This window comes from Aulonocara sp. 'chitande type north' Nkhata Bay, linkage group LG12, assembly GCF_057382095.1.
Source record: "Aulonocara sp. 'chitande type north' Nkhata Bay isolate Kocher_YH1m ecotype deep benthic linkage group LG12, A_spYH_male_GT1.1, whole genome shotgun sequence".
Classification (NCBI taxonomy): Eukaryota; Metazoa; Chordata; class Actinopteri; order Cichliformes; family Cichlidae; genus Aulonocara; species Aulonocara sp. 'chitande type north' Nkhata Bay.
In genome coordinates this window covers 24,179,627-24,299,415 of record NC_141355.1, presented here as the reverse complement: position 1 = coordinate 24,299,415, position 119,789 = coordinate 24,179,627, and the positions used below count along the sequence as shown (strand labels likewise).

The following is a 119,789-nucleotide window of genomic DNA, read 5'->3' as shown; positions in this document are numbered from 1 at the left end:
CTGTTATGGGGGGAGCTGGATGACATCATGAGAATGCGCACATACATCAGCCTCAAACAGAGTTCATCGTTTATTAATAAACAGATTTATATATTTAAATGCCATCTCTGATTTTTATTTCTAGAGCTGATTCATTTATGACTCACCCACTAACATTTTGCAAATGGATGTGTTTTTCTTTTCTTTTTTGTGAGGCAGAACTCATCCAAAAGAAAGTACTTTAAAGGAATGTCCCATCTAATTTCAATAATTAAAGTCTGACTCTAGATAAGCTGCTTATTTTATTCAAAGAAGCTCGTTTTTGGCAAAGGGTTATCAAGATATGACATGGATTAAACCCTATACTAACTGCCAGAGGGGTATGGCTGCCAAATGAAACGTCCAAAGAGACACCTTTAACATATTTGAATGTCAATTTATGCGCGTACAGTTTAAATACATTGAAAGTGGTGATTTAAACCATGAAACATGCTGATTCACAAGAAGCCAAATGTATTGTGTGCTGTGGTAGGCGCACAGTGCTGTATGGAAAACCCATTCTGAGGATGACAGACGGTTCGCCTGGTGTTATTAATATATCACAGACCTGTAACACAGGTTGCATCCTGTAAAGGAGCAGAGAGGAATCTGAATATTCTGTTTTTGTCAGACACAATTTTTTTTAATTGGTACACCCACGTTGCTCTGTACAGAGTGCATACACCCCAGTTTGTGAGGCAGACACCCACCAGATTGGTCTGCACACAAACAGGGCTCCATAATTACGCTCCTCTATTCAGCAGCACTGCCTGTGCGTCAGCACAAACGTCATATTAGAGCTGCACATGGGGGACGGAACATTGGAGAGGAGAGGAGAGGAGAGGAGAGGAGAGGAGAGGAGAGGAGAGGAGAGGAGAGGAGAGGAGAGGAGAGGAGAGGAGAGGAGAGGAGAGGAGAGGAGAGGGAGCCTCGCAGATGTGGCGTGCTGGGGCTTCTGCTGCTTGCAGGCAGATGTTCTGTCATCCTCTGTCTCTCACTTATAAGGTGAACGACTGTGGAGGAGTAGCTCTGTTCTCCAGTTGTAGAGAGCAGGGAGAGACCAACTCTTATGTTAGCAATTCATCCAGCTGAAGGAGATCTGGCCTATAGCAACAGGGTGACTGGCATACAGCCGTATAACTTGCACTCTAAGATGACATGTTATTGATTCAGGTCTGGTTTGGCTGAGAGCCTCTGATCATTATGAAATATGGCCTAATGATTTAATATGGTGACGCCAGGTGAAGTACATGCCAGCTAAAGACCTGATGATCAGTGATTGCTCACTCTTTCTCTGTACATATTACATCCAGCCTGCATCTTTAAGCATCTCTCAGCTCAGTTAGAAATAAAGCTCCAGGATATTTAAACACAGTCGGCTACTCTAACATGTCGAATGAGGATTAAATAGGAAGCGACTGCGAAAAACAGCTTTGTTTTTCATTGATTAGCTGTGTACCGTTCCAGAAGTATTACAGCCAGATGATAATCATAAAAACGATGGCAACAGTGTTGATGAGAATGATTACGACAATTAGAGCCTCTAAATTGATAGCCCCTTGTATCTCATTTAGTCAACGATCTGAAGCCAGGTAGCGGATAAATTAAGTAAGCTGTTCAGAGCACAGGTCTTTCCACGCCTCTGTCTTTCTCTTTATGTCAGATAAGGACGCTCACATCTTGCTACAAGGAAACTTAACTAAACCAAATGAGGATAAATTATTAACCAGACAACACGCGTGGAGAGCGAGCACAGGCTTTGGTGATGTGCCCCTTGAGCAAGAAACAGTTGTGCTCTTCCCCTGACCCTTCCCCCGGACCTTCCTGAGAGCAGGGTACGAGAACCGGTTCTCTAAGAGGGCATCGGTGATGTTTATTCACGGCGTGCATTGATGCTCCTTCATCCTCTTCATCCCGGCGAAGGTGAGGTGCGGTGCTCACCTTCTGACTGTCATTTTGTACACCTACATCACCACCACCACTAACAACAACCGAAAATTACCCTCCACACACGACAACTCTGTCGGGAGGAGGTTCCGGTGCTTGTCAGCTGAGAGAGAGAGAGGGGGAGAGCGAGAGCGATCCTCCTTGGCACACATTGCCAGTGTGGCAGTGAGATTTTGACTAACTGGCTGACTGACTGGGGGATTCTGGAGGAATCACACGGGGAAGGGACTACACGCTCTCCGGTTTTCTCTTTTTCCCACCCCTTTCTCTCCTTCTAGTCTGTCATCGCCGGAGAGGTCGATGGTTTTGTAGCCTGCATCCATCTCAGCGGCGGATTTTGTTTTATTTCTCCTCTCCTCTATTGGCCGAACCGGGGCTGATCCCAGCCAACCTGGGCCGGGCCGTGGAGCTATTCAGCGAGCCTTATAGCTGAAGTTGGCGGCACCCGAGATGAGCGCCTTGAGACCCGGGAGCGGGGCTCTCTCCTCGCCGGGGAGACGGTTTGGGTCGTGGCGGTGCTGCTGCTGGTGGTGGTGGGTGTTGGTAGTCGGGGTGGCGGTAGGTTCGGGTGATCCGTGGATGTCCGCCGAGGCATGCCCCTCTTCTTGTTCCTGCAGCAGCACCAGGATTTCTTGCGTGGACCCGGAGCGGGGTATCAATGCCTTCCCCGTCCTGCAAACCGAGGCAGAGATGGAGAACATCACCGACATGTGAGTTTCCCTCATAAGCACCGGTTCACGGAGAGATGTGAAGCTAATGCATCAGGGGCAAATCAGCATATTTTTCCCGACTTTATCCTTTTCCAGCGGCCCACATTTCCCAGAACTTCCCAAATAAAGAAACGGCATCCTTCACCCCTATTCAGCCAATTGTATGGGGAGCTGACAGATACACAGTCAGCAAAGAAAGCGGCCCAAATGTTGTTTATTTCTGATGTGATGAATGAATTTTAAAGCGAATTCGTAAATCCATATCACTTCAGGTAGGATTTTAAGTAACCGACAGCCTACACTTCTTTCCTCGTTGGCAAGGGTTTGCCTCAGAAAGGCATCAAGTGCAACCCACATTGCATAACAGACTCTTTGGCATCAAGGGGCACATCAGTCTTTCGGCACCAGCGAGGAAACAAGCTCGTTTAGAAATGAAATGCAACTGAAGCTGATGGGCTTTATTCTAACAAATAGACAGCTCAGTCTGCGCGCGTACGTGCTCGTGTTTGTGTGGAGACGCCAGACACTACAGTCCAAATATTAGCACAGACACTTCCCAAGATGGCTTATATGAGTGTAGGCTATCTAAATGAACCACACAGGCGGAGAGAATCGATGCTGAAGAAAGAAAAAAAAAGAAAAGTGACGTTTTTCTTGTCAGACTCAACATTTTGCTGGCAGTCTCTTTAAGGTTGGTCGGGCGCAAGATGCCATAAATCTCAGTGTGTGTTTAGATGTACTGTATCATCTCCTCTCCGGGCTGTATTTGAGCTTTTTCCACTCACATTTAATGAAACGTCACTTGGCCTGAAAATGAGCTGAGGCACCTCTGCAGCCGAGACAAATTAAACGGGAGATTAAGGTTTTTAATTGCGCCAGCATATTTCTTGGCAAAGATAAACGGCCTTGTTGGTAATGACTTATGTCGGAGATAAACAGTTTTTATCGGCGGCCTTGGAGAAGCCTTGGAAGCTCTTTGAATGAGCCAGTGTGGTGAAAAGCACTGACTGAGTGCTTGGCTAATGTAAACAGACAAATTACTGATGACCGTGGAACTGCTAATTCCGAACGACCTTGCCAAAAAAAAAAAAAAAAAAAACCTACTGTAGGTCATCGTGCGCCCTGTCGTATGTGCCGTTTTTGGTTGGACTTAGTTTATGACAGTTGATCTGAATCCTCAACAACTGGTCAGAAATCGATGTGCTGTATGGGTGTAACAGCTCACACAGTCTGCGGTGATGTCTCTTTTGTGCCCTAATGTGTAGCCTGCGGTATGTATATGCTCAGAATTCCAAACAAATCATACTTAGTCACCATCTGTTAAGAAAATATCCTTTAGAGGGGATTCAGGGAGGTGGCTGTGCTAATGACTGGATAATACAGACAATCATAAATGGCAATGTGTTTTGTTACGCACAGAAAATGCCCTCCTGCTTAAATACTGAAAACATAACCACGCGTACAGAAATTTCCCAGAGTTTGTATATTCACGCTTGTACCCCTACACCGACAGACAAAGGAGGCTAAAGCACATATGTGGGTATAATAATGGTTATTTAAAAGCTCAGTTAAATTCCTGCCAGCTCACTAAAACAGACATTCAGCGACGGCTTCGTCAAACATGTGCACACTTGTGTTATTTGACAGCAGCGTTATTATTCATCAAGACTGTCTGCTGTTCCCCTTTAGACTCTTTTGCAGGTGTTTATTTTATTTTATTTTGTTTTATTTTTATTTTTTAAGAGCAGACACCGAGTGACTAATTGGTGATTTATTTCCGATCGCAAACGAGTTCGTTCCACTAAAATCATTTTGTCACATTGTCCATGCATCACTGCCGTCAGGCTTTAGTAGTACAGTGTGCTCCTTATTGAGAGATACATTTCATTATCACCAGATTTTTTTCCCTACGTTTTTTTTCTAGTGGATTGTGATGGGAAATGAGGGGAAGGAAAGGATAGGTGTTGTGCACAAAAGGTTTTCTGCAGCACCCCAGACATGCAGATTGCATGGTGTACTATTTTAAGGAATTATATTCTTATTTAACCACCTGTATCTATGTTACTTACCCCCCTCCCCCCTTTTTTTCCCAAAGGGGCAGAAAACAGGCAGCAAAACACTAAGTAATCGGAAGTAAACACAACATCCACTTTATATGCAAGCCAAACCAATTGCATTGCAATTTAGAGCAATCACACTGACCAGTGCTACTATGGTAGCAACCCCCTAAATTCACCAGGACCCCCCTGCTAAACAGGCCATGTGCTGTCCCTTCAGTCCTAACTCATTTATTTTTTCACTTGCATCAACTAAAATGTAATTATTATGGCATACATTGAGAAACATGAACTAAAAGTTACACCTGATGAATTTGCAATATTTCCCAAAAGAATTGCTCCTTCATTTCTACAGCCTTCAACAAATCAATCAATAGAGATGGTTTTTCTCACTCACTGCTTGTCTACCCCCTTGGAAAAAAACACATTATTTACTGACCTTGTGATTTAGCAAGGGAGTATGTGCAATAAGTGCAGGACAAAGGGCGGTGCTGTGACTGTTACAGTGTGTTCCCTTGATGGGAAAGACTGTCCAGAGCTTTTGTTTAGCTCTAAATGTTCTCAGAAATCCGACCCCGAAGCTGTGATATTCAAAGATCGCATATACTGCTTTCCAGCACACATTCGCACAGCTAAATTCATTCACCCAAGGGAGTTGCCCACAATCATCTCCTGCTGGCTCTAGAATCAAGTGCCATGCACAAGTGCTGCTGAGGAAAAGAGGCGAGAACTGTTCCTTTTTCACTGCCCCCCCCATCTCCTACGTACCACCTGCACGCTTTCCAGAGTCCTTTTTTTTCATTATTATTTTATTTTGGTCCCTCTGACTTTTTGAAATGCTTCTGTTTATGCTTCCACCTGTTAACAAATGAGCCGTCTCACCAACGCTTGGTTCTCTTGACAGTTACATCGCAAACCAGAGCAGCTTCTCCTCCATCAGCGACAAAGACCTGCACTACTACAAGAATCTCAGGAACCTGTGAGTCTTTAATGGCTTATATTACCCGTGTACCCTTTGAGGTCTGTCTGCATTATTTTAAAGTGTTCTTGTCCAATGTTGGACCCAAACAATAGGCAGCATTTCTATGTACATTCTCTCCTCTTTTTTACTAGTCTTATTCATTTATTTCAGCCTTGTTGTGTTTATCACTGCATCACACAGTGTTTTGTCCAGTTCTGCACTTCTTTATCTTAATTTGCTTCTTTAAAAGAAAAAAAAAAACTATAACCACTAGCAACCACTTTCTTCTACCCTGAAGATAAAATCTGTTAGGAAAACGCTACCTAATTTCTCAACCAGTATCCCATTTGCCAAGCAAATTAGCACAAAGCACATATCCACAGTGAGTGTGCTGTATGGTTTTCATTGTGGCTGGACTCATGGGAAAACAGCTATAAATGCAGGAAGTCTTAAATGCTGTGTTTAAGCTTCTATCTGAAACAAATGTCCCGTGTGTCTAAGACACGCTGCACAAACACTTACACTCTGTGCTGTGTTAATGTAATAGTGTGTGATCTGACTAGTCATACAACAATATTTTGTTATGATTCACACTTTTAATGACTAAACACTCAGCCCAAGTGATGCCACACCATCAGCTGCAGGAGCCTCACCTTAACTGATAAAGGGCAAAGACTTTATGCATCCCGTTATAGCATCGTTGTGTAATGCCTGTTGTGTATTAATATTAATTTTTTATGTACATAAAAGCATTTCTATTGGGGTACCATTTACACTATGCCCAGCGGATCCAGTGTATTAGCTTCGATTAGCTCTGATGGATGAAGTTTTTATTGGAGTTGTTTATATAAACGTCATTTTAACAGAAAGGGAGACTGATATAAGATTTTAATATGAAAAACAACCTTTGTTTGTCTCTGTCAGTTTGCATCACAGACATCCCTATATTGGACAGCCAATAACAGAAAGCATGTCCTCTTTTAAATCTCTAAATGTTCATCATTTGATTAGTTCTTTGGACCTAAATTGTTCTACTTTCTAAAAAAAGTGTTGTGTTAATATATATATATATATATCCTGGTTGTGGTTTGTAGGTCATATAAGACAATAAGGAGAGCAGAATATGGGTTACCAGGTTCTTATTGCTGGCACATATCCTCGTCTTGCCTGGCTTGTGATGTGAGACAAATGTTCATGAAGATACTGATGATGTTCTTGCTTTTGTTTTGTGGCAGAACGGTGACCAACAGCAGGCTAACATATGTATCAAAGCTGGCCTTTCAGAACAACTTTAAACTGCAGTACTTGTGAGTAAAAAGTCATGCTGTTTATTCCTTCCCTTCGATTGAAAATGTGTACCTTTGCAACGCAATGTGAACAAGTCACACTGTGAAGAGAAAATTAATAAGTAAGAAGAAAAGCCAGTGAAGGCAGTGAGATTGATGAAAAACGAAGTCCGCTACAGGTTAACAAGATTTATAATTGATAGTCAAACCGTGATGCAGAGTCAATATAATTAAAGTTTAGTTTGATACTTATTATATTTAATTAATGCGACACTTAAGGTTAATTGTGACAGTCTGTGACAATGTGTGGGGAAAACTTTAAATGAGAAATATAATACAGGCTTATTAGTGTAGATAGAAGCAGACATGTGCTATTAGTCCTAACAACAATCCACTACTTTGCTTTGGTGCTACAAACACTGTCTTCTTCCCTAATGTTTGATTTAATTTCTAGGAATCTGAAAGATAACAACCTGTCATCCCTGTCCTGGAGGATATTCAAACACCTCAACATCTCTTATCTGTGAGTTCAGAGGAACCTTTGCTATCAGTCTTTCTATCCCTGTGTGTGTCTGTTGGTTTACCTCCTAGTTACTATGAGAGTCTTTAGATAAACACAAATACACACAGTAGCATCTGTAATAGCATCTTAGGTTTTTAATCTCATCAGTTCATAGTTCTATTTAGTCCGTAATTTTCCTCAAGCAAGAAAATGTTTTTTTTTAGAAGTTCTTGATTAAAGAGGAGCTGACTTTTTAGTTGCATTCAGAGTCCAGTCAGATCCTAATTTGAAACAGAGAGTCAGAAATAGTGACATAGTTGTTACGGGATAGTAATTCAACTACAAACTTAGGTTTATATTGGAACGCAACCGGTTGGTTGTATAGTAAGACAAAACCCTACAATAACTGAGTTGCCCGTTGCAATGAAACATGTCGCAGAGCAGTCAGTCTGTCTGTGTTTATAAATTACATGGAAGTTATCTTTAACCCTTTGGCAATCTGTCTGAGAGTGATTGCAGTGAGTCTGAGTCAGACTGTGATTGTTTGGAGACAAGTTGGCCCCCACCAGACAACCTGTCCAATCCCTTTGCAATCAAAAGTGTTCACCCAGGAGGTTGAGGTTGTATTTTATTCTTAGATTTATTTTCCCCGTTTCTATTTTCCCCCCGATTTAAAAGCTAAATAACAGCACAGAGAGCATGCAGAGATGTTAGTAGCAAAACCTTGTAATGTGACAAAAAAAGAAAAAAAAAACAAATCCCAGAAACACTTAACACTAGTGGTGTCGAACAGTTACAATTCCTCTCTTTCTTAAATCTTCCAAAATGTCTGTTACTCTTTCGTGCTTTGCTATGCTCTGCTTCTCACAGATCTTCAATGTGTGTGTGTGTGTGTGTGCTTCTAGGATCCTGTCTGGAAACCCTCTCCACTGCTCCTGTGAGAACATGTGGATCAAACTGTGGTTAGGAGAGGAAGCAGACATTCAGGAGCTACGCTGCATTGAGGACGGAGGAGCACGCAAACTGCTGTCCAGACTGACATTACCTAACTGTGGTAAGGGCGTGCGCACACACACACACACACACACACACACACACACACACACACACACACACACACACACACACACACACACACACACATAGGGTAAGGACCTGGAAAAAACATTCACAAGCTGTAGCAGAGTGTAAAGCGTTGAAGCACCTGGAGGAAAAAAAATCAATCCTAATAGTTTCCTGTGCAAATATTTTTCCAAGGGCTTGCTTATATTTTGTCGTGTTCTTATGTATTTTTCATATGTCTGACACATCTGTTTTTATGTGCACAGTTTGTATAAATGTGTATGTACACGTGTGCGGTATGAAACTTGATATTTGAAGACAAATGTGCTAAGTGTTTTGGCAATTCTCAGGAGGTGTGGGGGTTGAATGAATAGAGACACTGAAGCTTGCTGTTAACACCTAAGAGGATAACTGTACAAAGAGTACAATTCATGCACTGACTACAGCCTCTGCAGTAATCAGTAATATATACCTACTGGTATGTGAGTAGGACGGATGTGCTGCACGGACAGCATTGCACTTACATGGAGTGTCGCTTAGCCTGTATATTGTAATTTCCCAAGACACTGTGAAGTGCAGAAAGCTACAATGTCTTATGCATGAGCAAGCAAACAAATGACCAAATAAAAGCACGCACGCACACTTAGAGCCTCACTTTCACAGGGCTTGAACATGTTGTTTGCTCTCTGTTGTGTGTCACCAAAACGCCATCAGCGCTGCACAGACTGATTTATCTTTGTCCAGTTGGGATTTTTTTCTCATGCGATGCACAGATTAGCTGCTAGATGGAGTAAAGTGAAATGACCGACACACAGGTTATGCATGTGTGTGCCGTTTGTGAGTGTGTGAGGGTTGTGTTGTCCTATAATACTAGGCGGGGTAGGCTTAGCCTTTCTGGACAGGTGTCCAGCCATCCGATCAAAAGTTACGAGTGTTCATCTTCCTGTTTTCTCTAAATTTCATACATTTATGATGTGCCATAGCGCTCTATTTCACTCCTCTGGTTAACCCAGCATGTTTAATGTGATGATAGGTTTTAAAAAATGGCTGCAAGTTCTGTTAAACCTGTCAGAGATTTCCTCTAATCAGAAGTTCATGTATTAAAATTTTAATTTGGGGAGGCTCTGACTCAGGAGGTAGAGGTCCAAGTCCTTCAGCCTGCAAGTCCAAGTATTCTTGAGCAATAAACCAACCCCCAAATTGGTCCTGATGTATCCACCGTAGGGTGAGTGCATCCATGATAGAAAACCCTTGGCTTGTAGCAAAAAGCTCTTCAAGTACCAGTCCATCTAACAATTAAATGTGCGTTAGATGGGTTCAGTATTCTTGTGTAGTTCTATAAAAGTACATGCTTGTATATTGTATCAATTAATGATCCCACAAGCATCAGTTCCTTTTGATAGATACATACCACTGCATGCTGGGAACATTGCACAAGAGCTGCAGTTTTGCACGACCCAGTTGTCTAACCATAATTTGGCCCTTATTAAACTCGCTCAAATCCAGGCGCCACAATGAAGAGGTAATCAGTGTTATTTGCTTCACCTGTCAGTGGTCAAAACGTTATGCCTGATCGGTGTATCCTTGTAGTAAAAAGGTCTATAAGTACCAGTCCATTTACCAATTAGATGCGTGTTATTTCCAGTATTCTTGTGTACTTCTGTGCATGCTTGTATGGTGTATCACTGAAAGCTCTGTCATTACATTGAATGTGCTAGATTAACCAAAGGAGAGAGAGAGAGAGAGAGAGAGAGCATCATGATGTATTGTACGGTACACGCTTGTATGCTTGTAGTAAAAAGGTCCATTTACCAATTAGATGTGTGCAATGTTTAACATTCTTGTGTACTTCTGGGGAAGCATTGTATTGAACGAGCAGGTGAACAACATGAAAACAAGGCTTTTATATTTATTATTATATTTATATGTACATGTGTAACCTGGGGGAGGAGATGTCTAATGAAGCTATTACATTATGTCTCAGTGAGCCGTCCCTATTGATTATTTTCCCTTTTGCTTTTACTACCGAAACTACGAGGGTATCGATTGTAGAAGTATTCGTCCTAAGTATTTTCACACACACGTACCCACAAAACAATCTGGCCTGCTTTTATTCTGGAGGTTTGCAGGGAGCCTGACGATGTGTGCGTGTGTGTATTAGCTGTGCTGCTATTTTAGAGAATAAACGCACAGATCTTGATCGTTGCCTGTAGAAACCATCATATGTCTGCTACGTATGTCAGTCGTACGTAGAGCTTACTTAGAGATTTTGTTTTGTGTTCCTTCCCTGTTCTTTTCCTCGCCACATGCAGAAAACAAAGAAACGTTAGTTTAGTCAGGATTTAGTTTATTGCGCGTATCGTTATCAGAGATCATACAAAACCTGCCAAATTTGTGCATCGCTTTGCCTAAGTTGCTCATCTATTCCTTCTTGCTGCTCACCTGCAACAGCAGCATGCTAGGACTATATGATGCTTTGTGTAATTCAGCACATAGATGACATCATTGACTCTGAAAGTTGCTGACTGTATGTACTGCAGTAAAATGAAGTGTTATAAAGACCATCTGCACTGTGTCCCATAGCACCGGTGACCTGCTGTCACGCAGCAGATTTCATTTCCTTTTCCACTGAATCATCATGTTTTGTTCTCTAGGAATAAAAAGACAAAACCCAACTTTTCTAGATTTATGGAAAGCTGCAATATTATAAGCAAACCCCACAAAGATGATCACATTTTAAAAGCAAGAAAAGACGCTTTCCACAGATTTAATCAAGAAACGTTTCTTTGACCTGCCAAGAAACACAGTTAATATTATAATAAAGAATTATGTCTTTACAGTCCTCCACATACAATTACTTACCACATAAGTGTAATGTCAGTTTAAGTACACTTCCAGGACAGGCTTCTACAAACCACAAGGCTTTTATGCTTATGGGAGTGTTTATGAAGCATGAATGTATAAATGTCAGCAGTTATTTGACACTTTATTCTTCCCTTCTTTATATCATCTGTATGAATTTTTCATGAATCATTCTATTTTGGACACTCTTCTGTTCATAAGATGTGTCAAATTACAGGTTGACCTGTCTCAGAGTCTGACCTGCTCTCATTCTCTGGATTTGTTGATTTTTTTTCCAATCGTGTGCACTGTATCTGTCTCAATCTGGCATTTAGAGCTTGAGTTTGACCAGAGTAAGCAAATAAAACTTGTTTTCGCCTTTCGGATGGGGAGTGCACCCCAGTTTATTTTAGTAATGTGGCATTATAAAGGAATTTTCATGTCAGACTTAAATTTATAAGAAAAAAATCATCAGTCAAATCCGCTTTATGAGCCTAATCATGTTTTGGGGTTTTGTTTTAGCATCTTTGTTGTTCACAGAGGAATCAATCTGGTGAAAAATAGCTCTGGGCAATCCGGACACTCAGGGCACAAACAATAAGTTAGCTTGCAGGAAGCTAACAATGTCATTGATAATTCCTATTGATCTGTCCCCTCTACCTTCCCTCCATTAGCAGAGGATATTTTTGGCATTAGCACAGTTACAGCAGGGCCTCTGGAGAGGTGGGCGGGGGACCCCCTGGCAGAGTGACATATGAGTAGGAGGACATGGTGGGGCAGGGGTGCCAAATAATGCCCCAGGGCTAACAGTGATACACCAAAAAAGACCTTTCAGTCTGGCCAAACTGCTAGCCCCGCGCTTCATGCTCATAGTTCTTCCTCTTTATTTGGCATTTTCCATCTGCCTGTCTGCTTTATGTAAAACCTTTCTGTCTGTGGGCCTGAACATTTCTGAGCGACATTATGAAGAAGGCACAAAGAGGAAATGCCCATCGATGCCCTCGGGCCGACACTGATCTCACAGGCGAGCCTCATACGATTCTCCGTCTGTGGACTGTTTATGGTTGGAGCTCCGCCCCGAAAGGATTACAAACACAGAGCCTGTTCAATGTGCAAAATAAAAACATCAGCTGTGTCACTCAGCAAAAATGTTGGCAACGGCAGGTGTTTAACAGTCCCGCTGTTTCTTAATAACGGGGTAATTAAAACAAAATAAAAGAGCCATATTTAACTCTTTATAAAGTCTTTCATTTTGTGTCCTTCTCTCAGTTCCTTCTCCCTTTAATGCCACGCTTGTTAATGGTAAGAAGGGCAAGTTTAAGCTTTTTCCACCATCGCTCTTATAACACCTTTAGCTTCTGCTAAATGAATCAAATTCCATTAAAGTGAATAACTGAAACCAGCTGTCCTGAGCAAAGGGTGCTTTTTCCCGGCGCTGTAGAAATTATAGCAGATGTATTACCAGATTCCCGCTGGGCACATCACAGCACAGGTGCACTCTGCCTTCATCTGTGTCTCTCTCAGTTAGTCATTCCAGTCAAACACGCAAAATGACAGTCAGTTGTTGCCCTTAATCATCTATTTTTTTTGATTGCTGTTCAAAGAATTTTTGCCTCTGTCCCCGTCATTTCCTTTCTGACTTAATTGGCTTTACCATCCAATCTGTGCATAGGCTTTTGAATAGTTGTATAGTAGATAAAACTAAAATTCAGCAGCACAGGCAAACACAAAACAGACCAGATGGCTTCTGTAAGAGTTTGTGGACAGGAAATGCTAATTACATATGTGAACTTTCCTACATGTTAAATAGTGAGGAATAAAGCAAGACACAAAAGATTTAGTAAGTATATTATGTCAGTAAAGCAGTTGGGAGGCACAACACAAAAACACATGACAGATGAGGCAGATTGTTGTATTTGTAGCTTGTAACCTTGTTTTATGAGGTAGCTGAAGTTAAAGTAACAGGCCTGAGAAGTTCAGCTTAATTCAGTTAAATTGTATTTATCTTTATAATGTAAGATAAAGACTCTACAATAAAACAGAGAAAACCACAACAATCAACAACCGCTTGTGAGCAAACTTGGCACTTGGCAACAGTGGCAAGGAAAAACTTCCTTTTAACAGGAAGAAATCTTCAGCAGAACCAAGCTAGGGGCAACCATCTGCCACGGCCACTTAGGTTAAGGGGAAAAAAAGAAAACAGAGGGAAACAAGAACCACTCAGTGCATTGTGGGAAGCCCTCTGCTGTCTAGGCCTGTTGTATCGTATCTTAGAGAAGGCTCAGGGTCACCTGATTCAGCCCTAAATAAATACTCGAATTTTAAGCCTAATTTTAAAAGTAGAGATGGTGTCTGTCTCCCAAATCCAAACTGGAATCTGGTTCCACAGAAGACGGGCCTGAAAGCTGAAGGCTCTGCCTCCCATCCTACTTTAAACAGGAACCACAAGTAAATCTGCAGTCTGAGAGCAAAGAGCTCTAATGGGGTGATGTGGTACTATGAGGCCTTTAAGATAAGATGCAGCCTGATTATTCAAGACCTTGTATGTGAGGAGACGAATTTTAAGTTTGATTCTGGATTTAACAGGGAGGCAATGAAGAGATACAAATATAGGAGAAACGTGCTCTCTTTCTAGTCCCTGTCAGGACTCTTGCTGCAGCATTTTGGATCAACTGAGTTCTTTTCAGGGAGTTTTCAGGACATCCTGATAATAATGAATTACAGTAGTCCAGCCAAGAAGTAATAATGCATGAATTACATTTTCAGCATTACTCTGAGACAGGATATTTCTAATTTTAGAGATATTGAGCATATGCAAGAAAGCAGTCCTACATATATGTCCTGGTCTAAAACGACTGCAAGAGTCCTCACAGAGTTACTGGAGGCCAAGGTAATGCCATCCAGAGTAAGCATCTGGTTAGACATCATGTTTCTAACATTTTTAAGGGTCAAGCACTATAACTGCAGCTTTATCTTAATTAAGAAGCAGGAACATAGAGGTCATCCAGGCCTTAATGTCTTAAGACATCTCCTGCTTTCCTTCTAAGGACATACTGCTGTCATTTTGAAGTTTTCATAACTGAAGGATTCAAGAGAGATTAAGAAGGACAGTTTGTGGGAAAGAGGACAGGCGGTCAAAACAATTCAATAAACGATCTTTATTAAAAATGGAAGAAAGTAAGTTCTAAGATTTTGAAATGAGCCAGAAGGATGTCTTTTTGCATAGCTTAACCCTTTTAATGTGGAAAGGAATTACAGCCATTTACATTTCAGTGATTGTGTCTCGTTCCCAAACAGAAGACTGTGTAGAGAGAATCTTTCTCAAAGCTAAGATGACTTTTCAACGCTATTTAACCCAAACCGCAGCTTAGCCTTAATTTAATTGCCATAAAAATATTTCCCTAAGAATAGTGACTGCTTTGCATTTTAATGCACAGCATTTATGGTGTGAAAAAATGCATATAAAAGCTTTAAACCTTTCAGAAAGACAGTAGGACCCCTAAAAGTCTGAACCTAATCAAACAGTGCTCAAAACGGGAACAACAACTTTAAACACTGAAAACTGAGACATATAGAACATAAATCTGATTCTCCTGGTTTAAAGTTGTGTTTTCATTCTCAGTTAGATATTTTATTCTTTACACTACTGCAATTTTCTTCCTTCCTGGCAGAGAGAGCTTTTACCATAACAGAGGAAGCAGACTATGTTTGCAGGTGGTACGTGTCTAAGTAGCATCCACGTGAAATACAGGACCTGTGGTTTCCCAGCAGAACATCGCCAAGAGCATAGCACTGCCTCTGTTGGCTTGAGTTCTTTCGATAGCGTATCCTGCTGTCATCTCTCCTCCAGGAAGATGATGTGCACACAACCCGATGTCCATGTGAAAATAAAAGAAAATGTGATTTGTCGACTCAGATGCTCGGATGCTCGATGTAGATGTATTCAGTAGTGGATATATGGGTCAGCATGTCTACTCTCAGCGTTCTGCAGCAAGCTGTGATGCACTGTGTTCTGACACCTTTATATCAAAGGCAGCATTAAGGTTTTTAGCCACACACAGGCTAAGCATAATGACGTTGTGACCATGTCTTTGCTGCCAGTTCACCAGTCGTCCTTCCTTGGACCCATTTGGCCAAGAACACTGAGGACAATAATTTAAATGTGGCCTAATTAAAATAAAAAAAAAGTGTAGAGAGATTCAAAACTTTCGAATGATCTGATGCTGGAGTTAAGTGTCAGCCTGATTGACTGTAATCTCAGACAAGAGATCAGCAATCATTAACACATCATCCTCCTCCCTTTGTCTCTGCATCATTTGTGAATCCTTCACAGTGCATGAACAGCAGAACATTGACAGGTAAACTTATGGACAGACTTTGTGTTGCGTGCCTCAGTGCTTTCCTCACCTCTCTCTGCTATACATTTTGTCAGAAAACTCTCTTTCTGCCTCTGCATTGCCTCAAAAAACACATCATTATGATGGAGCAGAAGGAAGGTTACATAATAAATGCTAACATTTCTCTGAACATCAATACAAATGTGCCTATTGTGGCCTGTAGCAAAAGCTAGCAACAATGACACTGAGTAATGCTGTCGCTGATGCCGTACTTGTAATTCATCACCCATTCATTGAACATAATCCTGGAAAATGAATGCAATATGGATTCTAGGTGTCAAGGAGTGTCAAGAGCTAGTATATGCATAGGTGCATCCAGGGGTCATTTGTGAAGTTTTCCCCACTTCTCTACCTGAGAGGTTGTCGTTTACAGAAAAGAAAGCTCTTTTGTGACACTAAAATATAGTCTTTAAGCAACGTTTACCAGAGCAATATCACAGTTTCTACTTAAATTGATCATTCTTGCTTATTCCAGTGCAACCTAGTAGTCAAATGACGATGCACAGTATCAGATGCAATGAACTTTGCCTCTTAACTTTTACGAGATTCAGTCTGAATTAGTGGTAAAGCGATGCATTTTCTTTTTATCTGACCCGTCTGACGTGGGCTTTGTGACCCTTGGCTTAAAAGTCAGATGTGCGATCAAGTTATTCAATTCAGAGTCATGGAAAGGTTGGAGACAGACCCAGCTGTCACAGGGTAAGAGCCAGGTTACACCCTGGACAGATGTAATCTGTTGCAGGGTTAACACAGAGAGACAGACAGCCATTCACACTCACACCTACAGTCAGTCTAGATTGATCTAATTAACCTAATCCCATGCATATCTCCATACAGAGCTCCAAGATTAGAAAAACTTTTTTTGTTGTGGAATCTTTAGACATAATTAATATTCAGTAATTTCCAAAAGACCAATCTTGATGGTACAACCAAGTTATTTCCAGGGTTTTATGTGTCAATATAAGATTAATATAAAACAAGGACAGAAGGACATAGACGCTACCACTTGGATGCATGTCAGAGACGGAATAACTCTGACAGCCTGAGTGGATGAGTGAATAATGAGCTGCTTTCCAAATAAAACACCTCTATACAAGTGTGAAGGCTACAGCAGTGTGGAAAAGACAAAAGAAAAAAAAATATTCAGCTGACCTTTTAGTACAAATCTAAACCCTGTTGTTACAGTGAGCATGTGAACTTCAAGTACAGACAAGTGAGAAATTAAAAGCAGCATCTGAATGTGGAACACGGAAAACCATTGCAGTTCCAGATGCTTCTGTTGAGAGGTCAAGGGGTTTCATGAGTCCAAGATGATGTGAATCAAATCCCATGGACACCAGCATCAGTTTTGAGCCCAGCTAAGGATCCATGGGATATCATGTTTCAGCACTGCACTGTATTTATTTGAAAAATATCATCAAATCACAAATTGAGGCAATATAAGTACAGTAATCTATTTATATTTCTACTCATAATAGAAGAATACTTGAAAATTCTGCAATGCATGACAGGAAATAACCTTAAAAATAAGAAGAAAACAAGCAGTTCGACCACTCAGATTTTTGTGCTCTTTAACCTTTATTCTTCCTTCGCTCTTATTGCATGTCGTCTTTATTTGTTTAAACGTATGTTTTGGAAAACATTAGCTTAAACGGTGACTCTAAATTGGCCATGGTTTGAGTGATTTGAGTGTGAGTGTGAATGGTTTTCTGTCTTTGTGTCACAGACTGTCACAATGTAAATGTCTACATCTCTCACAAGAAAACAGACCTACATCAATAACCACCGCAAAGTTCAGCCATGCCTTCACAAAAGATATGGCTCAACACTACTAACAGAAACATAGCTGGGATTTTTTAGTCAAAAGGCTGAATGAAAAACCATTTAGCTAGTGTCTAACTCTCTTGCATGAATATAAATGTCGTGCATCCCTTGCAGACACCCGACTGCCAGAATTTCCTCACAAGTGGCTGCAGGTGAACTATAGCGCGGGCTCAGCGCTGATACACGACACAGTTCCGTATAATTGCTGGTGTTGTCACAATTGCAGGGCGATCTACCGTCCATAATTACAATAAAACCCTTTTCAATCCCACTTGTTGATTCTGAAAACATCTAAGCAGCTAAAGATTCAGGATCACACACTGGCATGGATGATTTAACTACCATAATTGAACATGAGGTCATAACGATCCTGCTGCACTTACATCAAAATCACGGTGGTTTGCAGAGGTTTTATGCTAATTTGTTGGCTTCAGTGGGAGATGTGTGTGTGAGTGTGTGTGTGTGTGTGTAATGTGCAGCCTGCAGATGGCTGTAGTGGCAGTAGAAAGCTGATTTACTGAGAGCCTGTTAAGATATGGCGTTCTGATATAGTAGCTGGGCTGCCACCAGTGAAATGACTGGTTTTTACGGCGTCTCACAGTGATTGAGTGGGTTGCCGTAGTGATAAGTGGGTTGCCCTGGTGATAAGCATTCTGCCGACGGACAGAAGAGGTTGGAAACGGGTGGGGAGAGGATGGGGTTTGATAAGAAATCTGTCCAGTTTTTATCTGCAGTAGCTGTCGACACTCTTCTCTTCAATGATGTTATTGGACAGGGGACAAAAGTGGCAAGACTCTGATTGAGTCTGATTGGTCATGCTCAGGTCACATCCTGGTCACCTATGTAGACACACACACACACAAACATATATGCACACACACACAGTCACCAGTGTCTTTGCTTTGACAGGGGCTTTAGACTGTGTCCAATCAATTTAGTAGTTGGGCTGCTGAAGACATGCACTAGTAATCAGTGTAACCATCACTGTGTTTGAACTCTGTCTCTTTGTCTGACTGTTTGATTGGGGTGAGTGTGCTTAAATGAAAGTGAGAGAAAGAGAGCAGGAGATTGAATTCGAGCTCTTTCTTTGTGTGTCCCTGTGGTTGCGTGTGTGTGTTTGCCTGCTCTTGTCTTGTTGTCGAGGTTCTTACGTGATTTGTATTTCAACTGAGAAGAAAAAAAACAGCGGCCTTAAACAGGCCTTAAATCCTAAGTTTGCTTCCTTTCCTACCACTTCCTGTCCTGTCCTCTCGCCATCTCTAAACTTTACGTTCTCCTCACTCTTCTCTCCTCCTTTCTGCCCCCTTGCTGTATGCAGAGGTTCCCACGGCAACGTTAACCCCATCCAATTTGACCAAAATGGAGGGAGAGAATATGGAGCTGTTGTGTACGACCTCTGGTGTCCCATCTCCTGAGCTGTTCTGGGATATGATACGTGTCGCCTACTATGAGGTTAGGAGACACACACACACAGACACACAGTGTACCAGCACTGCTGTCCTACTGTTACAGAAATTACGATATTGTGCTCTATGAGCTTTACATTTCAGCATTTCAGTATTCAGACCATTTGTTGCTATGATACTGTTATTTTAATGTTCCTACTCTGATTTCCAATAAATGGCTTATTACCATTAATTATAACTGCATTTTGGTTGCTTGTGTGTGTTGAAGACTTCATCTCTTGCAATCCCCCAAAGTCAGGGAACAGGTTCCGTGAAAATGTAAAGACAGACTCCAGCCAGGCATTTTTGCCCACATGGCTGCCCATTACTAGCTACCTCACAAGTCTACAACAATCAAAGTCTTACATGTAAAAGATTGTAGTAGCTTGCCGTTAGAATTTCTTCCCCCAAAGACAAAAGCATGTACTCTGATTGATCCCCTGCTGAATTTGTAAGCTTGCTCACTTACAAAGAAATGAACAGTCTCTAATCTTTCTGTTAGTTTCATTTTAATGGAGAGAGACAGAATATCAAAACAAAACAAATTACTAAAAAAGTTTGACATGATTTGCATGTCCATGAGGGAAATAAGTATTTGATTTCCTCACAACACCAGAAGAAGGGTTTGGCTACCACAGACCGGCTATGTCATCATAAAAACAATTAGCAATTTAGAGTATATTACTGTCAACACATACTTTTCCCTCTTGTTTAAAGTGCTATGAATGACATAACCCAGCGTTTCTAGTGTTTTATGCACATATCATGAACATTTAACAGCTTGAGCGTTATCGAGGTCCACTCTGATTTAAAAGTCAATTTTTACTTAATGTGGCTCTTGGACCTCTTAACATCACGATCTGACTTTGAAGACATTGTCTTCTACTAAGCAATCAGTTTTTGTTTGTGCGGCTGCTCTTTTCTCATGCAGATAGCGACATCGGGCCAGACTTCCAAGCTGCAACTGTTTAACCTGTCTTCCACGGATCACAACAGCAAGATCAGCTGCACAGCTGAAAACATTGTAGGAGACAAAGAGTCCTCTGTGGTGCTGAATATACTATGTAAGTTTATCCTCTGGCAAACTGCCCCAATTTAGTGAAGATTAATTTGTCAAAGCATCCCTCGATGCAGCGTAGTCTTTAAATCAGAGAATTAAAAGCTTGAGAAGACAACGGTACTTCTCATCTTTTAATCTGTGTTCTTGCACGCTTCGCTAGTTTTTACCTTTGCCTTATCTTAGTTCTGTCTTCTGTTTGAATTTCACACTGTTGCTCTTAAACTCTCTTTTCTCTCCGCTGCATCAGTTCCTCCCAAAATCACAAAGCTGAGTGACGCAATTCCAGATCATCATTGGTGTATTCCCTTCAGCGTGACAGGTACAAGAGATGTCCACATGATTGTATTTAGTCATATTCTGATGTTTGATTTTTGTGATTTCACAAGGTCCCAACATAAAAAGACTTTCCCTAAGTCACACCAGTACCTGCGTAAATAGGGTAATGACATCTTTTTAAATAATGAAAACTAGTTAACGTTACTGGTTCTTTTGTATTGTTTTCACTACCTCTCTTTAGGAAACCCTAAGCCAACTTTCAAGTGGTCACAGAATGGTAAGCCAGTGAAGGAGGGGCAGTACATCTTCACCAGGATCCACGACTACGCTGAGAGAGAGTACCATGGCTGCTTGCAGTTGGACAGCCCTACACACATCAACAATGGGCGTTACAAACTAGAGGTTGCAAACCCCTATGGCACAGACGAAAAAGAAGTTGATGCTCATTTCATGCACATGCCTTCCGATGGTAAGATACAACATTATTGGATGTTTTATTTTCTGTTTCTACACCACTATCATCATGATGTCTGATCTGGTTATTAAAAAATTATCAGCAAGTTCATTTTTACTATTTTTTTCAAGAACATATGATATACCACTTCTTTTTTAACTAAATTATTAATTGAGGAAAAATATTCTTCATAATTAATAATCACAAGAACTAGACTATGCAATTTCTGGAGAAACAGTAGAGTGATTAATGCTACTGCTGGACTTGCTATGTTGTTAAGAAGTTGAAGCTAAGTAGACTGCCCCAAAATACTTTTGATAGTTTAAACTCTGGCACCTGAAACCATTCTGATAAATTCATGTCTAGCTAAGTTTTATTTGAAATATATTATTTATTTATAAACATCCTGTTAATTTTGTAATTTTACTTTGAAAATCTCACATTATTAAAGCATCTTGACAATGTCCAATACACAACTGGAGGCTCTGATTTTGATGAACTCTGATGAATTCTTTTGAAAATCAGACAGCTTTGGTCAACCGAATAGCTTTCTGTATTTAATTAATGGCTTTTATGTTGAACGATATACATGTTTTAAAGCTTACTGGTCTTCCATTAACAAGCTGGAGGATTTTATTTTGAAAATCTTACAGCAACACAGTCGCTGTTGTTAGCTGCTGGTGGGGTTTTTGGACTATTTTGTGTTTTTCATGTGTGCATATGAAAAAGAAGCAGACAGGAGAAGCTTTGACACTGAGTAACACCGTAACATATGTAAAGCCATGACTCCGTATCTGTATGGCTATGGAGACAAACAGTCAGGAACACTGACAGACAAATAAATAAATTGTATGTAAATTTATTGAGCGGCCCCAAAAGTTATATATATATTTTTTTCTTTTTGTTTTACTTGTGTAGACCCGGAAAAAGACGTATTTTCAGCTTTTCTCAAAAAGTCCTAGATCAAAATATAATGGATCTGTTTTCGCCAGAAAGATGACACTGTTCTCATTAAGATGCCTCCAGGTCAAAGAGTGCAGATCAACTGGCATTGAGAAAAACACTGTTTGAAAAAGGACAAATGTTCCTACTTTGTAGTCATGCAATGATGTCTGTAAACTGAAAACCATGAGCCTAGCAACAGGTTAGAGTTAAAAATTTCAGAAGAATATTTTTCCTTTCCCTGTCTGACAGTTAATTAATGTACAGGGTGGGCCATTTCTATGGATACACCGTAATAAAATGGGAATGGTTGGTGATACTTAAGTCCTGTTTGTGGCACATTAGTATATGTGAGGGAGCAAACTCCTCAAGATGGGTGGTGACCATGGTGGCCATTTAGAAGTCGGCCATCTTGGATACAACTTTTGTTTTTTCCATAGGAAGAGGGCCATGTGACACATCAAACTTATTGGTAATGTCACAAGAAAAACAATGGTGTGCTTGGTTTCAACGTAACTTTATTCTTTCATGAGTTATTTACAAGTTTCTCTTTGTTCACAGCCATTGAAAAGTCGAAGAGGTTAACACGTGAGGAGCGGATCGAAATTGTGTTGATATCTGGTGAACGCAGTAACCGGGTCATTGCAGCAGATTTCAATGCAAGACACCCTACGAGACCACCCATCTCCCATGCTACAGTTAGCAAACTGCTTGCTAAGTTTCGTGAAACTGGTTCAGTGTTTTATTTGCCAAAATGTGGATGCAAGAAAACTGTCACTAATGAAGAAACATCAGTGGCTGTCCTAGCTTCATTCAGCAAGAGCCCACAGCGTAGCACTCGCCGCATGTCACTGGATATTAGCTACTCACAAATGGCACCCTTACAAACTCCAGCTACTGCAGCATCTCAACGAGGATGACCCAGATCGGCGCACAGAATTTGCAGAATGGGCAAAACAAAAATTGGAACAGGACCCTAGGTTCACGCAGAAGATTTTGTTCAGTGATGAGGCAAACTTTTATGTGAATGGTGAAGTTAACAAACAAAATGTTAAGAGATATATTCTAAAACACTTCTTCAGCAGAGAATCAGAGAGGAGAAACACAGAGATTTTCTTGCTAGCAAGGGCAGCCTCCAGAACTGACACACCAAGAGTGAGCCTCAGAGACTAAGCACTGAGGACTGCCCTGGTCTTTTATTTATACACTTCAGTGAGCGTTTGTTCCATACATTGATATGTGGAGGTGTACGTGTGTGTGTGTGTGCGTGTGTGTGTGTGTGTGTCAGAGTGTGACCCCATAAAGGACTTCCCTAAACCTGCTGGACTGGAAGTCCAGCAGTTCATCTAAACAAAAGGCACTTAGACTAAAACATGTATAGCTACGTTAATCCTACCGTAAAACAATAAGACAAGGTACGACCTCTCCCATACTCCTAGGATGTGGGGGTGAACGCCAGAACACCCTGGGATGTTACAGACCTCCTAGGATGAGACATTCTTTCAATATGCCATCAACTATATACTTCTAAACACAAATGATTTCATACAGTATTCTACCATATGCAAACTTATATCATTAAAAGATTATACTGACTACTAAGTACAATTTTCCATTGACACAAAACCACCGCTATTGGTCTGACACTAACCCACATTGGATGGATCCCTCCAAGACTGTTGGAACAACAAAAGTGATGGTTTGGTGTTGTATATGGGGTACAACGATAGTGGGTCCATTCTTCAGCAATGGAAACCTCAAGGCCACTGGATATTTGAAATTGCTACATGATGATGTATTTCCCTCTTTATGCACTGAAGCTGGCACGTTCCCTGAGTTTTTCCAGCAAGATGGTGCACCACCACATTATGGGTGCCAGGTCCGAGCATTCCTAGATGGACAGTTTCCTGGAAAGTGGATTGGTCGTCGTGGGCCACTTGAATGGCCCCCAAGGTCTCCCGGTCTGACCCCCTTAGACTTTTATCTTTGGGGTCATCTGAAGGCAATTGTCTATGGTGTGAAGATACGAGATGTGCAGAACCTGAAACTACAGATACTGGATGCCTGTGCTGGCATTTCTCCTGCGGTGTTGATATCAGTGTGTGAAGAGTAGGAGAAGAGGGTTGCATTGACAACCCAACACAATGGACAGCACATTGAACACATTTTATAAGTGGTCAGAAACTTGTAAATAACTCATGAAAGCATAAAGTTACGTTGAAACCAAGCACACCATTGTTTTTCTTGTGACATTACCAATAAGTTTGATGTGTCACATGGCCCTCTTCCTATGGAAAAAACAAAAGTTGTATCCAAGATGGCCGACTTCTAAATGGCCCCCATGGTCACCACCCATCTTGAGGAGTTTGCCCCCTCACATATGCTAATGTGCCACAAACAGGACTTTAATATCACCAACCATTCCCATTTTATTACGGTGTATCCATATAAATGGCCCACCCTGTACTCTAGTACGACACATTCCACCCACTGAGATGAATGTGTTTTTTGTGCATTAATTGTAATAGTTTGGAAGAAAATCAACGAGAAGAGTGGATAAATGAGCTGCTTATTTGGTCTTTGAACTATAATTCTGTGACAAATGGTGCAGGACTAGTTGGGTGCAAAACTTTTTTGTCCCTTTGCACCATAAATGGGATTTTTTCCTTTACGACAATCCCACCAAATACTGCATTTTGGCATTTTTAAGTACTGTATTTGAAGCAGCGTCCAAACTTTCTAGTCTGTTTAGCCCATACTGAATATTTTTAATTTGATCATTTTATAGCCCTTTAATCTCAAGGCAAAACCTAAGAAATCGCCCCTTTTACAGCTATTTTTGCCGTTACAGATACTTTTAAATTCTTTCCTATCTTTGTACAATTACAATCAAATATTTCTGTTTAGTATATAGGAAATGCATTTAATTATTACCACAAATAGACTCTTTCATATACTTCTCAGTCGCCATCCTGATTCATCATGACTCTGTTTCACACTTTAAATATTGCTGCAAACTGTGTATATTTTGCCATCTGGGTTATGCGCATCGATTTATAATGAGGGGTAGTTGCTGGCATGAAATCAGATAAAGGAATGGCAAACTGGCAGTGTTCTGTTTTAAATCTGCCTTTATTGATAGCAAAGGTGGAGCTGCTGAAAGAAAAAAAATCTTGCTGATGCTTTTATGTTATACTAGACTATATATGTACAGGTATAGCTACATACAGTGAAATAGTTTGTGTTGATGCACAAAGTTGGCTTTGTGAAACAAATGTCATCAATGTAAATGCTCTTTTTTTTTTTTTGCAGCAACAGATCCGGAGCCTTACTATTATGGTAAGTGAGTATGTTTTGTCTTTTTTAAGTGCAAAATTCTTAAAAGAGGCACATCTAGTTTCTGTTTACAGGCACTGTTTTTAGATGTTTAACATCAGCATCGTGTAGGGGTTAAAGTGGGATTTGGCAGGTGGGGGTACTCAAGGTTCAAGTGTATTAGGGCAGTGAGGGAACAACTATATTCTACAATATGTAGGCCCACATTATATTTGCCACTATGGCTGCTTTTCAACCCCCAGCCAGTAGAAAGCTGCAATTTGGCAACTGTTACTAATGAACACGAAAAGCTTAAATAAGCTTAAATTAAAATCAGTGACACTGTCTACTTAGCAGCCACGCATAGATTTACTGTTATTTTGAAGCATTATCTAAATTATCTTTCATTTCAAACATCAACAGGACAAAAACTTACAGGCACGTACAAAATATTTAGTAAAATCTGATACAGATCTGTTCAAACTTTGCATGCAGTTCTAATTCGACCACTATCTAAATATCTTTTAAATTTCAATTCAGAATTAAAGGGCTTATCTCTCTTTTATAATGTTTCTGGAGATACGAGGACCCATCGAGCATTGAGCCAGGACACCACAGTCTGCACTTTACAACTCCAACATAGTTCATCACTGACCCACAATACAGACTGCACGTGTATACACTTTGGATAACATGAATTAATATCAATTACCGGTTAATTTACTTTCAAAAACATTTTATGATGTGAAACATCTAGACAACTTTAGAAACTTGTTATATAGCGATCCAATCTGATTACCAAGCTGTAAACTGAACTAGAACATTACGTGTAAGCTTGAAATTTCTACCTTTATTAGAGCATTTTTCTCAAGTCTTCCCTCTGTTCTCCATCTCACAGAGTAAAATGATCATGCATTAGTATTTTTTCTTCCCTGGGAAACACAGTCACTCTGCCCTCAGCTAGCAGACAAATTATGTGTCAAACTGCAAAGAAACTGTTTTCGTGTCATACATATTGAGCTGTTTGAAATGCTGAATTTTCAAGTACTCTCCACTTCAAAAAAGTTACTCCGATTACGCTCACTGCACTTCTGTAGCACTAGCTAGATGAAGCATCTTAAGCACAGCTTTGCATCTGAACTGTAGTGACTTAACTGTCTCTGCAGCCCATAAAGACTGAAATCACTTAAAAATATTGTGTATTAAACTGCCAACCTGATTTAATTACTCATTAACTGAAAGTGCCGGAAAGTTCAGGCTCACTTTTACAACTGGTGTCGTCAACAAACACAAATTACATTTCAGCAATCTTACTCTCACGAACTCTTTTGTTTTTCTTTAGATGTTGAGAGGTTACGTACGCGTACGACCCTGCAGCTAGAACGTGTGCATGTTTAGCACGTGCTGTTTGCACGTCGTGTTTGTGTAATGACTATGTTTTTGAAACAAGCTCAGAAAACAGAGTGCTTGTCTTACAGTTGAAATATGTTTGAGAACTAATTTGTTTCTGTCTGTGTCTTTCTCCAATACGCCCTCCAACCAGCAGATCAAACCACAGGTACAGCCATATCTTTTAGTTGCTCACTCTTATCCACAAGTAACACAGACAATGAATTATTTACGGTAGTTTTGTTTTGTATTTTTGCACATCTGCCACTAGATTTGAAAGACAGAAAAAAACTGCAAAAACAAAAAAAAAGCACCCATCAGTTTGTGATATACGCTCAGGTAGCATGTTGATTACGTTAACTTTACGTCTACAAGTTGTTGAGTTTGTATAAAGTCAGTAATTAAGTAAAACGCCAGATGCTTTGGTTACTTGGACAAGTGATTTGAGCTTAATTGTTTGTAATGTTAAGGTAAGTTTCTCTATTTCAACAAAAAAAAAAAGGCTTTGAGGAAGAGGTCAGATCAATATGACCGGTGTAAACCACCTTGGATGATGAGGCTGTGAAGTTCTCTTAATCTAACCTTGTGAAAATCTGACCTCCTGTTGGAGCAGCTTCCACATGGTGGGATACTTCTGTATAATGATACTCTTGGTCTGCTTTTTGAAAAGCATAGATGAGTTTACATACCTGAGGTCAACCATCAACCCTCCAGTCGGTGGAGAATAATGTCAGGGATGATTCCTGACAGAAGGATAGCAGAAAGAGTGAATGGGAAGTTTCACAAGATGTTAGTGAGACCTTCTGTGATGTACGGTTTGGAGACTCTGGCACTGACAAAAAAGACAGAAGGCCGACCTGGAGGTGCCAAAGTTAAAGATGTTAAGATTTTCATGGGGAGTGACCAGAATAGACATGAGAATAAATGGTTTAGACATGTGTAGAGGATGTATAGAGGATATATTGGACAAAAGATGTTGAAGATGGAGCCCCCAGGAAGGAGGAAGACCTCATGTAATGAAGAAGCACATGTGGAGGGTTGGTGTGACAGAAGAGGATGGTAAGGGCTAGGATGAGATGGAGGCAGATCATCTGGTGTAGCAACCTCTAAAGTGAGAAGCTGAAAAAAGAACAAAATGTAATATTTTAGCTTATTTTGTTAGAAACACATAAACAATTTTATGCTTCAGATGAACAGTAAATCTTATTGTGTCAGTTGAAACCATATCTTTGTTTGACAGTGAGTAAAAAACACTCCTTTACTTGTCCTTAAATCACAGCTTGAGTTTCTCTTCCTCTCTGTCTCTTGCATCAATAGACACCCCTCCTCCGAATCAACACGAGGACAGAGTCGCTGTAAGTCACTTCTATTTTCCTGCAGCTCTACGGTTTTGCTGTTTGCCACTGCAAGTTATTTATGGTTTGTGCCTGTTTCTCTTTCATTTATTTGTGTTTCCTGTCTAGAAACACCTGAGCTGGCTCTATTTTTATGTAATGCGTAATTGAATAAACCCAACACATTGAAGATAAAGCAGTCCTTAAGAAAATCTGCCTTTCTTGAGCAGTGATATAAACAGCCTGTGGCCTATACCTTTTGTTGTGGTGGGTTTGGCATTTGGCTTTGTGTAGCTGTCAGTGTGTTTGCTCACCTCTCGGGAGATTTATAACCCCGATTTCTCATTGTACAGGTGTACGTGGTGGTGGGCATCGCTGCTGTAGCCTTCACTGGTTTCCTTGTAATGTTGATTATTCTCAAGTTTGGAGGAAACTCCAAGTTTGGCATCAAAGGTAAGACTTCTTGCTCTAATCTTGAGTTGTGGTCTGTGGGAGAATGAACCGGTGATTTTAGTTTGACGTGGACGGCTTCATGGATACATGAAAACATTAAAGCCTGTTATTAATTAGAGGGAGAGAAACTATGTTATGTGGTCAAAGATATTTCACTGTATGAATTAACCAAAGAACAACAACAGTATATGTTGTTGTTCTTTTGGTTTACATTTCTTCAGTTTACCCAACCTTTTGCTCTGTCACAGCTGAGTAAGACTCCAGATTCCTTGTAACCTTATAATATGTGGATGTATCGAATATTAATATGCCAACATCAAAAGCATATGGGCCAAACAGTGTTCGTCACTGACCACTAAAGCCTTGATTTGTGGTTCCACTTTTGAGGAGGCAAAATATACAGAAATCTAAGTTAAAGGTAGGATGATGGAAAATTAAAGCAATCAGAACCTGAAAGTCTTTGATCATCATGATCCTAATTTAATATGCAGGCCCTCATGTATCCACGAATTCACCCGGTTCGGATGGAAGCGGCTGCTGTTGTGATTAAGTTTCTCTGGGTCTCAGTTCTGCTGGTGCATAACATGCATGTGGACTAAAATGAACTGTAGTCTTTGTCATGTTGATGTGAAATTGATTTGGTACTGTAGCCACTGTTGAAGCCTCCACACACACATGCTTGCACACACGCCGTCTATCTTTTATGCCACATAGTTTTCCTCTTGTTTGAAACAACTGCTTCTGCATTGGCTACAAGTGTCACTAATCTGTTTCCCTCATCTGGTATTTACTATTCTGACTTACTACAGCAGATTTGTCTTTTCTCATTTTTATGCTTGGCTCAGATTTTGTCCTCCTTCTTGTAAACTAACAATAATCATTGAACCACAGTCCTTCCATTTTTCACATCGTACATACAAAAATGGTCATGCTTCATTTTAGTGCTCACATATTCCGTGTGTAGCTATAGAACTATAGGTGAACACATTAATCTTTAATTTTGAAATGAGCCCTTTCAGTCTTTCATTCAGTTTGGTTGAGAAAATAAATACGCGAAATTTACATTCAGGGCAGACGGTCCATGAACTCCTCGTCTTGAGGAAGTCGTTCTTTGCTTTTTAAAGATTTTTGTTTTTAGGAATAAAACGTTTCTTGGCACCACTTGAGCCATCACCGTTTGATGCAGCGTAGGTTTATATTTCACATTCAAATTAGCGAACCAAAAAGTGAATGCAAATGTAGTCACAGAGTTACTCGATGTGCGTTGCCAAGTGTGTGCGCCTTTATGTGTGTGACTCTCAGTTACACTGTAGAAGTGCAGTATTTTGACAGTGATTGATTTATGGGCCCCCGGAGAAGGAAGGATGTGGGACAGAAGGAGCAAAAGGATACACATTGTGTTTGTGTGTGTGAGATTTCTTAGATGTCTTAGTATCATATATACAGTATATATTTGTGTGTTTGTGAACATCCAAGCATTTTTGCATCCTGTGCAGGAGGTTAGGTCACATTACAGTTTTGCCCTCTGATTGCTTCCCTTGACTCTTCATCTTCCTTCCTTTCAACCCTTCCACCTTCCTCTTTCTGTTCACATTCCCCACACATGTAGAAATACAGATGCATGTGCCCGGCAGCAAGTTTACGCTGCAGTAAGTTTATGGAGAGAGAAATTTCGAGAGGCCTGCATCAGTATGAACAACAGATCTAGACAGGGGGTTCAACAGCTGCGAGTAATCCACAGCAGCACTGAGCCCACTGAAATTAATCTCAACAAGAGAAACACAACTGCTGATGGCAGCTCCTCACCAGTCCTAATCTAAAACAAAAACTATTTTGTCATTGCAAAATAACTAAATCACCCCCACATGATGATGGCGAACTTGTGATCAGAAAGTGTAAAGAGTGCGTGTCAGGCCTTGTACCATATTGAGCAGGTGTGCAGTGAAAAATCGTCACTCGCCTCACTGAGCTGAGGATGATTTGCTGACCGCCTCTTTTTGATAGCTGAGTAAAAAGCTGTGGCTGGTTTACATTATTTATGCCGACTGCATTATTCTGCTCCTCTCTCATTAATAACACATGGACAACGTTTGGTACTGGTTTCCTTGCATGATCTCTTCGCTGCTTCTTGACACTAGAAGGATGATTTCATTTAGTGTGTATAGTAGTTTGTTTTCTCGTGTTGGCACAAAGGAGCAGGTAATATTTAAGTCTGCAGTAGGTTCACATGTGTGCATGCATCAGCAGCGGTGACATGTTGCAGTGTTTACTGTTGTAATCTGATCGAGCCCGTCTTCATGTTGGGGATAATTTATTATCCAATGGTAATTTTCTTGTTTTAGCTTTAGACACTCATGTGGAGCCTGCTGCTGTATGAAAGCTATATGTAATAATCTGAAAGCATCAGACTTAGCTTTGTCCTCATAATGTTTTATTAAAAAACAGGCTGCATTTAAGGCTTTATGATTTTTATTGGTCACTGCTGATGCTGACATATGGAAAAAATGCAGACTACGTCCTGAGTGCAGAAACATGCATAGCAGAAGCCTAATGATTAGGGTTGGCACATTACCAGAATTTGAAACTTGAAAGCGATAGGCTGGAAAATAATTGATATGTGGTAGGATTTTCATTATTATATGAGGAAAAGGTGACAAAAATAAAGATAATATCTTATGATACAAACAACATAACAGTCATGTGTGTGTTTGAGTGTATACAGTTTTTAACAAATATATAAATTAGTCGGGCTCACCTCTACACATGGCTTGGGCTCTGGAACCAGTCCCCTGGAGAGGGGCTGGACTCTGTCTCAGTCTGGAGTTGCCCCTGGTGAGAGGCGGCGGGCTGGGGTGGGTATCCTAATATCCCCTCGGCTTGCTGCCGGTACGTTGGGGTTTTTCCCGGTGGACGAGAGGGTTTGTTCCCTGCGCCTCAGGGTCGGGGAACGGGTCCTGACTGTCATCTGCGCTTATGCGCCGAGTGGCAGTACCCAGCCTTCTTAGAGTCCCTGGGGGGGGGTGCTGGAGGGTGCTCCACCTGGAGACTCTGTTGTCCTGCTGGGAGACTTCAATGCTCACGTGGGTAACGACAGCGAGGCCTGGAGGGGCGTAATTGGGAGGAACGGCCTCCCTGATCTGAACCCAAGCGGTGCTCTGTTATTGGACTTCTGTGCTAATCACAGTTTGGCCATAACGAACACCCTGTTCGAACATAAGAGTGTCCATAAGTGCACGTGGCACCAGGACGCTCTAGGCCGTAGGTCGATGATCGATTTTGTAATCGTATCAGCAGACCTGCGACCATATGTTCTGGACACTCGGGTAAAGAGAGGGGCTGAGCTGTCAACTGATCACCACCTGGTGGTGAGTTGGATCAGGTGGCGGGGGAGGACGCTGGACAGACCTGGTGCACCTAAACGCGTAGTGAGGGTGTGCTGGGAACGTCTAGCAGAGGCCCCAGTCCGCGAGATCTTCAACGCACACCTCCGGCAGAGCTTCAACAGCATTCCGAGGGAGACTGGGGACATTGAGTCCGAATGGACCATGTTCAGCGTCTCCATTGCCGAAGCTGCTGCATTGAGCTGCGGCCGCAAGGTGGTTGGTGCCTGCCGTGGTGGTAATCCCCGAACCAAATGGTGGACACCAGAGGTGAAGGGAGCCACCAGGCTGAAGAAGGAGTCCTATCGGGCTTGGCTAGCCTGTGGGACTCCGGAGGCAGCCGACAGGTATCGACAGGCCAAGCGGAATGCGGCTCGGGCAGTGGCTGAAGCAAAAACTCGGGTGTGGGAGGAGTTCGGAGAGGCCATGGAAAAAGACTTTCGGACTGCCTCAAAGAGATTCTGGCAAACCGTCAGACGTCTCAGGAGGGGAAAGCGGTGCTCTACCTGCACTGTGTATAGTGCTGGCGGAGCGCTGCTGACGTCGACTGAGAAAATTGTCAGGCGGTGGAAGGAATACTTCGAGGACCTCCTTAATCCCACTGACACGTCTTCCGAGGAGGAAGCAGAGTCTGGGGATGAGGGGAATGACCCGCCAATTTCCGGGGGCGAGGTCACTGAGGCAGTTAAACAACTCCTTGGTGGCAAAGCCCCTGGTGTTGATGAGGTCCACCCCGAATTCCTGAAGGCTCCGGACGTTGTAGGGCTGTCCTGGTTGACACGCCTCTGCAATGTTGCGTGGAGATCAGGGGCAGTACCTGTGGACTGGCAGACCGGGGTGGTGGTCCCCATCTTTAAGAAAGGGGACCGGAGGGTGTGTTCCAACTACAGGGGGATCACACTCCTCAGTCTCCCTGGGAAAGTCTATGCCAGGGTGCTGGAAAGGAGAGTTCGTCCGTTAGTCGAACCTCGGATACAGGAGGAACAATGCGGTTTTCGTCCTGGTCGCGGAACACTGGACCAGCTCTTTATCCTCTCCAGGATACTTGAGGGTGCATGGGAGTTTGCCCAACCAGTCTACATGTGTTTTGTGGACTTGGAGAAGGCATTCGACCGTGTCCCTCGGGGTGTCCTGTGGGAGGTGTTGCGGGAATATGGGGTGTCTGGCCCATTGCTACGGGCCATTCGATCCCTATACAACCGTTGCAAGAGCTTGGTTCGCATTGCCGGCAATAAGTCGGACTCGTTCCTGGTGGGTGATGGGCTCCGCCAGGGCTGCCCTTTGTCTCCGGTTCTGTTCATAATTTTTATGGACAGGATTTCTAGGCGCAGCCAAGTGGCGGAGGGCTTTCACTTTGGTGGCCTCAGAATCTCATCTCTGATTTTTGCTGATGATGTGGTTCTGTTGGCTTCATCGGGTGAGGGCCTCCAGCTCGCACTGGAACGGTTCGCAGCCGAGTGTGAAGCAGCGGGAATGAGGATCAGCACCTCCAAATCTGAGGCCATGGTTCTCAGCCGGAAAAGGGTGGAGTGCCCACTCCGGGTCGGGGATGAGTTCCTGCCCCAAGTGGAGGAGTTCAAGTATCTCGGGGTCTTGTTTGCGAGTGATGGGAGAAGGGAGCCGGAGATCGACAGCTGCAGTAATGCGGACGCTGCACCGGTCCGTCGTGGTGAAGAGGGAGCTGAGTGTAAAAGCGAAGCTCTCAATTTACCGGTCGATCTGCGTCCCTACCCTCACCTATGGCCACGAGCTGTGGGTAGTGACCGAAAGAACGAGATCGCGGATACAAGCGGCAGAAATGAGCTTCCTCCGAAGGGTGGCTGGCCTCTCCCTTAGAGATAGGGTGAGAAGTTCGGCCATCCGGGAGGGGCTCAGAGTAGAGCAGCTGCTGCTCCACATCGAAAGGAGCCAGCTGAGGTGGTTCGGGCATCTGACAAGGATGCCCCCTGGGCGCCTCCTGGGTGAGGTGTTCCAGGCATGTCCCACCGGGAGGAGGCCCCGGGGCAGACCCAGGACACGCTGGAGAGATTATATCTCTCGGCTGGCCTGGGAACGCCTTGGTATTCCCCCGGATAAGCTGGAGTAGGTGGCTGGGGAGAGGGAGGTCTGGGCCTCTTTGCTTAGGCTGCTGCCCCCGCGACCCGGCCCCGGACAAAGCGGATGAAGATGGATGGATGGATGGATGGATGGATATAAATTACCCGTAAAAACAAGAAACTGAACTATTTTAGAAATGAGACTAAAGCTTGTCTAAAACTAAAATATTATTATCATTATTATTTTTTCACATTTTTTCAAATTCACATTTTTTAATCAAAACTTGAACCGGCACAATGGACTAATCAGAGAAGTCCGAAATTAATCACACATAACATTCAGTCACTAAAACAAATTTTTCTGTTCAAGAATGCAAGTAAATAACTATAATTTAGCATCTTAATAAAAAAAAAGCTTTTCTATTTTTTTGCAAAACTGTAAATCTGAAAACTCATGGATAACAAAATAATTATTTTTTAACAGATTTTTTTTTTTTTTGCATTACCATTACAGAAACATTTTTTTAAAATGACTTTGGTAAGTAACAAATCATACAAAAGACAACTTTTTAAGGTTGTGTGGTAGCGCTGTACCTCTGTTTACACTAGTGGTGTGCGGATTGATATTGAAATGTATCCATTCCTCCAATACCAGTTATTTATGTTCTAGAATAGATTCTCATATTAAAATATCGATATTTTAGTAATTTGGGGTAAATTTGTAGTTTATCATTAACAGGAACACAGTGGAAAGAAACTATATCATTGAGATCGTCTAAATTGGAACTACTTCCTCTTCCGCCTTTCATAGTCATATGTGAAATACGGCTGTATAAATGTGTCGCAGCCCTTTGGCGTGCACATTCGCAATAATGGCTGAGCGTAAACCGAGTCATATGTGGACGTATTTTACCTCCACAAACAGCCAAGACGCAGTTTGCGATACATGTTGCAAGACCACTAACCTCGTCAAACACCTCAGAGTAAATCATATCACAGAATATGATGAGTTTATGTTGAGGCGAACCAAAGAGGAGGAGAGGAGTGGGACAGGCGCTGCTGGGCGAGACAGACGTCTCTCGTGGAGTCCTTTAGTGTTGCAGGCAGGCACTATCCAGGTACAGAGGAGGAAAATGCTGGGTACATAGGCTAGGTCTCATGAACAGTCTTGGGGAGTAATGGAATACATGTACCGGAGTTATGTATTTAAAGTACAAATTCAAATTCAAATTCAAATTTTATTTGTCACACACACACAACCATACACAGTATGACATGGGGGTGAAATGCTTGTAGCTGTACAATGCCCGACCATTAAATGACAGAAGAAAAGTTTTACAATATTTACAATTTACTACAAAAATTTACAAATTAACTTAGGAATTTACAGTAAAGAATGTGCAAATAGCAGAAGAGATTATAAAGATAAGGATTATAAATTATAGGAATTATAGGATTATAGGAAATGTGTGGTGGTGCGTGTGGTGACGTGTGTGAGAGTCCAGTCTTATAGTGACGTGTTTGGGAGAGTCCAGTCCTACACCTGGTTCAGGCCCCGAATAGCCTGGGCGAAGAAGCTCCTCTTCATTCTCTCTGTTTTGGCCTTAAGGGAGCGGAAGCGCTTCCCAGACCTCAACAATGAGAAGAGTCCATTGTTGGGATGGGAGAGGTCCATCATAATCTTCCTAGCTTTGGACTTGCACCGCTTGGTGTAGATGGACAGCAGGTCAGGGAGCTCTGATTGAATGATGCGTTCTGCCAAGCGCACCACCCTTTGCAGATCTCGTCTGTCCTGCTTGGTGCTGTTCCCAAACCAGGTGCAGATGTTTGACGTCAGGACGCTCTCGATGGTGCAGGAGTAGAAGTTCTTGAGCACCTTCAGTGGCAGATGGAAGTCTCTAAGTCTTCTGAGGAAGAAGAGACGCTGACGGGCTTTCTTAACCAGGGTGTTGATGTGACAGGACCATGACAGGTCCTGAGTGATGTGGACACCCAGGTATCGGAAACTGTCCACTCTCTCCACTGGCGTGCCACTGATGATGAGGAGTTTGTAATTCCTCGCCTGCTTTGTAGTGAAGTCCACGATCAGCTCCTTAGTCTTGCTGATGTTTAGGAGGAGGTTATTCTCCTGGCACCAGGTCTCCAGGTTCCTAATCTCCTCCAGGTAGGCCGTCTCGATGTTGTCGGAGATCAGGCCCACAACAGCAGTGTCGTCAGCAAACTTGACAATGGAGGTGGTGTCGGATGTGGCTACACAGTCATAAGTGTACAGTGAGTACAGCAGGGGGCTTAAAACACAGCCCTGAGGCACTCCAGTGCTGAGTGAGATGGAGGGGGAGACTTGTTTTCCTACCCTCACTGATTGGGGTCTGTCTGTGAGGAAGTTGAGGATCCACTGACACAGTGATGAGCTGAGTCCTAGATCCGTCAACTTGGTGAAAAGCTTAGAGGGAATTATTGTGTTGAATGCTGAACTGTAGTCCACGAACAGCATCCTAACATAATTCCCTCTGCCAGTGTCCAGGTGACTCAGGGATGTGTGGAGCAGGTGAGATATGGCATCGTCTGTGGAAAGATTAGTCCGGTAAGAAAACTGAAGTGAGTCGATGGTGGGAGGAAGTGAAGAAGTGATGTGATCTCTCATCAGTCTTTCAAAACACTTCATCACAATTGAAGTCAGTGCTACAATATGAGTAACTGTATTCTGTTACAGTTACCATTTAAAAAGGTGGTAATCAGAATACAGTTACTTTGTTGAAATGAATGGATTACACGGCGGTCTTTTCCTGTTTCATATGTTAGGCTATGCCCTCTCTATTTTTGGTAATTCCGTGTCGTTGGAAACCCAAACAAAACACGCAATAGGAGCATACTTGGAGTATATATATATATATATATATATATATATATATATATATATATATATATATATATATATATATATATATATACAAAAAACTTGAATATTACAATGTTTATTTATCAGATAAAATAAGTTAAATGTCACCATTATTATTGCCCGGCCGGAAACAGCGGGGGTGTCCAAATTCAGAGGCTGCATCCACCTGAAGACCCGGCCTTCGTGGCCTAAGTGGGCCGGGTCCTCCGAAAGCCAGGTAGGCCAGAAGTGAGCGACTGTTACATTTGACGGTCAGAATTACGTCACGAGCTCTCGGTGGAGTGAAACTCTGCCGTCTGCTCCTTGCTATCTAAAATATAACCGGACGCTGGCGTAAATTCTCGACCATCTCACATTTCTGTTCAATCAGTTTTCTGTTTGACATTTATTCAGTTGTATGAAGACCCTGGAGGAATCCTCCCAAGGGATTAATAAAGTTTCATTTAATCTAATCTAATCTAATAACTTTAATCTCAGCCAAACCAATTTACTAACAAACAAATAAAACACTGAAAAAAGCCAAACAATTACATTTTTAAGGTATCCGAGTGACTTATATATCATGTTTAGCCTGAGTAGCGAAAGACCGCGCGGGTCTGAAAACGATGAAGCCGGGGGTTCGCTGTTCTCACCGGCTCGAGTGACCATTGAACCCCCCGGCTAGCTATTGAGCCAGTGTTGCCAATTTAGCGACAAATCTGGCGACTTTTTCTGGTATTATTGGAGACTTATTTATGACGATTTTTTGATGTGAAAACGCGCATCGCTCGTACTCTCAACAAGCAGCGGTGCTGCCGTGGGCACCTCACCCGTGCCAAAGCGCTCACAGGCGGAGGATAGTCCTCCCCCAGCTGCTATCAGGGCAGGAGATGTTCACACCTACGCGTCCAAACTGCAAATGAATCGCGCATGAGCGAAGCCGCTGCTCCCGCACTGACTGTAACGCAGTCAGTTCTTCTTTTACTGTTATGCTTTTTTGTGGATCACAAGGTTTAAAACTACTTATAAAAACACACACACACAAAGTAACTCCACCAGAGTGCCTCCAAAGGATGCAGGCTGGGACACAGCTTCTGTCTCTCGCTAGCAAAGTTGACCCAGACAGTTAAGCTAGTTCTCGGCTACGAGCCCGACACATAACCTAAGGTATTAGCCAGAGGTCCCTTTACTATGGTTCAGAGCCGCAGACCTGTTCTGTTTTATACACACAGAATACTTTTCTATACGAGATCGCTGCAAAAAGTGCAGCCTTACCTAGTGTCCACTCTACTGTTACTCATTTTATATTAAGATTTAAAAATCTAGTTGGTATTGGTATGACGAGTAGCCTTCGGTAGTGATGTGCGATACCACTGATTTCCTTTCCGATCCGATACCAAGTAAAATTCAGGGTAGTATCGACGATACTGATCCGATACCAATACTCTGTACAAAAACTTAATGTTTCATTGTCTTTCATAATACAATATATACTTTCATTATGTAATTGTAGTAATAATATAAGGATATAGCTTCATAATGATTTCAGTACATCAGACTACTTGTTCTTATTGCTCAATAATGCAGAATAATCATATAGAAAAAAAAAACTTGAGGTTGTGCGCTATTTGAACACCTTGCCTGCCTGCAGCACTAAAGGACTCCGCGAGAGACGTCTGTCTCGCCCTAGCAGCACCTGTCTTCTCTTCGCCTCAAGATAAACTCATCATATTCTGTGATATGATTTACTCTGAGGTGTTTGACGAGGGTAGTGGTGTTGCCAAAACACATCACTCTTGCCACATGTATTGCAAACCACGTCTTGGCTGTTTGTGGAGGTAAAATACGTCCACACATGACTCCATTTATGCTCAGCCATTGTTTTGAGTGTGCATGCCCTGTGTATTTTATTTTATTTGTAGATGATTGCCCAAGAGCAGCAACACTCACAAGATGCCTTGTAGAGATGATTGTGAAGTACCCCCAGCCTCTGTCCATAGTGGAGGACCAAAGTTTCCAGGGATTTGTGAGAGCTCTTGACTCAAAATATGAACTCCCAGGAACAAAAACACTGACAGAGACTCATCTTGTAAATTTGTTTGATGAATGCAAAGGCAAAGTAAGAGCATCTTTGCAAAATGCTTCTAGTGTTGTACTTACCACTGATATGTGGACCTCACTGTCCACAGAGGCATATTTGACTGTAACATGTCATTTCATTGAAAACTGTCAAATGAGAGAATTTGTCCTAGAAACCCACTCTTTCCATGGGCAGCAGATGATATCAGCTCAGCGCTTAAGCGCATCACAGAAGAATGGTGCATAACTGAGAAGGTGGTTGCAGTTGTGACAGATAATGGTGCAAATATGGTTGCTGCAGTGCACAAAGCTGGCATCATCCCTGTTTTGCACACACACTGAATTTAGTTGTAAAGGACAGTGTAAAATCTGTCCCGGAAGTGGTGCAGGTGCTGGAAAAATGCAGTGTGATTGTTTCACCACAGCACAAACGCTACAGAGAAGCTCAGGGATATTCAGCAACAGTTGAAAGTGGCAGAACACAAGCTAATTCAGTCAGTAGATACCTGCTGGAACTCTGTCTTTCACATGGTGGAGAGGCTCTGTTAGCAAAATGAAGCTGTGACCACAGCCCTCTGCCTTTTAGGGAAGAATGCATTGTGCTTAAATGTGGGAGAATTATCCCTCATCAAGCAAACAGTTGATGCACTTCGGCCATTTGAAGAAGCAACACAGGAAGTTTTATCTGAAAAACACGTTTCAGTCTCCAAAGTGATTCCACTTGTGTCACCCATTCACAGGGCTGTAGCAGCCTGTGAACGTCAGGGCAGCTCCCTTGCCACACAGCTGGCACAGCAATGTCAGCACAGATTCAGTGGTATTGAGAGCATTCACTGTCTAGTGGCAAGTACATTTCTGGATGTTAGGTTTAAACACCTTGGTTTCCGAGACAAAGACAATGTTGACATATTAAAAAAAACGTCTCCACACTGAAATGCAGGAAGTGTATCAGACAGGACAGTCTGCTCCCACTCTAACTGTAAGCTCAACACCTACTGTTAGCTCTGCCTCAGGGCCTTCTACTTCAGAGTCTAGACAGAGTCCTGCACCCGCAGGTCCAGCTGCAACAAAAGGAGGGATATGGACAGATTTTGACATGGCCAACATCACCGGTCAGCTTCCAGTGATGCACCCATTGAATTACGCCAGTACTCACAGGAAAAACTCATTCCCCGAGATAAGGATCCACTGGTTTGGTGGCAAGAGCATGAACAAACCTTCCCATCCCTAAGCAGACTTGCAGTGAGATACCTGGGAATTGTCTTTTCAAAGGCAGGAGAGGTTGTGAGCAAAAAACGGAGCAGACTTGAAGGGAAAACTGTAAATATGCTGTTGTTCCTAAACAAAAACCTTTGAATAAGGGAAAGTGTTACTGTCAAATGTTTTTGTTGAAATGTCCAGGCACGTTAAATATTAAATGACATGTTAAATTACGTGTTCACATAGCCCACAACTTAAGGCTTTTTTATTTGTAGGTGATAATTCTGCATTATTAAACAATAAGAACAAGTAGTCTGATGTCCTGTAATCATTATAAAGCTATAATTTGAAATACAATAAAACATTACGTTTTTGTGCAAAGTATCGGTATCGGATCAGTATCTTCAAATTTTTCTTGCCATTGGATCGGAAGGGAAATCATTGGTATGGCACATCACTACTTGGCATCACATTTTTCTTGCTCAATAAATAGAGCCGTTAAAGCAGCCTGTCACTGTTTCTGTCTAGTTGCGGACTTTTCCTTGCTTCAGTCTGGCACATGAAGAGAGACAAAATGCTTTTCAGATACAAATAATTGTTTTACTTTTTTAAATGAACAGTTTCTTAATGTTACTGACATTTGCTGCATAGCTCCCACAATAATGTTATTGTTTTATTACTAGCCATAGCTGCTAGCTGTCGGGCAACTGTTGGTGTTAGCATGTATGCCAGCCATGCTAATATTTCTGATAGCTGTTCAACAGTTAAATGTTGTTGAAATGGAAGATTTACTGACCTGGAATATTGTCTTAGAGTTTTTTCAGTGTTGTGAAGGTCAGCTACTTCAACTGCTAGCAAGGTGAGTGTGCCTCTCTGTCTGCAGCAATGCTGTATGAAGCTATGTGTCATCGGAAGAGGCGAAGACGGTAGTTTTGTACTCATTCTGTTACAAATGAGCATAGAAATGAGCAATTATAATTTTTATTATCAATTAGTATATGAGTATAAATACTTTTTAAAAACCCCTCTAAAGGCACAGTACGAGTAAAAGCATATTTTGCTTATTGTTTAAATTATTAAGGTTGAAAATATGTTGAGTTTAGTCCAGTTTAATCTCTTCGTAAACGTGAAGCGTAAAAGAAATCCCCACCAAAAAAGAGTCTACGTGGAAATTACTGTGTGTCCCATTTAATCTTACCTCCATAACTTTAAATTAAACAATAACAACATTAAGGGTATGCTATTCAGAGTAACAGTGACATTGTTTATGGATGAAAGCATGTCCACAGAGTCAGTAAGATACAATCAGTTAGCTCTTTGGATTTAAGACAGAGATTTGGATTTAAGACAGAGACACTAAACTGTGGAATTTCTCCCACCATTTGAGTTTCCATGGTACTTGTCAGTACCATTTAGGATCTAACCTGTTCCCAAATAAGACTAAACCTGCCTGATCGATACAGCCCCAGAGAGAAAGCAAACAAGGTTTTTGGAGACTAATTGTGTGGTCTGCCACCTCGTCTGTGTCTGGTTCCACAATACCAAGGCTGCATCTCTTGGAATAAAATTTAGAGCTGTATTGTGGATGAGTCCTACTTTACCACAAGATTCAGACCCTGAAAATTAGAGGTAGAACAGGAACACACTGGCTTAAATAGGCCAATTGAAAGCCTAACAGTTTTCACCAAATTACACATAACAACCACCCAAAACTAAACGCAGAGCTCTGAAAGAGGAACGAACCTAGTTACGTGTAAGTGGGCATGTAGGAAGAAAAGTACAACACAAACGACTGTTATGTGGTAAGAGCGAGGCAGAAATGTCAAGACTGGGGAGGAAAATGATTGATTAAAAGTTTAAAAAAAAAAAAAAGTAAATATGACATGTGGAAAGTGTGAGACAGGTGGAGAAGCAGAGAGAGAGAGTGAATGTTAAAACTGACATTTGACACGTCAGACTGAGAAAAACAGAGAGTCAGCAAGGAGGTGAGAAAGAGGGAGAGACATTAAAATCTAGCCCAGAGCGGGACAAAGAGAAATAGGAAAAATTGGCAGAAAGAAAGAGATGAAAAGAAAAGTCTTCTCTTGTCCACTTATCAATGATTCATCGTTAGTGCAGGTTTCAATTTTCTCCTTGTTTGGTGGAGTTGCATGCCTCCGTCTTTCTCTCCCTCTCCCTCTTTCTCTCACATGCGCACACAGCGCCTCACTGTCGATCGATCGATACGACACCCTCAAGGTCAGCAGGGCTTCATTCTAGGCCCAAGTCATTACTGAGCATGCTCAGGGTACCCACCACTGCCTCCTCCTCCTTTCCCTTAACTTCCTGTAGAAAAGCAGTACTGGCTTCAGTTGTTCAGCGTTTTAAGAAACCAAAACGAAATCTGAATGAGCTGAACTACAAAGTCAAGACTCTGAAAACAGTCAGTGTACGGCAGAGTAACCTTCAATACCTTTGCAGCACTGACTGAAAGGCGTCAGCACCAAGAGATTGTTAAAAACCAAATACAGGAATCGGGTGCCAGATCAGAGGGTCATTTTCTATGAACAAAGCAAATAATCTATAGCCATGCTTGTGGCAAAGGCACAACAAAAGCACAACAGTGCATGCTAAAATGTTCTTGTGGTAATGTCACATTTACCATGTAAGCATATTTGTATTTTATTTGTATATTAGCAGTAAGCTAGTGGATAGCAGGTTTGTGTGGGATACGTTTAGCCATTAAAGAAGCAAACACAATTTTTAGCAGTGATTCTTTTAACAAATTTAATCTGGGCCAAAGTGACACCACTCCTCGAGTCATGACTGTGCTTAGACCTGTGGGTACGATTTGCATCTCTAAGAAAGAATTTTCTTATTCTTGTATTAAAAAAAACATTGTATGAATTAGTTTGGAATAACAATAATTTAAATAGTAATGCTTAATTTTACATTTTAGGCATAATTTGTGACTAACTTATTTGACTGAGTCATTTTTTTTTTTTGAACTGCTGTAATTCTTCATGGCATATTTCCAACAAGGTGCTGGAAACATTCTCTGGGAATTTTATTGACATGGTTGCACCACACAGCTGCACATCGATGATGCGAAGCTTCTGCTCCAGCAAATCTCAAAAGTGGTCTATTGGATTGGGATCTGGACACCGTGGTGGCCGTTTGAGTTCAGTGAACTCACTGTCATGTTCGAGAAACCAGTTAAAGATTATTTGAGCTTTGTAACACGGTGTGTTATCCTGTGGGAAGCACTCATCAGAAGATGGAACACTGGGTTAAAAAGGGATGGACTTGGTCAGCAACAATACTCAGGCCGCGATGTTTCAGTGATGCTCAACTAGTACAATCCCCGCATCATTACACCACCACTGACAGGCAGGGTGGAGCAATGCTGTCATGTTGTTTACACCAAATTCTGACTCTAACAACTGCATGTCACAACGGAAACTGACACTTGAGACCAGACAACATTTTTCCAAACTTCTATTTTCTAGTGTTGTTAGTTGAGGGGCGTGGCACCTGGTGTGGTCTTCTGCTGCTGCAGCCCGTCTACTTTAAGGTTTGATGCATGTGTGTTCTAACATGCTCTTCTGCATACAGCGTAATGAGTAGTTATTTGAGTTATTATTGCCGTCATATCAGCTCTAAGCCGTCCAATCATTCTTTTATCTAAACAAGGACTTTTCACTCAGAGAACTGTTGCTCACTGGATATTTTCTTTTTTCCAGACAGCATTAAATTTCCCAACCATTTAAAAACAAACCTAAATCCTGTGGTGTTAATTTTTATTACTGTGGGATTGGATTCAATCTGGTCAGATCTGTTAACTGTGTTGCAGCTAACTCTTATCAAATTTTCCATCCATTAAATATCGCTATGCAGTGATTGTCTGCACAATACACAGTACTGCATTTCTGAATGGTTAGGGTTTGTTTTTTTTCACATGGGATAGGGACATATGGAACAGATATTTTCCAAAACAAAAGGAGTAAAATTTTTCTAGCCTGAGCCTTTAGACTCCATGTCAATGTATTCATAAATAAGAAGGGCTCATGTAAAGGTCAGCTGGTTAAGAGTTTTTGTGCTGCCTTCCAGAGTGAAGCTGGACTTTTCTTAGCAACTTTAAAACTTGTTTGCAAGTCAGCGGGTTATTTGTGCTAAATGGCCTAAAGCTCTGCTATTCTGAAATTATAGATACTTGAACTGCCATGCAAAATTGCACACAATTATTTTCCACCTGACAAACTTTGTGCAAAATGAGCCTTGAAAAACATGCAGATGTAATAAAAAATGCTTTAAATTGTTTTACAGCAGGTTCTTATTCAGAGAAACTGACGTTTAACTTTGTTGTGTTTATTTCAGTTAAAGAGGGTCGAGTCTGTGCAGTTCAGTGAGCACAGAAACAACACTGCACAAATAAGTTTGTTGGAGAAAGATGACTGTGACATATTCTCAAAGGAACCGGCTGTTTATTTAAATTTGGGTTTTAACTTTTGTCTGTGCGATTGTCAGTCTGCTCACGTCTGTTGTTTATGTGCTCAGGGACGTCAATGTGGCCCCAGATCTCCTCTTTAAAAAAGCATCATAACTTATAGCCCCGATTGCTGAAGCTTTAACAATAAAACAGTTTGCAATAAATGGTTTTAATCCTCTTCAATGTAAAATTTATTTTAGGGAAAGTTGATATTTTTATACCTTTTAAACAAAAAATACAAACTATATTAACAACGCTAAGCGAACCCTTCTGCAGGAAATGGCTTTAGCCCCATGTGACCCCTTGACATAAAGCATTGATGGATGGCTAGAACAGAAGCCACCCATCTTGGTTGTTTTTGTTTATTATGAACTTTTAGTTGTGGAAGTTTTTCAAGGAAGAGTTTGGTTTGATTGAAGATTTTAATGTTGAGAGCTGGAGAAAGAAAATTCAAAATGCCTACGGCAGATCCTAAGGGCAGCGATTGCTTGAAGTGCTCTGAAAATGGAAACTGCTCTTTTCCAAAGTGAAACGTTGCCTGTAGACCGTGTCTGTGCACTTTCCTGACTGCAGCTTTTTCTTTTTGTTCACGGCGCTAGGTAAGTGAACATCTTTGCAGTCTTTTCCACATTCATTTCTTGCGAGTTCACCTCTGCAGACTGACATATTTGAATTTGTGTTGTTCTTTGATCAGTTGTTGAAATGCTGCAAAGTTTAACAGACACCACAGAAACGTGGCGTGATACTGTAAAATGCCATCATTTTCAGAAGCTGTTTTCAAAATGTCTCATTTTTGCGGAAAATTTCGGAATTGGCTGAAGACAGGAAGTGAAGTAGGCATCGGCAATGTTTACTCATTACCTAAAGTGCCTCCTGTGGTTTCATTTTCTGTTATTTTGTGCAGGATTTGAAAGCTCTCTTCTCTGAAATCAGACAAAGCGGGCAATCAGAAGCCTTGAGAAGGCCTGTTTTGAAAAAGGAAAAATGTTTCTGGTCAGATTCAAAGATGACTACCATCACTTGGTGTTTCTCTCCTCATCTCTGGTTACGCAGCTGTATATCTTTTTGCTGTCTTATATTGGTCGGCCTGACCTTCGCTATGAGTCGGAGCTGTGAAAAATTAGATAGCTCAAACTGTGACTGTGAGAACAGTGTGTATACATACTATTTAGCAAGAACAGATGAAATTATTACAGAGCAGCTGAGCCTTTAAAATGTTCTTCCACTTTGAAATATGGAGGCTTTTTAAATTCGATCAGTCACTCTGAAATGCTCAGCGTGACCTCATTTTAGTCTTTCCACTGATGGCTACACACATCAAAAAACATAAATGATCGCACAAGTAAAACCATGGCCTCGCGATGCTTACAAAGGATATATTTATCTGCATTTTTAAGACATTAACAACGCCATAGTCTGGGACATGAGGTTCTCTGGCGGCAGTTGAAATATATTAATGCAAATAATTTTCAGTAATGTTATCTTCAGATGGATATCTGCCCCTTAGGATAGATCAGGCTGGAAATAATAACTTGACCGTCAAGTAATCACTACATAAACATGAGCATTATTTTCCTCAGAGTGCAGCTGTTTTGCTCGAGAATATTCTGATATTCACTTGGCAACACAGCAAATATAATTAGACTCTCTTTTTGCTGAACTGAACTCATTGTTCCACTATACCACAAAAAAATCATCTGTGAGAAGAAAAATGAAAAAGCATGAAGGGAAATCGTAGAATTCAGTTTCATCAAAAACACAGAAAGGTTCTTACTCTGTTTACTTGAAGGCCAACAGTTTTATCGAAACAAATATAACATCTAACAAAGGCTAGACAGCGGTTTGTTTACCACATACACAACAGAGGTAGTCTTTTACTGGTTATGATAAATGAAACCAGGAACTAAACAAGCAAACAAATAAATAAACAAAACAGAAGTATTTGTCCTTTTCTGATTTCTTTGGGGGGGGGGTTTCATAGTGGTCACACATGTTTCAGATCAAACACATTTTAGTGTCAGATTAAGATTAAATATAAAACGTCATTTATAAATATTGATTAATTTTTTAAGAAAAAAAAGCCAACCAAACCTACCCGACCCTATGTGAAAAAGTAATTAACCCCTAAACTTAATAAACGGTTATGCAAATCTTGGCAGCAAGACCTGCATTTAAGTGTTTGCAATAACTGCTAATGAGTATTTCACATCACTGTGGAGCAATTTTGGCCAACCCTGCTTTGCAAAATTGTTTAAATTCAACCACATTTGAGTTTTTTCCAACATGAACAGCCTGTTTAAGGTGACGCCAAAGCAGTTGAAACCACCTTGAAGCAATCCAAATTCTTCATTTTTTTGAAATTTCAAAAGTCATTTAAAGGTGGCATGATGTGCTGCTTTATGAAAACTTTTAGCTTCTATTCAAGTGATTTTTTTTAATTCAACTGGTCTGGCAGGAATCAGTCTGGGTGTGGATTGTGACATAGAGCATGAAGTAACTGTGGTTAACCACAATCACTTCATGATTTAACAAGGGGGCAATTACTTTTTTGCACAGGGGCACGTCAGTTTGCGTAGCTTTTTTCCCCTTTAATAAATGAATTCATCATTCATATTACTTGCTTGTATATTTGTATAACTGTGTAGTGGCAACTTGTGAAGTTTTTTTGTTATATTTTTTAAGAAGTAAAGTTCAATTTCAGAAACAGACGTTGGAGCTAGTGTGTTATACCAACTCCAGGCAGGTTGATTGCTTTCTTAGATTTGTAAAACTTTTATAATAATATTTAAAATAATAAAAGTTACAGGTACTTAGATTCCGCATACATTGTATGTATATTTTTTGTTCTCACTGATATTTTTCTCTATCAATCCAGTTTTGTATGACTTTCATCAGTCTCTGTATTTATAATCATGTCACATCAGTGCTTTTTAAAAATCCGAAATGTTCTGGCATCCCATAGGGACTCGAATCAAAAGCACCCAATTCTGTCCAAGCAGTTTTAATAAACAGAAGTATTTATTTGGTTAATAATTGCCACGGGTCTTAAAGTAAACACAGTATCAAGTTAGGTGTGCTCTTTCAATTACTTTTAGGAAGAAAGATTGTTGCTGCATTGATCATCTGGAAATTATCATGACATGACAACCTATGACAGCTGTGGCATGCCCTGGTCACACATGAAAAAGAGAGCTAAAACCTTGCATGCTCTAATCCAAGAAACAATGACTGTGCTGGGAGTTATCTCCATCTGCTCATGTGACTGTCAAATGCTCGCCTGGAAAATCTGCTTGGAAAAAAATGTTACCTTTGTCCTGAAACACAGAGAAGAAGGTATCAGCTGCTCTGAAATCGTGTGCTTTAACTGTGCGCCTAGACGCCTCCTAGGTGAAGTGTTTCTGGCATCTTGAACTGGCAGATGTCCCTGAGGCAGAGCAAGACATACTGGAAAGATGAACTCCTTGTGGCTGACTGATTGCATGTTTATTTAAATGTTTTTAGAGTCAAAGTGACCCTGACTGGTTTGGGACTCAGAGGTGGTCTACTAAACAGAGGTCAGTTGCTCAATCTGTGGCTCCTTGGACAAGATACTGAACGCCAAGTCGCCTTCGATGGATGGAAGTGCGACTGTGTGAATGTTAGGTTAAAAGTGCTCATAAAACACAAATGTATAGAAAACAGCCATTTCATGAATGTGTGTGTGAATGGGTGAATGAGGCTTGTAATGACAGAGATCTCAAATTGAGCAGAAAAGCACTATATAAGCACCAAACGTAATGGTTACCTGAAATGACTGAATGATCCAAGGATAGGAAATAAGCTTTTAAGTGGTTTGTACTTCAAATATGATTTGAGCATTTTCCTGGCTTGTGCCAGAGTGATTCACGTTGTATTTATTCTCAGGAAATTAGCAGTTGGAATTTTTTTAATTCTATAGTCATCAGATTTTGAGTTCACACCATGGGTGCTTGCCTATGCAGAAGGATTTCATGTGTCAACAGGTACACCATGTCAGCGTGACGTTGTTGCTCAGACAGTATGACAGTGCCTTGCTGTTCAAGGTCCTGCTGGTTGCTTAGGACACGTCATTGCTGCCAAAGAGTGTGTACGTTGAATCACGGTTTGGCTTTTTCTTGGCAGCAGGTTGGATAGCCGTATTATAGCCTCTATGTTAATGAGGTTTTAGCTATCAATCAACCCCTAGTCTTGCTGGACTAAGGCAGCTACTCAAGAGGCCAAGAGACACAGAGAGAAACACACATGGAAGTGCAAAGTTTCCTTGAATATGTATGAGAGTTGGCAAAAGGGCATGCCAGTATCGTTTATGGTGTCTGGCTGCTTTTGCGTTTCATATTTGTGCATTTGTGTAGCATTTTCTGCACAGCGGGGGCCAAAAAAGTGGTGCGAGAGAGAAAGAGAGCATCAGTGCAGAGCAGTTGGGAACAGCACTATAACAGATAGAGGTTTATTGATGGATCAATTGATCGTTGAGCCAGGATGCTTCTGTCTTCTTGGCTCTGTTTTCATATAGCGGCCTAATGCTAAGGTCAGCAGCTCTGTTTTTGTGGATTCTGTTTTATGACCTTGCGTATCTGGAAGAGGCAGCTTGAAGCCGACACAGACAGAAAAGCAAATGTCTTTCCTAAAAAACTGATTACACTGAGTGGTAGTCAGAGTGCTCTCAAAGTTATGAGGAAAACATCATTTATGTGAATCCCGTATGCCTGACACTGTTTTTAAAATGCTTTTAGGACAATCAGATCTGGTGTGGATGACACACCCAGTGTAAATGACCAAGAAGATGATCTGGGATGCAATTTGTTTTTCCCAGCTGGTCTGTTGTCGACTTGTTGCTGTGCTTGGAAACATTGTCATTTTGCATGATCCAGCTTGGGCCAAACTTTAGCTGTCAGACCGATGGACTCACATTTCACCCTAGAAAGTATCGTGTCCCAACAGGGCTTTGTATATCAAACACAACTGTTTGATACTCCCTGTTAAACAAATACTTTACTGGTGACATAATAACTCTACAGAGTAGGAGCTTTGATCTTTAAGAGGAATGCAAGTAAAATATAAAAACTAGTGGTAGTTATGTTATTACATCTTCCAAAACTGAAAGACGTCTGCAAATATTCATAGTCGAGGTTCTGAAGCCTGAGAATGACTTATTAAATATCAGATTTTCACTGTAATGAGCAGCTATGATTCACAGTAATGTACAGCTCTTTGTGATAACGGTTAAATGCTGTAAATACTTGTGGGGGGGGGGAATAACAAGCTATTGTATTTATTTGTTTTTCCTTACTTAGTGTGACTGTTTTTGTCATTAACAAGCAGATAGACACAGGGGAGTGTAATATAAATATTAAAGTTAAAAAAAATATTCTGGGCTCTAAGGAAAACTAATGTATCATTATAATGACCAAGCTGCTGAGAGAGTTACTCTGTACAGTATCTAATAAGACGAGAGGCCTTTTTAAAAAAAAAACATTTTTACAGTTCGAAACAGTTCGAAACTACAGCGGCGTCTCGACACAGACAAACTACCAAACTGAGGCAGTGACAGATGTCTCACAGCTGTCTCCTTGAGCCAGTTTTGAAGTTTTTCTCTTTGTCTCATTTAGTGCAATACAGGATTGACATTCAGGGCAAGTGGCGGTGAAAAGGCAGTAAATAATCGTGCAGGTAGATTTTCATTGCAGTTCATTTTTAATGTGAATAAAATGGAAACATTGATGCTGTTCAGCTCCTGGCTTTGACATATAGTGTAGTTTTTCTAATGCATGGACCAGTGTTTGTATGTGTGTTCGTGTGTATAGTTGTCAGAAGGTCTGCAGTGTGACATGGTCAACTTCCGTTGCCCGTTGCATACTGTTGCCGTGGCAACCTGCGTCATTGCCAACCCGCGCCGCTCCAAAACTAAATCATTATCACTTGCTGAGTATGAAGGTAGTGATTCACTCCTCTTGCACACACACACACACACACACACACACACACACACACACACACACACACACACACACACAGATATACATATATATGAATGAGGACTCATGATCCGACACCTGGTACCGACTAAAGTCAGTTGAAGCTGAAATGAGAGCAGACAAAAGACGTCAATTTGTAAATCCCAAGTTCATTACTGCAGCATGGTGCCTCAAGCAGAGAGATCTTTTGCTCCATTTACTGGCTTTGTTTATGAAGTGAGTCATGGCAAGAACAACATTTTTCGCTCTTCCTACACGGACGGCGATGATTGGCAGCAAAACATGAGACTGATTTGGATTTTGAAGGTTGAAATTACACCTTTAAATCTGGCTGGTGTGCTGATTTGAGACGCAGAGTAAAGAAAGTCTGGCACTTCAAGTAGTGAACTGTATTTGTTTTAAATATATTGAAGAGCGAGACAAACAACAGGCAGCTGCAAACCTATTTATGAGTGCCCGTCCGTAAATAGACGTAGACAGAAGAGCATAGGATTTCCTTTTTCTCACACCATTTAAATCAGTGGTAAGGTTGCCACTCTCAGCGAGTAGAAAAATCTGAAAATCAGCCTCTATCTGAAATCAACACAACAAATCTTTAAAAAACACATCAAATTTTTAAAGAAGCCCAGACCTTCTTACGTTTCAGGACTTTTTCAGTTGACAGCCTGGATCGTGACACAGTCCTGGCTTTGCTAAAATACATAAACCATCTCATGGAAACCAGTAAACACCACCCACCGCACCTCCCATGTTACATTCCTCTGCTGTGTGCTGGGGTGCCAGCGTACTAAACATCCAATAATGATCTTCAGCTGGATTATTATTTCTTACATCTTAGTAACAAATCACAGCTTTAAAAGTGTCGCTTTTATTTGTAACATCACCACAACAAGGAAGCTCAAGACACTTCCCTCGCGGGGGGCTAACTGGGTTTACTGTCTCCGCTGTCACTGCCTGCTGGTAGTAAAGTGAGAGTCTGTTGTTTTCTGGCATGTTTACTTTTAGTCCACTGCCAATCTGGAAAATTTTCTTTCAGTTTTTGCAAAAAAGAAATGACAAACACAGCTTAAGGAGGGGAGCCGAATGTTGTTTTTGGCTCACCTCATCGTTTCCTTTATCATAAAGTGTCAGCTGTCTGGAATGGTTTTCTCCTTTATTTTCCTGCCCTGACAGATGCCTCAGCCATCACTTTGCTGCTGCTGCTGCTGCCTGGGCTGACTTTATTCCCAGTGCTCGGGCTACCTAATTACACATCCTTCTTACTTGGACCTAGACACATTGTTCTAGGGAACAAGGCATAACAAGCATGTTTGCAGTTACAGGATGATTACACACAATCTGGATGTACGCCTCGCTATTATAAGTTTACTCGTTAGTGCTGTTTTTCACTTTCAATAAGCGGAGATGCTAATGGGGGACGTTTATCATTACCATCCAAAACTCCCCTAACCCCTGGCTCTCATTAGTTTTTGGATTGTAGCTTCATGTTAATTATTTGTCAGTTTACAGACTTTGTCCTCAGTTCGTGCAGAATTACAACCCTAGCTGCAGAACTAAACAAAAAATGTAGTTTTCTAATTATTTTCTGTAACTAGGTAATTGATTGGGCTCCATATATTAAATGAATTATTTTCCATAGGCATAAAATGACACTGATCAGATGTGGCGTTGATGTTTTTTATTCCGGACTTGTTTGCATTTGAGCACTGTTGACCTCGTGACATACTACCTCTGTTTGAGCCAGCAGTAAAAGCTACAAGCTTATTTGGACTAATTTTTCTTCATAGCTGCAGGAGTTGGCAAAACTTCCCTCTAAAACTCAGCGGGAGATGCAAAGCCAAACAGTATGTGAAGTCCAAATGATTCGAGGCACGTTTTGTATTGTGCTAGTTAGACATTTGAAGCAGCGCAGCAGAAAATCAGCTGAAATGCAACTGAATTTGTATTGAAATCACTGCTGTGACACTCCTGAAACGTGACTTTCCATCTCTTTTTCCCCTCCCTCATCTCTATATCCCTCCTCTCATCTGTTTTATGTTTTCTAAGACATGCCTCTCTCACATATCAGCTTAGACCACGTTTTTTTTTTCCCGTGACATTTCTTATTTCGTCCATTTGGCATGCATTTGAACCTTAATGCCACATCCAGCAGAGAAGTTTCATTTGTTTTGGTTGGCTCAGCCTCTGTCATAAACTGACAGGTTGGTAATATACACATAATCCTCTACCACAGATACGCCTGTTCTGTTGTGCTGGCACAGATTCCCCCAGTGACATGCCAGGTGTTGGTATCAGTCTGTAATTTTACAAAGAAACATGCAGCTGATTATCTTTAATGAATTGTGCGCACGTGTGCACATGTCTTTGGCAGAAAGCGTAAACAGTTGGAAATGTGGAAAAGCCCATTACAGTATCTGGTGTGTGTGTGTGTGTGTCCATTGATTGGGTTGCAGTTGAGCACTCCAAAGCAAAGTTCAGATGTGTTTAGGATCAATGAATTTATTGTTCATGTTTGGAAAAAGGTCACTTCACCCCTACTGTGAGTAAATATTTTTTAAACAAATAAACACTTAGCACTTTGCTAGGAAACCTCTCTGCTGTTTTTCTGTATAAAATATCGGTGACCATGACCTTTTCTGCGTGCTGATGAATAAATATGGTCAACTTTATCACACACATGTGCAAATAGATGGTGAAGAGGGTGCAAGAGCACTCTTGCACCCTCTTCACCAGCTCGTTAACGAGCTAACCATGCTAATGATTCACGCCGTGCAGCCCCACGCACGGGGCGATCCGCGCTAACTTGCTAACGGAGATTTGCAGCGTTAATGCAGTTATGGCGTTAAACTCATGTTAACGCTGATTAACGCTGACAACTGCTTAATTGTCCCGGCTCAGGAAATAGACCCAATAGCGCGACATGAAAAAAAAAAAGAAGTAAAAAAAACTGAAAAAGAATATAAAATATGGGGCAACGCAGTGATGCAGGCTGGCAGATGATGAGATGCTGAACTGCTGGTATGTAATCAGCTAACGAGGTGAGGAAGATGCGGTGATCTTACTGGCAGGAGAGCAGGGCGGGTGGGAGTGGCAGGTCTGAAACAGTTTGTTGATAATGGACAATTAGAAATAATGAATCACTCTGACCCTCGATGAGGGGGCTGCACAGGCGCGCCCTCTTGTTAACTATCTACTTGATATCCACCTTGGACTTGAGTAGTGTTAGTGTGTTTTTTTAATGAATATTTTGGGCCTGTATTAGATATCACTGTGAAGAGAGACGGGAATGCAGGCGAGACACACAGTAGAGGGTCAGAATCAAACCCAGGCTGCTAATTTCAGCTTATTGCCTCCTTAACTTATGAGCTAAACTGCTCCTGTGTTAGTGGGGTTTTTTGTATGTATGTATTTTCTATTTAAAAAAGAATTAAGATGCTCTTATTGTTAATCCATAATCCATAAACCTTCTCGACTATAACAATACGCAGCTCATTACTGGATGGTGGCTCCACCGTCGTGCTCACCATCAACACAGTTTAGCACTGCTGCCCTAGAAGGGTTTAAGTCACCATGAAAGCCTGTTTTAAATTGTATCTTGTGTGAATATTTAGTCAGAGTTTCTGGGTCTTTATTGTTCTGTAAATTGTAGATGTCCTATTACAAAACATAATGACTACAGAAGGTCTACTGCTGCTTTGTTATGAGTAACTTTGAATAACAAACTCACTAAACTTCTCTGTTCTAACACCAGACTTTTCTAACCTGGAGTTAATTTTACTGACAATGCATTTTTGCTATATGAAGTGTGGAGAAACAACACAAGGTAATAAATGCAGCTGTAATAGCTGCAAAGAGCACACTAGTTTCCTTAAGCCTTGGATACACAAACCGAGAGACCATTCATTGAGCACCTGGTAGCCTCTGTTTGCGAGACTGGATTCCCTGATTGGTTGACGAGTGCTTCCTGGAGGTTGCTTGCACCAAAAAGTTTCTTGTGTTACTTTGGTTGCTATCAGATTGCTGTGCCCATAGTTTGCATGGAAGACCTTAACCTGTCTGCAAACACTTGCTAACTATGCACTGGAGTAAAATTGAGTGAAATTGTAAAATTTGTGGCTTATTGCTGCAACTTTTCTGCAATCAGTTTCACCTAGCAACGGCATGCAACCTCCTGTAACTGCTCGCCAACCAGGTGAGAAGTAACATTTTTCTCTAGTGACCTGTGGTTACCAGGGGGTCACTGACTGGTCTCTAGGCCGGTGTGACTGCTAGCAACCACCTGCAACTGGTTAGAGAATATGCGGTTATCCCTGGCCGTTAACTGGTAACCAGTCTGTAGTTGTGTGTTACTGGGGTCTTAGTATTTAAATTAACAAGTAAGAGTAAGCACAGACAAAAAAAAGCCTTGTGAACTTTCTCCATTCTACAGTGAAGCATCACAAAAATAACTTTTATAACAAATACTAAGCAACAAAAGTCTCTGTGGTACTGACACCATCAGCAACTAGACCACCTCTCTTGTATTGCTTTATTATTATTGTTGTTATTGTTATTATTATTGTTGTTGTTGTTGTTGTTTTGCTTTTGTTGTTGTTGCTTATGATTTTTGTGTTTCCCTTCAGGCTGTGTGTTATTTCACAACATCCCAGTGGAGGTGGTCTCACACTAAAAGAGATGGACACACAAGAGACTGAGAGAAAAAGAGAACGATTGTTTGTCATTGTGTGTGTGTGTGTGTGTGTGTGTGTGTGTGTGTGTGTGTGTGTGTGTGTGTGTGAGAGAGAGAGAGAGAGAGAGCGAGAGAAAGCAAGAGAATGAAAATGGAAAATGGGGGAAGGAAGATAAAAGAGAGGTGCATTCTCATATTCAACTAACACAAGAAAACAATAGTATATATAAAAATTGAAGGGAGTAAACCCTGTAGCGGTTATAGAGTTGTGCAACAAACGAACACAGACGCACACACACATACAACACCGATGGTCAGGTGGGACGTGTCTGTTGTGTTCTCTAAAGGTAGAAGAAGCAGGTAGAGCTCTGGGATGCGGCAGCCCAATCAGCCAATCACACAGAGACTTCGGAGACACATAAAAGCCTCTCCTTGGATGAATTATTCACAAAAGAGGGACAGAGACAACCATTAACCTAGATCTTCACCAAACACACTCACATCTCCACGCTCTCTACAGACACGCACGCACACGGCAGATTTAGGCACCGCGGCCCCTGATAGGTTACCTCGCAGCCCATTGGTGCAGCTCTAGACAAGTTCGCTGAGCTATTTCTTCTCATACACACTATGTACAAGGCCTTCCTGCGCTCACACAAGCTGTACTTTGTAAACAACCCTGTGTTCAGGGCTCTGTCTAATTCAGACTATTTTCCATGCTTCGAAATTGTATTTTAACACAGAATTCAACCCCTCAGATATTCAGCCAGCACACTGCCCGCACTCAGAGATGCTCCTGAAATGAAAGAACAGAGAAGAACAGTTTGAAAAAGTGTCGAGGCTGGGGAGAAAAATTTGGCTTTGAAGGCAAAAAGTGATTTTATTTGAATTTGGCAGCAGCTCCCTGTTAGTGGAGACTGCACTGCCGCAAGTCACAGTTAGAACAAGTAATAAAAGTGATCAGAGAGAAAATGGCTTCTCTTCCAATTGCCTCGCTCACAAATGCTAAGAAGGATAACTACGCGATGAGTCGGGCAGGCTACTGAAAGTCTTTATTACAGCCTGTTAACATCAGGAGTGTCGGAGTACATGCGTAACCCGACTGTGCCGTGTAACCATCAAATTAGTTTTGCAGGTATTTGGCACACCTGTCAAAACATCCAGCACATCCGCCACAAAATACATTTCCTGTCCTCTCGCCGCCCCTGCCAAGCCCCGTTAAGTAAATTGGTAGCTGTATAAATCAAAACATGTTGATTGGTGCAATTTTTTTCTTCATGTTTTCAGTGTGTATTTAGGGTTTTTTCACACTGAGAGATGTTATATGTCTCATCTCTGGCTCATTAGAGAACTTGCACCTTGTCAGCACTGACACATACAAGATCATAAATTAAAGTCTGGGTTAAATATACCTTTCCTCTCTGCAAGACAGACACACTCGTGCATGCATGTTCAGTAATATAATACACAATCAGGTGTTGCACCACTAAATCAAAGACCCAAGAACATCTATGTGCATAGAAAAACCTTTCCAGTTTGGGCTGCGTTGGACTTTAATGCAAATATTTAACATATCTTAGTTTTCCCTGTACAAACGTGCTGGTTGCATACATCTCAGATAGACTATGGGGAAAGATGTACTCATAAATGAATCATCACGCACATGTCAAATGCATATGTGCATCACAGCGTAGTTCATCATGTGTGCACATGTCAGGCCAGCATGTGGGATGTCTCTCTGTAGCACACACACATGGACACACACACCGTAGCGAGACAGAGGGGAAGACAGCGGCAGTGTTGGCTGAGATTGAGGTCAGGGCAGACGTTTGGGGAATATTTGATTAAGGGTTAAAACACAGACACTTATTCTGGTGTGGAAGACAATTTTTGAAGTTTAATAGAGTGCAGCTCTGTTTATCCTAAACCCCAGACAGCTAAACTAGTCAGCAAATTTAATCTAAAGCAAAAACAAAAAACAAAATCATATGTTTTCAATTGGATCATGTTTTTAAATTGCATCATCTTAAGAGGGTGCACTTGAGTAGCCACTACATCCATTAATAAGGGGAAGAAAGGGAGGGGGGGGGGGGGGGGGGTGCACTTTCCCTGATGTAAAAAGAAAGACAAAAGTCTGCATTTCAAGTGGGGTCCAATGACCAGACTGAAAGGGAAGTTAAACTAGTGTTACACGCCACAGACTCCTAAAGATTTCTGAATCCTTTACCGTGTGAGGCTGAATTAAATATGAGGATTAGAATTTGTCAGCCAAAGGGAATATTAGATTGTTTGTTCACTCGTGTATTTACACACAAAACTGGATTAATTATTAGAAGAAAGCCCAACATTACCATTCCCTTTGGGCTGTAGTGAAATAGGAGCATAATCAAATTGTCAATGCGCTAATTAGGTGTCACAAATAAGTGAAATTTCAGAGGGATGAATGTTTTAAAAGGCAACACGCTGAATCAAAGTAAATGGTAAATGCAGTCATTTCACAAAGCGCGACAGTAATCAATAAAAATCGGTGCGACAGAAGGTGGGAGAGTGGGATGTGTATGTCTTTGTGAGAAAGAAAGGGAAAAGGAAAGGAAGTGCGACATCAAATAATCAAAAAATTGCAGCTTCATCAGCGATATGAATGTACCTTTTTTAGATGTGTATCTGTTGCTATAAATGTGAAACTTGCTCTTTAACCAGGTATATAACAGTGCAGTGCATATATATGTATATAACCGCCTGATAATTTACAGTAACAGCATTACAGTAACATAGTCATGTATTCATTGCTCTTTAGTACAGGTTTTATCAAGGCTGAGGTTTTATAAAAATTCGAGTTTTTAATCATTAGACACCCATATCAGTAGAGCAGCTACGTGAATAAAAGCAACTACCAAACGGGTCGTGAGCAGCATTTGAACTTTACTACTAAAAATCAAGATTTTCCTGTTGATTAAAAGAAAACAAGGCAGGAAGACGACAGAGTGCGAGGGCCATATTGAGAGAAAAATATTAGCGTTGATTCTGAGAATAGAGTCGTCATTTCGAGTTAAAGCGCTGCAATGGCTGCCACACCCTCTACAAAATGCCTCGTTTTAAAGAGTTTCTGAAATCATACTTCAGACTCAGTTTTGGTGTGGAGATAAAAAAAAAACAAACCACAAAATGAAATTTTATTTCATTTCACATATATTTTCAAAATGAAATTTTATTTCATTTTGCACAAAATTTCATTGTGCAAAATGAAATAACTGGCAAAGGACGGATACAAGAGTATCAGTCTTACACCCTCGTGCAGTAAAGAGGGGGTATGATGTATCACAAGACATTATAAGGTAGCTGATCAAGTTGTTTCGGTAGCTCATCTACACAAGGGATTTTGTAGGGGTCACATGACCAAAGGAGTTATTTGACTTGAAACAACAACTTTAATCTCCACATTTGGACTTTATATAAATAATCTTTTGACTTTTATCTCAAAATACTATTTTATGAGTTTAATCTTTATATTTCATTATTGTGAAAAAGAACAATTGGGATTTTGCTGCCATTTCGACTGAGCTCGGTCAGCTCTTTTCCCTGTTAGCAGGATTTGTGCTGAGCTGCTGCTTAATATTTTAATTTATGTGTAAAACACATAAAATAAAATTGCTCTTATAGTCTTATCTTGCTGTGGCATTTCCCCTTGTTTTAAGTTTTGCTTCGAGTTTGTCAGGAAACTTAACTTTGTTACGGAAATGTTGTCATAAATCCTTAAACTTCAATTGACTTATTAGGATCACCGTAGGGTTGAATTTATTTTATTTTTTGCACGTTGCACATATATTTTTTTCTTTCGTTTGAAATTTGTAAAAAGTGTGTGGTTCTTGGAAAGATATTTTAGCTAACAATGGGAAGAAAAAAAACACGCTAACACTGGGAAATATGACAGTAGAATAGGCTTTTGAACTGGAAATGAATGTTGTTTCAGATTTTATTGTTATTTTATTTGTCCTTTTTATTTCCTTGGTGGATTCTGTGATACATAAAACTGTTGTTTTGTAACTCAATTGTTCTCAAGCGTTTGTGGCAGACAGTCATACATTACGATACCTCATTTTTCATGCATTTCCATCTGCAATGTTATGCCCACTAGCGGCTGTATAGTTCAATTTAAAAAGAAGGAGAAAAATAAATACATTAAAGGCAGGCAGTGCACAGTGATGACCTCCATACCTCTGAGCTATTAGGATGCCACTTCTTCATTTCTTTTATCAGCATCAAGGCGAATCTGACAAGGGAAAAAAATGTGGAGTTGCAAAGACTTTTTAGCCATAAGCTTCTTCCATAAACTACACGTTTTGTAGTATTAGAGCTGTGTTTGAGAAAGTTTCTGTAAAGCTGTTTAAAAGTGTCATTTGAAAACGATATTTCCCCCAGAAGATAGCTTGGGTTTTACTTTTCAATAAACAAACTCATTTATTGGTGTCCCACGTGTGTAATTGTTTCTTTTTCATTTCAAAGTGAAACAGCTTTTAAGTGTGTGCTTGGACGTCAGGGAATGTTTTGTACGGACTTTTCCTTTATTTATCCGTAAAAGAAGCCAAGTCAGTAAAAGAAGCCAAGTCAAACACAGTAAATAGAAGGGAAAATATCTGAGACCATTCTGTGAAATCAACGGCGCTTCCTCTTTCTGTTGGTCATGTTTTCCTCACTTCTCTTTGACTGTTGGCAGCAATAATGTTTCAAGTCATCAAGGCTTTTCCCGTTCTTACTGTCGGACTGTACGGATTTTTAAGAGTGTCACTGTCAGTGACGAGCTCCCACCGGTCCTTTCTTAATTATAGCGCAAACCCTTTTTTTTCTTTTTGTACTTACGGAATTTAAGAGTTTTAATTCATTATGATGGGTTATGCATGAACACTAAGCTTTGATGGGTTTAGGGCAGTGGTGAAGGAAGTATTCAGATCCTTTACTCAAGTACAAGTAACAATACCAAACTGAAGGAAAGTCCCACTGAAAGAAAAGACACTTTACAATATGTGTGAAAAATAAAATCATCTGAAAACCTTTGTGAATGCTTGCCTGCGGTATTGCATCTCATGCATGCTTCATTTCAAGAAGGGCACATTTATTAATGCAGCAGCTAAGGTATTTAAAATCAACATGATTCATAGGCTATTAATCATGCTCTGGTCTTGTTTATCATCAAAGCTAAACGCCTGAGCAGGAGTGTTATAACCACTCACTGGTCACTTCATTAGTTACACCTTGCTTGTATTGGGTTAGACCCCCGTTTTTCCTTTAGAACTTTCATTTTTTATGCCGCAGATTCAATAAAATGTTTGAAACATTGCTCAGAGATTTTGGTCGATATAGTCATGATAACAGCACATATTTACAGCAGATATTTCAACAGCACTTTCACGAGTCTTCGGTTCTACCACATCCCAACGGTGCTCTATTAGATTGAGATCTGGTGACTGGGAGGCAATCTAAGTACAGCAAACGTAACGTGCGGTTACATTGTAACCTTGGTTCTCTGAGTGCGAGCCGCAATGGAGTAGAGAGATAGTCTCGATATGATAGAGAACGTCATGGGTCAAGAATCAAGTTTGAGATGGTCTGAGGTTTGTGACACCATGTATCCATGAGAAAATGGATAAACTATGGTCAGTACTGCCAGCAGCAATACTCAGGTACACTGTGCTGTTTAAATGACTTCACCTCGCAGAGCACACAAAATCTGTTGTTCGTTCGATTGGCTAGTTTGTTTTTGTCAGTGACTTTTTAAAATATTAATTCTTAATAAGGATGATGTGTAACAGCACACGGTGGCCTCGTGTCCGCCAAGGTTAAATAAGTATTTTGCTGTCAGTGGAGTCTGATGGGTTTAATGAGAGAAATGCAATTATTTTTATATTAAAAGGGTTTTAAATGCAATACAACAATGTAAATATATGGAAATGTAACAGGAAATGTGGCTTTGTTTTAAAAAGCTGTGATATTTTAATTTAAATTTTGCTGTTATTAACTGTATTTGTGATTGTAACGGACTTTTACTTTTGTGGATTGAACCCTTCTTACACCACTGTAAATGTTATCTTATTGAGCATTATTACTGAATGATTAAAATTAATATTTTAAAATGAATTATTTTACTGTTTTAGTGGGTCAAATAGAGCAATGTAGTTTAACGATACGTTACATTTTTCTAATATTCTTATAAGTGTTTGAATAAGCAGGTAAAATTCAGCATTTTGTACAGAAACTGTAATTGTCTTAATAGTCAGACACTTATTGAAATACTTGGGCTGTACTTGAGCAACATCCAACGCCGTGAGGTCAATAGATAAAGCCACTGAATCACAATGTGCTTAAAGATTGATTTATTATAATTAGTGAAGTTCCTGTTGTCATAGGCACGTTAGCATGACCAAAGGTAAATGCCACAATCGGTAGATTTATATTATAGGGTCCCAGAGTTGTGTCACATCCGCTGTGACCTCATGGGTGATGATAATAAGACCTCCCTTCACTCCAAGGACTTCATACCCAGCACTCCACGTACGCAGTGATCTACAAGCCAGGTTTGAAGACTTTAAGGTGAATGGGTTGCATTGTAGGTGTAGATACACACACACATACAGAGATTCCTTCATTTGTTATAAATTATTCATTTAAAATTTCATAAACGCACATGTGAATAAAGCATTTGCTCTTGTAATGGATTTGAAGGTTTAATATGTTCTGTTATTTTTTTTAAATTATGTTCATTTGGGTTCCTCACAATAATTTTTTGCTTATGTAATAGATGCTTGGTAATAGATTTTCTGCTCCTGAACCGAAAACACGACGCTTTATCACTTTTAATTTCTTTCGCTATCACTTACCTCCTCGCTTCTTAATTTTCACATCTTTGACCAACGCAGACTGTTTTCAGTAGGAGGAACTGGCCTTCTAATGTGTCATATGGGAAGGTGAATGTGGGTTGAATATTATAAATAGAAAAGATCAGACTAAGGGGGCTAGAAGGAAGGGAAAAAATGGAGAGGAAGAGAGGAGGATGTGGGAAACAAAGAAGAGGATGACGAAAGAAAGCGAGGTGGAAGACACATACATGGAGATGAGAAAGGAGATACACAACGTGACACAGATGCACAAAGAAAGAGAGAGAAGAGGAAATGTCTATTTTTACCAGTGGTAAAATAGACATTTTACCACTAGAAGAGGGAATGTGATATGCCTCTGCATTAGGCCGAAGAGGAGGAGGATTTTGGCTCAGGCAGATTCATATGGATGTTTATCTGACTGCAGCATAGAGGGAATTTTAGCTAATGTATCCATCGCCCTGTTTCTCTTTAGTTTATTTGCTGTACTCCCTCTATCTCATAATATGCGCAATTTTTTTTCTATACCTTTTTTTTTTTTAACCCTTTCAGGCCCAATTTAAGTTTTGTGTTGCTAATGCACAACCAAGTCCTGCAGTGGTACTTCTGAGTAAAAGAAAACTCATAAAATATGTATGTGGGGTAATCAGGTTGTTAGGTCTTAACTGTTGCAAATCTGCAACGTCTGCCTGGAGAGGGTTAAAAAAATACTGTAGTTTGTTTAACCTCAGTGGTTTGAATGCTGTTGGTCCTTCTGTTGTTATCGCCATCACGAAAACCTTTAAAGTGCGTGAGAACTTCATGATAATGATCATTAAAATAATATTATTGAGATGCACTGATATACTGTTGCATTTCAGGGCCACTGTAAATAATCAGTCTGTTTATTTGGCAAAGACCTACATGACTGCCAATGATTTTAACCGAAATGAAAAAATCAATTAGATAAAAAAAAAAAAGACAGAAATGTCAAAAATAAATACACAAAAGCAGCAGTAAATGTGGCAGAGTGACAGATTTTCTTTTCATACAGTCAAGTCCACAATTATTCATACCCCCTCCCTGTTTGTTATGTTTTGTGAAGCAAAGCTTCAACCTTAGCTAAAACTTTCTTCCGTAGTTCTCAAATATGTTACAAATGAATAAGTAATACCAGAATAATAAGTACTGGCACATTTTTTAGACCATTTAACTTTCTTTTTATTTTGGGAAATACACAGTTTCCCAGAAACTTCTTTTCTAATTTTTTTATTTATATGTGGGACTGTAGAGGCAGGACAAACCACCTTCATATCAGTCAGACATTAATCATGATGAAGGTGAAGGAGCTCAGTGATGATTTCAGGCATTGTTACTGTCCCCAAGGAGGCCAAAGGCCATTAAGCCATCTCATCCTCTTATAGCCGTTGCCCTGAAAGTTCACAAGGTCACCGTCGAGTCCATCTTAAAGAAGTTAAAGAACTCTCAAACTGTGATCAGTTTGAAAGGTCAAGGTCAGAAGCCCAAAGTGTCCCAAGCCTTGATCGGGAAGGTTGTCCAAGAAGTCAGCAGTAATCCAATAACCACCTCTGAGGTCATCTTCAAGAACTCTGGGATACAGATTTCATGAACTACACCTTAACAAATTCTTAATATTGGTGGCCAGGAAGACTCTGGTGTTCAAGCCGATGCACCTGAAGTCATGTTTGGTATTTGCAAAGCAGCATTTGGAAATGTTAGAAGCGTTCTGATTATCCGTTTTGTAGTCTGATGAAGGAAAATGTTATACGGAGGAGAAAAAGAGAGGCTGTACCCACTGTGAAATGTGGTGGTGGGAGCATCATGCAGCGGGGGTGTTTTTCGCTTCATTTGGTACTGGCAGCTTGTTCAAATTCGATAGGATCATAAAATGTGAGGACGGCATCAAAATCCTTGATGAAAATCTAAAACAATCCCAAACACAAAGTCAAATCTGACATGCCAGTAATCATGTGCTGATTCTTGAATGATCATCTCAAAGTCTGGAGATTTGTGCAGGGGGTTGAAATCTGAGGTGTATGCTTGAATGCCTGATTATTAATACTTTTGAGTTCTTTGGCAGAGAAATTAGGTTAGGATGAAGGTTTTGCTTCACAAGACAAGGAGGGGATATGAATAATTGTATTTAAGTGTAAAGACATCAGCTTAGATTAAATGAGCGATAATCAGATTTAGGCATAGCCATTAAAAAAGACAGTCCTCACTTATTATCAGTGCTTGGAGGTGTATTTTGATGAGACCGATCCCTCAAATGTCCCTTGTAAGTGAACAGTTGCTGAACCCTAAACCTGCACAAGAATAAGTGATATCTTTTCCAGATGATATCTCCCCTACTTTAAGAGGAAAACTCTATGTGAAATAACCTTGTTTTTACGGCGAACGTCGCTGCTCAGGAAAAAAAAGACAGCAGAGAAAAAACACATTTTCTGCCATCCTTTTTTTCCATCTTTCCACTAACCACTCTGTGAATCTGCAGCTCCTCTTTCCTTACCCATTAAACTTCCTCCCTTATGTCCTCTGTCTGTCTCTCTCCGCCTCATCGCTTCATCCCTCTTCCTCTTGGATCGATAGATTACTTCCTGTGTTCAGCAGGGTGACAGCACAGTTTAGAGACCATGGGGTTCATGTTACCAATCATCTGTATGTGTGTGTGTGTGTGTGTTGGTGTGTTTGCACGTATTGTGAAAGGTTTAAGGGGTCACAGAGGCCTTTGGTATCAACAGTCCTATCAGTCACTCTGAAGCCTGAATGACTGATGCACTGACTGGTTGTGTAAAACATTCGAGAGAGAGTGATGAGAGGGAGAGAGAGAGAGAAAGGGGGGTTGCATGTGATATTTTGTGGACTTTTTGTCTAGTTGATTAGATATGTTTGATCAACATGCAAATTGTAATAATGTAGTCAACAGTTTGTGCTATTAAACTGGAGAATATTTAAAAAAAAAAAGCAGAGCTGCTTTTGCTTTTGGTGCATGATCAAAAGATTAAAAAGAGTAAATACGTCAAATGGCTCTACTTGTAGAGACCCAACCCAAGCTGAACTTGCTGCCAACTTTCACCTCGTATCTGAAACATCCATCATCACCTCTGAACCCTATCCTTCAGCCAGAGTTACACACTGACCTCACTGACTGCTGCCAGTCATTTCAAATCATGAGATCCACTGTTATCCGCAAACAACTCTTCCCGCTGTTCCTCTCAAGGCATACAACAACCAGGCTGTTTTAACAGACAGACTGACAGGCCCTGATGTCCTTAAATCCTATAACAGTCTCTCTACATCTATCGCCCTGGGCAGCATGCAGCAGTAAATGGCTTCAGTTTGTCTGAGGTGTACCCAGAGAGCCCAGGAGAGATCAATACAGTGACTCACTGTCATCGTTTTAACTCAACTACAGTCTAGACTTGTCATAAGACTCCTTCTCCACTCAAGTTCCCAAATTCTCAGGCTCCCACGGCGAGGCTGGTGTCGCTGCAGCAATGTGAAGAACTAAAGAACGTGTGCTGTCCACACGGCTGTGTAACGTTACATCTGCCTCACAATCGCTGGTGTGAAGCATCTGCAGCACTACCATCACCATTTCTCTTGCAGTAACTGCAGTAACTGAATTTCTGCTGAATGCTTCAGGGCTGCATTTTGGCTGAATTACAGTTGATTTAATTTATGGCACCATTTTTCCGCTGCACTAAATCCTGCCTGCAAAGAAGGAATGAGTATCAGCTGCATTTCTCCTCCAGAAATTAGAAAACTGTAGCAATAAGATGGGAGTGGAAAAATCCAGCCCCCTGCCTTTTATATTCTGTGCAGCACTTAAGTTTCTAATATCCCCCTCATACCTAAAGTGGAGAGATTTGTTTTGTTTTTTTTTACTTTCACCTGAAGTTCTTGTAGCTGAGGTGTGACGACAGAGCACATCTGCTCAGTTTCACCGAGCATCTGATTTCCAGCACTCAACATAAAGCTCTAATGAAGCAGGCTGTCAGGACTTGAGATCATTAATTTAACACTGTCATTATTCATGAGCTGTATTCTGATTGGACGACAAAAATGCCTAACGTCCCTTGACAGAAACAGCTGTTTAAACAGATGCAGGGCCATTTGTAGCAAGTTTGATCAGGAATTAGATGAACAACACCTCTGAATCACACTTGGAGGCTTTTTAAAACCTTATTGTTTTCAGCATCAAATAGCAATGCGCACCAGTTTGGCATCTCTCACCGTTGGTAACAGTAACATTGCACTCATTGAGTTAATCACGTGTGAAAGGCGTGTTTAAGACTGTACACCAAGTCAGTCAAGGCTAATGCGAAGACGCACTTGGGCACAAATTCACTTTGAGTGGATCAATTTGAGGGAGTGTTGTGTGAGTGGAAGCTGTAAAAGTTCACTCGTCCCTCTAAAGACTTGCGAATGTATGAAAAGGAGCACAAAACAAACCAACAAAAAAACCAAGATGCTGAAACCAAGAAAAGAAAGCAGTAACGTTCCTTGTGAATTTTAAAGGTCAGTTTATTGCTAAAGTCCAGAATCCACATAGAGAGAGTTTGTTGACTTTGTAATTGTTCCAAAATTGGTTGTAGTTGACCTAGAGGCCACTTATGAGATATATCTATGATGAACGGAGCTACAAGTCTCCACTCACTCTGCCTTACAAGCAGTGGGATTTCTTGCCTTTCCGAACTATTTGGTTGCAGCACAAACTGAAAACATTTTTTAAAAAACAAAACAAAACAGGAATTTTGAGTGCAAAAATTGATCGTCCTACACAGACAGTCCTACAGTTCGGCCCATGAGCTGAAGCACAATCAGTGTTGCCATTGATGACTTAAAGAGCCCCACACAGCATCACCTACATAAGAAATAGCTAATATTGGCTTTATGCTTAGAATGCAAGAGACTTGATAATGATAACCAATTCCCATCCATTCATTTGCCTAACTACTTATCCAATTCAGGGTGAAGGGAGTTGATCCCAGCTGTCACAGGGTGAGAACCAGAGCACGCCCTGAACAGGTCGCCAGTCCATAACTGAGCTGTGACACAGACAGAAATTCAAACTGACATCACACTGGTGGCCAGTTTCTCTTTGGACAGTAAATTTGAAGTCAGGACCTTTTTGCTGCGAGGCGACAGCTCTGATCACCAAACAAAAAATATTCTGTTATGCCTAAAATCATTTCCAAAAGAAGGCAAAGGCAGATACTGAAATATATCGTCTAGAATTGTTGGGAAGCTTAACACATATGACCGTTCACAGATTGAATTTGGAGTTCTTCAACATATACCCACAGTACAGCACTAGCGCTAGTTTTGTTCTGCTGTTAGTTTTTCATGGGTGAGATAACGTAAGAAAACTGGCGACTTGATTGCTGCTTGTCTGATCGCGTGATTCTTTCTTTTTTCTTTCTGTTGCTGTTGCTGCATACCCAGATCCAGGCGAGTCTTGCAGTTAGTTGAACAATTGTAACACTTCGAGTCACAGCCAATACGACTCCCTACAATGAGACTCGAGTTGCTATAAACCAAGACTTTTGTCAGTTATCTTGAACTTAACCACACTCATTTCACTGGCTTCTCAATAACCTAAACACTAACAAGACACAGACTTTACTGTGTTGCTGCGAAGACTGGAAAACAGTGACATACAGCGACCCGCAGCTTTAATGCACCCTGCCATCCACCTCTCAGTTGTGACCTCAGCTTTGAAAGCAAGGTATTGTAATTTATTGACTGTTAACCCAGGTTTTCCCCCAACACACTACAAGTAGATCGGGTCTCCATCGGTTTAAACACCAGTTCCATGTCCATTAACACTGTTGGGTCTTGACCTGACCCCACTTATACCTTCACCTCTGATGTCCATCTCTCCCTCTCTCTTCCTCCGCCTCACATCTCTACATCTTTTTATTCCCCTTTTTACCCAGTCACTCCCAGTGGACGCTCCCTCTCTCCTTGTCTCACACACAGGCTACTGCTGGCCCTCAGCTTAACGGTTTTTATAACGATCTGACCCTGGGACCTTTCTCTCTGTTAATGATCTACAGCCCCTCCCCAACACAAACACATACACACACTGACAGACGGAAACCTGCACCTGTGTGTGTGCGTCCTGTTATTGTCCTTTTTGTTATGCTGAGATAACGTCAGAGCAGTAAACACTAAAGGTAATTATACAATTCAAAAAGCCCCAAACTAACAGTTTCATTTCTTGAATATGAGAATTTTTCAGAAGGGACATAATTGAAAGCTCTTTATTTATTCAGTTTTTGACAGCCTGTGGTTTGGACTCACTGCTGTGATGAAATGGCTGCTCTACATTTAATAATGCTGCTACAATTGCAGACTCGGTTTGAGAGGAAAAAGAAGAAAATAGTAGCACCTGCCTTCATTTAATGAAATAAATAGAATTTTCTTCTGTAATGAATAGCGACAATCTACTATATGTCTCGAGCTTCAAATGGAAATCAAAGATTTCATTTTGCAGCTGTGTCCTTGGAGTTTTTAATGAAAACAGATCTATTAATGTTACCTTGTTCTGAAGAGTTCACTCATATTGTACGCTTTGGTACTTGCTCTTCCTTTGAATGCATAAGTACATTAGCACTGAAGAGGTGCGGCTACATGCAGTGCACTACATTTACCAGAACAATGTCCCTAAAATTAGGGTCTAAAATCTCTATAACACACAAATGTTATATCTCTCCTGGGTGATAAAATTATCAATGCACTTATCGGAGAAATGTAATTAACTTGCAGTGAAGAAGAAGAATTTTGCAAGAGGAAATTGGCGGCCAGAAGGGGGAAAGCTAATTGGAGAGCTAATTAACTAAATGGACATAGCATTAAAAACGAATATTCATGATAATACGCAAAACAAGATGGACAGTATGCAGTAAATAAATAATTCCTGCTTTTGTGTCATTAGAGGGATTTTTTTCTGCTCCACTGACACAGATACTCTGATACATTTTAGATTATTGTCTTGTAATTTCACGGGATCGCTGGATTATAGTTACTGTGGGCATTATATTGTGATGGTAAATTAGATACTTGGATTTCCACTTACATGTGCAATACTCTATGTTTCTCAACCTCAAAAACTGGTTCCCTCTGTAGACGCAATCTTTGAATTCAGGTGTTATTAAATGCGTTTTGATTGTAATTCCATCCATACATCTATCCATCCTCTTCTAGGTTTGGTAACCACAGCAACTCAGCTACTTAAAATAAATTAATTAATAAATTCAAAGTTGAGAAAATTCAAAATATCAAAATGATGTGATCCAAAACATCTCAAATTGCATCTGCTTTTGTTGCTTTTGTTAACAGAATTCCTGGCAATGGTCTTTTTCACTTAGTTACATATTCCCGTGGGGTTAACCCCTTAATGCCCAGTATAATGTATTGGATACATTGAGTTTGATTTCTTTGGTCTGAAACACCTAAATAATTTGCACAATGTATTTATAAGCAATAAATATGGAGAAAAATGCCAGATGTAGCAAAACTTATAATTTATATAAATGAAATGAATATTTCATTAATCTTCAAGAGATTACAATTTTCTTGCAATTATTTCACGGTTCCCGGTTTAGGCTTTAAAGGGCTAAATAATAAAATTCTTGCTTCTGTGGCATGTATTTTTAAAAGCAGATGGATCTGCATATTTGATTTAGCACAGATTTTTACACCAGATTCCCTTACTATTGCAAGCCTCCCATTCATCCAGGCTTGGGGTCACCCGAGGTGCTACGCTACCCTGCCATGGTTTACTGCCAGAAGAAAACACTTTCCCAACCTCTTTGAGTCAGGATGGGCATCTGGTGTAAAAACGTGTGCCAAACCAAATATGCAGATCCATCCGCTGTGGTGATCACTTGGAAAATAAAATGAACAGCTGAAAGTTGTTAATGCAGTGTTTTTGAAGATAGATACATGTTACTGAAGCTATCATTTTTTGTAATTTTCAGGTTGCCAGAAATTTTTTCCAAATCAGTAAATCAGTCACATATTGAGACATTTCAAAAAGGTGCTGAATTACAGTCTCTTAAAAAAAAAAGACTATTAAGTTCCCTCAAGTTTGTGCAGTTATGGAGTTTCAAAGTTCCTCTGGCATTAAGCTAACATATAAATTGGAGCTTCATGGAATGGGTTTCTGTGGCTAAGCAGCTCCTGTAGTTATACAAAGTGGGTGGTCTGGTACTTTTGTCCATATAGCGAATCTTGTCACGGTAGCCTTTAAGGTAGGAGACCAACAACCCAGTCTTCAGTCATTAAGCAGAGTGCTAGTTTGCTAGTTAGCCAATATTTGTTAGCTAACTAGCAAACTAGCTTGTTAGTTGCTGTAGAGTATATCCTGGAATAACTGTCAGAAATGGGAATGGTGAAATTTAAGTCCACTCTAAAGGAGTGGGGGAAAAGCTTAAAATAGCATGTTTGTGTTAAGTCGTCTGTACAGAGTACTGTATTTGTTTCCTTACTTGTTATATTGTTATGTCTTGTATTCGTTGTAACATCTGCTACCCTCTTGGCCAGGTCGCTCTTGGAAAAGGAATTTAATCTCAAAGTGACTTTTACCTGAATAAAGAAAAACTATAAGGTATCATTGTTAGAAGGGTAATGGTGTTGTCTGGATCTGCGCATTTAAACTCAGTGTGGTATTTAATATACTATTCACTGTCTAGTTAGATAGGTAACTTGACAATCAAGGTCAAATGCTGCATTGTGTTTCACGCTGAATGATAGTTAAGTGTACAGTACACGATTCCTTTTAAAAGTAGATTCAGAGTTACTGTTTTGAGAGTTTTGACTCTGTTTTCTGATAGTTTTATTGCCCTTTGAGTGTTCTGGTTAGTTTTCAGTAATGCAGAATTAAATTAAATTAAAATTAATCTTAATTGGTTAACATCATACCTGTTTTGCACAACTTAGATTAGAAACCCTTTAAATAAATTTTCAAAATAAAAAATATTTAAAAAGAATTCAGTGTACCCTTCTGCTGATAACAATACAATTAAATTAAAAGCATAATTAGTTGACCTTTGAAGATATTTTGCACGGCAGCACTGATTTGTGCAAAAGAAAAACCATTTAATCCGAGCACACAGTGTTCAGTAATACTTCTTAATACACTCCAAATAATGCACAGCATCCATTTTCACCATTTTCACTGTCCCCAATCACTCTTTGAGGTCTGCTTACTGAAAGTGACACATTAGCTTACAAGTCTGGATGTCTGGATCTTGACAAAAAAAGATGCTGTCAGACATCGCAGCCAAGACACACACATTTACAGCACATATAAACTCTCCACACACAGAAAAACAAACTATTGTGCTCTTGCTCTCATTCTTTTTCTCTCTCAAGGCCTTTTCATTCTTCACGAGTCACCAACACACACATACGCTGGTTAAGACTCACACATACACACACACAAACAAACTCTCTCAGCTTCTTCCTCTCAATCTAGCCCTGTCAACAGCACTAGAGCCTGATACGCGTCCAGGGACAGAGGAAATGAGCGATGTCAACCAGTATTGTAATGCAGCAGAGCCGACCACATGAGAGGGGAAAACATCTACTGTGTTTTGTGCTCGTGGGAAATCAATCTCAACTCTTAATACGATGTTTTCAGGCTTGTGCTCATGTCTCAAAGAGGCCTAGAGAAGAATTACCTGTGTGTGTACGTGTGCATGTGCGCATGTACCTGTAATCCTACCACGTCTATGATGAAACCCATGCTCTGACTTGTCTGTAGGGTTATTTTCCTTCTACTGACACAAGGTTGACGAGCTGATGAAAGACCGAGACTGCATGGAAGCGTCCAATTATCCTGCTTAAGACAGTCTTATGCATACACAGTCCGTATTGTTCTCACCTGTTATTCAGCGAAAAGGCATGCATAAGATGATATTGCACAGCTAGAAGCATGACTCTGATCTCTCACCAGCCTTTATTTCTGCATTTTCAGGACAATGCACTAAAAAGCACTAATTTACTATCCGCTTCATGTACCTGAGTGATTGGAATCATTTGCATCATTGCCTCTTAACCACCTTTGTTATATGCTAAGATGATAGTGTCTGCAATTAACTGAGCGTGGTTAATAAAAAAAAGAAGAAGAAGACATTAAAGGAATGAAAAAGGGTGTGGGGGTTGTTTCCATGCAGCCATTTAAAATGTGAAAAATGTCACCACTGGGGCAAATTTTGCAACTTTAAGTTTTTTCAGCTCATGATTGGCTCCACAGTATTTAAGATTTGCAAAAACTTTTGGCACTATCCCAGAAGAATCAACTACCCAAAACAAAAAGCAGAATGCTCTTGAAGCTGGAATGAACTGCAGTAAAGTGCTCTCAGTGGGATTGCTGCTGACATAACAGGAAGTCATTGTTTCAGTGATTTAAGCAGCACTTTTTTTTTTATAATTATACATTGTAAACACTGAGAAAGACAAGCTGGTCCTAAACGTATGTGCACTCACTGGCCACTGTGTTAGGTAGACTGTAGTATTGAGCTGGACCCCTTTTTGCCTTTAGAGCTGCTTTAATTGTTCATGGCACAGATTCAGCAAGGTGCTGGAAACATTCCTCAGAGATTTTGGTCCATATTGACATGATAGCATCACACAGTTGCTGCAGATTTGTCAGCTGCACTTCCATGATGAGACTCTCCCATTACACCACATCCCTAAGGTGCTCTATTGGATTAAGATCTGGTGACTGTGGAGGCCATTTGAGTACAGGGAACTCGCTGTCATGTTCAAGAAACCAGTTTTAGATGATTTGAGCTTTGTGACACGGTGTGTTATCCTGCTGGAAGCAGCCTGCAGAAGATGGGTACACTGTGGTCGTGGACATGGTCGGTAACAAAACTCGGGTAGACTTAAAAATATGCTAGGTTGGTAGATCGTTGTTGCAGCAGATATTTAGACTCTTTCAGATCATTGGCTGACCGAAATGGCACTGTGTGCTCTTACAGATTTGCTTCAGGGACAGATATACTGTGCCTTCAGAGATGCTCTTCCACATAACTCTGTAACAGTCTGCAGTTATTGCAGTTATTTAAGTTACTGTTGCCTTGTTTCAGCTTGAAGCAGTCTGGCCATTCTTCTCTGACCTCTGGCATCAACGGGGCATTTTCACCCAGAGATCTAATTACTGCATATTTTCTCTTTTTAAGACAATTCTCCGTAAACACGAAAGATGGTTGTGTGGAAACATCTCAGAAGATCTATTTCTTAAGTACTCAGCCTAGCCCATCTGGTACCAACAACCATGACCATGTCTGCATGCCTGAATGGGTTGAGTTGCTCCATGTGATTGTCTGATTAGATCATTGCATTAACAAGAAGTGTATCAATAAAGTAGCTGTTGAGTGGATATATAATTATATGATCTTGTATGTATTTTACTGGTTGCTATACATGTTTCTTCTATACTGGCCATAAAGAAGAAATTGCTTAGAAAGCAGTTTTGGTACTGTATGAGATTTGTGCCAAAAAAACTGAACTACAAAGAGGCTATGGCACTCTGCCTTAGACACATCAGATGTTTTCTTACCAAATTACCGTTGTTTTAGCACAAAAATGTGGAGACTGTTTTCACCGCTGGCTGGGCTGGAGTAGAACAATAGCGGTACAAAGGGGCAAATTTGGTAACTGCTAGAATCGCAGAGTCGTCAGATAAACTTCAGAGCAAATATTAGCACAGCATAAAGACTTGAGGTGATGCTCCTGTTTAGTTGATTTACAACTAAATTGCTTGTCATACTTTGTCCTAAATTCGACTTTCACAATACATTTTTAGGTATTTCAGATGGAATTGAAAGCGTATGAGATTTAAATGTACTGTATGTTAAAGGTGTGAGCTGTACTGTAATAGCCAGTTTTCTGTGTTGATTGTAAAAACAATTATTATTGTGTAGGATTGAATTAGATTTCACAGTTGTGCTTAATAAAGTGGCCACTACATTTCTAGTGCATGGATGTATGCAGACATATTGATTGTAAGTATTAAACACTCCAGTGAGAGATAAGGGTGCATATGCAGGAGTCAAAGGTGAGGCGAAAAAGAAACCCAGAGTGAATATCAGTCTGTACCTGTAGGCTCTTGCAAATGCAGCTGCTATTTACTGCTACAGTCTATGTGAGAAGAAAAATAAAAAGAGGTTTGTTTGCTTCGGCACTAAGTATGGGTACAGAAAATTAGCAGAAATGTGATGAGGGTTTACTGTCACAGACAAACCTCCTGGACTATTTTCACGGGCCTAATTAGAAACTAATAACGCCTCCATTCTGCTGCCAAAACAAACCCTTTTGCTGTGAAAGGGATGGGCTCCGTGTCTGACTCACGCTACCCCACCTCTGCTTTGTTTTCCGTTAATTCATGTTAATGCTGCATCTTGTGCTTTTCAGAAATTTGAGTAATGTGAAAGAGGAAGCGTATTCTCCTGAGACTTTTATTTTAACGAGATAATAGTGCCATCTCTGCGTCTGCATTTTCCACTTTTTGTGTCGCTTTGTTTTTTTCCACCAAGCTCCTAGATTGCTGCTTTTTATTGCATACATGAATTCCCTCTGTTACCTTCCTGCTCTGGAGGAATACACTTCATATTAGCCTTCTTTTCTTGACTTCATCATTAAATGCTGCAGAAGCGTACCTAAAAAAGCTTTCAAACTGACAAAAAGAAAACAGCTACTGCTGATAAAGTACCTAATGGTATTCTCCCATTTTGGCCCCCTTAATGGGGCACTTACCGGCTTAGTCACTCATTTTCTTCATGCAGAAATTTGCAAATTTGTTTTCATCCAGTCAAAATGACCCAAGTTACTACAGGAGCTGCTACTTCTGCCCCTCATATTTCCTAGTATCTTTGCTCTTGTCAATTAACCTCATAGAGCTCTGTTGCACATTAGGATTAAAACATCTGTTACTGACAGAGGGGAGTCATGTGGTCTGCCATTTGTACCTCCACCCTCTTTTTACCTGGATAAATACTGTTGGGCGTGGCAAGTTACTCCTGACTTGCATCAGTGTCCTAGCAGGAGATGTAGTAAACAGGCTTTTTTCAACCCCTGAGGAGCTCTGTTTCAGAAAAAAAGCTGTATGAAATTCAAAATCAGTGGAGACTCGGACTGGAAATAACCCCTGCATTTAAGAATACAACTTACTGTGGTCGGGTGCTTGTTTTGGGTGTCAGTGAGACATGAAATAAAATTTTAAAAATGCATTTTTTTCACATTAAAAAGAAATGTACAAAGTTTACATATGCAGTAAGGCGACCATCTAACACAGGTCAGCACTTGTTGGTTACAAGTGTTGATTCTGATTCACTTTGTTTCTGGAGCCTTGTGTTCATATCAGTGCAGCTACTGTTTAATTTGTGCTGAAGTCAGCTTGAACTACAGTTGTGAATAATGCTGTAATGACGGACAGAGCTACGCATGAAACAAAGGAGCTGCAATGATGTGTCGTGTAAACACAAGCTTCTTTACTGTTGTTCTGAGCAGCCAGAATAGTCAGACACAAGGAAAAATACAGCTTTGCCTAAAGTAAGGGCTGAGACTTGATAATGGTTCAAATGGGGATAATAGTGCACACTTTGAGCCAATCTTTTCTTGAAGGCACTCATGTTGCTTGTCCACCAAGAAATAGCTGTATGAAAAACAGAAAAAGAGAGCTTGCTAGAGTTCTAATGTTAGGAAGGTTTGGGGGTCTGTGGGATTTTATCTCCTCGCTGCCTGCCAGTAACAGCTTTAATTACTCCTCTTGCGTCCTCATACTGATCACATAGCTGAAATGCTTTTCAAACACCGCTTATCCCCATTTCTCTCCTACTTAGGACCATCTTCAGTGATCAGCAATGACGATGACTCTGCCTCTCCTCTTCACCACGTCTCCAATGGCAGCAACACTCCTTCGTCATCGGAGATGGGCCCTGACGCAGTAATCATCGGCATGACCAAGATCCCAGTGATCGAAAACCCTCAATACTTCAGAAGCACAAACAGCCTGCTCAAGACTGACACATGTAAGTAAAAGAAAAATCTGACTTATCTTTAACGTGGACCCGGATTAACTCTGATTTAGAATCAAACTTTTATCAGTTGATTACAAGCTACTATATACATCCTTCCTCGCTGTCATGTCAGTGACCTTGGAGCTACTGCTGATAAAATCTGAGGGAAGAATGGGAAATAGAAAGTCTAATTATATGCATGTTTGTGTGTGGCTGTGCCCCAGCAGAGAGAAAGAGAGCCACAGACAAATAGACAGACAGAAAATGCACAAGGATATTGACCTGGTCCATCAACATGACATTATGATTATTGGCAAGTTATAAAAGCTTCTCCAGGATTTGGCCTTGTGTTGCAGTAAATTATGGACCCACGCATTTGTGTATGTGTGTGTGTGTGTTCATGTGTGCTCATTCTGTTGAGAGCAAGGTTTAGGTTGTATAATAATGGGGGACTGGAGGTCGACCTCTTCAGTCCTGCATTATAACTAAAAGACTGACTGGGATTTACAGCCAAATGACGAAGAATGAAAGCGCTTAGGATCAATGAAAGTCAATAACACACTGTGGTGTATGTGCATGTGCCTGCATGTGCATTTTTAATATATTACAGCCATTACAACTATTACACAGTGTGTGCCTTTGACTCACAGACAGGCTGCATAAATACTGAAAGTATCTGACCGATTATTTGGCACTCCGCCTTTTCAGACCGGTACAATAGCCTTTGATGGAGACAGTTTGGCAAAGTGGCACATGGTTGAATGCCAGGAACTGAACTCGTTTTAAAGAGAGGTCTTAACCATCCTGTAATATTGAATGCAGGAGGAATCAGTAGCAGGTACACGTCTCTGCTTAAATGATCGCGCAGGCCTCTTTCGCGCAGCAATAAAGCAACAATTACTCTGCTGAGATGATGGATCTACGTGTAATTATGGGAAATGTTAGTGTGCTGCAAAGCTTCGGTTGTGCAACTGTCTTTTTAAGTGAGCACCTCATTAAAAATAATGATATTAGCAGAGTTAGCATTGTTGGAAAGCAGGTCACAAACATTACAAAGAAGCTTCAGTAAAGCACACAGATATGAAAAGGTGGTAACTGTTGTGTTTATGTTTTGCTAATCACTCACATATACATAAATTTGGGTTTACAACTAAAATAGGTATAAGAGTATATGAGCATATTCTCCCACTACATTGACTATCATATCACACATTTCTTTCCACTAAACTTCTCTGGAGATTCAATTTGAAGATTCAAATTTCAGGAAAACCCTGTCAAAGTGTCATTCATTTTTTTTGGACTACTAAGACAGAAATTGCGCCATTCAGATAACCATGCACAAACTTGTTTTATTAAAGACCAATTGTGAATGGTTGAGACCCAGGCTGGAGTTTCTTGAAGGTGGCAACGATCTGTTGAGTTGGCTTCACTGAAAAGTGGCAGACTGACACGTTGTGGCAGACTGAGGAGACTAAGGCAAACTGGCAGTGAACCTGAGACACAGGGGCATACAGTTAAACATGGTTTCAAACAAGATCAAGAGAATACAAAACTAGACATGTGTTGCTACCAGGTTGGAAAAACTCTGGCAGGGACTGGAGCATAGAGTCAGTCATATGGGCTGAAGGGCTTCATAGGAGAGTGGATCACAGGTGCAACTGAGGAAAGAAGTGTGAACAGGATGCTGAGCCATGCCAAGACAAAGAGAGAGAACAAACAGGGGAGACTACAAGATACACAAAGAATGAGAGAGAGGTACACTCTAGACCATGGCAGCAAAGATTGTTTGAAATTTCAGGAATAATTGAACACTGATTCAGGCAGGCCAGGAGCCAAAACTCAGTCTGCAAAACCCAGTAAATCAGCCAAATCAACTGATTGCTAGTAGTGGTTTCCCTGAAAGTATACACATGGCAAGGCAGGGGATCCAAGAACAGAGTCATGCTGCCGCATATTAAAGATTGATGATAAATATGAAGGTGGTGTGAGTTCACTGTTAGCTTGCATTAGCATAAAAAATAGGAAACAGCTAGACTGGCTGCACCCCCCCCCAAAAAAAAAAAACAAAACAAAAAAAAAACTGTCACAGTATATAAAATACATATAATTTATGGAATTTATGGTGAGCTTTAATAATTGATAAATAATCCAAAAATCAACACAATTCAATGAAGGAAGAAAAAACAACTGAGATAGAGGAGAACATAAATGTTGTGACAAATACTAAGGGGAAGGATAGGACTATTTATACACTAAGGGATGCTTTGGGTGCATTTAATCAATACAGGTGAGGACAGACAGGGAGGAAGAGAAAAGTAGAGCAGGTAATGGATAGTAACAAAAATACTAAAAAAAAAAAAAGTAGACACTAAAACATGGAAGAAATCTAAGTATGTAGCGGAAAAAAAAAACTCACTTCTCTTTAACATGGACCCCAATCAACTCTGATGTAGAACTAAAGATTTATCAGTTGATTACAAGCTATAAAATAAATTTCTTCTTGCTCTCATGTGAATGACCTTGAAGCTGCTGCCGTAAGATCTGATGGGAGAATGGGAAAATAGAAAGTGTAGGTTTGTGTGTGACTGTGTCCCAGCATATGTTAAGCCACTCATAAATTCAAGACTTTCGTGGATGACTCATACACATACCAGAGCTAAAAGAAGCAAATCATGCTAGAGCTCATGAGCCACTTGTGGCTGATTCAGTTTTTTTGATTGCAAAGGCTAAAGACAACACGCAATAGACTAAGTGAGGTAAAAGGTCAAATGCTGTGGCAAAGATTATGGGGATGACAGGGCTATTTATACACCAAGGGATGATTTGGGTGTATGTAATCAATACAGGTGGTAACAGTTAGACAAGCAGGAAGAAAACACAAATAAAGCCACAAGAGAAAAGTGAAGCAGGAAATAAACAACAAGATTAAAACAAGCTTAGCTTATTCAGGGGCAACTATGGGAACTCGTTTCTGCCACTGGACAAAAAACCCAAAAACCAAAAGCCCTTCCATATGTCAAAATTTAGGGTTAGGCCTCTAAATTTTGAGAAAATAACTTCAAATATCAAGTTATTAAGTTGACATTTTTATATAATTAAAAATGCTGACTATAGAGAGCAACCATGTATAATGACACTGACAAATCAGAGAGGAAAGAGAAGGCAGAGAATCTAACAAAAGACATTAAGAAAAACAAATAAAGGCAGGAACGGTAGTTAAGGCTCAAAATCCCAGAAACATAATCATCACTAGAATGACAAATCAAAACAAGAATCAGAATACAAAAATATAATAATAATAAACTCTGAAGCTAAAAACCATGAATATAAAGCAACAAATGACAACCAAGCAGGGACCCCAAAACTCATATTAGCTAAGGATATAAAACCTCAAAACAACACAAAACCCCAGGACCAAGGCAGAAACACGTGCCCACCAGCACCTGCAAAACTCAATAATGTACATTTATACAAAAACTGAAATGTTAATGACTGTAAATGAGAGGCAGAGGACTGGCTGCTAGTTATTTTACCATTTTTTGCCTTTGTGCAGCTAAGCTAAGCTGACTGAGCTCTTGCTGGATCCAACTATATGTGTAGGGTCACATATAGGGTCATGTAGGCTCATGTAGGGTCACAATAGTAAAATCATAAACACCAAAAGTGTCTAAGCTTTTCATTGTAGTGTTTAAGCTCAAATAGAGATTTTAGAGGACTTGTTATTAATATCTGCAGTAGCAGTGTTGAAAAAGTGATTTTTCTTTCATCATCTTTCTTACATCATCCTCTTGGCTTTGTGTTCAGTACCTCTCAATTCTTCCACTGCTTCTATACGAGTTGGTCTTTTGGGCTTTGTATTTTTTTGTATCCAGGGAATGGGGATTAACTTCACTCTGGAAAATGTTATTCACAAGTCAACACGTGCTGACTGTATTTGAAGACACCGGTTTACAAAAAAACATATGTGCACGCACGCACACACACACAGGCTGACGCACAAAATTTAGGTCACAATTAGCTACGCTTGCTGATAGGAGGGCGCAGAGTCAGGAAAAATCAGTGCCATGACATTACTGAAGAACGTTTGACGTTTCTGGTTGTCCTCTTCTCAAAGCATCTGTCAAACACGACTGTGTCTTTGACTTATCCTGTTGCTCAGTTCAAAGTACCGAACTCAGTTTTTCCAAGCTGTTCAAGCTGTTTTATGTCTGCATTCAACGCAATGGAAAGAATTTGGGAAGATGAGACGAAGAAGAACGGAATATGAAACAGATGGCAAACGGAGAATAATTATGTCCCCAGACATTAATTTATTTGGGAGTTCATAAGATGCTGATGAAGGATAGGTGTGATGGGACTCTAAATGATGTGGTGGAAAAATGAAGGCAGGAGGGCAAAAAAGGTGGAAGATGAGGGGGTCGATGGGAAATATTATTCTTCTTGATGTTAATATTGTAAACCCTGTCATAAACAGTTAATGGAAAAAAACTAATGGAGCAACAGAACAGGGGAAGAACCTGTGCCTGGATGTTAATACTTAGAGGATGCTGATTAAAAACTGATAGGTTTAGCAGCCGAGAGGAACAGCAACAGGGAGAGATAAATGGTGAAACAGAGGAACGCTAAATAAGGAAAGTGAGAGTAAGATAATGAGAATAGATGGAAGAATGCAAATGAGGGAAAATGAGTGAATATGATAAGCATGGAAAACGGGTACTAATTAGGAAAAACATCAGAGAGTAAGTGTGTTAAGTCTGGTAAATGAGGAATTATATTTTAGTAGATCTTAATTAAGGATACTGATTGAGGAGAAGGGGTGTGATATGTCGCACGGCATGTGGAGACACAGTGTAACAATGAAAGTGAGGTGGAAGACAGATTGTAAACTTGGCAAAAGGAAAGCAGCTGCAAAGCACAATTATTTAATGACTGAAATACGGCCATTAGAAATAAAAGGACTTATTCTTTTACGCTCTTGATAGACAATAAATGCTAATGCTTGAATACATGCAAAATAGATGCGACGACACTGGAAATCTAACCAAAAAAGACACAAAAAAGAAAATTGCAGGAAAAGGTTGTGCGAATAACCACATCTTCCTGCCAAAGACTAAAGAAAAGAAAGGAGGGGAAAAAAGCGGTACGGGAAGCACTGGTCTGCAAACATCAATTTATTTGCTATTTGAGGATGTTAATTAAGGAGAAGTGGTGCAAGGCATTTTCATGGATGAATGCTTATTAGACAACTGCAGTAGGAAAATAGTGCGGTGAGGTAATTAGCTGGTTAAATGGTGGGTAGCTTTCTTGTGGGGATGTGAGTTTATTGTGCGCCGTTGTTGCAAAGGGAATTGTGGTGATCAGCGACATGTTGGTTTTTTTTATTTGAGATGAAGACTCAATTTTAGGAGAAATAGATGATAAAATAATTAGTAAATGATGAAACAATTTACAAATATTCTTGACTTTTATTCATGCTGATACCTCAGGATTATGTATTCAGGTTTAGAAGGTAGAAGTTATTCACATGCTGCTGATTTGCAAAAACGAAAAAGATCCGCAGCGTCACTTTTTCATCATGTAAACACATATTCAGATGCTTACAGGACTTATTTGATAAAACCATCCTAAACTATAAGCTGATGGGGTTTAGGCCCTTGCCATCTGAGTAAAATATTAAAAGGTGAACTGTGTCTGCAGTACAATGCATGACTTGTTTGTTTTGAAATGAAAATCTTTCCCCAAACATGACCATGATACTTTTGCTGGGTAACCACACAGCACATGGAAGAAAGAACTTCCTTATGTGGACTTTGTTGCTCTTTCAAACAGCATCGCTAGCTCTTGGCATCGAAGATTGCTGCAAGCCACCAATACGGAAGGACACCCAGTGTGTATCCCTGTGTAAGGCACTGGTTTCTGACAGAAGCCTGTATTTGAGGCCCGGGGACAAGAAAACGTCTATTTAGTGTATCATAGAATCTGCATCTGGAGTACTTTCCACCATCCTAACAGAAAGCCCAGTATGTTGTTTTTTCTTTTTTTCATTGACCGATAGAAGCTCACAGAAATCTTCCACACACAAGCTATCAAAATAAAAGAGAGGTTGTAGTATAGAAAACACACTGTCCTCCTTAAACCACCCACATTTTCTTTTTGTTCATTTTAGGGGGTTTTTTGAACGCAGGACAGATGGGACTGAACGAGCTGCAGTCTTTTTAATTAAAATGTTTTAATTCATTTTCTTATTTGACGTTTCCTTCCCATTAATTCACAAAGGTTACAAATGAAGGCCAAGACGGGATTTGACGGAGACAATATGCAGCCTATCACGTATCATAACAAGAATTTATGAGTGTATAAATGCCTTAAGCAAAACAAAAATATCATATGGTCTTGACCTCATATTTAATGCTTTTGAATATCTGATGCAGACCAGCTGTGTGTTTCTCTTTTCTCCGTAGGTCTGCAGTTACAGTATTGGGTTAGGATGGACCTCAGTAGCTTACAGTGTCGATCGATGCAGCTTCTTCAGAGAGTCTAGCTGAGCTTTAATGTGATATTCTGAGTGGACAGCTTTTCTTCAAATGCACCTCTTAATCACATCACACATAAATCTCAGCTCTTGGTGTGTGTGTGTGTGTGTGTGTGTGTGTGTGTGTGTGTGTGTGTGTGTGTGTGTGTGTGTGTGTGTGTGTGTGTGTGTGTCTAAAAGCGTGTGTGTATGTATGCATTTGTATTCAGGACCTAAACGAGCACAGGTATTACAGGATAACGTGTTTCTCTGCATGCAGACAGACATGGAGCACATTTGGCTGGCGATCAAAAGATAGAATAGAATAGAATAGAATAGAATAGAATTCAACTTTATTGTCATTGCACATGCACAGGTACAGGGCAACGAAATGCAGTTTGCATCCATCCAGAAGTGCTTAGTGATATAGATATATTACAATATATATTAGCAATAATATAGATATGTAAGTATATTACAGAAATGGGTCTATTATGTGGGGTTTAACTAGGTTATTGTAAGGTCACGAGGCTGTTAATCATTCTGCATGATAAAACCTTGTACAATAACTATTTTTTTTTTTTTTTTGAGAAATCAGCTGGTGTGGATTCGCGAGTTACTTAGCAACAGAGAGCAGAGTTGTCGACTCTGATCCAACTGTGGATGAGCAGAAGGCAGGAAGAGGTTAGATGCATGAAGCAAGCAGAGAGACACGTTTTTCAAATTTACATTACTGTAAAAACTGTGTTGAAGTCGTAGAAGACAAAAAAGAAGGAATTTGCTTATTTACTTTTGCATTTATTTGATACATAAATCAAGACATAAAATATGTATGCAGTAGAAAATGATCCCCAGATATACAGTAGATACAGTTATGAGCCTTTTTTTGGCTTCGAAATGAAAGTAGATGAGGGATGAACAGTAGAGGAATGTATCTGCATGTGGATTGTGAGTGACAGAAACCATTTATTTTAACATCATTTTCCCTTTAGAAAAACCATGGGGGTTAACATGCCCTGCAGCTGTGCTTTTTGTTCAAAAAGGAGGAAAATCCACAGCTTCGGATTAACAGGGATAAATTGTTATAAGAGTAAAGGTTATTTTATAAGAAAACTGACAAGTTTCAGTTGATACTCCAATGTGATACTCCAAACACAAGGTCCAGAAAACAAGAAGCAACTGGGCATTTTAGAGAAGAGTAAAAATAGATTCAATTGCTCTTGTAAATACTGGCTACTTACTGGGTAATAGTGCTGAAAGAAAGTCGGTGACGAGAACATTGCTCTTACAGTGTAATTACAGACTAATAAGTAAAGAAAAGCCACACTTTATATTACAGACCTCATGCCTCATCAAGGCTGTGTTATGCGCTCTGTACTTTTACTCATTAACAGACATTACTGCAGCGTGTGGGAGAAAATACAATTTAAAAGAAGGGAGGTTTATTACAACGACGCTGTGTGGATTTATTACCACGTGTCTTCATGTGTGATAGGAGAAAATGTTTGGATGATAGTTTTTGAACTACAGCAACTCATAGTGGGCGCACTGCAAATATACCGCTCTCAAGCACAACTACGCTAGGTCGCAATTGTTATCCAAGGTGACAAAGTCATGCTATCATGTGACTTCTAGAACTATGGAGCTAATTGTTTATGTCTGATAAGATGTTTATTTTCTTTAAGGACAGAGCAAGAATAATAGTTTTGCCACATATGCACTACAAAGATGCTATATTACCACATGCTATCAAGTCAACATTCAAATGTCTTCTTTTTGTGTAAAATCAGATGTCTTATGATGCAGTTTTCTCTTCTTTGAGTGAAATCAAACACCACAAAACAAATGACACCAGACTGACTCACTGCATGAGCTGAAGTCATTAAAGTATAAATGGCGTGCGATCAAAGCATCAATCCTGCTTTCCATCATCACTTCCAGCTCCTTGTTTTTATTTGTGTACTTCAGCTTGATTTACAGTTGATCTTTTTCTGGGCCGAACAAGCACTTTTGGCTTGTTTTTCCCTCCCATTATGCCAGCTTTCTTCTTATTGGCTGCCCATCACAAACAGAAGGTTTAAGCAGCAGGTTGGTGGGCTGTGAGCTAAGATTAGAAAAGCTCCCTAAAACTGAGCATTTGGGGCAATAGAAAAGAAACGAGGAAAAAAGATTACCCCCCTCCCCAATTTATATGCATGTTTGTAACTTGTACTAAAAAGTTTTCCTCTTCATCTTCTCATTCTACAGTTGTCCAGCATATTAAAAGACATAACATTGTGCTGAAGAGAGAGCTGGGAGAGGGAGCCTTTGGGAAAGTCTTCCTGGCTGAGTGTTATAACCTTTCACCTGACCAGGAGAAGATACTGGTGGCTGTCAAGGTAATGTTGAAGTCCTAAAATTCCTAAGAAACATATTTATAAATCAGAGAATTAGACTAATTAATTTCATATTGATTCCAGTTTCTGAAAACACAAACTTCTTTTTGCAGCTTTTATAACTCAAAGCCCAGAAATGTAAATAAAATGTATCCTGTGTGCAGTAAAACAAACAGGTCAAGTTTCAACGTGAGATATTTTTAAATTCCTTTGGTCCTACAGAACAATTGATCATGTCAAAATAAAGCTCCTAAATGGCATTATTGAAGGTGAAATTATTATTTTTCTATTCCACAGTATCAGAATTGACATCTGATACATGAAATACATTGAAAATATTGAACTGGTTCCTGAAATAGATCCATGGTATTTTGAAATAAAATCCCTCACATGGCGTCAGCACGGTATTGAGAATCCATGTTGGCCTCCATTTACTGTGCTATTGTTAGAAAGTCCCTCTTTTCATGGGTTTCTCTGCAAGAATAAGGTGGAATTACACTCAAAAACCGCTGACTTCCGGGGTCAAATTGAATGGTTTCCTAGGGAGCATCGCATCTATGTGTCCATCAGTCTCTCCATCTAGGATTCTTTTTCTGCTGTTCTGCAGAGAAACAGGATCTGAACGGTGAAGAACTTCTCATTAACTATACATGACCTGTGAAAGAGCCCCCTCTGCCCCTCACTTCCTCTGTCCTCCACACCTCCAGCTCTCACCTGCAGTCTTTTATTTTCTCTCTCCTCAGTCGTCATCCTGACGCTTGCCTCTTCTCAAATCCTACACCTTCGTTTCTCTTCCTACATTTCCTGTTTGCTCCCGGCTTAGCCCTGAACCACCTGCTGATGTATGCTGCCAGCTTAGCGTCGGTTTAGACTGAACACACTTCAAAACACGGACCTGGAAATCATGGACAGCAGCACAGTTCTTGGTTGTAGAACACGATGCTTCATTTTGCTGGCTGCATGTCAAATCTGGTTAAATGTAGGGGAAAAAATGAACAATTCTCAGATTTCCACGTATGCAGGTACACCATTGAATGTTCTTTTTAAATGACAGCAGATTTGTTTTTAATTAACTAATTGACGACCTGCATACGTCAGCGTCAGTGATCCTGCTGCCAATACACTGCAATAACACAAAGTGCTGAAGGGTGATGAAAAGAGACTTTCAACAGTACTAGCTCCATCCATCCATCCATCCATCCATCCATCCATCCATTGTTGTACATATACATATCGCATAACTTGAAACTAAAATAAAAAAACAGTCTCGTGAAGGGGATGCTTAGAGTGTAGAAATCCAAATAAAGATCGTTTCTGTTTGCAAATAAATATGTTGTCACTTCTTACCAGCTGCTTTTAATTAAAAGAAGGAGACATCAAATTAATGCAGACTATTCCTCGAGGTTTTCTAGGCAAATCAAATCCCACGAGATGTTTGAACACTCAGGAGGATACACACATCTGATCTGATCACTTGAAAACAAGAGTGCTGAGAATCTGTTGTAATGACGGGATTTTAGAAACAAATTTGATTTGCCTGTGAGAGTTGTCAGTGTATTTAATTCAATCCCTGGCCAAAAATTATGGAATCGCTACAGTTTGATGAAGTTCATTCAGCTTTTTCCTGCTTTTTTCTTTCAACTTTCTTAGAAATAAACAACTCATCTGTCATTCTATGTTGTCTATATATTTGCTACAGATTTTATACAAGGCGTCGTATAATCCTTTCCATTGTTTGAGTAGACACCTCTCTTGTTGGGGGCCATGCTTCCTTTCAGTCAGCCAGGTGTAGCAGCAGCTTGTTAAGGTCCTCAAACTCTTTCTTTTAACTGCAGACTATTTTGCATATTTAAATTTGCACAGGTATTTGTTTTAGAAATGCAAATTGCAAGGAGTTTCAATACTTCTTTCCTCAACACTCAGTGATTTCATCCTGCAAATGTGGTGATTCCATCATTTAACAGCTATAATTATTGTGTCCTGTAATTCCACTGTACAGAATAAAGGGGAAAGGACATGGATTATGAGGAATGCACTTTCTTTATGATAAACCACGCCATGCTTATATTGCTCTCTGTGAGTCATGCTACATTACAGGTACAGGTTCTCATTTGTATACCACATTACAATGACCTACACACACTAATAGAGCTTAATGGGCCTGGATTTTAGGGTTGTCTATCAATCAATCCGTCATCCATAATACAGAAGCAAGTTTTACTGTTACTGTATATTAAACACTGAGTTGCCATCGATCAGAGGATAATTGTAACAAGTGCACATAAAAACAATATGCATATGCACATGCACGCAGGCAAACTCATGCAAACACATTTACGCTCCTGCATCCCATCAGTCATGAACTTCGAGCACTTTCAATAATGTTCTCTTCACGCATGTATATGACTCACCACATTTGTGAGCTGGAGGTTGTTGATTGCTTTTTATTTGTCCATGGACCTGAATGTGCTCAGACTGGATGACTAACAGTGCAGTGTTATGAGTTTCAGCATGGGAATTAATGCAGCTTTCAGTACAGAAAGTCACACTGTGATTTGTAATACTCCCAGGCTCACAGGAAAGTCAGTATTTTTCCTAAACTCAACATTAATATGTTTGGCTCAATACAATGATTAATACTGGTCGCAGTGGTCATTTGATACTGATTGAGACCAGCGGTGCAGTGAATAACATTTCTTTTTCCTCTTTAAGTTCATTTTTCTTTTTCTTTTCTCTTTTTTTAAGGAGCACACAGTACAGTACATCATAGATTAGACTTCAGGGAGTCATTGTCAGTCAAACTGGGATAATGAGGAAAATTGTCCATGTTTTATGAGCATCTCTTAAGAAGTCACTTTTTGCAAAGAAATTGTAAAAGCTTCATTATAAGTTAATAGATCATTACAGATAAGTTCTAAACCATGCTAAGAACAAAGTCTGGGCTTTCAGCATCATATTCATCGCCTCTTATTACCTCCTGCTGGTTTCTTTCAGAGTGAGGAACAGCTGTGTTTATTTGTGGCTTTCAAACATTCAGAACTGCACTGATATGAAAAACCACACCAATAAAAATAACTGGAAACCTCAAAGCTGGTTTTAATAGCTTTTCATTGACCTACACAGCGTCAGTCTTCATTTTTAGCCATTATTAATTCTATTAATTACGAACAATAAACTGATAACATTAAATATAACAGTGAAAGGTCCTGCAAAGACATCTGAGGAAAGTCAGTCAACTCACATATCCTATGCATATTCTCAAGTTACATGGTGAGACAGGGGCACAGGCATTCATATACACTATCTATACTGTAATAATCATCTTCTTGCAGTATCACCTTGCAGTCTGCAGTGTACTCGACCATGCCTCTGTTTCACAGTACATTATTGGTTGAATGTAAGTGCTTAAGGTTGAAGTCTGTCTAATATTCTTCCATTTTAGTGCTTTTGATGAAAGGTCAGAGGTCATCTCATTCTGCTTTTTCTAAGTCAGTGCTCCTGTAGATCTGTATTTGTAGTCGGAGGTTCTACCTGCAATGTGTGTGCACAGGCACACTCGCCACTCGCCACACGCTCACACCTCATGTATATCTCTATCATATACTGTAGGAAGACAATCAATTATTCATGTAGGACAAGAGAAACTTTTCTATATTTTTCTTCTTATATGTGAAATTAATACACACCCCGTATCACTTTCATTTCCTGTAACTCGCCTCCAAACACACACACAGTCATTCACTTTCACTTCACATACACTCTCTGTCATGGATGCTTGTATTACACAAGCTCCCTGACAGATTTCCTGATTCATGGAAGGAGACAAAGATTAGTTTCAAAGGGAACAGGGAAACATAATGAATGTAAACAGTGCTGTACTTTGTAATGGCTAGCATTTATTTAAAATGTCTCCATCCTTTTCCTGCTCTGCTGTCATATCGGTCCTTGTTTGGTGCCAGTAATTTCACACTGTTTGTGCCGTGTTGCTGTAACTCACTTTTATATGCACTTTTGTATTGTTTTTTTCACACAGTGGACGTCAGCCAAATAAATTGGAGGAGAATGAATCCACTATGAAAATGACCAATTGGCAGAAGTGTATGTGGTATAATGTGTGAGGTTTTGATTTGTCACTTTATTAAAATGTCACTTGTGTGTGTGCGTGTGTGTGTGTGTGCAGACACTTAAAGAGGCCAGCGAAAATGCCAGGAAGGATTTCCATCGTGAGGCTGAGCTGCTGACGAACCTTCAGCATGAGCATATTGTCACTTTCTACGGAGTGTGCGTGGAGAGCGACCCGCTCATTATGGTGTTTGAGTACATGAAACACGGTGACCTCAACAAGTTCCTCAGGCATGACTCTCTTCTTCAATATGTAAAATGGCAAAATTTTAAATGTGTTTTTCTCTAAAGAGTTTCTATGAAAAATGAGCGATCAAAGAATTAAAGATTAGGAAGCTTGCGTGTGCTAATCCAGCTTAATCTTCTACATACTCTCTATTAGAGGGACACATGTAAACATCGTACGTGGTTGATACATGGCTGAAAAGACAAATGATACATTGTTTCCCTTGTTTTTTTCTCACAGGGCTCATGGTCCAGATGCAGTTTTGATGGCAGAGGGCCAGACCACCAGACCTGTGGAGCTGACCCAGTCTCAAATGCTTCACATTGCCCAGCAGATAGCATCTGGCATGGTCTACCTGGCATCACAACACTTTGTGCACCGTGACCTGGCCACAAGGTTTGTAAAATACTCTGTTAATGCACATCGTGTTTGCTTGTTCCTAACAGATGCCAGATGTGTCATTAAACAGGAACTTTTATTCTGATCCTTGAGGAATTTATTTAAAACTCATAATGACTGAGTACGAACAATCGCTAATACCACCTAAAAACATCTAACAAGGAGGACTGTAGCTATTAGCGGAACCAGTAAATAATCAGCTAGAGATAATCAGTAAAACAGTCATGGTAATAACCATATAATAAGATATATGGTTGTAGTTTAACACCCTTCATTTTAACTCAGCAATGTGAAACATCTTTATTGAGTCTCACTGTGTTTGTTGTCCAAAAGGAACTGCCTGGTGGGTGAGAACCTGCTGGTAAAGATTGGAGACTTTGGCATGTCAAGAGATGTCTACAGCACTGACTACTACAGGGTAGGTGTATGTGTCGATATCTTTTCAGGCCTTTCTTTCAGCCTCCCCTCCCTCCCTGCTGCATGGGTGCCTCTCTGCTACTCCCCTGCATGGGCATGACTGATGGACGTGGGGGTTTGAGTAAGACACTCGCAGGGATAGGTTAACTCAACAGAAGGAGTTGGAAATGGTTAGCATGTTTGATTAGGTGAGTTCGTGGGGTGTTACATTTGCTTTAAGTAACTAAAAAAGTACAGGTGAAAGGAATGCATTTAAAAAGATCCATGTTCAGTGTTTTTGAGCATTTTTGTGTACTGCAGGGATATTTAGCAGCTTTTCTTGCTGTGCTTGGATAACTCAGGGGTACAAAACAAAACTGAAAGTGTGTGTTTTTCTTTCTGCAGATAATCTGTTACTTTTCCAAAAGGCCAAAATCTAATCAGTTGTATTGATTGATAGGTAGTTGGACTGTCCATTTTTCCTGCCCTTTCTCTCATTCTCTCTGACAAAGCGACACAACTGACAATGACAGAGTAGGAGAGAGAAAGAGGTAGAAGACTGCAGGCATTCAATGGCTAGACAATCGTTTAAAATTTCAGAAAGATAATAATATACAACTGATGGATGTATCATTCAGTGACGGTAATTTTGCAGTAATAATTCATCTTGAACAGAAATGCTCATTGTAGTTATGAAAATCTATATTTCTAACTTGCTGGGAAAGAGAGTTGTCTTTGCAGTTTGTTCTCCTTTCACACGTTCCACATGCATAATTACACATATGTACTTTGGTATAAATTGTAATGTATATGCACTGTATTGGCATGCTGATATAAGAAAACACAAGATATTTTTTTCCTGTTTCTCATTAAAAATATTAAAATTGTCTGCAACTACTGGGGCTAAAAAAAAATGAAGTCAAGTTAGAAGTGCCAGAAACTGCAGTTCCTTTAGTGGCCACTTGAGGCTGCCCACATTAATAGAACAGAATAGAATAGAATTCAACTTTATTGTCATTGCACATGCACAGGTACAGGGCAACGAAATGCAGTTTGCATCAAACTGCATTTGTCTGTTCCCTATTTTCCCATCTGTATGATGATTTCTTTTTTTACAAAGTGCTCTACAAACTGAGATATTGGCTCTCTTACGAGTTAGCAAACATAAACTAATGTAAATCAATTAGCTGCAACCAACGTCTCGTTCTGTACTGGCACAAGATGGTGCTAACCATGTTATAAAAATTGTAACTTTAAACATGTATTAAATCCAGCTTCGAAGTCATTGATAAATCCGTGTCAGTTTTAGGGAATATGGCTAAATTTGAAAGGCTTGTGTGACTGACTGATTTGCCAGCAAAGGCACAAAGTGCTGTGCACAAAAAGAGTAATATAAATAAGAAGATTAAGTGCCATAACAGCAAATAACACAACCTGTTTATTTCATTGTGTCTTGCACAATAAAATAAACAGGTTCTTTGATTATGTATGGAGAACCACTAAAAAAAATGTGAGCGTAAGTATGAAAATGGTCATTTTCAGAATCAGAATCAGAATACTTTATTGATCCCTGGGGGAAATTATTATTTTTAAACAGTTAGTGCAATGCTTTTGGTAAATTACTTGAATTAAGGGTAAAACTGCAGTATTATTATCCAAATGTTTATGAGCCTTGCTATATCTGTGTCTGTGGATTGAAGCTGTACGCTTTATGAGTATAACTTACTAACCAAGCTTGCTACATTCAAAATATGTTCCTTTTCTGAAGGCTTCCTGCCCATCCTTTATATACAGTCTGTGATTTCCTCACAGAAAGCTTCTGATACCCCACAAAACTATAAATGCCACGTTGCCTGAATGAATCTTTTTTAAAAGAACATAAAAAAATGCTATTTTTTCGAGGTCTTTGATAATGACTGTTGACATAAAATCAAAATAACAGGTTATATTTGGCATCAAATTGGTTTGCTGCTGTGGCATTTTTTTGTGCTATCTCTGTGTGACGACACACAGCAAGCTCCCCGCTCCTCCTCCTTCCTTTCACCCCTCCTCAATAAAGCTAAGTGCTGTGGCTGTAGTCATGGTAACGGCAGAGGGCAGTGGCGGTGGGTCTCTTACTTGGGTCTCCAACGTTTCTCAGGAAGAAAAGTAATCAGAGAAGTTCTGTTTAGTATGCTGAAGCAGTAGTGGAGAAATAGAGTTGGAGAAGGAGTAAGATGTAAGTGTGGGAGATGGAGGCAGGAGGGTGGCAAAGCGATGAAAGGAGAGAAAGGCTTGGAAATAAGGGAGAAGGGGGGGGGAGTAGCAGGAGAAGAAGAGAAAGAGGGAGGAGAAGGAGTGGGATGCCAGGAAAGAAGAAAACAAGACACAAATAAATATCCAAAAAGAGAGACGAGGCAGTAATAGAGCGATACAGGGGCATACGGCACTGCTTAAGACGACCACAGAGCAGCGTATCACAGTAAAATGACAAAAAAAAGGACAGAGAGGTAGACAGACAGGAGAAAAACAAAAACCAGAATAGAGGCATAGGGGGGTGGAAGGTAAAACATAGTGATTCAGCCGTATTTCAGCATCCAGGAGAGACAGAGGTGTGTGTGTGAGTGTGGGGGGACGTGTAGAGTGTAGGGACCCAGTCATGCTCTTGCGTCAGACAAGTGAAGATGAGTCATAGAGGAATTGGAGCCCCCCCCCACAACCCCATGCCTGTGTGTGTGCGTGTATATGTGCAGGGAAATAGATGCAGAGGCGTAGGATTGAAGGGGCTGTGATGACGTCATTGAATCCCCTGTTACACAATGAACCTGACAGGCGCTTCAGGAGACAGACAGGATGCCTCAAATCAAACCTTGAGCCTTTCCACACAGGCTCGGTGTGCGTGTGTGTGTGGGCGTATGGGTGCGTGGGTGGGGCTCGACTCCAACACTACAGCACATTTATTCATTTTCCCCTAAACTGATTTTATGGCCAAATGTGTAGGATGAAAGAAAATTAAGGTTTCATGCCTGACTGTTTTACGCTGCTGACACGGCCTGTAGAGGAACACGGGCAGTGAAGCAGAGCTGACAAATCTCTGAGTAATTTTTTTGGGTAGTGGGTGGTTTTTTTTCTTCAGAGACAAGTATCGACCTTGTGAAGCACCTGGAGAGGCGACAGTGAAACAGTTATCCGTGATTAAGCAAATGTGCATCAAGACAAAACTGAGAGGATGTAACACAAATTATTCAACTGCTCATTGCTCATGTACATGGCCTCATTGTACCTTTTATATCATTATTACTATATTATTATTACAAAGAAAGAGACCTCATTCACATACTGCATTGGTTACCAAGAAGTTGATGGGGCAAAGTTTTTTGCCTTTGAACTTGTTGTGAAAGTGTGCAAGCTAACCCAGTCCTATTTGTATAGTTGTGTAGAACTGATTGCAACATCACAGGGACTGAAAAGTCAAAAGTCAAAAGCAAGTAGAAACAAATAAAATGATGATCTAAAGTTTGCATGCTTACATAAGCTGAGACTTCATATCTTCTGGTTAAGAGATTATGTCATTAATGGCTCAACGAGAAAGTTTATGCAATCATCACACCACCCTACTTAGTCTCTGAGGACAACAGCCAATAATTGCTCATTTATAAAACTTACTGTAATACACAAACTATTTGTTTTTGTTTGTTTCTTTGTCTGCAAATTCTCCCTGGATCATTATCTAGAAAAAATTTGAAACAAAGGCCCCTTAAGGTTCTTATCTATATCAGATGTTATGCTGTCCTCGTGTTGTCTAGCGACGACCTAGCAACAGTGACACTTTTTAGCATTTAAGCTCCTATAATGCAGTATTAAAGCATCCCATTGTTTTAAGTTCAAGACAATAACATCTCATTTATATCCACAAAGGCTAAATTATGCATGATATACTACAACACTATCATGTTGCTTAGCAACCACTTTGCAGTGGGCTAAAGTGACCCATTTTTTAACATTTAAACAACATCTGTTGCCCGTTTTTTACTTTTCTCAATGTGATTAAATATATCAGTAAGCAATAGCATGGACAAGCCAAACAATACTGTAGCATGAGTGCATATTAGTGAAGAGAAATTAAATAAAAGGCAAAATCATCATGCCGATTTTGCCCACATTGTTTGCTTACCTGTGTGAAAGCAAAGCCTGTTCAATCCTGGCTGGTGAATCTAACCTGTGATGCCAAAAGTCTTGCCTTTTACTTTGGATTTTGCATATGAATATGTACAAATCTTCTTTGCGAGATTAATCGAATGTTAACACAGACTTTTGCAGGCTTTTTTACTTCCTCATTGTTGTTCTAACAAAACGTCAGTATGTGGCCATTGGGAATTTTGTGACTTGACAACTGCACGTTGAAGAAGTACTACCATCATATTTCCTGCTGGGTTTTTATTCGACATGAGCACCATCACAAAAAATACTTAGCTTAAACCTACATGTCATTGGCTTTACTGTATCTGAGCTGGCCAGGAGAGAACCATCACATGTACTTAGACACAAGCGTTCTTGAGTTTTTTCCATGACAGCAGAGACAACGATACGGTTCCCTGTGTAAGGTGCGAGTGGGCGGGGTTACTCACGTAAGCTCCTCCTGCATCAAAATCCCATAATGCCTTCTTTTCAACGTGCAGTTGCCATGGATACCACAGCCTCTGGGAGGTCATCACAAAGAACACACATCCCTCCTCTCTGCTGTGTTTTTTCCTCGTCTTTTTGAGGCTTTCCTGGAACACTCAGACAGTGGTCGAGGTGAAATAATGCATATTTATAAGACAGAGACTGAGGGAGACAGGCAGGCGGGCTTAGAGACAGTGAAGGAAGGTGAGAACGATTGAGAGAGATTGAGGGGGAGAGAGATAAGGGAGCAGGAAAGAAGACAAAGACTGATGACGAAGCCACTGACAGCAAAGACAAAACACAGAATGAGCCGATGACAGAGAGAAATCCAGCAACTAGGTGTAGGTAAAAAAAACTTAGAAAGCATGTTTGGTCTTCAGACTGATCCACTGTAAACACGACTTTCTTAATATTTGATGACCCCCTCCTCCCAGTGACAGGAAGACTCAGTCTGAGGCTTTCCTTTCCTGCTCTTTCATGGGTTTTCTCTCCTGTTTTCTATTTAATTCAACCCTGTTGGTGCCCTTTTGAAGTGACTGCCCTTCACTTTGTTCCTCATTGTCTCGCCAATGAACGCACACAAATACACGTACGGTTAACAAACATAAAAGGAGAGATGTTGCGCGGCAGTTCAAGAGGCCCGTATTAATATTTCAGAGCATCAGGGGAAATGATCAGTCATGATGAATAACACAAAAAGACTAATGGATATAATGAAATATATAAAAACTATCAATAGAGTAGAACGGAAAAATCTCCCCAACAAAGCAAGTAATAACAACGCTGCTCGACTTAACTGCAAATCCTTTGTTGATTCACGCATGAGTGATTTTTATTCACAAAAAAACAAAAATAAACTAAAAAACAATAAAACATATACAGAGAAAAATGAGTTTCAGACAGTTTCCAATGAGTAGGAAATTATACAGAGCCATTATGTTCTCATTTTGTTTAATGTTGTGGGCGTAATTGTTGGTTAGTTTGCAGTACATTTATTCTAATGTTAATCTTCCACGTGCAATAATAAACAGAGCTGTGTTTGGTTAGAAATGACATCGGTTTTTTTGTTGGTTTTAGATTTTTTTTAGTCTAAACAGATTATTAACACATCATGTTAGTGTTGTCGCTGCTCATAAAATGCCTTCTTGGCAGTCCTCGCTTTTCTTCCATTAATGATCTGCATCACCATGTAACACATTACAGTCACTAACAAACAGTTTGGTTGTTACTTGAATACACTTTCAGAGGTAGGTGTTATATAAGCTCAGCCTACACCCTTTCAGTTTGCCATTTGAGTTCCTATGATGAACATTAACTGAATAAAAAAAAAAACAAGTTTGGAAGTTCCTCAGTTATCTGCACGATGGGCAAAAATTCTGAAAAAAAATCGATATTAGGCTGAATTCAAGAACATTCTAGATTTTTCATCATTTTTATTGCACTAAAGGGTAAGACTGTGACAGTGAAGAGCACAATGCACCGAGGTCTATGAGGGGCCTGCAAACCAAAATTCATTCTTTCACTCATTAAAACTCACATGTATGCATTTTCTAACACAGGAAGTTAAGCAGGAAGTCACTCTTCAGAGCGCTGGATGACTATCCAAATATATTATAATACATTGGACAAATTCGAAGAAAGACTACAGATTCTTTGTTCTTCAAAGGTTTATAAAGAACTCGGTGATCACATTCAAACCTTTACTGGAGTTTTGAACTATAGAAACAGCGATTAAGGGCAGAGTTCAATCGAATAGTGGATTACATTTATTTAATGAGCTCCTTTAAAAATATTCAGTATGTTGATTTGCCATGAATTCAAAGCACTACCAAAGAATTTCAGAACCAGCAGAATAACCATGCGCTTTCCACATGAGGAGGGGAAACCCCTCTTTAGATGTGGCAAAGGGTTATAGTCAACAATGCAGGAATGCATAACCCAGATTAGAGTGGCATTTGTGAAAATGACTTTGGTATTGATGAATACAGACCACGGTCAGTTGGAGACAATAATGACCTACACAGTACATATAGACAACTCTGGACATGGAAACCATCACACTGCTAATTGTCTATAATCCAGCTGTTGTTCTGATATCCAGTTTTCATTATCAAATTATTATGACCAAAAGATTTCATTTTAATTATATCATTGTGAGATCTTTTAGAGGTTTTGGGAGGAAAAAAGAAAATTATTATTATTATTACTCAAATAAATTTCATAAATTCCATCATGGATGGATGATGGATCCATTCACCAGTGTTCATGTTGACAGCAAATTTAGTTTTAGTCATACATTTAGTCATTCACTAAAACATCTTATAGTTTTATTACTCTAGTTGTATTCAAATAAATATCATAAGATTACATTAAAAAGTATATTTTATTTGACTAAAGTATGAAGTATAAGAGTTTGTTGTGTTTTTACCCGTGAGAGTTGCTTCACGTGGTTTACAAAGCATCTTTTTTTCACTAACATCAAATGTGACGTGATTTCATGAGAAACAGGGAGCACTTCCCAACTTGTCCTTCCTTTTCACAAAACTTAATTCGTTCTGATCGGATCTTGTCTCTCCAGAATATTTACATCTGGTTTATATTTGTTGATGGAAATTTCGATACATTTCATTAAAGCTTTTTTCCTCATGAATTTTTTCCTCAAAAATTTTGGTCAATGATATTAAGGCTGCTTCGTACACACACTCACTGAGATCAGTCATGTAAAACTCATGTTTTCACCTGATCTGGGCACTAAATGGAATTTGTTTTTCAGCATTTAATCTGTTTTTTAAATATATTTTTTTTTATTTTCTATCTCTCTCCTCCACTTTTCCTTATTGTCCGATCAACATGTTGTCTGCATTGTAGTGAGTAGGGATTGCTGACCTACATTCATTTACGTGTCATTAGCTAATACACCTGTGTGCCATGAGGATTGGAGAGTGTGTGGCTGAGAGGGTCGCGGTTTGTAAACTGTTTACTGATCAAGTTGACTTTTCACAGCAGGCCAAAACAACCCTCATGCCACCAGGAAATATTCCAGCTTTGCTAACTGACCAGTCCACCCTGTGTGTGTCCTCATTAGGATAAGGATCGGTACCCTGTTTGATCAAGCAGTGTTAAGTTTATATTGTGAACTATGCTTAAATTATAAGAGTACAGTTACACTAATGCAGTGGTTCCCAAACTTTTTTTGCTGGGCCCCCCTTTGTTTTACAAGAAAAATGTTCGCGATTTGAAGAACCCAGCACGTGCTCCCGACGAAGGGAAAACCAATTCTGCAGGGGAGACCTACCTCAGCACTTGTGCAGGTGAAGCCAAAGGGCAGATATGCTTCACCATATTTTCTAGTCTTTGGTTTAGAATGAAGTTGGTTTGGAAACATATTCAGCGATGCTTCATCTCCTGATTTGCGTTTGTGTGGGCGCCTGTGCTAGCAGTGTCCAAGCTCTGTTTTTTTTGTTTTGTTCTATTGGAGCCACATGCTCCAAAAGAATAAGAGCTAAAGCAAGGAATTAAGACAAAGAGTGAAACACAACTGTAGCACTACTGAAATAAAAATATAAACCTGCGAATTATCATAATAGGAGCGTTTTAGGAAGAACAGGTGCTGAGGCTGACTTCAGTTCAATGTGAATGGACTATGCAGTATCTATTATGTAGGGAGGAATATAAGGGAGAGCTCTTTGAGAACACAGCATCACAATAAGACAACAAGAATGTTTTAGACTAAAATCCTGCTGTATTCTGTATGTTGTACACTTCATAATAATAATTTAAAAAAAAACTAAAAGACTCAAACCTGCTGTATTGTGTAGGAGTGTGTATAATATAAGCATTTTGTATTTTATATTCTATATTACGATTCACATTATGCATTGTGGACCTTCTACTCTGCTTTAGCATACTGCATGCAGATGGAGAAATGTAAATGATAAACAGAGAAACAAGGGAGAAAAAGCATCACTGCAAGAAAAATGAAGGCCTGGGTTTGTAGCGCACGAGCTGCAGAGATGGAGGCAGATATGTTTCCCCAGACGTAAACCTAAACCTGATGGCTATCTGTGTGACAGTGCACATTTTATTACTCTATTAAATAACCCCCTGACTAACACAGAACCAGGCCAAGTGTGGGTACCAAACCATTAATGACACACATAAACCTTAGAAAATGGATTGTGCTATCTGTGTAGCACAGTGGAGTGCAGATCAGTCGCTAGATTCATGTTCAGGGGAGACTAAAGTGAGCGGGGAGGTGCAGTAAGAGGAACAAATCTTGTCAGCAGGTTAAGCTTGCTTTTGATTCATTGAGAAGTTAATGAAAAAGTTAATATATTTAACAATGTTAAAACCCTGAAATCTAAGTCAGCCGTTACAGCCAATCACCATCCTTTTACTTGCAATGTCACCAAAAGTTACGTCCGATTTAGAGGACAGTAAAGTTTTATAGCTTCTGGAACTCAAGTAAAAGTAAACATTATGTTGGATGGTTTTGCTGAAACGTGATGCTGTTGCTCACATGTGCAAATGCTTTCTGTTCTCGAGAATGTGCATATGCTACTTAGTCACCAATGTACTCATTACTTAATGCTTTGCTATAGCATGCTATCTATCACATTTAACTAGTGCAACTCAGTTTGATAAGTGCTTTCCCAAAGTTGCAGCGCCAATCTGCAGAGTGTAGTTACATAAAGGTCATTAAGCTACAGGAGCAACTAATGCAGCATATTCTATTGAACTGACTTTATGAGGGAGTTGGGCTGGAAACCCGTGTAAGAATGTCTAAAACGCAGGGTTATTAAGAAAAATCAAGTTATTACAAAAGAAAATAAAACCTTAACTGTGTGGTATTGATTTGATATCAGTCATAAGTGGAAAATCTTATCAAAAGGTGATAAATGTTCATTATAATTTTAATATATTTCACATGTAAAAACAAAAAAGTTACCTGAAACCTCAGTTTAGCCCAAATATGTTGTTCTGTGACTTACATGCTGTTTTTTTCACTCATGGGTAATTGGTTTGATTTAATGACTTCTCTCTCTTAAAATAGTGATTATTAAAAAAACATTTGGATTTGAGATGAGTTTCTTATCGTTTTGATTTTATTACTTAGTTGCTGAATAAGTCATCTTTTTTTCTCCTTTTGTTTTTCTCAATTTTAATGTCTTGCAAAATAAATAGCTTGGAATCAAAATTCAAACTTTTAGGTAGCATTGGATATCGCTGCTGTCAAACACTATTATCTGTTATCGCTATTATCGCCCTTTCGTAAGTATCCGGAGGTATCACTCGTCCTTTTTTTTTCTGAAAGTCATGCTTTGCTCGCACTCTGTGTCTGACCTCCCTGATTTTTCAGTCAGAGAGTAGATTTAGTCTGTCATCATGCTTGCTTGTGTCTTTATATTCCTCATTTTTCATTAGGATGTGGTTTCTGAGTCTCTGAAGATTTAAACTGTTACCTTGAGATTTAAAGGGGGGGGGGGGGGTTGGATCCACCTTTAGACTTCTTTTTGCTTGATGTTGGCGTAAGTGAAAACATTTTGTAACAGGAAAAAAATCTAATAAAAACAACCTGTTATTAGATGGAAAAAATGTGAAAATATTTCACCTGTACACAGTGCGTAACTTTAGCCAAGAGCTAATAAAGAAAATATAATATATTACGTACAAGTTTTGTCATAAGGTTATTTTTGCACCGTTAAAGGAAAAAGAGAGATAAAAGAAGAGGGATTAAAAGAAGATTCATTATAATTTAATCAATTTAATTAAATTAATTAAATTCATTAAACACATATGTATTCATGACACATTTTCATGTTATTCTTTTTTATCTTCATTGTATCACTGTAAGTAATGAGATGGCAAAATCAGCTGTTCATAAACACCAAATAAATGAATTTAGCTGTGGTTGTTTAACTGATGTGATCCATGTGTAAGCTCAGCTGTATATGTGTGCAGTTGTTGTTTAAGGGGATATGAAGCAGTTTATATAAGGCGCACTGTCGATGAATCTGTTTTCATACAGATCAGATAAGTCAAACTTTACTCAACTCATTCTTCATGGTTCCTCCACTTCTGTACCATTGATTTGTTAATGTTGAATTCTCCTACAGTTGCTCTATTCCCATGTTGTTGCAGTATATTAATGACTAACCTCATATGGGGCGATCGTGGCTCAAGAGTTGGCAGTTTGTCTTGTAATCGTAAGGTTGCTGGTTTGAGCCCTGGCTCGATCATTGGTCATTGTGCCCTTGGGCACACCATTGCCTACTGGTGGTGGTCAGAGGGCCCGGTGGCGCCAGTGTCCGGCAGCCTCGCCTCTGTCAGTGCGCCCCAGGGCTGCTGTGGCTACAATGTAGCTTGCCATCACCAATATGTGAATGTGTGTGTGAATGGGTGGATGACTGAACGCAGCATTCATCCTCCAGCTTCACTGTTTATGTTATGCTAACATAGCTGTGTTGCTAGCGATCATGTAGCACATTGTTATATACCAGCTAGTCCAACTTCAGTAACCTACAAAAGTCACTGCTGTTTAGTTTTCTGTCTTCATTTATGTTGGAAGTGATATCAGAGCTGTATGTTTTAATTTTTTCAGAAATCACTCAGTCAGAACATGCTATATCATGTTTAGGTTTAGGTAACTAGCAAAACTAGCGAACTAACTTCCCGCTAACGCCGTTAAATTGAATAAATTTAAATTCTAGTGGTACGGATGAAGTCATAGAATCACTCTGATTGATATTTTTGGATAAAGTTCAAAAATAAAATCATCTATCTGTTACACTAACCTGCCATAAGCGACAAGACATGTACCACATTCAGATGAATGAGTCTGATGATGTTTTGTCTCCAGATTTATGACATTTTAGTAATGAAGACTTTGAACGTCCATCGCTTTATTATCTCAGCCAGAGTTAAATTATTTAATGTAAGATTTGTATCTGCCAAAGGAAGCGTCTGACTTGTTTGGGTCTAGATTCAGTGAAAAAGCCCTCCTGGCTCCAGGAACCAAATTTTCTTTTTATAGGCATCGCAAGAAGGATTTTATTCCATTCTTTGAAATGGATGATGCCATTATTTGTGTTGATGGTAAAGGTCTTTTGGGGGCAATGGGTTGTGAGTACTGTTACGGCCCTAGCCTCTCTCTCTCTCCTGAGGGTGCCTGTGTGGGCGTGTCCCACTACCTCCCCTGCCTGAGATGCCACCTTTCCCTCCTGTACAGCTGACTCCCATCAGCAATTAAGGGTATTTAAGCCCAGAGCAGGGTGAGCTCTGGGCCAGAGTGCCATTTTGTGTGGGTCCAGCTAGTGAGCTGAGTGTCTTGTGGTTTCCAGCTAGTGAGCTGAGTGTCTTGTGGTTTCCAGCTAGTGAGCTGAGTGTCTTGTGGTGTTTCCAGCTAGTGAGCTGCGCTTTCCTTTTGACTTTTTGCCTTACTGACCGACGCCTGAGTTTTGTTTGTTTCTTTTATGGTGATAACGGCTTGTCCGTCTCTTTTAGTTGAATTACTTCAATAAAACTGTTTTATTTAACTGTTTTGCCTCCCTGACTCCTTTTTCTGACCCGGTCACTTTTGTTACTTCCCCCTCCCCGCCTAGACCCCCCCCCCCCCCCCCCAGGGGAACGTAACAGTACAATGCAGTTGGAGTGGACTGTTCATCGACAAGTAGAGAAGCCAGCGTATATTAAGTAATATTGTTTACTGGTATTTTTGAACTTAAATTTAAGGTCAATTAATGTCAGATATATTCTGGCAAACAGCAGACATTTTATTCCTTGATGCAGGGCGGGGAAACAGAATATAAGATGCTTCTCAGCTTTCACAATCCGACCGTACTTCATACTTTCTGTGTGTAACTGTGTCTCTGTGTGTGTGCTTTCAAAGGTTGGAGGTCATACCATGCTGCCCATCCGCTGGATGCCTCCTGAAAGCATCATGTACAGGAAGTTCACAACAGAAAGTGATGTTTGGAGCCTCGGAGTTGTTCTCTGGGAGATCTTCACCTATGGAAAACAACCCTGGTACCAGCTCTCCAATAATGAGGTATACAAACTTTTATTATAAGTGCAATAGTTTCTTCTGCAGGTGCACGAAGACGTTTGTGATTCACAATTATATAAACGACCTGGCTTAATAATTAACATACTTTTTGCAGTGTTTTTAAATTTGTTGAGTGATCACCAAGTCCTGGTAATTCCAGCATTAAAGTTAAAGTAACAAAAGTTCTGTAAAAGTTGCCTTGGAAGCACCTTCTTTTTAATAAGTGATGCTGAACAAGCTGTTGCAGCCCCGAGATATGATGAAACAGCCCTTCAGTAAAAGTAAGGCTAAATATTTGATCTGTTTTGTGTGCATGTTTCTCATAGGTATACACCGAGTGAGTCTTTTGTTCTGCGTCATCTCCTCACTCATAGAAACTCAGTAAGAATGACTTCATGACATGGAGCAAGCTACTCGAAAGAAAGAGAAACAAAACCCAGATGAAAAATCTGCCGGGGCCGTTTCTTTTTCCTGAGTCTAGCAGAAGTGTAGCAGTTGTTAGACATCGCGCCTTTTAGATTTTTTAGATATTAAGAGTATTTTCTTGATTCCTCTTACTTACTGTATAATGAAGTTGGAAGTAAATGGCAATTTCTTAAAGCCACACGTGGTAATATAGACTTTTTCTAAATAACATAATTTGTTTTAAACACTCAGATGTTTTGAATTTCCAGAATTGACAACTGCCTCTATCAGAAAGCTGTGGAAAATTAAAATAAGGCTGAATTGTATGAATGACTCATTTTAAAATGGCTAAACAATCTACTTGCTCAAATTCAATCAGATTGTGGAAACAACAGCAACTCCCTCACACAAAGAAAATCAACTTAACCCAGAATTCGAATCAATTTTCCGGAAAACACAGCAGTGTCACAGCCTTCAACCCCTCGTCTTAACCTTAGCCTTACCAGCATGAACCCTGGGAGAGCCCTTAACTCTGGTTACATCCAAAAAATTAACCTTTAGCCCTTTCACTGTCTTCTTTTACCCTTTATGTCTGTCTATCCTCTGCTGTATCACAGCTCACTCGCATCGTGAATGAAATGTGATGCTCACATATCTTTTACACAGGATTTAAAGTTTTGATTGGGTCCTTTGTAATTTTAGATATTGAAATACTGCCTGTGCTGACTACAAACAGTACAATCACCTGACACTTTGTTAGGTACACTTATTTATGGGCTTGTTAATGTAAATATCTAATCAGCCAGTCGGCCGCTGCAGCTCAATGCATTTTGGCATGTAGTCATGGTCAAGATGAAGCTCAAACTGAGCATCACAACTGCTGATCCACTAGAATTTTTCTAAGGGATCAAATAGAAAACCAAGTGAGCTGCACCGTTAATGCCAAAGGTTGGAGCAGAATGGCCAGAATGCTAACAACTCAAGTAAATGCTCATTACAACTAAAGTATGCAGAAGAGGCCTCACACAACACAACACATTGTGTTGTTGATTTGGTGCAAACTACATGAAAGCATGGACATATCCTTTGTATCAATGATTTAGGCTGCTGTGTGTCAGGTAAGGGTGTGGAGGATAATTTGTTGGCACACTTTCAGCACCTTAACATCGTATAAACACCACAGCCTCACTGAGTATCGTTGCTGACCCTGTCCATCCCTTTATGATCACAATGTGGTGATCTTCTGCCTGCTGATCCCAGCAGATAACACATCATGTCATAAAGCTCAGATCATCTCAAACTGCTTCCTTGAACTTGACAGTGAGTTCATTGTACCCCTGGTGTCACTGACCTCCACAGTCACCAGATCACAATCCAATAGATCAACTTTGAGATGCGCTAGAACAGCGGATTCACTTCATGATTGTGCAGCTGACAAATCTGAAGCAACTGTGTGATGCTGTCATGTCAAAATGGACCAAACTCTTTGAGGAATGTTTACAGCACCTTGTTGAATCTGTGCAATGAACAATTAAAGCAGTTCTGAAGGTAAAAGCAAGGTGCATCTAATGAGTAGGTGTTTACACATGCATGTTGTAAATCTGACTTTCCCCTCACGCTGGTGTAGAGAAATTGCAGACTTTGTCTTGAAGACTTCTCTGGCATATTATTTCTCGAGTTCAGTAAATAATTTATTCGCTGTGACATTTTCACTTGGCAGAGCAGATGCTCCATCATCTTAACTGGAGTTTGAACACTGAATTTATTTTTTCTGATTTGTTCTTTACTAAATGGGACGGGGCTTCTTCTCACAATTAACTTGATGCTTGTCTTTCTTTCGCTCTGTAGGTGATAGAGTGTATAACCCAGGGCAGGGTGCTGCAGCGCCCTAGGACCTGTCCTAAAGAAGTGTATGACCTGATGCTGGGCTGCTGGCAGAGAGAGCCACACATGCGTCTCAACATTAAAGAAATCCACAGTCTGCTCCTCAACCTGGCCAAGGCCTCGCCTGTGTACCTGGATATACTGGGCTGAACGCAGAAGGAGGCTGAAGAAGGGTTTTAGCTGTGTGTGTGCGCGACATGTGTGCATTTATGTGGGGATGGTCGCTGAATGTGAACGCGAATGCATATTTGTGGTTGCGTGCATGTGTGTGCGAGCTGCAGGGTGCGAAGCTCATACAGGTGTGCGTGTGTGCAAGGTGCCGCTGTACAGGATGTGAAGCTATTATTAAACTCTCAAAGGCAATCAAAAAATTCCTCAACTGATCCCCGATCGCCTCTTTCTTCCCTGCCGATGTCCTCTCCTTTATGCATTTCCATCCCCCTTCCTTACCGAAGAGACATTTAAGAGTAATTTAACTTTGGAGTAAAAAGAAAAACAAAAAAACCCAAAAAAAACAACAGCATCTCACTTATTTTCAAATGCTTTAAACTGACTGGAGCTAAACTGATGAAACCTAATTTAAAGGACTTTTAAATGACTCATTCCCTGCTGCCTGTTGGACAACAGGACTCGTTTGAACATCCGCAAATTTCGAGGAGACGTGGCGAGGGGAGGATTTCCAGAAGCTTCGATCTTTTGCGTGTAAATATGAGACTGGCGAAGGAAATGGCTCTGAGAGATGTCGAGCCATAAAGACACTGTGTTTTCCCCGCCCACCCTGTCGGTTTGTCTGTCTTTTTGTCTGTCTCTCACAAATGCATATCAGTATTAATGTCTGCGTCCATCCAACAAGACTACACAGGCAATGATTAACACGTTGGTACACATACAGTAAATTGCGTGTGACCAAATAATGACTGGAGAAAAAAAACAGTAAACAGAATCTGCTTTCCTGTCACACAAAATTAGGAGATGTGATGAAAAGATCATTTCTGGTCGGCCAATTTTGCTGATGCAAAAAAAACCCAAAACAGCGGCAGCTGAGGCTGATCTGAAATGCTGTGGTGACGGAATAATTCAGGAGTATGGCGGAGGAATTGTGCGATATTTAATCGTGAGTAATACAAATGTAAAAAAAAAAAAAAGTGTCTGATCTACATTAGCTGCTCATTATCCGCTCTTGTTCTGTTGTTTTACTCAGGCCTGTACTGCACTGTCATACAGCACAGGGTAACATGAGGACTACTCCCCCAACCCCCTAAAGTGACAGATGCTTCACCTTGTGATGTCAAGCGCTCATGTCAGAGGTCAATTGATTCATTTGTCCACAGCTGTCCAACAATCGCGAGATCATGGCGTTGGGGAGGGAGGCGTAAAGGTTGCCTGGGGAGGCTCGGGGTTTGAGTGGTCAGATGACGGTCAGATGTGTGGGTGGCGGCATTGTAGAAGGTGTGGTTCATTTGGTCAACCCATATTAAATCATCAAAGCTCTCAGCACTTAGACATCCTTGAAAACCACATCTGCGCTACAGGGGATGCACACGAGAACACACACACACAGTGTATACTTTATCCCATCATCCTTCCATTGCTATATCCTCACACACACACACACACACACACACACACACACACACACACACACACACACACACACACACACACACTGAAAGTCACTCAAAACTGTCCAAGAAGGAAATTGAATTGTGCATGTTTTATTATTTGAGCGGTGCAGTGCTTTAGCCAGGCCCCGTGCTCTGTAATGGTGTAATGTATATTTCATTACAGCCTAATGGGCTCCATTAGCACAGTCTCCTCACAGACATTCAAGACTTATTGTTTTACGGCCGAGAAGCAAGGGTGGAAGGATGGAGAGGATAGAAGAGGTGAAGGAGAAGAAAACAAAAGTAAGGGGCCCGGAATGAGGAGCAGCAGAGGGGAGAAATGGGAGGAGAGGTAATAACGCATGGTGGGAAGAAATGGAGAGGAAGGGAGAGAGTTCAGATCGGAAGCAATGGGGTAGAAAGGAGAAGACGATGGGAGTGTGACGGTACGGATGGGTCATGTGGAGAAAGATGAAGGAGGAAGAGGAGACAGTTGAGCGGAAAGGCAGAGGGAGAGAGTGGCGGAAAGAGAGGTGTAAATGTCCCCGGGGAGAAGGTGAGCGCGAACATCCCTCATTACTGTAGCCTGCAGATGTTCTGTAAGCCACAACTTTAACTTCACACTCTCCTCACATTCCTACAGCTGCCCTCAACCACATTTTACACACATGCAAACTTCCCCACACACATTTTACTGGCAGTCCACCAACAGCTTAAACCGAAAATAAACTCAATAATGTACCACACATCCCCATTATTGAGAACCACTTCACTCACTTACAGTACAGCTCAGATATCTGAAAGCTTACAGACGCACTGTATATACAGCATCTCGTGCATGCAAGGAGACACATTCTGTGTTTGTTTTTTTGCATTTTACTGGGGCATATTTATCCTTTACAGATATATGAGGTACAAAAAAACTAAAAAAAAACAAAAAAAAAACAGTCATAATCACTGCGGTTTCACTTACAGCCATTTTTAATTCGATGTCTTCTTGTTTATTAACAACAGCACTTGATGGTATTGGTGTTTGTGGATTTTGAAAATGTTGATTTTATTGATTTCTAGTATTATTATTTATAAATTAAGAAGCATTTTGTACATTTCTTTCTATAACTGAAGTTGCCTTTTGCAACTACAACTTGACTGAAGTTGAACGCTGGTTTAGTTGATTACATTTTAGCAAGATAATCTTGAGTGTATATGTATTTTTTATGTCAGGCTCCCTCTAAACAGTTACTATGCCTGTCCTCTTCGTGCAGCCCGCTGCACAACAGGGATGGATGTTTCATCAGTCCGTCACTTTTCTAGATTTAGCTCGACATATTGCGAAATTATTGTCACCTGTCAGCGCTAAGTGTGAGGCTTAATGGAAGAAGCATCGACAGTACGCACTAACAAGGCTCTCAGAATCCATCCCTGCTGTACAGTCACTGAGTGAGCACACTCGCAAACACGTTCAAAAACTTGCCACACAATAACTCTGTGCAATAACAGAGGGCATGGTATGTGAGGGCCTGTGTGTGAGCTGGAAATAAAAAAAAACCTAACTGTGAGAAACCAATGCAGTGCGTATGAGAACGCCTCTGGTGTCAAAAGAGTAGCGTACGTTGAAGAAAGTTCAGCTGGCTGCACCGTGTGTGCACGTACCCGCTGTGTTTCCTTTTCTTTCTTTTTTTAACAAAGTAATGAACTGTGTCAAGTTGGACAGCGGTGATGTTTTGATAGTCGCTGTGAGAGGAAGAGGCTGTGAGAGAGGTGTTTGCTAAGACGAAGACTGGCCAGCAAAGATCGACTTCGCGTTGATGCCTCACATCACAGAGATTTCAGCAAAGGGGAGACGATAAAAAAATAAAGGGAAAAACAACAACTGCTGTATGACCAGACACCTCAGACGAGGAGGGACTGACAATCACAGACTTCTTTCTCTCTCTTATTCAAGTGACCTACTGTAAAATAGACTATTCAACCAACTTTCCTCTTCTATGCTGCCTATACTGTATGTGATAGTCTTAAACTTTGGTCTTTAGAAGTGCTACTTTTCCTTTTTTCTTTCTTTCTTTCTTTCTTTCTTTCTTTCTTTCTTTCTTTCGTTCTTTCGTTCTTTCGTTCTTTCTTTCTTTCTTTTTGTAAAATGAAATAACAGCAAGAGGAATGAACAAAAATACAAATGTACAAATGTGAATAAGCTGCTGAAAGAAATAAGCATCGCTAACTACTGTGTCCCAGACTGTGTCGGTATCTAGATTGTACTATTTTCTTCCTTTGTTTTTGAAGTAGAGGGCAGAGAAATGGGAAGCTGCACTGGACTCACAAATACACAAGATGACATACAGCAGTCCCCGGGATTCAGAGTGATGCTTGCACATTCTCTCGGGGGGTGTTTGCGTGCGTGTCTGTGTGTGTTTGTGTTTGTGTCTGTGTGTGTGTGAAGAAGGCTGATTGATGCCAGAGTGAGTCAGGAGGGATCTGGAGGCTGGGTTTTAGACTCAAGTTCAAATGCAATGAGATTCAAGACGAGAATCACCGATTGATTTGTTGTCGCTGTTCACCAATTCATGATAAATGGCTTTCCCCAGTCGTGTAGGACTGTGGTGTGTATTATGGCAGCTAAGATTTATGGAATCAGTCAATTGCTTTATTTATGACTCCAAAATCAGCCTTCTTCTCTACGCAACTTACTAAAGCCTGGTTTTCACACAGGTATATCAGCAATAGTAACTGATATTTTCCTTTATTGGTTCTCCTCACTTTTACGTAGTTTGCGCTGAGTTTGGGCTAAACCATGTGACTCAGTGGACCAAAGCATATATCTCATACAGTAGATACACATCGCAACTTTGAGTATGCTTTGATCCATATCACATTTAATCCCTTCTCTCTCTCACAACCCCAGCATCACAGTCTAAGCTAATAGAGCTAAAACATCTTAAAGGTCATCTCTGAGATTACTTTTGTGCTTGGATGCTTCTGGAGCCTGTACGCCCTGAAAAACATAATACCACAAAAACTGCTTTGCTGCATAGAAAAAAATAGCATTGAGGAAGAAAACTGTGATTTGCTATATGCAGTATTTTTTATTTATTTATTTATTTATTTTTTGGTATAATTTTTGGGGTTCTGTGCCGTTTGTTTCTTGTGTTGAGGAAGGTTTAACCACTGCTATTGTGGCAGGAGTGGAAGAAAGAGAGGATGTTTTTTGGATTGTCAGAATTTTTAAATGGGATGGTGGACAATATGTGTATGGAAGATGTGTTAAAATGTTACTTGTTTGCCTACAGATGCTCTTCAAAATGTAAGAAACGTGTATTGCAAAGCACACAATGTTATTAAAGCTGGAAGTGTTCTGTCTGATCGAGATCACGAACGTTTATCTTTGCAAGCAGTGTTTTGGGTTTTTTTTATTGGTACTGGAAAGAAAACGTCTGGATGTCCACATCTGTGCCCTGCTGGTTCAAACACACACACACACATTAAATTCACACACACATACAGACACACAAACACACATAGAAACACAGACCAGAGGGAACTTGTACAGTCATACAGTTGCGTGGTGAAAATGGTCATAGTGACTCATGATGGTGATGATGGTGATAATATGACTTCTCTCTGAAGGTGGACCAGTCTGTTGTGATATAGTGTAATTAATAAAAAGTGTTATGTCACATCAAAGTTCCTGCAAGTGATTATACGGACATGTTATACACATATGTGTGTGTGAGAGAGAGATGAATTCAGAAGTACTCAGGCATGCTCAAGGCAGTGTAAGAAAAGCAGAAAAATATGCCCAATTGAATTGAGTGATAGAGCTCGAGTGTCCGAGTGATGCTTCATCTCTCTCGTTCTATTAATCCCAACATAAATCCAGCGTCTTTTAAGGGAGAAAAAAAACTTACTTGGTTTGCAGATTAGAAGCAAGCCGAAGGCTTTTGTGGGGAATTGTGCGAGCAAATTGGACAGGAGCGTGTGCCTAAATCCCTGATGCAATTAGGCAACAGCTGAATTAATATCTCCTTTTTACACAGAGCTCTGTCTACAATTTATCTTTTAATAAAAATGTCGTTGGGAAGGAAATAAGAAATGCAAAAATTCACCTTAGTGTAAGTGTGTGTGTGAACTGTGTGTGTGGGAGATACTTAGACTTAGCATACTGCCTGGGTAAGCAACAGCCAGGTGCTGCTGATCAAATGAGGTTGATTAACTAATCAGCAGCAGGTATTTCTGCTTTTCTAGTCTGGAGCATTCAGGTACTCAATGCAACAATCTTCCCAGGAGTGGCATTCCCAACATAGTCACTGTAAAGTCAGACTATGAAACTACAGAAAAGCCCAAAAGCTACATCTCAGACTATACATGCCCCAGCTAGCATGTTAAATGTTAAAGTTCATGATGCTACAAAAAAAAAGACTTGTTTGGAAGGGTTATAGGAAAAACCATCTTCTTTCTAAGAAGAACATGGCAACTTTGCATGCTTAAGGTTTGCACAATTGCATCTAAACAAAAAAAAAACAGCTCTCTGGACAGCTCAGACCAAGCTGGACATGTTTGGTCATAATGCACAGCACCATATTTGGCGAAAACCGCACACAAACACCTCATAGTAACTGTCAAGCACGATGATGGAGAGGTGATGATTTGGGCTTGATTTAGGGCCACAGGACTTGTGCGACCTGCAGTCATTGAGTGAACACATTTGACTCTAGAATAATTTGTGTGACAGCAGATAAAACTTCCCCTAATCAGGTCGTGTAGCAGGACACTGTAAATCCAACACAAATCTACAACATAACGGGTGAAAAAGAAAAGAATCAAGGTGTTGAGATGGACCACTGTAGGTTTGTGTGAGTATAAAGAAAGCAGCTTGTAGTTGAGAATTTCTGTGTTCAGCAACCGAACATCATAAATAACACTGTTAATTAATGGACTCATAAAGCACACATAGGTCGAGCTGTAAGGATGACTTTAAGACATCTTCTGTATGATCGTGGACAACGCACGCTTATGTAACGCGTGTGTGTGTTGCGCTTGATGTTGGCTGCATTGTGCTCTGGTGTGAAACAATGAGGCAGCGAGGGCTGGATGTCTGGTTCTTTAGTGTCGACTAACTGAAACAATGAAATATAGAAAACAACAAGCGGCGTGTGTGCTGTGCGTCTGTTAGGCTGGCTCCCCGTGCCCATTTTGGAAAATACTTTGAGTTGAGTGCACATGCTCGTCTACACACACACTGAAAACACACAGAAAGGGGATTGAAAATTTTAAAAAGGCATTTAATTAGCTCTAATTACATCAACTGCCACACATAACCTTAATAATTATGGTCTTAACAAAGATAACAAGAGCGGATTCCACATCAGTAGGTTAGTAGTTTCCTTGAGTAACTAATTACACTAAAAGGGAAAACAAATCAAGTACTACCAATTCATAAATTCAATAGGCTGGTCTCCATGTCAGTAAAAGGTGATGTTTAGGATTAAAAAAACACTGTTTTGAGGAATCTTTGAGGAATATTTTGGTAAAATAAAAGAATCACATTTACTTCTTGATGTCACAGGCCGGCTCATAGCCAATGAAAAGTAGGCGAGATGAGGACTTCATCCTGCAATACGTGTGTTTTTTGAAGAATTTAACCATTAGTATTGGCAATTAATTGATAAGTTGAGTTCAATTCAAAGTAAATAGCCTGCAATATTAGAGAGAGAACCCCAGTCATCAGGAAATCCCCTATAGGCAGAACTTTGTGACAGTGGAGAGGAAAAGCATCCTTTTTAACAGGAAGAGACTTCCAGCAGAACCAGGCGTGGGGAGGGTCAGCGACTGATTGGTTTGGAGATGAGAGAGAAGTGGGGCGCATAAAGAGACCACAACCCCAAAAAGGATGCAAAATAAAGAAGAGAGGACAAAGGTTAAGGCCATGCATTAGTGTCAAATTAATGCATTGGAAGGGGGGGAAAAAAGGAAAACAAAAACTTCACTGCATCATGGGAAGTCCCCCAGCAGCTTGAGCCTGTAGCAAGAAAACCACAGGATCTTACATGAGAAAGGGTATCTGTCATTCTGCCTTGCACTTTTCATTTTGAAACTGGGAACCACAAGAAGTGTATGCTAGTGTCGTCCAGGGAAAAATAAATAAACCAAAACCAGGAGCGGTGGATCCAACACCTTCCCAAGCATGTTACTGCAGTCTTGGTAACCTCTCACAATGGAAGGGTGAGAGCTCATGATGCCAAACAATCAACCAGACAGGAAACCACCCAGATTATTAGCCACTGGGGGGGAAAAGGCACAAACACTCCACAACCCAAATGGCTTGACTACATATGAGTACAGACTGGAGAGTGTTGCCAAATGCCCAAATCCCCTATGCCCTTTTTGTGAGTGGCACTTGCCAGTAACCTTTCAAAAGATCAAATTTACCCACATGCTAACCTGATCAATACGATCTTCCATGGAAAGAAACCAACACGAGTCAGCCTACGATTCTGAGCAAACTTTTCAAACCTTTATAACACAAAGACAAGTTCAGGGCCATCTCAGTGTGCACCATTATTAAATATGTACCGAGCTTCAGCTTCCAACTGCCTTTTCTTTTCCTCAGAATAAAATATCTGTTTGATGGGGTCAGCACCTTCGACATCCACGTCCTTCTGTAAGTGGGTTGATACCAGCTAGCAGAGCGGGATGGCTCCAAATAGCCAGCACCTCATATTTTCTCACATCTAAATGTTGTTACAAGGTATCCAAGTACTGCAATGCATCTGAATTTTTAAAATGACCCTGTAGCACTACAGACGCCAAATCCCTCTCTCCACCACCTCACAATCAGAATCAGCAAACAAGGCAACAGGAGCAGCAGCCACTGTTGGCTAGATCGCTCTAGAGCCAGGATACTTTAAGCTCTCTGAGTCACAGCTTTAAGGGTCTGGTTTTAAGAGATTTTTAATTTAGTTGATATCTTATGGCTTGGATTTCAAATAAATAGTATAGGCAGACACTCGGAGCACCACAGTGCAGCTACTACTGTACTTTCCAAAATTGCTAAAATAACAAGGGGCAAAAGCGCAAGGACACATTCGCTGGGACTGAACTAATGCTAACTGCCTGTCAAATCATCATTTTTCTTCACTTTTTTTTTCTCTTTGGGATCGCTAATTTTTCCTAATCCAGTTCACCTGGCCTTTCCAAAGGTTAAATCAGAGATATTTAATTAGCCAAATAGGTTTAAATGTAATAGATGTAAATCTGAAATCACTTCTAGGGGAGATAGTGTTTTAATTTATATGTATTCATGCTTTTTTCTTCATTTGTTTGTTTGTGTGTGTGTGTGTGTGTGTGTGTGTGTGTGTGTGTGTGTGTGTGTGTGCGCGCGCGTGTGTGTGTGTACATGTCTATAAATAGGAATAGTAGTGGTACAATAGCTATATCAAGCTATATAATTTGTCTTCCATATTTCCAACCATATCCATAATCACATACTGTGTATGCTATCATTGTATATAGTGTATTATCTTACTTTTTTCATTGATTGTACTTATTTGAATTTTTGTATTTCCTTCTGATATGTGTACCTGAGCTGAGGTGACGCAAAAATGTCCCCGTTGTGGGATCAATAAAGTCTTATCTTATCTTATCTTATAACATACTTTGTGCCATAAAAATTAAATTAAAAAATGCAAAGAGCAGATCTTTGTTATTGGCCCTGTCAATATACTTGACATAATTCTGAAAATTAATATTTTACATATATTTTATTCTTTCTTTTTTATGTGGACATAGCATGTGTAACATTAATTGTTTAGTGATCAAGTGATCAAGTGAAAAAAGTTTGATTAAAAGTTTGTTTTACAAAAAAAAAGTAAAAATGCGGTACAGTTGTACATCTTGGTACATTATGGGGAAACTCAAAAGAACTGCTGTGTGATGTCTGTCTTTATTGTACAAATGTGTATTAATCACCACTAGAAAATTGATAATTATAACCATTTCTCACATGAACCTGTCACTATACGGTACCTTGTTCCTCACAGCTTTATGACAGCATTATAGACAAAGCTCAGAGCTTCGACAGAAAAATTCACTTTCCAGTAATAAACATGTTCTGCACTGTGAAGGTGAAAAATTTAAGAGAGTGATGAACACATATTTTTGAGCAGAGGATGCTGGGAACACGGCAACCCTCAAAGGGATCAATCAAAAGAAGAAGCAGACGTCATTATCATAATCATAATTACATTTGATTGGATGTAAAGTAGTATTTATCAGTGTAAAGCACTCAAAACTTCTGTGTGTAAAAGCAACACATCTTATTAGAAAAGCCGATGTACTCCTACAAAATCTCATTATAGAACAGACATCTTGCCAAGGCTGCACTGGCAGAGATCCCACTTTCAGCATGTCAAGACATACTTGACATGATGTGTGAACAAAGAATAAATATTGATAACAAATAAATGAGAAACATAAACAAAACAGTAAGTGCAGTTACAGTGTCAACTGAATGAAGAGCAACGCAGAAACTTTGTTCGACACAGCAGATCAGTGCTAGTAAAATAAGCACCACCAATTAGTGCTGTGAAAAGTGGCAACACCAGTCCAAGAGGTCACCATGAAAGTTGGTGCACAGACAGCAAGAAGGTATCTGAAGAATCTAAGAGTTTTTTGAGACCTCTAACTTTCCCTGACAAGCATCCATATTAGAGATATAGATCTAAGTGAACAGAGCCATTTATCTCTGTCCCCTTTGTGGCTTTTGACCTTATAGGATTTGCAAGTTATCCGATTTTATAATGTTTTAAATTTCTTTTTTTACCTCTCCCAACTTTTAATGCCACGAGGGTTGCAATTATAGCAATTATAGTCTCTGGTCTGCTCTTGTTTTAATGATGGGGCAGTGATACTGATATTATCATTCAGTAAGTAAGTAAAATGTATTCATGAAGCACTTTTTACAGATTAAAATTACAGTGCTTAACAGTAAAATAAGAAATAATATCATAATATAAAACAAGGTAAAGCAACAGAATAATACATAAAACAACAAACGAATTAAAAGCTTTTTTCTGTATGAAAATGTCTGCAGCTGTTTTTAAAAGAGTCAGTGGAGCCTGAAGGAAAAACCCTGAATTTTAAAGTAACCTTTTAAATGCATCTGCAGACAATTGTGTTCGAAACATTTAATTTCAAAATGGGCTCAAATTGATATTCTGTTATATCAAATATCAAAATGATAGCTACAGTTGTCGGAAAATTCAAAGTCTGAACCTCGACATGTTTTCCACTGAAAATTAGCTCAATCATTCTCAGAGGTCAGCTCCAGTCATTTCCCAGCTCATCCCACCAGGATCCAATTTGTTTCTATTCATAGTGGCAACCTGTATTCCTTATTTAAAATGTCTCATCCCTTCAAAACTATGTTGAAGGGATGAGACATGGTTTCATCGCTTTAACATATTAAATATATGTTTTTGAAATAAAACCTATGTTTAATTAAAGACTACATATCCATGCTATGGTCAGGAGAAATGCATGAGCAAGGATTAACTTAGCAGGAATACACACAGAATGATTAGCATGAGAAAGCATAAGCAAACTGGTCTGCTTGCCATACTGAGTAAGATAATCTGATGCTGGTCCTTTTGGACAGTGGTTGATTAGGCTGCAGGCTGATGGCTCACAGGTGGTTCAGTCAGGAGCAGCAAGAGGCTCCAGAATCACAGCTGTGGCTTTGAAGCACTCTGGGAAAACAAACATTATTGACCAAAGGCTTATTATGGCAATACAGTTACTATTACTGAATTTTGGCTATTAACTGTAACTCAGTTAAAAATTCTCTGCTGGGCTGTAAACGAGCCATTATTTCTCAGTAAAGACTGATATCAGATTAGATTAGAAAATGATAAACTGGGAAACATTAAAGCAGAGTTTGTGTCTAAATCTCATGAATTTATTTATCCAGTAATGGCAGAAATAATGAAATTTGCTATAAAACAGGGGAGATTGACTCCAAATGGAATATTTCCTGCACATCCATTGCTGAGGCTGCTGCATGGACCTGCATCTGCAAGGTGGTTGGTGCCTGCCATGTTGGTAACACCCTAACCAGAAGGTGGATACCGAAGGTTAAGGGAGCAGTCCAGCTGAAGAGGTCCTATCGAGCTTGGTTAGCCTGTGGGACTTCGGAGGCAACTGATGAGCACTAGCAGGCCAAGCAGAGTGCAGCTTGGACAGGCATGGACGTAGATCAGTGAGGCCATGAAAAAAGACTTTTGATCTGCCTCAAAGTGATTCTGTCTAACCATCAGGTGACTCAGCAGGAAGAAAGTGGTGCTCTACTCACATGGTGTATAGTACAGGTGTGTTGCTGCTGACTCCAGCTGAGGATATAGCCAGGTGATGGAAGGAATACTTTGAGGATCTCCTTCTACTAACACGTGTTCTGCACAGGAAGCAGAGTCTGGGGATGAGGTGGATGACTCGCACATCTCTGGGGGCGAAGTCACTGAGACAGTTAAACAGCTTCTTGACGGCAAGGCCCCAGGGAAGAAAATTTGGGAAAACAAGACATAAACAAACGACTTGAAAATTGTTCCCAAAAACATCTGCATTGAGTTCAAAGTCTGACATAATGTGTCAAATGAGTGATGACACATGTAAACGTGATGTGTCACTAGAGCTGAGTGACTGAAACCACACAAACACAACATCTTCTTCCTCTTTTCTCAGTTTTGAAGCTAAAGATAAAATGCTAGCCAAGCTAGGGCTTAGAGTCTTATGCTGTACATCAAAGCCTCAGTAATGCTGTTACTAACTATAGACAGGATGTACCTTAATACTATGCCATTAACAGCAGCCTCATCCCAGAACAAAAGAGCAACTGTTGCTTGGAGGAAATCTATCATTATTGCAGAAATGTGGGCTTTGAGAGAAAACACACAGAACAATAGTGCAGTGGCGACAAAGACAAGACATGCCAACACTGCTTTGTAATGACGTGGACCAATTAGATATTTTTAAAGCAATGACAAGCTCTCATTAGTGGTTAATCCCTCGCTGCTGCACCTGCATGGTGACATCACCACCACAGCAGGGAGGAGTGTTCATGCGGTCCCACTCAAACGTCTGTTTCTGTGTGACTGATTTATAAGTGTTCTCTGCTGTAAATAGCATTACAAAGCAGAGTGAGCAACTTTTTAAATTAAGCATTGTTATTTTCAAATGTTATTTTGCTTTCAAGTGAAAATTTCTTTTCTTTTTTTCTGCTCGAGGGAAAAAAGGAGCTGATCCCCTGAGTGCTTATATTTTTACCAATATCCCACATAGAAAAATTGGTATGGCCCCGATCTAGCCCACACAATGTGCTTACATATGGCCCACATACCGCAAAGAATGACGGCCCTTTGGTGGCCCAGATCTGGTTTGCCAGAGGTGACCCACACATGGGCCAGCACGAGGCCAGTTGCAGACACACTGGCAGTGTTGGGGAGTAACGGAATACATGTACCGCCATTACGTATTTAAAATACAAAATATGAGTAACTGTATTCCGTTACAGTTGCCATTTAAAAAGGTGGTATTTAGAATACAGTTACTTTGTTGAAATAAATGGATTACACTGCGATATTTTCCTGTTTCATAATGCGGCGGGTCAGGATTGTTTGGGTTTGTTTGACAGCTACGTTCTGTTGTTCCAAGCGGCAGCACTACGGTTGCCATGGTTACAGGGCGACACTCTCTCTCTCTCTACGACTGTGTGTTTCCTGGGTGAGAGAGCACCTTTTTGTTGTTGTTGTTGTTGTGCTAAGCTAATAGGCAGAATGCTACAGGTATAGCTCTAAAGAATGTAGCCTCATGGGCAGTGTAGTCCGTGTTGCAGGGAGAATGGACTGCCATACCCGTTATGTGTCTGTGAGCGCGAGGAGGTGTTTTTCCAAATGGAATAAGTTCTTAAGGAATAAGGAATGAATAAAAACTCAAAGTGAACAGTCCACTTTGTATGCAAAGAAACAGATCGATGTAATTCAAAAATGTGAAGGTGGACCCCGCCGTACATACACATGGTTTGGTGACAGCACTTTTATTTTTATTATAATAGTTCACTGTGGTTTCGCCACACGCTCGGGACACGGGCACTCCCGCTCGGCTGTCACGTCTGCTCACCAGCCCTCCTCAACTGTCACTGCAACATAAAAAGAGTTACAATCAATCAGGCGTCCCCAGCACACCTGTTCACACCGCCTCTGTGCCACCCAGGAAGCTCACTGTGCCGCCCCTCTGCAGCGGGACAGAGACCACGCCCACGCCACAAAACAAAATTCCGATAAATGAATAGATAATCAAATTCAAATTAACAGTAGGGGTTACCCTGGTTTTGCTGTTAAGACAACTTTCTCCCTTGTATCATTTGCATGGGGGTCGGGGCCAAATGAATAAAGAATATTTGGAGCACTAAGCAGTTCGGCTAGTCTGCAATGATATAACAAATACTGGATTAACATTTTACAGACCAGTAGCAGAAGATTAAACCCAAATAAACAATTCAAACGTCTTACTTCTTCCATGGCTTAGGTTTTGGAAAGACATGTGCCATCTCATCTTCGTCAGGGAAGAGGATGCTCTTAGATCTAATTACATACTTGATGTTATTAAAATTGAAAATGCACATAATTTCAGGCATGTAAAATATATGTATAACATAACAACTTACATTCTTCTCCTTTTGGGTTTAATTGGAGAATCATCCCCATCTGTCCCAAGATCAGTGTGTTCAACAGCTTCTGGAAGCTTTAGCCTCACCTCATTATAATCATCTACAAAATAACAAGTACTTAATGGTTAATTTTGTGATATTCACACGCACAAAATACAACTGGTTATATTTAAATAATTTGACTGATACTTTCTTGCCACAGGAATACTGTATTTGCATTTGTTTGTGTTTACTTTTGCCTATATACACAGTTACCAAAGACAAGGGATGGGTATCGTTTAGGTTTTATCCGATGCCGGTGCCAAACCGGTACTTTTGAAACGGTGCCGGTGCTTAAACGGTGCTCAAACCGGTGCTTAAAGAATGGAGAACACAAAATTGGTCCAAAAACCTCTCATGTTTAACTGTTTCCCACTTTTTCTTTGGTCATTTTAGCCTTTTTGGTCAGGGAGAAGGGAGCATCTGCCATCAAACAGGAAGACAGCCGCATGTAGCTACGACGGTGTTTGCTAGTTCACCTTACATGCATTAATGTAATAACGTGATTAGCTTACTCAACGTAAATTACACACGAACAACATTAAGC

General features: G+C 40.3%; 1 protein-coding gene across 1 annotated transcript; it reads left to right on the top strand.

The window, feature by feature from the left end:
- Positions 1–2,072: 2,072 nt before the first annotated feature.
- Positions 2,073–110,386, top strand: ntrk2a (neurotrophic tyrosine kinase, receptor, type 2a). Its single transcript, XM_086314547.1, has 20 exons — positions 2,073–2,675; positions 5,637–5,711; positions 6,929–7,000; positions 7,434–7,502; positions 8,387–8,535; positions 18,924–19,057; positions 19,982–20,114; positions 20,358–20,429; positions 20,628–20,855; positions 25,095–25,121; positions 26,641–26,655; positions 27,804–27,841; positions 28,174–28,273; positions 75,705–75,893; positions 84,640–84,770; positions 88,948–89,120; positions 89,356–89,511; positions 89,848–89,932; positions 102,443–102,601; positions 104,852–110,386. The coding sequence occupies exons 1-20, from the start codon at positions 2,416–2,418 to the stop codon at positions 105,035–105,037; spliced, it is 2,451 nt and encodes an 816-aa protein (XP_086170673.1). The 5' UTR covers positions 2,073–2,415; the 3' UTR covers positions 105,038–110,386.
- The last annotated feature ends 9,403 nt before the right edge of the window (positions 110,387–119,789 follow it).

Excerpts from the sequence above, each read along its gene's own strand:
- ntrk2a (XM_086314547.1), top strand. The coding sequence starts at position 2,416 with ATGAGCGCCTTGAGACCCGGGAGCGGGGCTCTCTCCTCGCCGGGGAGA. Across the intron at positions 7,001-7,433 it reads AACTTTAAACTGCAGTACTT|GAATCTGAAAGATAACAACC; the intron begins GTGAGTAAAAAG and ends TTTAATTTCTAG. Across the intron at positions 89,512-89,847 it reads CACCGTGACCTGGCCACAAG|GAACTGCCTGGTGGGTGAGA; the intron begins GTTTGTAAAATA and ends GTTGTCCAAAAG.